Source organism: Pinus tabuliformis, chromosome 2_1 (assembly GCF_031772625.1).
Source record: "Pinus tabuliformis cultivar Carrire ecotype Pingquan chromosome 2_1, CPIR1, whole genome shotgun sequence".
Classification (NCBI taxonomy): domain Eukaryota; kingdom Viridiplantae; phylum Streptophyta; class Pinopsida; order Pinales; family Pinaceae; genus Pinus; species Pinus tabuliformis.
Genome location: NC_142299.1, coordinates 516,569,608 through 516,713,786, shown reverse-complemented (window position 1 = coordinate 516,713,786; position 144,179 = coordinate 516,569,608). Strand labels below are relative to the sequence as shown.

General features: G+C 37.5%; 1 protein-coding gene across 1 annotated transcript; it reads right to left on the bottom strand.

Moving 5' to 3' along the window:
* Positions 1-51,731: 51,731 nt before the first annotated feature.
* On the bottom strand, positions 51,732-142,734 carry LOC149201223 (DNA repair RAD52-like protein 2, chloroplastic). Its single transcript, XM_089402891.1, has 4 exons — positions 142,101-142,734; positions 124,243-124,280; positions 86,469-86,563; positions 51,732-52,207 (listed from the first exon to the last, which is right to left on the bottom strand). Exons 1-4 carry the CDS (start codon positions 142,451-142,453, stop codon positions 52,061-52,063), a joined length of 633 nt encoding a protein of 210 aa, XP_089259017.1. The 5' UTR covers positions 142,454-142,734; the 3' UTR covers positions 51,732-52,060.
* Between the last annotated feature and the right edge of the window lie 1,445 nt (positions 142,735-144,179).

Genomic DNA, 144,179 nt, shown 5'->3' with positions numbered 1-144,179 from the left:
CATCAAGCCTATCACATCACCATGTGGGTCACCAATCGTTTTGGTGAGAAAGAAAGATGGCTCGTGGAGAATGTGCATTGATTACCGATCACTGAATAAGATAACAATAAAAAATCGTTATCCCCTTCCTCGCATAGATGATCTTTTAGATCAATTGAAGGAAGTTGTTTATTTCACCAAGCTGGATTTGCACAGTGGATACCATCAGGTCAGAGTTGCAGAGCAAGATGCATGGAAGACTGCTTTCAAAACAAAGCAGGGATTGTATGAATGGCTGGTTATGCCTTTTGGCTTAACTAATTCTCTTGCTACTTTCATGAGATTAATGAATGATGTACTCAAACCTTTTCTTGATGATTTTGTTATTATATATGTGGATGACATTCTGATTTTTAGTAAAACGTGGGAAGAACATTTAAAGCATGTTAAGCAGACATTAGATGTTTTGAAAAGAGAAAAACTTTATGTTAAACTCTCAAAATGTGAATTTGGCAAAACATCTCTAAACTACTTGGGTCATATAGTAGGGGGAAGTGAATTAAAAATAGATCCCTCTAAAGTGGAAATCATTGTGAACTGGCCTAAACTCAGGTCTGCTACAGAAGTGAGAAGCTTCTTAAGAGCAGCACAATATTGGAGGAAGTTCATTTCTAACTTTTCCTCAATTGCAGCTCCCTTACATGCTTTAACAGGATTGAATAAGGTGTTTCAGTGGGGAGGCAAACATCAGAAAGCCTTCAACACCTTAAAAGAGAAGATTAGTACAACACATATACTGGCACTGCCAGATCTACAAAGATCATTTGAGATCCAAACTGATGCCAGTGACGATGCCATGGGAGCAGTGTTGACACAACATAGTAAACCCATATGTTATCATTCTGAGACTTTTAATCCTGCAGTAGTTAACTATCCCACATATGATAAAGAATTGTATGCATTAGTTCAGAGTGTGAAAAAGTGGAAACATTACTTAATGGGCAAAGAGACAATAATACATACTGATCATCAACCACTTCAATATCTACACTCCCAAACTAAGTTGCAACAATCAAGACATTACACATGGATGGGTTTTCTACAACAATTTCATTTAGTCTTCAGATATAAAAAGGGCATACATAACAAGGTTGCAGACAGGTTATCTAGACCCATTATAAATGCATCTACCATACTTAAGCATAATTCTGTGCTCCATGAAAGCTACATAGAACAATATGCTCAGGATATGGACCTTAAAGATGTATATGCAACTTTGAGTCAAGGCAAAAGAGTAGAAGAATTGGACTATCATGTGAAGGACCGACTCTTATATCATTGTGGGAAACTCTGCATTCCACAAATTGAGAGAGTAAAGATAATTAGCGAAGCACACACTTCTCTGATATCAAGTCAATTTGGGGTAAGTAAAATAGTTGCACAGCTGCAAAGGTTTTGCTATTGGCCGAAAATGAATGAGACAGTTTCTAGATATGTAAGAGGGTGTGATATGTGTGTTAAAAGCAAGCCTAGCAACAGAAAACAAGGCTTGTACACTCCATTACCAATTCCTTCTCACCCTTGGGAAAGTGTTTCCATGGATTTTGTTGGAGGACTGCCTAAATCTAGGAAAGGTCATGGTTATCTATATGTTGTTGTGGATAGGTTCAACAAAATGTGTATTTTGATACCTTGTAATAAACAGATTATAGCTGAACAGACTGCAAAATTATTCTTTGAACATGTATGGATTCATTTTGGATTACCCACTTCTATTGTATCTGTTCGAGACACCTGATTTGTGGGGAAGTTTTGGTCGAGTCTGTGGGAACTGATGGACACCAAATTGAAGAAAAGCACAACTTTTCATCCACAAACTGATAGCCAGACAAAAGTAGTTAACAGGATAGTGATCCAGTTACTGAGAGGATATTGCAGCAAACATCCTAAGCTTTGGGATGAACACTTATGTTATGTGCAACATGCTTACAACAGAGCAAAACACTCTTCTACACAAAGATCTCCTTTTGAGACCTGTTTTGGTTTCACACCAAGGTCTCCTTTGGATTTTGTCTTTGGTAAAGATACCATGGTTGATGGACACAATGATGTGGACAAGGCAACTAGGTTCATTGAACAGATCCAGGAGATCCACCAGGCAGTACAAGAACAGTTGGAAAAGAGCCAGGCCAAGTATAAGGCTAGGCATGAAAATCATCAGATGGAGCATAGTTTTCAAGTTGGAGACCAAGTTTGGCTGTATATCAGCAAGGACATGATGCAAGGTGAAGGTAAAAAGCTAAAGCCTATCAGGTATGGACCTTTTAGGATACTCGAAAAGATTGGTGAAAATGATTTTTGCCTTGATTTACCAGCTTACATGCACATCTACTTAGTCATAAATGCAGATTGCTTGAGATTATTTAAATCTTCAATGATTGAGGACCCTGAAGAGTAGAGTCAATTGCCTTCTATTGATGACCTGCTACCTGAATATCTTAATGAATTGCAAGAAGACACAATGCTGGACAAGAAGGTGAGGATGATGCGCAGGGGAGATGTTGAGTACCTCAGAATTGGGCTCAAAGGTTCAAAGCCGAGCAGTGCAAAGTGGATTGAGATTGGACAAGTGAGAAAGCAATACCCTCACTTAGTCGATGCTTTAAAACCAAATTTTGGTGGTCCAATTTTTTTTTTCAGTGGGAAGGCCGTGATCCGAATTGGATCCATAAAGAACTGTCAAATAACCTTGACTGTATCAGGTCAGACAAATTTCTAAGAATTCCACAACAGCGATCAAAAACACCCTGAACGAGTGGTAATGGCAGCCAGTGTGGAACGATGAGGACCTCGGCCAAATTGCGCTAACCGAGGCCCATGGAGACTGCGCAGGAGGCCGAATTAGCCCCTGGGAGCCCCAGATCGGGAAAAGGAGGTGATTTTTGATGCGCGATTAGCGCTGGTCGTGCATCGCTGGGCGAACAGGGCTAAAATGGAGAGCCCCGAGCACTCGAACGCATGGGGGAGCTGGAGAACCGCGGGCGAAAGGCAAAAAGTGCTAAAAGGACAAAGGCGGGACCCACGCTTTGGAAACTGGCAGTATTGATCGGGGTGCCCTCAAATGGTAAGCAGTTTTGGAGGAAAGTGGAGCGATTCCACTCAACGATCGACGCATGGCAAGCAAAGGTGAGAGAAAACCACCGTTGATCGCGCGCTAACAGTTGAGCAAGTCAATCGCGCGAAATGTCGTATGGTGTCGGCTCTGGAGGCCCCAGATCGGATGGCTGAGATTGCGCCTGATGGGAGAAGCGGAATCGACAAGGGATTAAGCCGCATTTTAGAAGGATTTGAGGTCTGTTTGACCACCACGGTGGAGGAAGAACTCATTCCACGATGTAACCAAAGAAACGAATCGACGAAGCAGGCTAGCGTCGTTTAGAGGAGGACATGTGGCCACTCCCTAAGCGCTGATGATGACGTCGAACAGGTAACTCCAAGCGCAACTGCAGATTGCGAATCGGTGGAGGAGGAAGAGGAACCGAACATGCATGGGAGCGAATGGCTAAAAGCCATGAACAGAGACATAATACACAATCGAGGTCAGTCAGAGAGAATCCTAAGAGGAGAACGAGAGACAGAGAAACCAGAACCCCGAGAGGAGGACGGTACACAGAGAAAGAAGACAGTGAAGAAAAAGTAGAAGAAGACAAAGGGCCGAGCTGACCAAAGGCAACATCGAGCACCAAAGAGCTTGAGAGATTCAAGCCATCCCAGAGAGGATCTGTCTGGATTGAGCACCACATTGGGCTCTTTCCACTGTAGACCAGAAGGTCACAGAGCTGGTAGGAAAAACAGAGTCTGTGCACTCCAGTGGCTTGGGAAATCCAAGAACCACCCTGCCAAGCAAACCTGCTTCAGGAGAACTCACATTGAGTCCCTGCATTGTAATTCTCTGCTTAAGACACAATAAAATAAGGCCACCACTAAAAGCTGGACCGGAGATGTAGCCCTGGAGAATAGGGTGAACTCCTTATTAATTTCTTGTGTCTTGTGTTTGCTTACTGTATTTCTCTGCTGTCTTTCCATTTAATTGTCTGTGTATTGGCAATCTGATTGATCCGTTGCTTAAATAACATGGACACACACACCAACACATGAGTCTGTAATACCTTTATTCAATAAATCTTTAACTGATGTCACTCATAGGGTGATTATCAGATCAAAGATCTAGGGGGCTTGTGATATGAGAAATTTTGTTTTCTTGAGATAGAAAATTGTCTTTATCACATGGGGTTTTCAACCCATAGACATTAGAAAGGAAAAATGCCTCCACGGATCTAACTAGTTGGAATTGAAATATTAGCTATTTATAGGTTCTGAACATATTGATGATAGAGACCTTCAGAGATTTTTATAAGATAGTGATACATCTTGATTGGCCTTGAGCTTTAATTGCAATTTCTTGATAACTTCTTCCCCATTTGGAGGCAAGCATTTTAATTGGATCTGAGGAAGATTTAGTTCCTTGAACCATAAAAGATAGAGGCTTATATGATATCCACTTGTCTTTGAGGATCTATTTTTTTCCTTTTTAGTTGAGGCCCTTGATATTCCAAGAAATGAATTTCATTGAGAATAGAGGTTGGTGGAGTGATAAATCTTGAAGATAACCTTGATTCTACTCAAGTTAACCAATATTTCTCTTAGTTCTTTGAGAATGTGTTGGTTGTTTTTGAAACCTTTCTTCTTTTCTTCTTTATGGGATTTCGAAGATTCTTTTAAGGGTTTCATTTGTACCCTGAATGAGAAATTGTTGGTTTCTCTTCAACATCTTTTTTGAGCTTGAAATCAAGATTAGAGGATTGTATTACATAGGATTTTAACTTGATGTTCTAAGATAGTGCGTGGGTCCTTATCCTTACAGGATTTGGCAAGACTTCAAAGGTCCAATGCATCGAGATCCATGTCTTTTTCTTTATTTTTGTTCTGTTCATCCCCTAGATTTGTAATATGAACTTAATGAAGCATCAATTGCTCTTTTTTTTAGGGGAAGTAAGATTAGACTCAATGACAATCCCCAAGGTTCCATGTATGAAAAGATTGTATATTTTATGATCAGAAGGAGGAGGGCTAGAGGGATCAAATCCCTACTAAAAGAGGGTTGAAGTTGTAGTTTTTATTAAGGGCTTTTCCAGAGTGTGGCGACGGAGGGGGAGGCCATATGTTCCTTCACCTAGTGGAGGGGTTGGAAAATCCATTAGATTCTTTTAGATGATGAATCAGGTGTTGGATAGGAGTGAGTAAAAGGTCGTTTTGGTATAGATGTTTGTATTCATGGGAACAACGACATCGAACAATGATGTGATTGTAGTCAAGAGGATGTTTCCAGAGATCGTCTTGGCACTAAATGCTAATTAATTCAGGAAGCAGTTTAGAAATATTCATGTAAACACAGATGTGGACATAAGAGATATATCTATCTTGTTTTCTGGCTTTAGAGGCATTGACAAAATGTCCCATGGAGTTGCTAATGCCTACTAAGATTTATTATTCCCAAAACTCTTGGGGGAATGAGTACATTCATATCCATACTGAGGTAGTTATGAAGTCCTCCTTATCGAGGATGAAGCGATTTGTCCATATGTGTAGAGAAATCTTGGCTTAGTTGAAAAACAATGGGAATTTCTCAAAAATCTACATTCTTTCCCTAAGCTGGCAAAAACAATAGTGAAGAAGCCTTTGACTCCTAGATCTACTTTGATTTTGCCTTTTGGTTTCCATTTTTATTGGATTAACAAAGTGAGGTATTTTCTGAGGGCGAAAGCCCTAGAAATTTGCATATGAGAGCATTATCTCTCATATATTGGAAATAATCGCTAATACGAGTTGAGCGGATCTCAAATTTAGGATCCATTGTTGTTAAGAAGACAACTTCTTGGTAGTCTTCACGTGACTTTGCCATTGGAGGGACAACCGGTGCTTTGAGTCACTTCATTGTGGTTCGTTGATATATAAGACTAGGGTGTCGTCAACCCTAAGATGGGAATTAATTTCTTATAACAACATTTACTTACAGCTATATTACTATTAAAGAGGGAACTACTCCCTCCCATAATGTTTACCATGAGCAAAGATTGTAAGTTCAAAACAAATGCCAATAAGACATTAGAGTTTCTTTAAAACCATAACACAATTCTTTACTATTAAAAAAACATACCTTAATCTTTAAATCACATTAATATTAATATGAAAGATTAAAATTATTTGTTTAATATGTTATTTTTATTATACTAAAGATTATAGTTATAAATAAAAATATTTTCATAAATATTATTTAGTTGATTTGATATTTTTCATTAAAAAAATTTTAAGTTGTTATATTAATTATAAATACAAAATCTTAACATATAATAATTTAATTGTTTTTAAATTAAAAATATTATTTTTATTATTTTTAATTACTTTTTCCGAAACTCACTAACCATGAAAACTATTAAACTACGCATTCTCTTAGTCTCTATAAAATCACAATGGAAGTTCTATTAAACTACGCATTCTCTTATGAAGTGAAAAATATACATATTGTAAAAAAGATTATTTTTCTTTAAAATAATAAGATTCACTTTTCAAGACCAAATCATATAAAACATAACATATTTCTAAATAAAGTTATACATATCATTCTATATTTATATTTATATTTATTTTAATTTTAAATTTATTAAATTTCAAGAGATCAAATTTTCTGAAATGCAAACATTTTCCTGGAATATATATATATATATATATATTAATTAAAAAAAAATATATAATTATAAATATAAATAATTATTAAAAAATAAATTTTTTTTTTTGACATTTTTTTAAGTAATTAGCTATATATTTTATATAGATAAATTATTATACATTAGGGTTTTTTTAATCCATAAATATATATAAAATAAATAAATATAAAATATAAACATAATTTCATAATTATGTAATTGAAGTGTATATATTTTAATTTAGTTGAAAATTGTTTTTATCTAAAATAAAATAAAATAAATCCTAAAAAAGTTAAGAATAAGGTAAATACTTTTTCAAAAAAACCTTTCATTGTTCAAGCAAGTGTGTTATGTCTCAAAAGGTTTTATATACCATTCAATTTTAAAATTTTGATCACAATTATAATTAAACATGAAATAATAAATATGAAAATTTTTAATTAAATATTTAAAATATCCAACTATGTTAATTGTTAGTGTGATCCTAGTATAATCTTTGATGATTCTAAAAACTTGAATACTAGTAAAATATAATTTATTAAACCATAAACTAGTCCCACAAATAATAAACATATAAAAAAATATACATTCTAAAACAAATTTCAATATTTTTCTCATATATCCTTAGATTAAGGGATTATCATGTATACACCCCTATGTGGGCCCACTCGAAGGGGCCTCAATAGCAAGAAACTTGGACCAATGAATTGGCAAAGAGACTTCAACTAACTAAGCTAAGGGACTATCTATAATTAACCTAACATAACCAACCTAAAACAACAATGTTTTCTGACAGACACTTCATAATGGTGTTCCAAGAATCTCAACCTAACCAAACTCCTCTTTGTTGCAATCCCATAATTAAATCATTAACCAACTCTGCCTCTCCTATCTCATCAAGGATAGATTCTCATAAGAGCCCTACTCAAAACTTTAGAGTTATTAGGTCCCTTGAAGAGGAAGCTTCTATTCAATACTATAACTCCCCAATTAAATTCATAGCCCTCTCTGGCCGCTCATTTTCTCCATTCATTGAAGGTTTTGACTTGGAAACTTTAGCTCAGGACTATCAGAGCGGATTGGAACCTCTATGAATCAAGCAATCCTTTTTTGTTGATCCAAGATATGCGAATTGGGGGGAAATTTTCACTACTAGAAAAAAAGGGGCCAAATATAAAAGAAATAAATTGCAAACTGCACTATGGCTCCTTCAAATCTCTTGGATCAATTTAAATATCCTTTGGTGGGGAAGACAATATCTTCCCTTGATCCATCATCCATCATGGTTGGGCATCTTGATGTCGCCCTTTCAGTGCCCTAGGTCCTTAGAGCGATGTCACCCATGCTGCCATATCTAGAATGAACATAATGCCCCTTAGCATTCAGGGCCTAGGTTCAGTCCAAAAAGGAGAGCCCTCAAAAGCATCATACTGATTCATAGTCTGGGCATTATAATTTTACAAGTATAATGCTTAGCAAGGAAAATACCTGGGAACTTCTTCTTCAATTACATCCCAATTGGCATGTTTGTGCTACTAGTGCCTCTTGGTTGTTTGGAGGTTTAGTTGCTCAATGGAATCCTGAAATTTTCCGTTTTAAGGATTATAAATCCGCAACAGGAATTCTCCTCTCAGGATTTTGGATAGGGATCCCTTATAGACTTCATATAATCAATGTTTATGCTCCATATCAAATTCGGAGGGAACATTGGATACAAGTTGAAAATATTGGTAAATTGGATTTGGACTCCATGATTCTAGCAGGAAATTTTAACCCCACTCTAGAGAATTCAGAGGTCTAGTAAGAAGAGTATCCCAGACTCTCTTGCAACACATTTCAAGGATCTATTCTTCCAGAATTGTTTCATAGACATTAGGCCTGGAACAGTTGGCTCAACATGGAGGAATGGCAGACGGGGATCTCAAGGCATTTCAAAAATACTTGACTGCTTCTTGGTGAAGAAATGTATAGCTAACCATCTCACTAAGTTGAGCTCATGGATTCTTCCTTCAGAAATATCTAATCATTTTCCCATCTTTTTGGTCTGGATAGACATAACAAAGGGAAGCTTGCTCCCTTCAATTTTAATCATTTTTGGTTGAAAGATCAGGAATTCACCTCATTGGTCAGTGATTTCTGGATAAAATACAACCTGAGTACAAGCAATTTGGATATAGACAATATTTGTCTCAAGCTAAAAAATCTTAAACAAGTGGTTCGAAGTTGGGCATGTCATTAGAAAATTTCCAAGATTAGAGAAATTATCCAAATAGATGCTCAAATCAAATCTTTGGAAGACCCTTTTTATACTGACGACTTCTCTTAGTCTTCCAAACATAAACTAGCAGAATTGAACAGGGAAAAAAGACAAATACTCTTGCGTCAAGTAGGGGAATGGCAACAAAAGAGTCACCAGATGTGGGTCGATGAAGGGGATAAAAATACCATATATTTTCATAGGCACACTTCTAGGAATCAACAAAAAAATTCTATCTCGCAAATCATGAATGATGCTGGGGAAATTCTTTACGGACAAAATGAGATTCATTAAAGAAGCATACAAATACTTTCAAACCTCCCTAAGAGTTAGAGATTCTCCTTCCTCCTAGAAATATATGGACTTTGTTTCCCTATACCCTCAAATGGTTGACCCAGATATCTGCTCCCTCTTGGAATGCTTAGTTAACAAAGACGAAATTCTACTAACTCTCAAAGATTTGGCTAGGGTTAAGAGCCCTGGTGTAGACGGCTGGACTGTTGAACTATTTCTCCATTTTTAGGAAATCATGATTGATGAAATCACAAAATTAGTGGAGGAGTCTAGGAGATTTGGCAGAATTTTTGGGGCAGCGAATGCAACTTTTATAGCCCTAATCCCAAATTCCATGGATCTGGTCTCCTTCTCAGGTTTTCGTCTGATTTCTCTCTGCAACATAATATATAGAATTATTTCCAAAATAATTGTCATCCGATCCAAACCAATGCTTTTCAAATTCATCTCTCCGGAATAGTTTGGCTTCCTTTGAGAAGCACCATATTCAAGATGCAGTGGGCATTGCTCAAGAGTGCACTCATTCCATCAAAACTTGATATATTGATACATGTCTGATAAAGATCGACCTCCATGGGGGCTTCACTTAATGAACCTTTGACATATCACGTGTGTTCATAGCATGATAAACAATGCCCCTAATTGACTACATATTGGAAAATATTTCTAAATATCACATTATTTAACCCCTTAACAATACGAACCCAATACATCTTCCCAATTTAAAAAACCCCTACTTTCACTATATATTGTAGGTATCCATTTTTTCATTAACAATTTTTATACCCCTTTATATTTTTCATTAACTTTTAGCTCTATTTTTTATACCTGTCATTATAAAACCCCTTTACCCCTATTATATATTTAATATATTATGTCATTTTTTCCTCAATATATATCCCCCAATATGAATGCACGTGGTATGGTATTGCTCCTCCAGTGAAGTCCCCTGTGTCGATCTCTCTAAATCATTTGACCGTGTCAACTGGGAAATCTTATGGATGATCCTGTCAAAGATTGGCATTGACCTGATCATGTCAGATTGGATAAAGGCATCTATCTCTTTGACGAATTTTTCCATCCTAATCAATGGAAGTACCACTGATTTATTTGTTGCATCGAGAGGCCTTCGACAAGGCTATGCCCTATCTCCCCTTATATTCCTATTAGTTATCGACGACCTGAGAAGAAGCATTCTTGCAGCAAGGATACAAGATAGATTCTCTAGTTGCCGTATAACAACAAACATTACACTTTCTCACCTAATGTTCGCTAATGATTTGTTGGCCATTAGAAAATCAAACATTAGTGAGTGATTTGTTGCACGACATTCTCCTCAATTTTGGATAGGTAATGGGACTTCTCATGAACAAAGATAAATATGTTTTGATATCATTAAATCACGAGGGGGAAAGAATGCAAAAAATTATTGCGATGTTTGGAGCTCAATCCATTCCTTTGGATGGGGGTTTCATTTATCTTGGTTTTACCCTGAAATCGTTAGGATATGGGAACAATGACTGGTGTTGGATGATTGATAAACTGGAGAAGTGACTATCTTCTTAGTCCCATAAATGGATTTCCTTAGGTGGAAGGCTCATCCTTATCAAATCATTTTTGCAAAGCACATCAATCTATTGGATGCATATTTAGAAAATCCCCAAGGATGTCATTCATAATATTAATAGAATTTATTCTCGATTCCTTTGGGATGGATCTCATGGAGATCATAATAAAACTCATCTTTCTTAGGTTGGATATGTTGTTTAGGCCTGTTGATGTCAGTGGCTAGGGTCTCAAAAACATGGAAAATTTCAACCTGACACTTCTTCTAAAGTATCTATGCAGGGTTGTCAATGGTAAAGGACTTTGGGGAAGGATTATTAAAGAAAAATATCTCAAAAACAAGGACTTGGCAGGGTGGATATGAGATAGTGCTCCAGTGTCGGTAAAGATATCTTAATCATGGAGAAGTTTTCTCCTATCAAAAAATTGGTTCCTAGCTAATTTGTCTTGGAACATTGGCAATGGATTGTCTGCAAAAATTGGTCTTGACATCTTTTCTGGTATGGAAGGTCCTCACTCCCTTTATTTTCCTCTGATTTATTTTCTCCATGGTGTGAATATTCAGGTGCTCAAAGATATAATAGTCTTTCCTGAATCATGTACCTATACAACGCATCAGTTGGATTCCTAATCGCTAAACATTCTGACACATCTAACTCCTGAATGGTCATAGTATATTCAGAGTCTAGAACTATCTGGGATCTCTCTATCACATGAGGAGGACAAACTAAATTGAAAGCGAGGATTTCACAAAGGATAAATAATTTTTAAAGAAGTATATCATATCATGATCAACAATCATATTTGGACCTGTCCTTTTTATGGCTAACCAAGTCATGGCGCTCGCAGGTGCCCCTGAAGCTCAAATTCTTCTTATGGTTGGTGGCTCATAATCGAATATTGACTTGGGATAACCTTCCTAAAAGGGGTTTCCTGGGCTCTAGACATTTCTTCCTTTCCAGGGATCATGGTGAGGAGGTCTCACACCTTTTCATTCTTTTCCCATTCTCCAAATTGATTTGGCTTGAAGTGCTTAGTCTTCTTGATTCCATCACTCTCCTAGTCTGGACTTACATCCCTGATTGCCTCCATCACTGGTTTTTTGTGCATAAAAACCTCAGGTCCCTTCCCTTTTTTCTCTCGTGGGGCATTTGGAGATCTTGTAATGCCCTTATATTTGATTCTATTCAACCATCAATTTTTAGAATCAACTCTTATAATGTGGCTTACTTTAAAGCTCTTCTAATCCCTCCTCACTTCGACAACCCTCCCGCTCTTCTATTGATCTTTGGACCTCCTTTCCAATTAGCTTCTTTGATGGAGCCAAATATTTTGGGGTATGTGGTTGTGGCATGGTCATTTATCTAGAACCTGTTCATTTCTTCAGATTCTTTTGGTTCAGTGGAAAGGGATAGAATACCAGGGTTGAGCTTCTGGAATTATGGGGCACTCTCTTATGTGCTTCTCGGATTGGATTGAAAAACATTATCATTTTTGGGGAATCTAAAGTTATTATTGATTGGGTCAGCAACCGTTGTAATCTTCAGCCTCCGACCCTTCTCACCTGGCAATAGAGAATCAGAGCTCTATCACCGTCCTTTCATTATATCTCCTTCTCCCACATTTATTGTGAGAAAAATAGGGAAGATGATGTTTTGTCTAAATGTGGATGCTCTATTGCTCTGGGATTGATTCACTTCTAGGAATTCAATCTGGATTCCCTTATACGCTTGGGTCTAATCACCTCCTAACTCTTATCTTTTTGCTCCATTTTCGATTTAGGTTTCCTGTCTTCGACTCTCAGTGTTCTTGATGGGGTTGTCTCTTTTGTTTCTCTTTGCCTCATGTTTCCATCTCCTTATGTTTTCTCTATTCCTTCTTGAACAGATTTCAGATGTGGAGTTGGTTTTGTTTTGACATAATTTAACTGTTGTTTAGGATCTATTATTTGTCTCTTTTTTCTTTTCTCCTATAACAGATGTTACTGGGATTTTTATGTTGGTTTTGTTTTGACATAATTTAACTGTTGTTTAGGATCTATTATTTGTCTCTTTTTTCTTTTCTCCTATAACAGATGTTACTGGGATTTTTATGTTAGTTACTTCTCAAAGTCTTTTTTCCTTAGGATATTTCTGATGTAATCCCTTGTCCATCTTTCTTCTCTTCTTCTTTTCTGATCTCTGTGATGTTCTCAAGAATTGGGGATTATAGATTCACGCATCTGTAACCATCCTTTGTTTTATTAATATAATATGGTGTGTTTTTTCCTCTTGATGAAAAAAACCATTTACCAAGAAGTAGCATGGAGAAAAGTTTCAGACCAACACTTCATTGCAATTTACTAAGGAGTAACATGTTTAGAGACTCAATTGAGAAAAGTAAGACTGTAGCCTTTCCATTCTCTCATCTTTGCGCTCAGCCGATGCAACATAAAGAGGCTTGCTGAAAACGATTTTCCTATTCGTTTCTACGAGAGCTCGAGCTGCTTCATAAGGAGATGAGAAGTCAACAAATCTGAAACCCTTACTGTATCCATGGTTGTCCCTCATTACCTTGCATGAAGTGATTGTACCGTACACATAGAACAACGCTCTCAACTTGTCATCATCAATGTTATCATCCAAATGTTTCAAATAATGATTTGAAAGCCTCATCTTCAATAGTTTTCCAATTCGCTTCCTCATTTTAGATGTTCCAATCTCACCCAAATAATACCTCAAATCCTCATATTCTGATTAATTATTAAAAAAAGAATTATTAAGCTCGATATTTCTATTTTCTTGGACTCGCTCCTGCTCTTTTATGAATGGACCAACAAAAATTCTATGTCATTAATAACCATAACATTCAAATTTTCTATTGCATTTTGAGTTTCTTTTTCATGTTCAAAAAGCACAAATCCATATCCTTTAGATTGCTCTGATGCATTTTTTGCAATCTTACAAGAGAGAATGGTTCTGAACACAGAGAAAGAATGATAAAGAGGTTTACAGTCTATTTCTCTGTCAAAATTCTTAAGGATAGATTTCTATATTGTCGCACATTGATTTTGACTCTTCTATTGTTCTACTTCTATTGTCAACATGTAGTCCTTACTGCCAAAAGAGATGTTGGCTTTCTTTGAGTCTTCATGATGAAATTTCTTATACATGAACATATTGAATGCAACTGAATTCTTCCTCTAGAATTATGTGTAGACAACTTCAACGACTCTTTTCCTTCAAGAATATATGCTCCCTCTTAACCTCGATCTTCATGAAAAGAATACAATTTATGAATCCCAATAATCTTCTATTCTGAAAATGCTAATCTAACTTCCATCTTATAAACAAGAAAAAAAAAACCTCGCACATGCCATATTTTTTATTCTTATTAATAATAGAGGCCCCCATATTATTTATTCTTATTAATAATAGAGGTCCTTGTTTTTTTTGTCCTTGAGTTTCTTTTTGGCTCCTTCATCTTCAGTTGTTAGTGGTTCATTTCTTTCCTTCCTTTTGTTGCTTTTATAGTTCTTAGTATTCTTAGAACAAACCCTCTTGATATGTCCATATTCATGATAACCATAACATTGAACTTTGGACATATCCTTATTTCCATGAGACTTGTTGTCATTATTTTTTTGATGAGATCTAAAATTTCCAAATTTCCCAAACTTCTTTTTCGAACTTCTTGCAAAATCTTGAGAGTTTTCATTATTGGATTTGTTATCATCTTTATCCTTCATCCTTGTTTCTTCTAGAATACATAGAGCCCAAAGTTCTTCAAAAGTCGAAGTATCCTTTCTTGCATAGATACCTCCTGCAAAACCATCCCAAGCTGGAGGTAGAGCATTGATTACATAAGTGATTAGTTCAGAGTCAGATATGGTTTCTCCAATCCCTTGAAGTTGACCTTTGATTTTTCATATTTTCATAAAGTATGAATCCACATCCTCTTCTTTTGACAATCTTGTTCGATAGAGTTGATTTCTTAGAGATATATTCTGGCCGGTATTGTTGACGGAATATTAATTTGACCAATTTTTGATAGACTTCTTTGGGTCAAGACAACTCTGAAACAAAAGAGATAAGATGGTCTTTAATAAACTCAAATAGAATCCTTTGAGCTCTAATTTCTCCCATATTGTATTTGGCCACTTCTTGAGCATTTTTCGTATCTAGTGGTGGAATTATCCCTTTAACAAATTGCATAATTTAATTTTCTTTGAAAAATATCCCTTCAACAAATTGCATGACTTCATTTGCATGATCTCATAAGAATGAGTCTTTTAGTCAAGTTGCTGAGCTCACTTGCAGGTGGTGTTAATCTGTAATGGCGGCTTAGTCTCACCCCTCATTCCAACACTTTTACTGCAACTTGATCTTTCAATTAACCAACGTGTGTGTGTGTGTGTATATATATATGAAGTGATAGAATTGTTATGGATATAACAATTCTAAAGTCACTTTATAATATTATGAATTTATGTAATAAGAAGATTGCATATGTGTCTATATATTAATATAAAAATAAATAAATTATTATGTGAATTATAAATATAAATTTTGATATGTAATCATTTTACAAAATTGAAATTATTAATTTTATTAATTAAAAAGAAAAATTATTAAATCCCATATTTTTTTATTCTTCATCAACTCAGAATGGTCACAATGGAAGTTGATAAAAATATATACGTTATAGAGTTCTTTACTTTTATTGAAGACTCTAAGATTCATTCCAGAAGACCATATTATGTAAAGATATATTATATTTTTATTTTTACTTACATTCCAGAAGACCATATTATGTAAAGATATATTATATTTTTATTTTTATTTTTATTGAGCTGAGAGGCTCATTCTACAAGCTAGTGATGTGTAACTATGTTTGTCCCTCTTAAAATAAAAATAAAATATTTTCTAAATACAAAACAATGTCGACTATAGTAAAAAAAATAATAAAAAAAAAAATATGCTATCATATTTAATTAGTTGTCCATATGATTAGTTGTCTATACGACCTCATGTAAAGTACTTAGAAAATAAAAATAAAAATGCACTCCAATTCTATAGATTAAACATCATAAACTCAAGTTTTTAAAAAATGTGTGCCAAATTTTGGTTAAAATTAACTAGAAAAAATGTGAGTAAGATATTTAAACCTCATACTTTTCAAAAATATTTTAACACGTGATATCAACAACATATATATCTATATATGGAAGAAAAAAAAGTTAAAAAAAATTATTTTTAATGTTATAGAGAGTAAAATATCTAAGGTGGGTTATGAATAAAATATTTTAATATTGACATATACTTAAAAATTTATTAATTATAAAAAACCAGTTTAATAAAATGGCTCAATGCACATGTTATGTAATATCTATAATGTTCAAAAATACAATGCAAACAATACAAATTACACATTGCTTTTTGCACTCTAAAATAGGTTTACACTTAAAAAAAATTGATCCCTTTTAGCTCCTTAGCTCATGTTATATCTGTGGTTAAGAGAGATCTATGTTGGTTGAGCCAAGAGGCTCATTCTAAAGCCCAGTGTGAAGGCCATATGTAAGTATGTTTGTCTCTCTTAAAATAAAATAAAATATTTTCTAAATAGAAAACAATGTCCGTTATAATAAGAAATAATAAAAAAATATGCTATGCATATTTAATTAGTTGTCCATATGATCTCATGTACTGTAATTAGAATAAAAAAGAAGAAGTCATAAATGCACTCCAATTAAACGACATAAACTCAAGCTTTTAAAAATGTGTGTTTAATTTTGGTTAAAATTAAGAAAATATGTCGTGAAAATACAATTTCTTCTATAAGTTATACTAAACCAAAAACAAATATGTGAGTAAGATGTTTAAACCTTATACTTTTAAAAAATATTTTAACACTTGATATCAACTTTATATATATCTATATGTAGAAAAAAATGTTAAAAACAAATATTTTAATGTTATATAGAATAAAATATCTAAAGTGGGTTATGAATAAAATATTTTAATATGAATTAATATTGATGTATACTTAAAATTTCTATTAATAACAAAAATCCACTTTAATAAAATGGCTCAATGCACATCTTATTCAATCTCTATGACGTTCAAAAATACAATTTAAACAATAAAAAATTACACATTGCTTTTTGCACTCTAAAATATGTTTAAACTTAAAGAAATTTGTATATCTGTGGTTAAGATAGATCTATGTTGGTTCTACAACCCAATATGAGGGGATGTGTGAGTTTCTCAGTTTGTTCGTGCCACTTTAAAATAAAAATAAAAAATAAAAAATATGTTATAAATAGAAAAATAATGTCGGCTATAATACAAAAAAATGAATATGAACTATTTGAAGATCTATGTCAAATAATTTATGTCTATATCAACTTCAAATATATCCATATATAGAAAAAATTGTCAAAATAAAATATTCTAATGTTGTATATAAAAAATATTCAATGTGGGTTATCAATTAAATATATATTTAAAAGTATATTAATATTAAAAACTATTTTAATTTGGGTAAAATGTCTCTATATACAAGTTATGTAAATTTTTTTAATGTTAATTATGTATATATTATATATCATTTAAAAAAAATGTATGTATGGTGAAAAAAATAAGTTTTATGATTAAAACGTTTATTTGATTCTAGATATATTTTATTTAGCATTCAAAAATACAATTTAAATAATGAAAAATAAATCTATATTAATATATGATAAACGAAACAAAATAATGTATTAATATATATAATAAGAAAAATATTTTATTAAAAAATTATTATTTTATTATATTATATATGAGTTAACAACATTTTCTAATGGAAAGATTTTTCTTTGAACGATATTTGTTGGAGAGTATTTAGAGATATATTCTATATTTCCTCAATCAGGATCTGCCCTCAATAAGGATTTGGGCTTTGGGTCCCCCACCTCTCCATTTTTTCTTGGGGGGGAGGTTCCTCCCTCCCATTAATGATCCGATGCTCTCTCTTTTGTGTTACTTTTTATCTCTGCTGATTTAAATTATTTTCCATATTGAAAAGTTTTGATTTTAATAATTATATTTAATATTTATAAATTTAAAATTAAATATATAGTTTAATTATAAAATATGAAAAAGTTTTATAAAATATATAAAAATAAAGATAATTTTGATGATGATGATGGTGGTTAATTTTTAGGAGATCAATCTTTGGTCTATCGGACGGAAAGAAACGAACTATTTAGTTTGATTTAAGATTTTATTCATATGCTCAAAAAGCTTGGAGAGAAGCCTTCTGAGCTCATTGTAATTTTGACATAGTAAAAGGATAGGAAGGTCAATATTGCAACAAAGATTTTAAAATTGAGATCTAATGTGGTTGTACGCGGGGCACTCTAAGAGGAAGTGATTTTCATCCTCGATGTTCGTATTCTCACAGAGATGGAAGAACCTTTCCATCCATGGTGTTTTAGGAACTGTCCAACATCCCATTTCACTATGGAGCTCATGAGAGTTCGTTATAATCTTGGCTATATTAATTTTCTTCTTTGAGCTAGTTAAAACAGAGAGATGCTTTTGATCTTCTAGGGTGGGGTTGATGACCTCCTTATAATATCTTAGTTTTCTTTTAGCCGCTAAATCTTTCTCACACCACATTTTTTCTTTGAACTTAGAAGTAAAAATATTTTTAATGTTATTAATGTTTTGCAATGCAACATTCTCGTCGATCTCCCAAAGGTTTAACCAGGCCCTAGTGCCTTTATACCAACCTCGCCTGAGCCTTAGGTGGTTTTGGCTGGAATTTAAAGCTAGTTTAGGAAGTCTATGGGCTCCTACATTATTGAGTTTGTGCTTGTACAATAGAAGCTTAATCATAGCTAGGCTCTCGATAGGGGAAAGACCCTCTTTTATAAGGAGAATAGGATAGGGCGTGTTGCTTTTAATTTTGAGGTTATACGTTATAAAACGCTTTTGGATTTGCTCAATCTTTCTCTAGGATTCTCTAGAGATGCTACAACCCCAAACCTCACATCCATATAAGATAACCGGAGTGACTAAAGTTTCAAAGAGGAACTTCTTTCTATCCCACATTACGAGGTTTGCCATTTTATGATTATTTTCAAGACCAAAATAAGCTTTCCACCCCCCATTAATCATTTTGTCAATGCTATAGTTCCAGTTGAGCTTGTGATGAATATCAATTCCTAGGTACTTGTAGGAAGACACTTCCTCCAAGTTACTATTGTCATACATAAAATTAGCGTAAGTGTTCTTCTTGGATTTGATAATCATAACTTTTTTTTTGTCAGTGTTAACAATCATACCCATGGTAGAGCAGAAATCCTTAAGAAGTCTAAGTTGCTTATCAAGATCAGATGGGCACCTTGCAAGAAGAACGATATCGTTAGCGTAGAGAAGGATGATGACTATCCCAGCTAAGATCGTGTTAGCACATCCTGTTTCATCTAAACAACCTTCTAGCTTGTTGATGTAAATGCCAAATAGGGTAGGGGAGAGGGGGCAACCTTGTTTAACTCCGATATTACACTTAATATCTTTCGACCACCCCTCCTTGCTCTTTAACTTGGCAGTTACATTCTCGTATAACCTTATAGCGGCAGCTCTCAACTCAAAAGGGACCTTTAGCTCTTCTAATCTATTCCATAGGTTGTTTCTAGGAACTGTATCGAAAGCCTTTCTAAAGTCCACAAAGCAACATAAAAGATTGGATTTATCATTGCGACATTCCTCAATAATGATCCTAAGCGTAACGAAGTGGTTCATTGTTGAGTACTGCGTTCTAAAACCCGCTTGGTCTTTAGCTCGCTTACCTTCACTTTCAAGCCATATGCTCAACTTTTTTTCCAAAATAATACCATATAACTTGGCTAGAAAATTTTAAGTAATTTTAAGTTTATTTTATAATAATTAAATAGAAAAACAATACTATTAATAAAAGTTAATTATAAATAAAATTTAAATATCTAAAAATGATTTCAAATTTTTCCTTTTATTTATATTTATAGAAAATTTAATCACAGAGTTAGCATTTTTCAAAGGTAACCTTTTAAAAAAACCTTTGATGGCTCCTCAGATAATTTCCCTCGTACAGAATTTTTTCCAAACATAATTGTAGGAAAATCTTTTTAATGAAAATCATTATTTTTTTTTTAAGATAATCTTAATATAACTTATATAATGAATTGGTAATGTTTTCACATATAAAGAGTTGTTAATGTTTTTTTTAATAAATTTGTATATAATTCATATAATGAGTTGTTAATGTTTTTTTAATAATTTTGTATGCAATTCATATAATGAGTTGTTAATGTTTTGGCCTGATTTAGTTGAAATTTCTGATTAATTATAATTTTAACATAGTTTCTTATAATTTAAGAGAGTTGGTTTTAAGGTTTAAAGACTGGCTTAAATGTATGTGATTTTTTTTAAATATTAATATAAATTATTTTTTTTTTCCACTGGAAAAATCCGTAATATTTCATTATAAATATGAAAGATTACATATGTAGATGCTTTGTCGCATATGCCAAACTGTTCAGTGCATTTTCAAGATATTTGCAGATCAGTGCTGTATATCTGTCTGTTACATTTACAAAAATTGTGCAAAAATGGTGCCATTTAAGGCAAACCTCGATCTATTTACATATATATCATATTGTGCAGTCAAATAACAAAAAAGACTGATTGTTAAGTCGCTTGTAGACCCGCAGTAGGATATGACGGGTCTATATATGGCCGATGGTGGTATTTCTGCTCCTGCTGTTCCAAAGATTCAGTGATTTCCCATAAGCCATTTTCCATCACCGCGGCCTCCTTGGAAAGCTTGTCAGCAGTCTGGTTATGTTCTCTGTATATATGAGATATGTGAAATGAGTTAAAAGCCGCCATTAGTATAAAGACTTCATCTAGCAGTGTATTTAGAGTGTGTGAGTGACATGTAGTAACTCTATTGACCCAATTAACGACAATCTGAGAATCTCCATAGATGTTGATGCTGGTGCAATGATGGCTGAGTGCAAAATGAAGTAAGTGGCGGAGAGATATGAGCTCAGAGTAATTGTTTGTGCCAGCCCCCAGTCCTACTTTGATGTGATAGAAGTGCCTCAATGATTTGTGTATAATGATGCCCCCTCCGCAGCCATGTTCGTTTGCAGCCCCATCGAAGAAAGCCCAAGGTGAGCTCATGTCGATATTGGGAGGAGGGGTCGGCCGTCGCTGTTTTGGGGGAGGGGGATTCGGTAGTTCGTTATATGCTGTAATGATACCAGCTTCAACGAGAGGCCATGTAGGCTCCCATCCATCGAATATCATTCTGTTCCTAGTCTTCCATATAGACCAGTTTACAATGATCGGAAGGTTTACAAATTTCGAACCACGGTGTCTGTTCCCCCAATCCATCCACGCGTTGATAAGTTCTGTACCAGACCAATCGCCCGAAAACTGTAAGTGATGTTTGATATGATGCCATAAATGATTTACAATGGGGCATCTTAAAAATAGGTGTTCGGTGGTCTCTGTGTCTGCTTTGCACAGCACACAACGCGAAGGACCGGATACCGCCCTGCGCTTGAGGTGTTCGTCAGTGGGAATGCGGTTGCGAAGGACACACCAAGTAAATAACTTGGACCTGGGCGATGCATTAAGCTTCCAAATCTGGTGCCACCATCTATCAAGCACCTCCGGCTTTCTGTGAGAAATAATGACTTTGTATCCCTCACGAGGAGAGTAAATCCCACTATCAGCAATCTGCCAGATGAGTTCATCCGGTCCATCCACTATTCTGATATGGGATTCTGAGAGGGCGTCACAGTATGCTTTCCATGGTTCGTGCCATCTGATCGGGATGTCTAACTGTGTGCCAGATTTCCAAGCCTGATGCAATATGTCCGAGCCCTCAGAGTCAGCGATCTGCGCAAGCACTCTAATGCCACGGGAGTTTAGGAGGGCAATCAGGTCTGAGTGAAGTCTGTGTCTTCCTCCGCATCCACTCCATGGATCCATTCCGATGCGTGCTCGGTTCCCACTTTTTATGCGCCATATGATGTTGCTCCTGAGGAGGGGGAGGGAGTGTAGGAGGGCTTTCCAAATGGAAGAGATGCCCGTTCTGTTCCAGCTTGGGAGTCTGGCCCAATCGATGATGTCGAGAGGCCAGATGTACTTATGGTATACAATCTCTGTCCATAAACTGTGGGAAGTCAGCAATGCCCAACCCATTTTAGCAGCGAGGGCTTTTGCAAAGGATGCCAGGTCCTTTAATCCCCAGCCCCCCCACTTCTTAGGGAGGGCAATCTTACTCCAGGAGATCCAAGCAAAGGTGCGCTTCTCTTCCTTTCCAGCCCACAAATATCTGTTGCAGAGTCTCTGAATCTTTGAGAGAATGTTTCGGGGAATCCATGCTAAAGCCATCCAAAAAACAGGAGTTGCTTCCAGCACAGATTTGATCAGAGTTAATCTGCCTACTCTGGATAGGTATCTGAAGTACCAACAAGTTATTTTCTTTTCAATCTTGGTGACAAGCCATACCCAGTCGGCAATTTTTTGGTTTGTAGGCTTTAGCCAATATCCAAGGTATTTTATACCTCGATCCAGAGGTTGTGTGATAAATGGAAAAGCCTGCATGGCCGATTGTGATTCAGCTACAGATGTACCAACCATAGTGATGGAAGACTTCTCATGGTTGACCACCATGCCTGTGGCATGTGAAAAAAGATTAAGGATTCTGTTGAATGATGAGGTATCCCGAATACTTCCATCGAGAAGTATAAGGACATCGTCCACGAATAGAAGGTGAGTTAGGAAGCAAGCTTCTGAGATCTTTAGGCCCCGGATAGTTCCATCCCTCTTTGCATCAATGATGAGACGACTGAGCGCTTCTGTAACCAATAGGAACAAGAGGGGGGAAAGGGGACATCCTTGACGAAGTCCCCTTTCAGAGTGGAAGAAATGGGATGCAGCACCATTTATCAGAATACTATAAGTAGGAGAGGTAATGCATGCCATAATCCAAGTGATAAGCTGATGTGGAAAGCCCAGGTGAATGAGAATCATTTTGATGTAAAGCCAGCTGACTCTATCGAAAGCCTTTGAGAGATCGATTTTGAGAAGAATACTCTTGAGGTGCTTGGTCCAGAATTAATATAAATTATTTTTGTTCGGGAAAAAAATATAATTTTATTATAAATTAATTGATGAAAACAATAAATATAATTAGATTATCAAATTAATTCTTAAACATCTAATACACAATTCAGTTTTAGAAAATTTTGGGATAATAATAATTAAATATTAAAATTTTTAATCAAATGTTAATTAATTTTGTTTTGTATAGCTATTAAGATTTTAAAATTGGAAAAATCATAAAAAAAAAAAACCAAACTATATCAATTATTAATGTGGCCCAACCTTAATACAATCTCTAAATAATTCTAAAAACTGAAATACCAGTCAATTATAATTTCTTAAACCACACACCAAAACGGATAATAAACATACCCAAAAAAATACACATTCTGAAACAAATTTCAATATATCTTTGCATTAAAGAATTATCTATAATTTAGAAGGGGCCTCAAGCGATGGACCAACCTAAGTGACAGTGTTTTCTGACAGAAGTGACATGGAAAAAGGTTTCAGAAGAAGTGACATGGAGAAAAGTTTCAGAGACACATGTTCAGAGACTCAATTGAGCAAAGTAAGCCTGGAGCCTTATATTTAATAATTATATTTAAGATTTATAAATTTTAATTAAATATATAATTTAATTATAAAATATGAAAAACTTTTATAAAATAATCAAATATATAGTTTAATTCTAAAATATGAAAAACTTTTATAAAAAATATATATATATTAGTTTCCATGTTGAAATTTTTTTATTTTAATTATTACATTTAATATTTAAAATTTTTAAATTAAATACGTAATTTAATTATAAAATACGAAAAAGTTTTATAAAATATATCAAAATAAAGATAATTTTGTATTAATATAATTGAAATTTATATATTTTAACTTTGATTGAAATAGTCCTAAGGAAAAATCTAAATTTTAGAGGATTTTAAGTTTATTTTATAATAGCTAAATAGAAAAAATAATTAAAAATAAAATTTAAATGTTTAAAAGTGATTTCAAAAAACTTTCTTTATTTATATTTATAGAAAATTTAATCACAAAGTTAGCATTTTTGGTAGTTAACCTTTTTCAAAGAAACCTTTGATGGCTCCTCAAAGATAATTTCCCTCGCATATAAGCACATAATTATTTTTCAAAAATAATTGTAGAAAAATCCTTTTTATGCAAATTATTATTGTATTTTTAAGATAATCTTGTATATAACCCATATAATGAATTGGTAATGTTTTCACATATAATGAGTTGTCAATGTTTTTTTTTAATAGTTTTGTATATAGTTCATATAATGAGTTGTTAATGTTTGCCAGTTTGTTAATGTTTAGTTGAAATTTAGTTGAAATTTCTGATTAGAAATAACTTTAACAATATTCTCTTATAATTTAATTTAAGATGGTTGGTTTTAAGGTTTAAAGACTAGCTTAGATGTATGCGATTTTTTTAAAATATTAATATAAATAATTTTTGTTGGAAAAAAATATAACTTTATTATAAATTAATTGATAGAAATAATAAATATAATTAGATTATCAAATTAATTCTCAAATATTTAATATACAATTTACTTTTAAAAAATTTAGCACAATAATAATTAAATATAAATTTTTTTAATTAAATATTAACTCATTTTGTTTTGTAAAATTGTCAGACTTCTAAAATTAAAATAATCATAAAAAAAAATTAAAGTATATCCCATACAATCTCTGAATAATTCTAAAAACTTAAATACAAGTAAATTATAATTTCTTAAACCACAAACTAATACACAAATAATAAACATACCCGAAAAAGAAATACTTAAATATACTTACATCAAAGAAATATCTATAATTTATTTTTCCCACCCAGTTCGGACTGATAGCGTCTATTTTTAAATTCAATTCTCTCTAAAATTAATAGCGTGTTTATTATTTAAGGGTGTTTAAAAATAAAAGTTTATCAGATAGATTTTGATAATGTGAATTGGTTTTTAGTATAGTGTGATTTGATAGTAAAAAATGAAAATAAGTAAGAGTGATTATTTAAAACTGATGTAGAACTAAATATAATTTATAATAGAATTAAATAAATAAAAATAATTAATTAATTGTGATTCATGTAAATGTTTTTCAGGGAATTCATGTAAATATTTAATGTCTATTTTGAATTCAAATCCTGTAAGAGTTAACTGCTAAATGATTTTTTTAATAAAAGTGTGTTTAAAAATAACAATTTATGGGTTAAATCATAATTATTGAATTGGTTTTTAGTGTAGTATGATTTAATAATAAAAAAATTAAAATAAGTAAGAGTGAATATTTAAAATTGATATGAAATTTTCCGCACTTTAATAATTAAATAAAAACAATAATATAATTAACAAATAAAAATGAATAATTAATTTGTAGTTTGAATTTGTAGTTTGTGTGAAAGTTTACTGTTTATTTTTGAATTCAAAACTTACGAGAGTTAACTGTGAAATGAATTTTTAATAAAAGTATCTAAAAATAATAGTTTATATGATAAATCATGACTATAGGAATTGGTTTTTAGTATCGTAAGATTTAATAGTAGGAAAAAAAGATAAGTAAGAGTGGATATTTAAAATTGATATGAAACTAGTCACAATTTAATAATTAAATAAAATGAATAATATAATTAATAATAAATAAAAATGACCCTGGATGCAGGTGATGACGTGTTTAGGAAGGACGTGCCACATGCCCAGCATGTGCCGCCCCGTGGTGGTCTTTATGAACCTGGTTCGACCGTCACTGTTTAACGGTTCAGCAGACATGCGATGGAATTCAATGCAGTTAATGCACTATTGCAGAATGCAGTTAATGCTCTGGGGAAGAGGAGGATCAGAACTCGATATCAGCAAAGAATGTGGGTGCATTGGCAAGTTAAAGGTAGACGGATGCGGGAGCAGAGGAATTGTGAGCCGGGGGATGCTAGGACTCCCGCTGCAGTACAAGCTTTGGTTTGCCGCTACAACTCTGGTTGTGGCAGGAAGCAGGGGAGGCAATTCGAAGGATTTCTGGTTCAATTGGAAGCAAGACGGGTCAATTCGCATGCAGGAGGAGGGTGTTCGGAAATTGAATTGGTCTGGGCATACGCGGGTGGCAACGAAGCAGACATGGCCAAATTATGGGAGCGACAGCCTAGCAGACGAGGACCAGGGAGAGGGTCCTCCTCTCGAACCCCTGCAGCAGACGAACACCATCATTGTTGCTGCTGCTACTGTCATAGGAGGGCCAGAGCCACACAGCTCCCATGTGGACAATTTCTGGAGGTCGGCAGCTCGAGCGAGGGAGGGCCATTGCTGCCAGCATTTGGCTCTGTGGTATTCACTCTGGGAGGCTCAATGGATACTACAGGAGTCAATGCCCACATTTCTGTTCTATTCACAAAAATTCCTGAAGAATTCGGTGCTGGAACACCTGAGGGCACGGTGGAGAAACCTCCAGAAGGTTCGGGCACGAAAGCGATGGAGAAGCCACCAGAAAGTTCGGGCAAGGAGGACGCTGGCAAGGGAAGCATGGAGGAGTTGCCACCGACTGAGCCAGACGATTTGGGGAAGGAGACGGTGCAAGTCACCTCACCAGACTTGGGGCCAGCACCTCCGGGCGTGGATGAGGACAAGTGGAAAGCGATGTGGGCAGGTGTCCCGGAGGGAAGGGGATGGTGCTATGTGGTGGAAGACCCAAGCCTCTGCGAGGATCAGGACAATGAGCCCCAAATCCACACAGTTCCTCCTCTCTCCACCAGAAACGAGGACTAAAGCTCCTGCGGGTATGTCGGTTCGGGATTCTATTGTGCGTCTGTCCGGTTGGAAACTTCTGTGTCTGTCTGTTTGGCCTATGTATGTCGTGTTTAGCTTTAATTTTCTTTACTGTTATGTTCAGTTAGTCAAGGTCGATAGCCCCTGCGTGGGCAGTCATGATTTTGTTCAGAGTAATGAGGCCCCTTAGCTTGCTGACTCTCACTTCTTCTGGGCCTCCAGAAGCAAATAGTTTTTGGAGAAACTCTGTTAGTTTGGATGGTAGCTTGAGGGATAATTTTGGAAGTTCAGTCGTTGCTGCCCCTGCGAGGGAGCTTCTTGTCTCAAAGTTAAACTTTCCAGGGTGCAACTGCTGGCCCTGGAATGCCTGTCTTACTGTCTGTAATATGTTTTTGTAAATATAATAGAAAAACTTAGATAGTCTTTTAACGACAAAAAAAAATAATAATAAATAAAAATGAATAATTAATATGTAGTTTGTGTGAAAGTTTAATAAATTTAAATGTGATGAAAGTTTATTGTGAAATGACTTTTTAATAAAATTATGTTCAAAACTAATAGTTTAGGGAATAAATTACGATCATGTCAATTAATTTTTAATATAGTATGATTCAATTATAAAAAACTAAAATAAGTAACTGTAAATATTTAAACTTGATATAGAACTAAACACAATTTAATTTTGACATCTTTAAGGAAAACGAGCTTGACTCTGATCATAGGCCTTTACTTATAACTCTCAATTTTGTCATGCATAGAGATCCCATAGAAGATAATCCTTATAGCCAAAAGAAGTTAATCTTTGATAGAAATAAAAAAGATCCCTTTCTAAATGAATTAAAAACTAATTTTCTTCCTTTATCTAGTATAGACAACATAGAAGATCTCTATCATAATTTTACTACAACCCTCTCATATTCTCTTAACAAGTTCTCAATTGCAGTTTCAAGTAATAAAAGGAATAGCAAAACCAACCCATGGTATGACAAGGATTGTAAAGGTGCGACGAGAGCAATTAAGGAAGTTGTTGATGGATCTCTTAAAATTGGCAAGATAAAAATATACAAAGCCCTAACTAAAAGGAAAAAAAGACGATATATTCATAAAAGACAAGATAATTTCTTACACCTCTCTAAGGTAGCTCCTAAGAAATTTTGGAGGCAGATTCTAACTAGGAAAACTAAAGATAATAATAAAATTGTTTTACACGACTAGAATTCCTATCTTAAAAAGCTTTATGAATCTCTAAATGTCATGGATAACTTTGAAACCCTGCTCACAACGAAAGAAGTTTTCTCATTAGAAGACATTGATTTTAGGGTTAATCGCTTGGTTAATGGGAAAGCTAAGGACATTGAAGGTTACCAGGCGGAAATATTAAAAATCTGAGGTCCTGTCCTCATCCCCCACATTCACAAGCTTTTCAATCAAGCGGTCAAGCAAGGGTTCCCTAAACCATGGACTCAAAGCCTCATTAGCCCTATTTTTATAAGTGGGGATACAAATAACCCCTCTAATTATCGGACAATTATGATCAGCCCTCTCCTAACCAAGTTATATGGTATTATTTTGGAAAGGAAGTTGAGCATATGGCTTGAAAGTGAAGGTAAGCGGGGCTAAAGGCCAAGCGGGTTTAGAAAGCAACACTCAACAACAGACCACCTCGTTACGCTTAGAATCATTGTGGAGGAATGTTGCAATGATAAATCCAATCTCTTTTGTTGCTTTGTGGACTTTAGAAAGGCTTTCAATACGGTTCCTAGAAACAACCTTTGGAACATATTAGAAGAGCTAAAGGTTCCTTTTGAGTTGAGGGTTGCCGTTATAAGGTTATACGAGAATGTATTTGCCAAGTTAAAGAGCAACGAGGGGTGGTCGAAAGATATTAATTGTAATATCGGAGTTAAACAAGGTTGCCCCCTCTCCCCTACCCTATTTGGCATTTACGTTGACAAGCTAGAAGGCTGTTTAGAGGAAGCAGGATCTGTTGGCACGATCTTAGCTGGAATAGTTATCATCCTTCTTCTCTACGTTGACGATATTGTTCTTCTCACAAGGTTCCCATCTGATCTTGATAAGCAACTTATACTTCTTAAGGATTTCTGCTCTACCATGGGTATGATTGTTAACACTGACAAAACAAAAGTTATGATTATCAAATCCAAGAAGGACATTTACGCTAATTTTATGTATGACAATAGTAACTTGGAGGAAGTGTCTTCCTACAAGTACCTAGGAATTGATATTCATCACAAGCTCAACTGGAACTATAGCATTGAGAAAAGGATTAATGGGGGATGGAAAGCTTATTTTGGTCTTGAAAATAATTGTAAAATGGAAAACCTCGTATTGTGGGATAGAAAGAAGTTCCTCTTTGAAACTTTAGTCACTTCGACTATCTTATATGGATGTGAGGTTTGGGGTTGTAGCATCTCTAGACAATCCTAGAGAAATATTGAGCAAACCCAGAAGTGTTTAACGTATAACCTCAAAATTAAAAGCAACACACCCTATCCTATTCTCCTTATAGAAGTGGGTCTTTCTCCTATCGAGAGCCTAGCTATGACTAGGCTTCTGTTGTACAAGCACAAACTCAATAACATAGGAGACCATAGACTTCCTAAGCTAGCTTTAAATTCCAACCAAAACCACCTAAGGCTCAAACGAGGTTGGTATAAAGACACCAGGGCCTGGTTAAACCATTGGGAGATCAACGAGAATGTTGTATTGCAAAACATTAATAACATTAAAAATATTGTTACTTCTAAATTCAAAGAAAAAATGTGGCGTGAGAAAGATTTAGCAGCTAAAAGAAAATTGAGATATTATAAGGAGGTCATCAACCCCACCCTAGAAGATCAAAAATATCTCTCTGTTTTAACTAGCTCAAAGAAGAAAATTAATATAGCCAAGATTAGAACGAACTCTCATGAGCTCCATAGTGAAACGGGTTATTGGGCAGTTCCTAAAACACCATGGATGGAAAGGTTCTGCCATCTCTATGAGAATACGAACATCGAGGATGAAAATCACTTCCTCTTAGAGTGCCCCGCATACAACCACATTAGATCTCAGTTTCAAAATCTTTGTTGCAATAGTGACCTTCCTAGCCTTTTACGATGTCAAAATTACAGTGAGCTCGGGAGGCTTCTCTCCAATATTTTTGTGCATAGGAATAAAATCTTAAATCAAACTAAATAATTCGTTTCTTTAGGTACGATAGACCAAAGCTTGGTCTCAGTGGACGTTAACCATCATCATCATCAATAAAATAAAATAAATAAAATTTAATAATATAACTAACAAATAAAAATTGAATAATTAAATTGTAGTTTGTGCGAAAGTTTGGTGTCATTTTTTTAATCCAAATCTTACGAGAGTTAATCCTGGAATGACTTTCTAATATTAGGGCGTCCAAAAGTAACATTTTAGAGGATAAATCATGACTATATAAATTAGTCTTGATTATGATTTAATAATAAAAAATTAAATAAAAGTGAATATTTAAATTTCATATGGAATTAAACACAATTTAATAATAATAATGAAAAGGAATAATATATTTTATATTAAAATTTAAAAAATATGGAATATTTAATTTATCAAATGATGATGAGTTATAAAGATTTTTAATTTTAAATTAATAGATAATATAATTATATATTATACATTATGTAATACATGAAAGTTTTTTAAATAATATAGTTATTTTGGTGGGCTTGCTAATATTGGTTGTGTGTTCACGCTTTGCAACTTCTAGCGTACCATATTTTCAAACCTCGTCAATCTCGCTAAGACCCGAATCTTCATCTTCCAAGCCTAATCATGTCAAAAAGAATCTCATCGAGACCAAGAGACGACCCTTTGGATTCAACATACAACGCTCTTGTTCGAGGATGGGGGAAAAAGACAAAACTACCACATAATACCTCAAAACTTGTAAAGAGATCTGAAAATTCTCCTATAGTGAAGCTTCCAATTCTCCTATAGTGAAGCTTCCTTCCAAAAATTTATGAGGAGAAACTCTTTCTCTTGCTAAAAGATACTTGATAGGCTAGTTCATAAGTATGTGGCCCTCTCCTAAAACTGTTGAAGAATACATTTAAAAATCTTGGGCTAGGCTTGTCTCTAGCCCCATAAAATTCTTTGCCAGTGGTAAAGGGTACTTCATTTTTCTATTTAGTTGTAAGGGAAAAAAGGAATTGATATTCAGAAATGGACCATACTTTATGCGCCCAAGAGACCTCTATTTAAACAAATGGACCCTTGAATTTGACCCAAAGGCAGACATCCCATTAGTTGTTCATGTTTAGGGTTTTCCTTCCTCGTCTTCCTCTTCCTTGTTGGGAGGCTGACAACGTCATCTCCATAAGAAACTACTTTCGAAAGTTCTTAGACAACTCTGAGCCTAAGGGCAAGCAATTTGTGTGTTTACAAATCTGTTTGGAAATCGATTTTGAAAAAGGAGACTGGATTCATGAGAAGTTTCTGGACAATGAGAAGATCCCTCACAAGTGTAAACGTTGCCATGAATACGACCAATTTTCTAAGGATTGCAAGATCAAACCCTCTCCTTTGGGAGAGAATCACCCCTCAAGTGAATGGCAGTCTCCAGAGAAATATGTTGCGAGATCTGCTAAATCTGGTTCTTCATCCAGGAACGTGGTTGTGGATGATGTTTTAATTAATCCATTCAAACCTTTGCCTTCCATCCCTAAACTAATAATCCCTTAAGTTGATTTTGTATGTCCTCGGCTTGAAGATCCAACAACTGACTTAGCCTACTCTGAGCTCTCTCTTGTCATTCCTTTCTCTCCTCTAAAAAAGGGAAAACCCCCTGTGGGTAAGGACATCCCTCCTCTCTGTGATCCTGCTATATCCATTGACATTGAATAGGACTCTTATTCTCTTACCCAAGTTGTTATCCCCCAACCCTCTCAGCCTCCACTCAAGGACTTCGACGAGACTCCCTTCTCGAAGTCGCTCCATATTGAAGACTCTCGTATTCTCCATCCTATTAGGAATGACAATCTTGCCTACAAGAAGAAAAAATAAGCTTCCTGGATAGATGGAGAAGATTTGGAGGAAACAGAAAAAGGCCATAGAAAATTTAGAAGAAAATCCAATAAGGAGAAACGAGATGAAGCTACAGTCATGGAGAAAATATTAGGTAAGTAGAAAACAATAGAAACAGTACAAGAACCAACAAAATGCAAGGAAATAATCAAAGAAATATAAAGACAACTAGGGGGAGGAGATGCCCTTACACAATTCTTAATGAAAATAGTTTCTTGGAACATAATTGGTTTGGGGAACCCCATCAAAGTCCTATTAGCTAAGGGGACAATTAGGAGTGAGAAAGTAGACATTTTTTTCCTACCCGAAACAAAAATGGATGCAAATGATTTTAAAAAACCCAAAATCAGTTTTGGGCCTATAGAAAATGTGTTATAGCTAGTGTCAAAGGGGCCTCGAGAGGGCTTTCCACCTTGTGAAACCCATATAAATTTCAATAGCTAGAAACAAGTATTAACCAGTTTTCGATCCAAATTGTTTTAAAAGAGTTATCCATTAGTAAGGTATATGCAATCTACAAGGTGTATTATCTAAACTTGTATGTAGAGGAAGGAAAATTGTTGGAATACATTAGACATATAAAGAGGTTCAAATACTTATCAAGAAGTTATAATAGGAGGAGATTTTAATACAACAATCTCCACCAAGGAGAAAAAAGGAGGCAACCTAGTCAGGGATCCTTATAGGGAGAACATGGAAGATTTAATGGCTGAGTGGAACTTGATGGATATAGTGCCAAAGAAAGGTTTATTCACTTGGTCCAACAAAAGAACATGGAAACACAACATAGCAGCCAGACTTGATAGATTCCTATTATTAGGAAACTTATTATTGGAAGATATAGACATAAGCTCTAAGATAATACAAAATGGGATTTCAGATCATAAGCCCATCTCTTTATCTCTCATAGAGAAAGAGCATATGGGCCCAATCCCCTTCATATTCAACCCATTATGGTTGGAAGATGAAAGAGCAGTAGAAATAATCCAAAGACAATGGGGCAATTATGTTGAAGGGTCACCATCTTTTGTGTTGGAAACAAAACTCAAAATGGTGACAATAAACTATGAAAGATTGGGCAAAATATTAATATGCTAAACTGAACCAAGAATTAAATCATATCTAAAATCTTAGCTAAAGGTTCTTTATTAGCAATGGAAATCAATCCTATTGAAGAACAAAATATAACTCTTCAAAAAGATCATACAATCAAAATTCAAAACATCCATAGGAGAGAAGAAGAAAAATGGATGTTAAAATCAAGAAGTATCTAGCTAAAATCTAGAGACATGAATACAAAATATTTCCATAAACAAGCTAAATCAAGAAAAATGAAAAATAGGATAAAGGCAATTCAAGATTCTGAAGGGAAAAAAATCAAGGCATGTGAAGAAATAAGTAGGCAACTCATCAATATTTCAAAAAGCAGTATCAGAAGGAGCATTGGCACAATAACCGAAGTGTAGACATGATGCTTAAGTAAATTCCAACCATCATAACTAAATAAGACAATGAAGTATTGTGCAACCCCATAGAGGAAAATGAGGTAATGGAAGCAATATGGATTCTAGGTGCAGATAAGGAACCTGGGTCAGATGGTTTCACTACACATTTCTTCAAAGCCTTTTCGCTTTTAATAAAATATGACTTATTTAAAATGTTGGAATGGACAAGAAAGAAGAAGAAAGATGGGGGCAGAACAAATTCTACCTTTTTGGCCTTAATTCCTAAAGATTTCAATCCCATCTCTTTTGCTAAGTTTAGACCAATAAGCATATGGAATTCCTCCTATAAAAGTCTCTCTAAAGTTATAGCCACTAGATTGAAAAAAAGTCATAAATAAACTGATGGCATAGAATCAAAGTGGTTTTATAGTCAAAATTTGTAACAAAGTTTTTTTCATCACTTCTGCTTGGCCATTTCCTTGTAGATTATAAGGAGAGGATAACCGAAAGAGAGATTATAAACAACATAATATTAGTACAAGAAGCAATTCATACTAGTAGCACATCTAATATCAAGGGTATGGCAATAAAGCTTCACATGGCTTTATCTTTTGACATAGTTTGATCCAGGTTGGATCATTGTATTGTTTATCATCCATCTCGATGCATTCAGAGTGGGAAAAGTGGAGGAATCATCTCACGGGACCGTTTTTAGTAATGGAGCCCAGTTTGGTGAAATAGGGTCTGAAACCTTACGGGAGTGTTTTCAGGCATCAAATGATGTTTTTTGGGGGTAAAACATTGTTGCTTTAGTGTTGCACCATTTCGTGTTATTCTACACACATATTTTTCCAACCACGCAAGAAGCGCATAAATCATAGTTTGTGTGCAAAAGTTATGCCACTCGAAAGTTGACCTTCTTGTTTCACACCTATGATTCGGGAAGATGTCATGTTAGCCCCCATTATTCATGGAAAAAGGGGCTAACCATGTGATTATGATGTAAAATACTCTATAAGAGTCTATATTGTAACTTTGGTTAAGAGTTGAAGTAGTCAAACTTAACAACTATTAGGCTATTGGGCTATGTTATAACTGGGCCACTAGGAGGAAGAGGCATTTCATTCTTTTGAGTGAATTTGTTCCATAGCAGAGAAAAAATAGCCAAGAGCGATAGGAGGTAGATCACACATAGAGGATTTGTGCATTGTAGTAGCCCAAGGTCCATAGGCCATTCTTCTTTGTACCTGCAACCATATTTCCAAACAAGGAAAGAGAGCATAACAGCCTCACCTTCCAGTTGGTTTTTCTCCCGAAAGGGTTTCCTAGGGCATATCTTGTGTTTATATGTATGTCATATTTTATTTTTTCATTCTCTATTTTCTTCATAATTCCCATTCGCATGCATGCACTAATTACAATAAAATCTATATATCTAGAAATTTAATAAAGCTATAATAGTGTAGAATTTCAAATTTTTAATATAATATTATCATATTTGTTGTGATGAACTGTCCAATGGAATATCCACATTATTTTATGAATCATAGTTGATCATCAATTCCTTCTCAGAGTCTTGGAAAAATTTAGCTTCAACTCTCTATTTGTTGAATGGATAAAGGCTTACATAAGTTCACCATGGATAGCTCCTCTGGTCAATGGAAGACCCACACAAATCTTTCAAGATTCAAGGGGACTAAGGAAATGTTTCCATTTGTCTCTCCTTCTCTACATCATAATGGATTTAAAGGGAAGAAACCTAAAGAAAGGGTAAGTATTATCTCCAAAATAAATAAATAAAAAAATCGATTCTTGGGGTGCAAATTGGCTCAATATAGAAGGTAGAGTTTTTTGGGGAAGATCCACCTTATCCACCCTTCAAATATTTCAAGCTTCAACTCTTGTAGCACCTAAAAGTATTCTTGAAAACATCAACAAAAGCATCAAGAAATTATATGGAAAGGAAGCAAAACCACAGGGAAAAAATGTCATCTAGTGAATCAGGAAACGAAGTTGGACATAGAAAAAGGAGGTCTTGATATTAGGGACTTTGTACATTTGAACCATATATTAGGAGCAAAAATAGTGTGGAGACTTCTAAAAGAGGACAACTCCTGGTGGGCTGAAACATTGAGAAGGAAACACTTGCAAAATACAAATGTAGAAAGGCCAAAGCTTCTAAATTATAAGGAGACTGAAACTTGCACTTGGAGATTATGCCAAGAAGGCATAAACTTAATAATGAACCATTTAAGCTGGACTCCTCACAATGGAAAGAAAACCAACTTATGGGAGGTCATAAAAAGTGTTAAAATACTCTCATAAACAACACATGTTTCAAATCTTTGGAAATGTGGATGAAAGATCATAATTTATTACATCTCTTGGATACATCTGAGTGGGATGAAAGCAGTGGTCTATGGTGAAATAAGACTAATCTCACAGTTCCAGAGGAGTTAAAGATTGTTTACTTTTCCTTCTTGGTTGCGCTGAAAGGCCATGCCAATGCCAATGTAGAAAAGTAGTTTGAAGACAAAAAAGGATGGACTGAAAAGCACAAAGTTTTATCTTTTGATCTAGTATTTATGGATCCATCACATTAAAATTTTTATTCAACGTTTCGAGCCAATCCTCACATAATATTTTTCTTTCATGATTCTTAACTTCCTTGTATCAAGGATATTATTACCATTCTATATATTTGGTTATTTTATAATATATTATTCATATTCTTATATTATTATTATATTTATTTCCTTACATTAATATATTTTAATATTTAAAAAAATTATATTAATATATTTGACTAATTAAATAATTTGTTTATTTTTAACTATTATCTCTTTGTGGTTTGTGTTAATTACCAATTTTTTACCATTTGAATCATTTCCTTATATTAAGGATATTATTATTAATTATATTTTCAATTATAATTTGTTATTTTATTTAGGCGTAGTCTAACTTACAAATGAAATGGTATTTTTCATGACATTTTTTCTATTAAAATTTAACCAAAATCTAGCAAGATTTTAAAACCTTGAGTTAAGTTATTTCATTTGTAGAATTTAAGTGCCCTGGGGTTTTTCAAGGTGTTGAATCCATTTATGCAATCAAAACTATATTTTAAACAACCAAAAATCACATTCTTGCTTGAAATTCAATCACGAGATTCCGGTCAAATGAGTTATTTCGTCTTTAATTTAAACTACACCTTTTTTTTGGGTATCTCAGAGGAACCCAATAGTGCGCCTGACACATAGCTACTAGTAAAACTATGGGGGTCTATGACATGTCCTCCTCTCCATAAGAGGGTCACAATCATGGGGATTTGAACCTTGGATCTCTCAGTTTTATTAGGACTCACATTACTTCGATCGCCAATTGAGTTGCTTCCCTGGGACATTAGACTATGCCTTTTATTTATATTCTTATACTATTATTATTTTTTAATTAATTAATATGAATCTTTAATTGATGGTATTAACTAATTAATCTTATCATTGTTATGATTATTATTAACCATCTAATGTTTAACTAACATCTCTTTTCCTTGTCTTGACCTTGCATCTCTCACTTATTTATCTTTTAAAGGGTGATCAGATTTCTTATCAATGCCTTAATGATGAGCCACACTTATTGACTCAAAATGTCAACTAAATTTTTTGATGTGAAGAATCCATAAATACTAGATCAAAATTGCTATACTCACAAAAGCATTAACTCTAAGAGTTTTCTCCGTCAAAAGTTGTTATGATCTAGCAAGGATGAAATCTAGAAATGCTCACGCGGGGACAATCTAGAAAATAATATGGCACACGGAAAGAATTCCCAAGGTAAATTTTTTTTGTTGGTTATTAGTGCAAGGGAAAATACTTACATCTAAAAATCTAAGAAAGATAAATATAAAGGGCCCCTTGAGATGTGCATTATGCCAGAACTCATAAGAGAACATTTCTCATTTATTCATGGAATGCAACTACACAAAAAAATCTTGGGAGTCAGTTTTGAAAGAGTTGCATACCTTCATTGACATTCCAAAATATTGGACCTCCGTGTTCCATACATGGTATCTACATTATCATATAAATCTAATAGGGAAAAAGACTCTTAAAAGAGTAGCCAAAATCCTTCCAAAATGCTTTTATTGGAGAATTTGGTTGGCAAGAAATAAATCCATTTTCAGCAAAAGTTTGCTTCCAACCCCTCTCTGCTACAAGATAAAAATCTCTCTTATTTGATTCCTTGTCTTTAGTAAAAATACTAGGTAATTGGGAGGAGAACCTCAGTACAAGGGATCTCTTTATTGAAAAATCAAGTATAGTGTAGAGTAGGCTTGATTTTTCTTTCTTGATAATTACTTATAAATGTTAGATTCCTTCTTAGTACTTATTATGTCTTCTTCATCAAGAAATTATACAAATATTCAATCTTTCAAGAAAATATCATGATCACAAAGAAACAAGAGACACCAAAAATTAGGCTGCTAGTTAGGGAAAAACCCCACAAGAGGGAAAACCCAACAATCCTTCTCTTAGAATCATATCAAAATGATATTTCCAAGATCAAGACCAATACCCAAAACTGCCACCAAAATGTCAAGTCCATCCCTCCTCCAAGTCACCTCAAAACCTAGTCAACTCTAGTCAAATTCAGCGATGGTCAAATTGTCCCAAATTTGGTCAATTCTTTGAACTTTTAGACTTGAAATTAGGGGGTTAAAATTCAGCCTATGGTAACCTCATAAATTCATCCTTTGTCATAGAAATTATAGTCACATGTGTGAGCTACTTCAAGGTCAAAAATTCAGTCAACTTGGAATATTTGTCTCGTCTTTTGACTTTGTCTTTCTCTCTCCTTTGACTCGATTTTATCCTCTTCTTCACTTTTTTTAGATGTTCTCTTGTTGTTTAATTGGATGATCTCCAAGAGGGTCGAACCGCCCTCTTATATATAGTTGTATAGGAGGTCGAATAGGTGTCTCTTAGAGGCCCAGGCTAACTTTATATTTTGTGGTCTTATGACTCAACATAGAAATAATTTTTCTTTTTCTTGTAGATGTCCATATGGGACATTTCTCAATTTTTGTTTATTTTTACTCATAATAAATTCCTCTTAACTTTTTTTAACTCTATAAGCACGAAGAACATGTTTGGACCAAAATAAGAATATAATAAATATATCAGTGATATATTTACATTAGATTATGAAGATCGACTCTAGTTACAACTTCAACACTTCATTTTAACTAGGGAGGTATTCATAATGACTCAACAAGACAATCTCAAGTTGAAATATTCATATAGCAAAGGATTTGGATTGATAAGCATCAATGATGATTACATCATCATAACCAGCATTATCGAAATACCAAGGACTTAACAAGTAAGCTCTATCTCTCCACTAGATCAAAGCAGAATGCTTGGAGGAATTAATTTGGAGACCGCTACCTCTCAAGGCACATACCCCACGTAGGTGTTCCCAAGGTATGTCTTCATAGGGCCATGTCCTAATCCCAAGGAAAGGTTCATCCTGCAAACCATTATTTACCAAGTCCATGTATTCATCTTAGGATGTTAATCCTAATTAACCATAATGCGTGACTCAACAATGTTCATCCCTAATGCTTCTCCTATACACCATTCTCCCTACCAGTGTTCATGCACTACGCTTATGGTTGTTAGTCCTAGCCATAGTATGAGACACATGGAGAATAATGTTTCCATCCTCAATCCCTCTCAAACTGGGAGGAGATAACCATAAGCCTAAGCTTGTCTCACAATACTCATCCTTTCCCCTAGTAAGGAACTCCATCAATACATCGACTACATGTTCGTCAGTGGAGATATATTGTAGCTTCATGACTCCAACTTGCATCATGTCTTGAATCATAATTGATCTGGATTTAAACAGGAACGCAACAAATTATAGATATATGCTTACAAACTGAAATATGCTTGCAAACAAAAATGGAAATAATCTAGCTAGGGCGATGGTAACTTATCTCTGAGAAGAGATGTGGTGGCTACAAGCCTCTAAATTGTGTTACAATGAGGCTCGAAAGCTTATTTATTGTTGAGAAACAATGGAAAACACTAAACATCCAAAAACCTAACCCTAGAAGATGAAACACCAAACTGTGGGCCTTGTTTGGGTAAATTGGTACATCAACTTCTCGGGGTCGTAAGTTTGGCATACGATCTCTGTTTGACGCACACAATATCTCGTTAGAAAGATCTATCCGAGAAATACATTTTTGGGAAGAGAAACATCGATCCATGGACCCATGCTGCTCTCAGTTTTCCCAAAAAACATCGTTTAGGGCCTCAAAACGGCTCCGGAAGTTCAGGACCCGAAAAAACTGCTAAAAATAGTAAACTGTGCTACAATTAAGGAGACTGAAAAGTTGAAAGAAACAATGGTGGAGGTCCAAGTGGACTTGGCAGGTGGCCACCAATATCCACCTGGATCATTCCTCCCCCCTTAGGAAGCAATGGTCCCCATTGCGTTGAGTTCCTCCATGAGATGAGGAAACTTCTGTTGAACTTGGTCCCTCGTGAGCCACTTGCCCTGGTGAAGGAGTTGGCTTGCTTTAACAACTTGATACAGTTGGAAATTCTGCTGGCAACTTGATCCATGTGTCCATAATCCGATCAATTGCAGCTTGTTCCATGTAATCTGGATTTAACTTCGTGGGTTTGAGTTGTTCTGCAATGTCGGATGTGTCTAGTAATAGTGGAAAGTATGGTCGAAGGCGGTCCACATTGAACAATGGGAGCAGGCCAAGGAATGGGGGAATGCTGAGCTCAAATGCAATGTCTTCCACAACCTTAGTAATGGTGTAAGGACCATATCGGAGTGGTCTGAGTTTCCGATAGGCTCCGGTAAGGCGTTTCTTTTTCAAATGCAACTAGACTTTGTCGCCCACCTAAAACTTGTGTGACACCCGATGTTGATCATGTCACTGCTTGTACTTGGCATTTGATTTCTCCAGAATGTCGTGGACCTGCTGGCGAATATGTTGGATGTGCTCAATGAAGTTGTTTGCCTTATCTGTTTCGGACTGGACATGAGCCGAATCTACGTGAGTAGCTGCAAATGGCATGGCCACATCAATGGGACATAGTGGCTGGAATCCCAAGCCCACCTGAAAAGGGTTGTGGCCAGTCGAGCTGTGGAGAGCCCAGTTGTAGCTGTGCTGAACATAGGGAAGGCTCTCATCCCATGTGCGTGGATGCTTTGAGTTGTACATGCGTAGAATGTGTATGATCATCTTGTTGACAACCTCTGTCTGGCCATCAGTTTGAGGATGGAAGGTTGTGGACTTAGTGAGTTTGGTGTCCAACATCGACTAGAGACTAGACCAAAATGTACTGAGGAACCTGTTGTCCCGATCTGAGATGATAGACTGTGGGATCCCAAAGTGTACCCACACTCGTTCAAAGAAGAGTTTAGTAGTGGCTTCTATTGTGATATTCTTCTTGCAGGCCGCCATAATGGCTATCTTTGAGAACCTGTCGACGACCACAAAAACACAGTTGTTTCCATGCTTAGTAGAAGGAAGGCCCGACATGTAATCCATGGAGATGGATTCCCAAGGTTGACTAGGGGTAGGTAGCGGGGTATAGAGGCCTTGCTTCTTGATGGTCGGTTTGGCAATGGCACAGGCAGTGCATGATATGATGTAATTCTCGACATCCTGTCGAAGATTCAGCCAATAGAAATACTTCTGCAGCACTGCCACCATTTTCTCAACCCCGAAATGCCGAGCAGCCTGATTGTAGTGTGCTTCCCAAATCATCTTAGCACACTTGCTTGAAGGAACACAAAGGTAACCCAGGTGGAATAACAGGGCATACTCGAGGTGAGAATATGGAACATGCTGACCCTCCAAAAGTGTCTGGTATGTGTGGCCGAATTCTGGGTTACTTTTGTAGAGAAGTGGGCCAATCAGAAGTCTCGTGCCCACCAGAGTTGAGCACGATGGTTAACGCCATGATCGGTGGTCGACTGAGGCAATCTGCAACATTATTGGTGCTTCCCTTCTTATACTTGATATTTAAATGGAACTGTTGCAGGTATGTGGACCACTTCTGATGACGATCATTGTGCAATTTCCCTTGGGTCTGTATGAACTGCAGGGGTCGGTGGTCTTTGTGGATGACCGTTTCCTTCCCCAAAATGTAATGCTTCCATTGTCGGCAGGTCTGCACAATGGAATACATCTCTTTGTCGTAAGTGGGATACTTCCGGACTGTGTCTGAAAGTGTCTACCTGTGATATGCCACTGGATGCCGGTGTTGAGTAAGGACTGCCCCAATAGCATAGTCAGAGGCATCTGTCTCGACCTCAAATGGTTGTTGCAAGTCTGGTAATGCGAGCATTGGTGCCAAGCAGAGGCAATCTTTCAACTCTGTGAATGCCTTCTATTGAGATTCAAACCAAAAGAGTTTTGCTTTCGCTCCTCCCTTGGTGACTTGACTCAAGGTCCAACTGATATGAGAAAATCCCAACACGAACCTGCGGTAGAAGTTGGCAAGACCTAGAAACCTGCAGAGCTCTATCAGAGTGGTTGAAGATGGCCAATCCCGAATGCCTTGGATCTTGGCTGGATCCACATGCACCCCCCACTCATCAATAATTTATCCTAGATACTGAACCTGGGTCATGCCAAAAGTGCATTTCTCCAAATTGGCACATAACTTGTGTTGCCGCAGTGTTTGGAGAACCTGTCAGATGTGGTGGAGGTGCTCTTTCCAACTCTGGCTGAAGATCAAGATGTCATCCAAGTATACCACTACAAATGAGTTGGTGAATGGTTGCAAGATGTCATCCATTAGCCTTATGAAGGTTGCAGGAGCATTCGTCAATCTAAAAGGCATAACCAACGATTCGAAAAGGCCCTCCTTGGCTTTGAAGGCAATCTTCCACACATTGGAGGGTTTGACTGGTACCTGATGATATCCTGATTTCAAATTGATCTTGCTGAAATATTTTGCCCCCTTCAGTCGGTCCAGGAGGTCATAAATCTGTGGGATCGGGTACCTATTACAGACAATGATCTTGTTTAGCGCCTGATAGTCAATACAAAGTCTCCAAGTCCCATCCTTCTTCTGTACCAACACGATCCGGCTCCCACAGGGCGATGAACTCAGACGAATGTGACCTTTCTGCAACAGCTCCTGAATTTGCCTCTTGATTTCATCCTTCTCCAAAACGAAGCGCTGATAGATTGGTCCATGGGCAGCGACACACCCGGGGTTAGATCTATGGAGTGCTTGACCTAACAGTGCAGAGGAACCCCTGCGGGGGAGGTGAAGATGTCCTCGTACTCCTCCAGGACCTTGTCCATCTGTAGTTGTTGTGCGAAGGGGCCCTGTCTGGAGGTCATGGCCACTGTCTTCTTCTTTCCTTGAGGGCATATCATCAAGAAAACAAATTTGCCGGTTTTGGAAATGAGATTACTACATTGTTTTGCAGTAACCAAAGAGATGGCGGTAGGTGGTGCTACCTCCGATATCCTGTACAACTTATTTCCCAAAGTAATAATAACAACACGGGGCCTTGATTCATACATAGCATGTCGCTCCCACAAGTATGGTTGTCTTAATAATACATCACAAACATGAAGGGGATCAACGTCACACAATACCTCATCCGTGAAGGGCTTGATGTTGTATGGAAGGCGACAATGCTGGCTCATGCAAAGATCTCGTCCTTGGTGAAGCCACCCGATGGTGTATGGTTGTCAATGTGCTATGGTCGATAAGCCCAGCCGCTTCACGACCTCTGCCAAAATGAGGTTCTTTTGGCTCCCGCCGTCGACAATGAACTGTAGCGGGGAGCCCTTTACCCACATTTGGGAGTGGAAGAGACGCTCCTCCTCCTCTGGATCTTCAGGTTCCTCCTTCTGGATCTTCATGGTGGCAACGGTGGTGTTGGGCTCTGCATCGATAATCTGCTTCCCTTTGTCATTCCCCTTGTCGGGTTCTGACTCAGAGTCGAAACATGCATCTAATTCTGAAACCTTTAGCTCGTCCACCAGTGACTGCTTGGCCCGACACTCACTTGTGTTGTGAGTGGAGCTCTTATGGAACTCACACCACTTTCTTATGTCATTTTTCGGCTTCGCGACGATGTTCTTTGCTTGCAGCTTTGGAAGGTTGTCTTGGGCCACCCTGCCTTGGATTTGTCCTTTGTTCTACGATTTGGGGGCACCTTTCCCTTACTTCAGATTTGCAAATCCAAAGTCTCGCTTCTTCTATTTAAACGTTTGCTCGATCTTGATGGCATATCGATATGTCGTGTTGAGCGAGGAGATGTTCAGGAATTCTATTTCTTCCTGGATATACTTATGCAGGCAGCCACGGTATTTGAGTACCAAATGATGCTCCAAATCCTTGATACCCAACTTTATGTGAAGGGTATGGAAAATATTGGTAAACTCCAGCACGTCTTGGTCCCTTCCCTGCCGCAGTGTGGTCCACTTTATGTATTGATCCTCATAGCTTCCGACAGGGTAGTACTGCTCCTTGATGGCAGTCCAGAATGAATTCCAAGTGGATTCGGCTGAAAACAATGAGGTCATACTTTCATCCTTCTGCTCGCAGTAGGTTTCCCACTAGTCCTTGATGTGGGGGCGGCTTTGAGAAGAGCGAAAGTAATCTTTTCCCGGCCAGAAAAATCATGAACAAAAAAATACCCTTCTAATAGATTTAACCATTTATCTACAGTGTCTGCATCTATCTGACCCTCAAATATGGGAATGTCAAAGTTAACTTGTACCTTAAAGGGTGTGGCGCTTCCAGAGTAGCTGTTGGAAGTAGAAGTGTCACCCCTGGGTCACTGCTGAAGGATCTGGGCAAAGTTGTCCATCATCGCGTTCCTTTGTCGCTCGAGGGCCTCTTCAAGCAAGATTCTGATAGGATCTCATGCCCCCTCGTATTTCTTTTCATCCACCATGGGAGGTTGTAGGGATTTGTGAGGCCAGTCTTGCAAAAGTTCGACCAGTTCAAGCCCTAACTCCTTATATCCCGACCTCGTTGGGAACATGCAAAGAAAGACAAAGAAAGAGTATATCGCTCTGATACCACTGATCTGGATTTAAACAGGAATACAACAAATTACAGATATAACCATACATATAGAGATGTAGCAGAAATAATACTTCATTTCATTACTGTAAAACACTGAAATATGCTTACAAACAGAAATGGAAATAACCTAGCTAGGGCGATGGTAGCTTATCTCTGAGAAGAGATGTGGTGGCTACATGCCTCTGAACTGTGTTACAATGAGGCTCGAAGGCCTATTTATTATTGAGAAACAATGGAAAACCCTAAACATACAAAAACGTAACCCTAGAAGATGAAACGCCAAACTGTGGACCTCGTTTGAGTAAATTGGTACATCAACTTCCCGGGGTCATAACTTTGGCATACGATCTCCGCTTGACGCGCACAATATCTCGTTAGAAAGATCTATCCGAGAACTACAACTTTGGGAAGAGCAACATAGATCCATGGACCCATGTTGCTCCCAGTTTTCCCAAAAAACGTCGTTTAGGGTCACAAAACGGCTTCGGAAGTTCAGGACCCGAAAAATTGCTAAAAATATTAAACTGTGCTACAATTAAGGAAACTAAAAAGCTGAAAGAAACAATGGTGGGGTCCAAGTGGACTTGGCGAGTGGACAACAATATCCGCCTAGATCATTATCACTGCATAACATTAATAATAATTGAAGATTAACTAATACTCTGAAAAGATTTAAAAGTGCTAATTGCTAAGGAATACTAATTCACCCCCCTCTTTGTGTTTCCAACACCAAATTCACGACTCCATGAGCATATGTTAAGATAATTCTAGATAGGAGTATAGTATTAAGGTTTATAAGATGTTCTCATACACAAGTTTTCATAGATCCTCCAAACACATCTAATAGATATTACATTAAGCTCTAATGCTTTTTTCCCAAATCCAACCATACATTAAATGGAGAGAGCAAACCCTTATATAGGTTTTACCTTTATCTCCTCAACAATAAAGTAATATATGTTTTTTTAGATCCATCAATTCTCAAATGAATAATGAAATGCCTATGGAAAACAACACAATAGTGCTCTCGTGTAACCAACTACGTGAGACAAGTCGACAATAAATAAATAATGGAGTTGGTTATGCAACAATCTCCAAAAATAAACCTCCCAAAATAATTATATAGCTTTGACAAGTGCTCCAAAAATCTCCATAATCTCCTTGAGGAAAAATGTGTTACCACCTAAAACCTAAAATAATTTATAGTTAACCTTTAAAGTGAACCTCCATCAACAATGCATAGACAAAAGTGTAATAAAATCCTATATAAATGTGCATGAATAACTCAAGCAATAAATTCACCCATAATAAAAATATCCACCTCTTAAAATTAATGCCAATGCAAAAGCAAATCCACATTCACCACCTTCAAATAATATAAATAGCTCCCATTATAAATGCAAATATGTGGGAACAGTTATACCACCAAATATTGCCTTAAGATGTGGAATCAACTTTAATTATGCATAAGCAACTTGCATCAAGAATATGATGGCTCCATTGATACCATGTGAATGCAAATATGTGTGAACGAGTATGCCACCAAATATTGCCTCGATAAATAAGATGTGGAATCAACTTTAATTATGCATAAGCAACTTGCATCAAGAGTATGATGGCTCCTATTGATACCACCATATGATGGATAGCCCACGTGACATATAACCTGCTCATACTTCATAATTTGTGGACTATGAATGCTTAAAAGGCTAGATATGTGAGACAATATCATATGAATAAAGGTGACTTACTCCATCCATGAGCCCAAATAAATGTGACATGCACATATAAACCATACACTAGTATATGCTTTCTCCCCAAAACATGTGATGTCACAAAAGTGTTCCCATCATAAAATTTGAATGTGAGAACATATGTGTGCACCATAGGCCTATCCAAAGGCAACTAGGTAGCTTCACATGATTATCAAAATAATACTATAATAACACCACATTCCTCGATATATGTGTTCTTTTGATCAAATGTATGTTCACCATAGTAAAAAAGGTTGTTCAATTAAAATAACAATACCACATTCCCAAACATGTGTTCTTTTGATAAAATGTATGTTCACCATAGTAAAAAGGTTGTTCAATTAAAATAACAATATATTATCTCTATATACATGCTTTTTTTTTCTTTTTTTTTGAATTCTTGCACATGATTTCTATAGTTTTTCCATACAAGCCTTTCTTGCCAAAACTAAATCATCTTATCATCCAATGCCTTGTGGGGCTGGAATCCTTATATATATGGAATCCTTATATATATGTGTTAGGAGCAACACATGATGAGCAACATATCAAGCACAACACCATGATGTGAATACAAGTCAAATGAAGCAAGCTTCACCGTGTATTCACTATCATGTTAATCCATCCATCAACAATATGCCACCATTAAGAGAGAACCAACAAAGAAACCATGACAATGCGCCACAAGCCCATCAAAATGAAGCTTCATCTCCAACCCAATAAAGGTATATATCCCCAAACCATCTAAAACTCCATGTGTACCACCATGTTACAAGCCCAATCCTAGTGATAAAAAATCCCAAGTGTTGTGATGAAAAGTCACAGATGCATGCCTGATCCAATATGAAGTGTAACAAGCATGATATATTTACTAGATGTGTTCGCTTTTTATGTATTCAAACCATTCGAAAACAAACAAAATCCTGATAAACTTCCATTGGCTATACTATTTTGCAGAAGTAACAAACTACTTTACTGAATGCAAGACATTTAACCGCCCAACCAACAGTGGTAATGATATTCTATAACAAACTTCCTTAGTGAATGCAAGATAGTTAACTCGCCAGCCAACAATGCTAATGATATTCCCCCAATTAACTTTTAAGAAGACAATAAAGATATTCAATATTAAAGAAAAAAAAGACATGTCATTCAACTTTGCTAAATCATTCCGTGTAATTATTTGACAATTTGAATAAGCATACTCTCATTGTAAGAGAAATTGTTGAGACTCATTGTGAATATGCACTATCAACCTCAGAAAGTAACAATTTCTAACTTAATATAGCGCTTCCAAATTCAGCTACCAATTAAGGCTTCGCATTTTAGTGCTACCAATAAATATAGTGATTTAAAAGCAGATGACCTACACCAGAACCAATTTGCAGCGGTGAGCAACTAAAGAAGCTTCTGCAATTTCTTATTTTTTGTTCTTTACTTGATATATTGATTAAATTTAAATGGAGAAATCTAAACCTTTTATTACGTGGACATTTTCTTACAAGCATCACTTAAACTTGATTATAGAAGAATTGTTGGAATTGCAATTTTTCAATAATGAAATTGCATTTTTGAATGCATAAATGAATTTAGGACCCTCAAAAACCCCTATTACACCCAAGTTGTGCAATTTTAACAACTAATATCTACAATTACAACCATTCTTATAAACTTTTAACTAGATTTTTATCAAATATTATCTGAAAAATATTCAAATTATAAACTTTTAACTAGATTTTTATCCAATATTATCTGAAAAATATTCAAATTATAACAAGTTTAGATTACTCAATTTTAAAATGATCATTCTACGTCAATGCTCTGTCAAATCAAATTTATGAGCCATCATACAAAAATAAAGAAATATAGCATCTATATTAAGGCAAAGAATCTACAGTACAGACAATTAATAAGGTGGTTGAAACTCAACCTGAGTCACATTTATATTCCAGTGTGTGCACAAATAATCAGTGCTTAGCAACTCAACCTGAGTCTCATTTATATTCCAGTGTGTGCATGAATACTCAGTACTCAGCATGAATGTGTAAGCATACAAAGACCCTGAGATATATCTGACGCTCCATTTAGTTTTATAATATAGTGTTTTAAGCAAATGTCCACATACTGAAAAAATTAATGAAAGTTTTTACATTTGACTAGACAAAAATATATATTTGATTCCATATAAAACAACCAATGTAAATCGATCTCAACCCATATTTATCAAGCACCAAGGGGATCAAATCCCTTTAGGTGTAAAGTTTGATCAAATCCATCTCAATCCCAGATTTATCAAACACCAAGGGGATCAAATCCCTTCAGATGTAAAGTTTGATCATTTAAGATGGATATAAGTTAATTGTAATGTCATTCAACTCCATAAAAAATTATAACCCACTTGCAAGAATAAGGATAAATGAAAATATAATTTTAATTATTATTAAGATATTTATGTTTACATTACAATAATAGTTCCATATAAATATCACTTATAATAATTTATTTATATGCTGATATCTATAATTTTTACCAATTTTATATCATGTATACCTATCAAAACTCTCTTTCATATATAAATACATTTTTATTTTTACTTATTTTTATATTATATAATACTATTATTATTTATTACCAGAATTATATTTTTTACTCTGATATAAGATGATGTAAGCACTACTCAAATAACAAAATCTTTTGTTTTTACTTATATTTATATTTAAGTAATACATAATATTATTATTTATTAGTATATTATCAATATTATATTTTTTATGTTGATATATAATGATGTAAGCATTACTTAAAGAAAGAAGAAATAAATTATTTTAACATCCACGAGGCTAAAGAGAGCTTATGGGACAGATCGCTTCTTCATCTACTTGATGTATTCGGCCATTTTTCTATAAAGCTTCAAAATAAATGCTCCCAACTTCTCGACAAACCCCTCGCTAAATAGATTATCCCAAGAGCTAGCTACCAACGTATATGCAGAACTTTCCCTGTTGTCTTTGAAGGCCTCACATTCTAAAATGAAATGTTTTTTTGTTTCCACTTTTCCGGAAAAACAAAAAATGCATACTCTTTCCTCCCACACTTCCTTTGGCCTTTTCCTGCGCCTTGTTTCACAACGGAGTTGATGAGAATTAGTCCTAACTAAGCAATAAGATTTTTGGCTCTCCAAGAGATATTGGCCTCTATGTATGCTTTTGGTTAATGACTATGAGTAGGATTAAACACTTCAATATAGTACTTTTTCTTTATTCCTAGCTCCTTATCCCAAGTACGCTTGTGGAACTTTTCCATAACAAAAGCTTTTATCTCTTTGTTGTTTATAGGACACACGTTCAAGCAAATAGCCCATTTACTAAACCATTTGTTATTTGTTACATCCAAGTTTTTTTGCTCTTGCACAATCTATCATTAAAGACAACCTTAGGTCATCTACCCTCTTCCATTTGCTCAATTTTTTTTAAATACCTTATGACTCACACCATAGCAATTGCCTCAATAGGAGCAGTTCCTGTTTCACTTAACAAGATATCATAAGGAACTGCACTTTTAATCTTAAATTTGTTTGTAATCAAACGCTAATGAATTTTCTCAATTTGTCTCAATTGCATGTCAGATGTACTACTGGCCCATAGTTCAAAACCATAGAGAATCATCGGAATCACTAGTAGCCCAAAAAGAGTTTGAGTGGTTTTCCAGTCCCATAACTCTACCTCTCTACACCTATTTTGAAAAGCATAAAATGCTTTCCAACCCCACAAAGTTCTTTTTTCCACAACCATTTCAGCTTAGATTTTTGTTGAAGTCAATTCTGAGGTATTTGTAATCCGCAACTTCTTCTAGAATGTTGCCTTCTAAGTAGAACTTATGTTGGTTATATTTTCTTTTCTTAGAGAAGACCACTACTTTTGTTTTGCTGATATTGACATGCATCCCCACACTTCTACAAAAATGCTCAAGGGATAGTAAGTGCTCTTGCAAACCAAGAGTCGATTTAGCAATCAAAATCATCTGCATACAAAAGAAGTCTTATAACAAACTTGCCCAAACAGATACCATCACCCCTTTGTGAATTTAACCATTCCTCAAGGTTGTTGATATATAAACCAAAAAGGGTAGGAGACAGTGGGCAACCTTGCTTGACCCCGATATCGCTTCTAAAACTTTTAGAAATGTCTGTTGAAGTTCTAATTTTGACTTTCACCTCTTCATACAGCGTATGCACAACGGCTCTCAAATGTTTAGGAAGCCCAAGTTCCTCCATTCTGTGCCAAAGTTTATCCCTAGGAACCGAGTCAAACGCTTTTTCTGAAATCAACAAAGCAACAAAAGACTTCTTCCTTTTTCTCCCAAACTTTTTCAATGATGTGCCTTAGAGTTATACAATGATCAACTGTGAAATGTTTAGGTCTAAAACCTGCTTGCCCTTTAGCACGCTTATTTCTTTCTTCTGCCCACTTGCTAATTTTGTTTTCTAGCATGCTTCCAAATAGCTTTGCAAACAAAGGGTTTATCATGATGGTCCTATAATTGGAGGGATTATTGACGTCATCGCTCTTGAAAAGAGGTATTGTCAGACTAGTTGTCCAATCTGTGGGGAGCCCTTGTTGTATGATGTTGAAGATTTTTGTAATGTGAGGTGCAAGATTGTTTGAGCCCCACTTTAGATATTCTGCTTGGATTCAGCTAAGTCTACAAAATAATAAATCTCTAACCTAATGGACTGTATAAACACCCTTTCAATGCAACAAATAAATATTTCAGTAAATTCACAGCACACCTATAACGCCTTCTGAATTGGTCGGTGACATCTCAGTTAATAATAGTACATCACCAAATTACAAATACTTGGTATCCAACGACCAACTATGATCATTCCATGCTGAACTGTGAAAACACCTTTCGACACAATCAACAAATATTTTAGTAAATTCGAAACACGCTTCTAACAACTTCTGAATCGGTAACATATAAGTTAACAATAATACATACCAAAATACAAGTATTGCTATGTTCCTTTCTTGTCTATTGTACAGCTCACTTCCAGTGGGTCACGAGTCAATGATAAGAGTGTAAAAAAAATCAATAAACAAGTGATAATATTAGAAGACCACTTGAATTCTCTCGTTATATCGCATGTTAATAGTCTCCCACTCTCCTATAATAGTTATCCAAGTCTAGTGATGACGAGCAAGACCATACATTCCAATTAATGCAGGAACCTGCATGGCATTGAATCCTTGACTTTCCCTCACTATATTGATTCGTTGGTGAAAATTTAAATTACTTTTCCATGAGACACGCCAGGAGCTTGGTTCTAAGGTGAGACTGGCAGCATAGAAACAACCTTGAAATGAAGGCCCTTATCTAGCTAAGGGGAGAAGCTTAGGTCTAAGATCCAAAAGAAAAAGGAAAATAAGATTATAAGAAACATGATATATACATTTCAAATCAGAGGAAGTAAAAATGTGCTATCTTAGAGAAAACAATGAAATTTGAAGTTACTTGTATTTCCTTCACATATAATATGACAGTCAACGGCCCTGCATATTGATATAAGCAACACAACTTGGCTTTTCAGGAACACAACTAAATGACAAAGCTATCACATTTCTTAAAATAAATACCATGATTTAGGAACATTTCATAATACAAACCAGCAAGATAATGCTAGTTAAAGGCATATAAGCATTCACTTTTTGTTCAAATGTAAGGAAATTACATCCAATCCGCTTGCACACATCTCTCTTATACTTGAAAATATATTGTTTTTCCTAATATTGCAGAAAGAGCTACCTAAATTATTAGCTGGAGCTCTTCAAAGATAGATTCTACAAGGCTAACACTAGTGAATCCTAATAGGTTAAGACCACAGTTCGCAAAGTGAAACGAAACATAGGGTTTTCTAAATTTGGTAACCTTTTTACTGTGACTCATCTTCATGGTATAGATACAAGCCAAGGCCAAATCTAGCACATGCTCTTCCGAATGCCATTGCCTCTGCCACTTGCACGGGATCTTCAAATTGATTATCATCCAGGGATACAGTTCCTGACGACTCCCGATATGCCTGTAAAGACAATCATCAGTGAGATTCGCGAGCAGAAAAGTGCAAGATACAATAAAAGATAACATTGAGGGGAACTAATTTCTCATGCAATTACACCAAGCATGTTCTTCATTTGAAGTAAAACAGTGTTGCTAATGATAATATTGCTCTGCAAAGAAGAAAAATAAGGCTTTTGAAAGTGCTTTGGTATTTAGTCCTTGCATATGTTGGTGTTCCAAAGTAGGACTGAGCCAAAACTGTTGAGTCGTCTCAGAAATTCTCAAGAAGACATTCAGAATCAGAATAGATATTTTTACTTATTCGTCGTATGCTACCAAGTGAGCCTCGTGACATTTCACAACTGTTCACCGACCAAAAGTTGTTTCACTAGATTCGCAATATATTAATTTTGGATATAATTTAGTATACTAACTTATATCCCATATATTTACATCTAGAAAGGGTCATTAGATAAAATACTTTCACTAGTTTCAGCTTGTCTTTGGTAATGAAGATACTGGCAAAATGTTAAATATTTCATGAAAAATGTTTGTCAAACTGAAATAAACCCTCTGAATCTTCCAACAACACTCATTGTTAGACTGTAAGTCCCTGGACAATCACAAAGTCCAAGATCACCTGCTTATGAGTCATCATCCTTATCTGCTAATGAGTTGCCAATGTGTTGACACACTTAGTTAACAAAGTGATTACATCCATGTACATTATATTGATATCATGGGATTAATATAAGCTGAGATGGCTAAAGCCTTTTCCGCCAATTATTATCTTTTGTTGTGCTTGCTCTATTCATTAGCATGGTATCAAGATTCAAAACAAAAATTTGTATCAAATGCAATTGAAACAAAATATTTGAAGCCTCATAATCAATAAGCCTGAATCTGTGAGTTTGCAAACATTGTTTTTCTCTCCTTACTTTCTTAGAGGTGAGAAAGATCTTTTGGCATATATTGGGATTGGTTTCTTAAATTTACAAGAGGTGAAATAATGCTTAGATGTATGCGAAGCTTGTAACATGATCAATGTTGGAACATGGAGAACAATGAAGACTTCTAATTGTATTTAGATAAACATTGTTGACATTGCAAGAAATGAAACTTGCAAACATTACAAGTAAAACATTTGAAGGGTGTTGAAAGATCTTGCAATAAAATTATCAATTTTTTTGTGGTGGATGTGTCCCTGACCTGTCCTGAGATCAGAATAAGGGGGGCCATAGGTACACTAAAGTACTCATGTGCAACCGTTGATGATTCCTTTTAGATGCTTGACAGCCTTTTGTGTCTAGTTCTTGACACATATTTAATTTGGTAAACAATACGTGCATGGAGGAACAAGGTGTACAAAATCTAGATCAAAGAATGATACCATTTCCACCTTACATGCATCACTTCATTTCATATTGTAAATTCTCAAATCTTTTTGGGTCAATGGTTTGTAAATTGAAGAAAAAGGTTGAGTCATTGAAACTAAAGCATAAGGTTGAAAATGAAGCATATGATCAAATTAAGTCATTGAATTGCAAGAAGGGTGGAGTTACAAACCCTTTCAAAGTCGAGCGTGAAAATTTTCATGAAGCCCGAATGAAAATTTTGAATAAGGTACTCATTTTTTATCAAAATCAAATCATTGTAAAATCATGCTTTGGGGTGCATTTTCGATTGTGCCCAACACCTTAAGATTGTTAGCAGCAAGAAAGCAAATATGACACATAAGAAAACAAATAAGCAAGTGGGCGAGTACAAATGAGTGTGACACAAACACAAAAGCAAGCGAGAAAACAAATTTAAAATGGGTACAAGAGAAAAGTGTTTGAAAATGTCAATCAAGAAGTTGAAGAAATATAGGACTCCTTACATGATTTGGATAATTCAATTCTTAATCTCCACAAGCAAATCAATTGGAAGGATAAATTGATTGAAGCACCTCAACTAAAATTAATTGATAAGGAGCAATAAATTGAGAACATGGTTGATGCAACTTGTGATACAAATAACCTCATACAAATAGTTGTTGTTGGAGAATGTAGTAGGGCAGTTGTTAATTCAAATTCTCCTTATCGTTAATAATTTTTTGTGAATTTTAGTTATCTTCTTATGTTTCTTTATTAGATCTTTTCATCAAAAAATTATCAAGAACAAAAAACAATAAAGAAAATGGACACAAGTATTAGGCTCCAAGCCAAGGCAAAACCCCTCGAAGGGGAAAAGCCAAAAAATCTCCTCTTCTTATAGAATCTGCTTCAAATGAGAAAACCAAAACCCAAACCTCAAGACCAAGACCTCCTCCAAGCACCAAGTCAGCCCTCCAGGAAACCCTTCCAATTAGGTCATAATCAAACCAAGTCAATATGAGTCAAACCCTCCTAGAACTGCCCCAAACTCAGAATTTCGACCCCCAACAACAATATTTCTTTGCACATGTGAGCGAAAACTAGGGAAAAACTTGACCAAAAACTCGATTTTCCTTCCTCATTGCTTCATCTACTTTTCTCCTAGCCTTTCTTGACTTCCTTTTTGAATTTCGCACTTCAGATCGAACTTCTTGATTGCAGATCGAAATGGTTACCAAATGAGGTTGAGCAGATTCTATTTATACTCTTTTGTGGAGGTCAAATAGCCCTCTCTGGGCCAACTTGTGCTAGGAGGCTTACTTTGATGGTCTTGACTCAAAATAAATTCTTTTACATGGTACATCTTGCCCAGATGGGTCTTATATACATGATATTGACTCTCTTGACTCATGACAATAAATCTTAAGACATGACAAACCCTAGATGCAATGAAGAATATGCTTTACCTAGGAGACCAATCAAAAGAAGCATGAAACCCATGCTTTAAAAACAATATTTTTTTTCTTCTTTTTCTTATTAGATAAGATATATATATTGACATGAGTATAATGACAATTATAAGAACCGAAAATAGTTACTTTTTCCAACAGTTGTTGCTTGTGACACAAATGACTTAATTCAAATAATGGATGTGTTGGAAAATATGGTTAGCCATGGTCGGTAATTTCATCTTCAAAAAGAAATGGAAATTTGAATTTTTAAATTTGCCTCCAAATTTATTAGGTCGGTTGGGTCCCTAAAAGGCACCCATTTGATCCTCACTTGAAAGCTATATAAAGGAGATCATTTCTCCTCATTTGGACAAATAAAATTTGGTCTCATGTATCTCTGATCCAGCAAAATTACAGGAGCGCCGAAATTTTAGAAGGCCAAAATTTCAGGAGCAGGCCAGAATTCTAAGGAGGGCCAAAATTTCAGGGACTTGGATTTTGACAAGGCACTTCATCATGATAATGGTTACTGGTTTGGTTATTATGCTGCTATTTGTTATTTATGATGTATTCATGAATCTGGAAACTCTCTCTCTCATAAGGAAATACTTTTCTGGGTTTTCCCCTTGTGGATTTTGCCCTGGTTGTGTGCCTAATTTTTTGTGTCTCTGGTCTCTTTGTTTCATGGTTATTTTACTGCTCTTTCATGTCTATTAGTTGATGTTTTTCTTCTATATAACTGCCTAAATGATATTGAATTTAATGCTAAATGAACCTAATCTTTAATTGGTCATTGAAGTAGTTATCAGGTGAAGAAAAACTTAATTCTAGTTGGTGTCCTAGAATATAAACATGGTTTCAGAGCCGGGTTCAGAGCAGTTGAAGACTAATCTCTAGAAAAAGAACAAAATTTCTCTCTTATCTTATGATCTGATCGAATTCAAGTAGACTTGTGCGGGTTGTTCTGGGCATAAGTTCTGGTTTTATTGATTATTTTTGTGGAAGAAGAGGTTCAGAGGCAGCCATAGGCTTGAAATAGCCTCAAATCTGAACTACAGGAAGGCCAAATTTCTTTTGGCCTATTTTTTCTGACAAAAGAAGTCCATCTCAGAAATTCAAAGATTCATCTTCTGATTTGTTTTGTTGATTCGAGCTTTCAAAAGGGACCGAGCAATCTTTGTGATGTAAGGACTTCTTCATAAATCTGAGTTTGATATGACAGTTTTGATGGATCAAATGAGTGATCCGAGCAAAATCAGCATTATTGTTTAGTCCTAGCTATTATTGCAAATCTAAACTATTCTTGGAGATCAGATCCGAAGTTTGAAGTCTGTAAAAGGGGATTGAAGCATGCCCCAGCAATGAAAGATCGTTGAAATCTGAATCTAGTCAAAATCTGAGATAATGATAAGGGACCTAGATCAGCAATCCTTGTGACCCTAGGAATGGTCTAGTACTATTGTTAATTCAAATTTCAACAAAGTTCGCTAATGTAATCGACCCAAGTTCAAGATAATTCAGGTTGCACTGTTATCATCCGGAAAAGAATCTTTGTTGTAAATCTACAAGTCTCCGGGAAAGAATGTGTTCCTATGGCTAAGTTTTTATATAACTAAATCAAAGACCTGGCAGAATGTTGAAGCACAATCCGAAGACTGTAAGCCTTCGTCCAGACCATTCAAAGCATCTGAATCTTTCTTTGTAATAAGGCATCCAAAATATCTGAGCTTTATAGTTAATCTGATCTATGAAATTTCGAAGTCTGTGTGAAAAAACGAGCTATCTCTGAAATATGATTAAGACTGAGGTCTTGTTATGCATTGAAAGTTATAAACTAGTCCAAACTAGACCGAAGTTATTGTTGAAAAGAAGATGATTTAAGCCTGTGGATGCATCTGTATAATAATGGCATCCAAAGGATGATAAGAACATTGATTGGAGCTATAAAAGGGACAAGTTGTCTTTGTGGGTGATCCGAAAATTCTAATACAAGTTTGTTTATGAGACATTAAGCTAGCTATGATCTTGTTCAAAGCTCTGAAGGATGACAAGATTAACATATGAAGTCAAGTCCGGGCCTTTGATGGCATTCAAATTATACCTATTTGACATTCAAATGCTTGAGGGAATTGAAAACTACATGTTGGAGAAATAAAGTCCGAGAGTATCTAATCTGAGGTACACCATCGCCTTATATCTAAGACTAGAAGTTCAATCCAAATCAAGTTTGCAAATAACTTTCTTTTTGTGTTATCTGAAGTCAACAGAGGACAAGATCCGCATTTTGGGTTGTTGGTCTTGGAAGATCATAATTAATGGTTGTTCTAAAAGGAGGACATCATTCTCTGCATTAAAGTCGACCTCTTTATTATTGTGCTTCATTTATGAAATGGTGTCTAATGCTAAAAAAGGTAGGAGGACCTGAATGCGTAAGAAGTATGAATCTTGCACTCCTAAGGTTCGGAAAAAAAAAGGGAATGTCTGAGTCAACTCTTATTGATCTAAGTAATGAATGGGAAGGCTGAAAATTCTAAGGGATTAAAAGCTTACATATTTGCTTAAAATCTAGATGATATTGCGTAAGAAAATTCTATTGTTGCTGCAACAAAAGAATCTTTCATGATCATTATATGCAAAGACACTAGAACATTTCAAGCCATTGAAATTCCTCTTCAAAGCTTTAAGGTTGAAAGGTTAAAACTTGATGAATCCAAAGTGTGAAAGTCTGTATATCTTACCAAATTCTTAAATCAACCCTTGTAAGGAAAAACCTAGGGTTTGTGATGTCAAGAATGATCAAGTTGGAAAAGGATTGCCAGAATTCAAATCATTAGGGTTGGAAAAGAAAGCCTTGATTAATTGTTTGCTTCTGCTTGAATAAAGAAACCCTAGCTTCTAGAAGATTTGACATCTTGATGATGAGGTTGATATACAGGGAGACTAAAAAGAGGGAGTTGCCATGATCTCAAAAGATAAGTGATCTCGTATTTATTTTATTGTTTTTGTCATCACTGACATTGGATTGTTTATGGTTTGTAAATCCTAGAGAGGGGTTGAAGAAGAAAATCTAAGGCTTATGGTTCAAAGTATGATCGCTTGAAAGAAGAAACTCCAATTTCTAGTAGATCAGACATCTTGACAATGAGATGCAAAAAGGCTAAAAACTAAGAGGGAGTTGTCATGATAAGTATCTCGTACTTCGTTTCATTATTTTTTAATCTAGTACTAATAATGTGGATTTCTTGATGTAGACTCATTTATGAGACTCCTTGATGTTCGTGATGATGTGGACTCCTTGTTGATGATATGGACTCGATAATAATGATGTGGACTTGTTGATGATGTGGACTCATGATGATATAGACTTTTTGATGATGTGGATGTGAACTCTTTATTTATGTTGATGTAAACTCCTTGAAAATGTGGATGATGGACTCCTTGATGATGTGAACTCTTTGATGTTGATATGGACTTCTTGATGATGTTGACGATGTGCACTCCTTGTTGATGATGATAAGTACTCCTTGCTGACAATGATGTATGACTCATTGATGATGTGGATGATGTGATAAGACTTCTTGATGGTGATCTGAACTTCTTGATGCTTACTCTTTGATGATAATGATGATGTGGACTCGTTGAGGATGATGATGATGATAATGTGGACTCGTTGATGATAATGGTTTTCACTTGATGATGGTATGGGCTCCTTGATAATATAGATGACATGCACTACTTATGTGGACTCTTTGGTGATATGGACAAGACCACTTGATGATGAAGAAGATATGAACTTGATGATAATGTAGACTCCTTGATGATGATGATGATTTGTTGATGATGAGAACTCCTTAATGATGATGTGGATTCCTTGATGACATGGACTCTATTAGAATATTCCTATTTAGTATTTAATGCTCATTCTTTTAGCTGTTGCTATTTTTATTCTTTTAGCAGTTTCTTAGATAAAACTGATTGTTTCCATATTCTACATAGAAACTTGATGTTTCTATTATTGTAAATATCTCTGTATTATTATTGAGCTTCAGCTTGCTCATGATTAATTAATTCATTTGGAAATCCATATGCGTTGTTCGCACTGTTTTATGGTATCAGAGCACAGGGATTTTTTTTCGAAATAATTTTTCATAGTTTGAAAAATTCAGTAGTTCATTTCGAAACTGCTCTCAGGGTCTGTTTTTTTTGTTTTCAAGCTGGTTGCTCACGAGCGAGGTTAAGAGATTTCTTGAACAGTTATTCTCTCTGCATCCTAATCTCTTGAGTTCTTTCTTTCATTCATTTCTAAGGTCGAGCCCTCTGTAAGCCAGGTAGCCTTCACTGAGTCTTAGCCTCGGCTTTGCTCACTGTGATAAAAGCTTACAGTCGTCTATCTCGATACAGAAATGGATTCTTCTCCTGCATTATCATTTTTCTGAGGAATTAAAAGTTGAAGAAACTCTTGGATCTGGTTTAGAACAAAATTCCCTTGCTGGTATACCGATTCTGTTTGGATAATCGCTACAGCACTTTGTGGCGGTGACCGTCTCGTGGGCGCGGGATTCGTTCTCTGGCTGGCTGACTCCGCCATATTTGTTTTTACTGTTGAACTGCATCTTCCTCACATTTCCAACGCAGCATCACCAGTTTGCATCACAACCCGGAACCCCAGGAGCTGGATCGTAGTGTTATGAGCAGCAGTCTATTTGTCGTTTGAAGCCTTGTGTCGCTGGGTTGGGGGGGCTGTTTGCCTCTCAGTGACGTGCTCCAGACACTGGTCTCATTGTGGCCCTCGTATTTTCTATTGGTCAATCGTAGCAGAGACGTGAAAATTTGAGACGACGGCATTCTCCGACAGTAGAACCACAAAACGACGGCAGCGTGGGTTTATCAAAACGACGGCTCACGTGACGGCATTCTCCGACCGAAAGACTCGAAAAGATCGACGCAGACAGTGTGAAACTGTTAATTGCCGTCTAAATTCTCGTTTACCGTCGTCTGGTCTTTACGCTTATCTGGTTTTAGGAGAACGAAGGCAGGCGAGGAGATTCGAAGCGTAAGCGGAAGCTCCGCATCGTGAGCACGCGTTTTGCTGTTCTGTTCCAGAGACCCCGCGGAAAGGGCCACCAGTCTGTCTGTCTCTAAACCTGATATTCAGGTGCTTGTTCCGCTAGTTTGAAGAGATCTTCTTTTTCTATTGTGAAGTAAGGGTTTCTTCTGTCATATCCAAGTTTCGATTCCTCGAAGCGTTGTTTTCAGAAGAATTGAAGAATGAGACAGCCCCTCGCACTCCCATGTTCTGAGATTTAAACATCTTCGCTGATTGACGGCTTCCTTGGCAAATTATTCCGGTAAGCTGCCGCTTCTACGTAAATCGAAATCTCAAATTCTGATTTAATTATTCCGCCTAGCACATATCTTTCTGTATCATCTCACCGGAAATGAACTGTAATTCTGGTTCTTCTCACGACATATTTCTATGAGCACATAGATGCGTCTGTTTGTTCAGCAGAGAGAGAAAATCAAGGATTTCAGTAACAGCTCATTTGCGTTTCTTAGACGGCAAAACGCATTCACAAAGGGTATTTTTTTCCTGTAGAAGAGTGATAAAATTGTAAAGCGGCATTATTTTTCTTGTCTTAGTCATGAATCCTTTACGCTTTCTGGCAAAATTTCATTAAATAAGCCGATATTTTCTGAGTCAAAATCTGTCGTTCAAAGCACTATCTTAAGCAGCAGAGTTTGGGAAGAAGTTCATTCAAGTAAATCAGCATTGTTATTACAGTAAAACAGAGGTTGTAACTTTCCAGAAATTTCGTGCCTCTTCATATCCGTCTTGAGTTTCCTGCCTATGCCTGTGGGCCCAATTTGTTGATTCTTCCTATCTAGTGTTTGTTTAAGAAAATTGTGCTTCTTACAGTAAATCAGTTTCCTTTGGGAATCATTTCATATTTATATCAGCATCTGTCAAATTTTGTCTGGATCAGCCAGCATCCGCATTGAAATCCGTGCAGGATTTTTTGTATTTTTCCATATCTTGGGAAACGTGCAGATGGCTTCGTTAACCAATCTCATGTTGGAAGGCAGTCAGGAACATTCCGAGCAGACAGAATCTGCCTTTTACGTCTTTATGGCTAAAAGGTCGTCAGATCATGTACCGTCTTCTGCTTGGTACATTGACTCTGGTGCATCACGCCATTTCTCTCACAGGCGTGACTGGTTTATTGACTTCTCACCTTTCAGTGATTCTGTGGTATTTGGTGGAGGTGAAAAGTACACAGTGGTTGGCAGAGGTACCGTTCAGATCCAGTCTGGTGGGCGCACACTCATCTTCTTGAATGTATACTATGTTCCTGGTATGGAAATTAATCTGCTGTCTGTCAGCCAGATTATGAGGAATTCTCCTCAGCTTGATGTAGTGTTCAGTGCACACAAGTGCTCCATTATTGACAGGGAGACTAGTCTAACAATTGCTGTTGGCCTAGAGGACCATGGTCTATACAGGCTACTTGACACCGGTGACTCTCCAGAAGTGGCTCTAGCAGCACGTGTCTCTCCCATCAGTACTCTGTGGCATCAGCGATATGGGCATCTAAATATGCAGTATCTCTCTCAGCTCTCCCGGGAGGGACTTGTGTCAGGATTACTTGATATTCAGACTCAGCAGTTGGGGGTATGCGGCGCCTGTCAAGCGGGAAAGCAACATCGGTCTTCATTCAAGGATGGAGAATCTTGGCGCGCATCTAAGGTACTCCAGTTACTTCATGCTGATATTTGTGGTCCTATGAATACAACTTCTATCACTGCTTGCAAATATTTTTTACTTATTGTAGATGATTTCAGTAGAAAGATGTGGGTGTATTTTCTAAAAAATAAATCTGATGCACTTAGTACCTTTCAGAAGTTTAAAACCTTAGTTGAAAAAGAGTCTGGCTGTAACATCATGACTCTTAGGACCGACAATGGGGGGGAATTTTGTTCTTCAGCTTTTGCCAACTTCTGTGATATTCATGGCATCAAACGTCAGTTAACCACACCCTACACTCCTCAGCAGAACAGTGTTGTCGAGCGTCGCAACCGCACAGTTGTTGAAATGGCTCGTTCCATGTTACAACATAGGAGTGTTCCAAACAGATTCTGGGCTGAAGCAGTATTTACTGTTGTTTACCTTCTTAACCGATCACCCACTCAGGCTGTTACAGGGAAGACTCCTCAAGAGTTTTGGTCTGGCCGTAAGCCTAAGATTAGTCATCTCAAAGTATTTGGCTCAGTTGCATATGTTTGGATTCCAGCTGCTAAGCGCTCTAAGTTGGATTCCAAAAGCCAGAAACTCATGATGACAGGGTACAGTAATCATCACAAAGCCTATAGGCTGATAGATATAGCCACTGGTCGTCTTAGCTTCAGTCGGGATGTAGTATTTGATGAAGACAGAGGATTCTTTCAGTCTTCTTCTGAGCAGTGTTCTGAGGATCAGCCTCACAGTGTTCTTCTTCCGGTCGGTCCACCTGATGGGAGGGATGATGTAGCATCAGTATTTGATAATACTCTATCTGAGCTTCCTCCAGAAAATAACCCTCCTCTTGCGGCCCCTATTGCTCTTGAGTCTTCTCCACCTCCTCCTGATATTGGTTCCTCTACTCCTGATATTGGTTCCTCTACTCCTGATATTGGTTCTTCTACTCTTCGGCCTAAATGGTGGGCTAAAACCATTGGTGATCTCCGGGATGATGAGCTCCTTGAAGGTAGAACTTCTAGACATAAGAACAGACAACAGTCTACAGTCAATTTTGCTCTTATGGCTAACCTACACAGTATTTTTGAGCCTCAAACCTATTCAGAGGCTAAGGGTACATCTGAGTGGGAACAGGCTATGGAAGCCGAATTCCAGAGCCTTCAGAAGAATCACACATGGACACTTTCTGATCTTCCTGCAGAGAAAAAACCCATAGGTTGCAAATGGGTGTATAAAGTGAAATACAAAGCTGATGGAACCATAGACAAGTATAAAGCTCGTCTTATGGCTCGAGGGTTCTCACAGAAGAAAGGCATTGACTATGAGGAGACTTTTGCTCCTACAGCCAAGATGAGTACCATAAAGCTTGTGCTTGCCCTAGCAGCTCAGTTCAATTGGAAAGTTCATCAGATGGATGTAAAGAGTGCTTTCCTAAATGGTGATCTCCAAGAAGAAGTCTACATGACGCAGCCTCCAGGATTCAAGGTTGTTGGTCAAGAACAGAAAGTGTGTCGGTTAGCTAAAGCAATCTATGGATTGAAACAAGCTCCTCGGGCTTGGTACATGAAAATTGATCAGTACCTGACAGATCAGGGTTTTCAGCGGAGCCCATCTGATGCAAACCTGTATATCAAGCATACTGGTGATGATATCTTGTTTGTGGTTGTCTATGTGGATGACCTTATCATTACTGGCAGCTCTGCACATTTGATCTATGGGATCAAACAAGATTTATGCAGAACTTTTGAGATGACAGACTTGGGACTTCTTCATTACTATCTGGGGGTTGAAGTTTGGCAGACTGAAAATCAGATCTTTCTCTCTCAGTCCAAGTATGCCAAAAATCTTGTGGACAGGTTCAGAATGCAGGATTGCAAACCGGCCACGACTCCTATGGAACCAGGGCTCAAACTTTCAGCACAGTCATCCTCTCCCCTTGTGGATGAAACTTTACTCAGGCAATTAGTGGGCAGTCTCATCTATCTTACTGCTACCAGACCTAACATTAGTTTTGCAGTAAGCTACATTTCCCGCTTCATGTCAGCTCCTAAAGCTGATCATTGGCAAGCAGCAAAGCGTGTGCTACAATATGTGCGTGGCACTTCTGATTATGGTCTCCTATACACTCGAAGTTCCAAACCTATACTCTGTGGTTACACTGATTCTGACTGGGCCGGTTCGGTTGATGACCGTAAATCTACAACTGGGTATAGGTTTAGTCTAGGATCCGGTGTTGTTACTTAGACTAGTAAGAAGCAACAGGCAGTGGCTCTCTCCTCAACAGAAGCAGAGTATCGGGGAGCAGTTAAGGCATCCTGTGAGGCAGTTTGGCTTCGACGTATGCTTGCAGATATGCATGTTTCCCAGACAGGGCCTACTTCTTTGTTTTGTGATAATCAGGGAGTGCTCAAACTTGCCAAGAATCCAGTCTTTCATGAACGAACAAAGCATGTGGAAACTCATTGCCACTACATTCGCCAGCTTGTTGAAGACGGCTCAGTTCAGTTGCAATATGTTCCCACAACAGAGTAGCCCGCCGACATTTTCACCAAGCCTCTTGGTCCTGATAAATTTGTAAAATTCAGAGGGTCTATTGGTGTTGTAAATAGATTGAGCATTAAGGGAGGGTATTAGAATATTCCTATTTAGTATTTAATGCTCATTCTTTTAGCTGTTGCTATTTTTATTCTTTTAGCAGTTTCTTAGATAAAACTGATTGTTTCCATATTCTACATAGAAACTTGATGTTTCTATTATTGTAAATATCTCTGTATTATTATTGAGCTTTAGCTTGCTCATGATTAATTAATTCATTTGGAATCCATATGCGTTGTCCGCACTGTTTTAGACTCCTTGATGATGTAGACTCCTTAATGATGTCAACTTTTGATCATGGTATGGACTCCTTGATGTGATCAGATTCACTCGATCAGAGAAGGCTATGATCAAGATGGAGTTGACACACTCTCAAGAGATAAGTATTATCTTGATTGTTTCTATCGATTATTTCATTATGAGTCTCTTGGCTTGCTTGGTTGTTCTTTTTCTTCCATATCCTCCTCGTGAAGATTGCAAGGACATAATGAAGACTACCAAGGTGTGGAAAATTGTTGGAAATGATGGAAGAACAATGTGACAAGAAGACTCTTGATTGGATGAACTCTGTACTCAGAAGGGGCAGACAAGATCAACCTAATTGAAGCACGTTCTTGATCTATGAAGGTGGTTAGAAGTTTTGAAGACCAATGTTGATCTAGATATGCTAAAGATGAACTTGTGATTTTTCTGCTATGTAGAGGACTTCTATGTAAGAGGGAGTTGCTTTTGAGGCATGAGCCTAGTGATATCTTTGTCACAATGGACTGTAGGTCCATCAACGTCTCCCTAATGAATGATTTGAAGAAGCTGCAAGACTCTGATGTTGACTTGGTTGATTCACTAATTGGTTTGTTGATCTATCTATTGAAGTCTATTGTTATCTGTTGGATTCGACTATGGTCTGTTGGAGTCTACTATGGCTGTTGATGCCTTCTGTGAGAAGCCACTTATTATCTGTTGGATTCTACTATGGTTGTTAATGCCTTCTATGAGAAGCCACTTATTATCTGTTGGATTCGACTATGGATACTAACATTCGCCTCTGTGAGAAGCCACTTATTGTCTACTGGACTATACTATGGTTGTCGATGATTGCTTTTGTGAGAAGCCATTGCTACGGTCTACTATTCTCTGCTGATGTTTGCTTCCGAGAGAAGCCCTAGCTGAATCTAAATAAACAACTGAATGTTGTTGTTTTTTATAAAGAACTGAGATCCACCATGGCTACATTTCTTATGTTAAGCTAGTTGTTGGAATGACTGAGGATCCCCTTGAAGAGGGAGCATTGATTACATAGCATCATATTATGGACCATCTCCTGTAGGTTGTGTGCCATGAGACCTTGTGGTTTGGGAGATGTATTGTTGATTCCTCCTGTAGGTTGTGTGTCGTGAGACCTTGTGGTCTGGGAGATGTATTGTTGATTCCTCCTGTAGGTTGTGTGTCGTGAGACCTTATGGTTCGAGAGATGTATTGTTGGTTCCTCCTATAGGTTATGTGCCATGAGACCTTGTGGTCTGGCAGATGTATTGTTGATTCATCATGTAGGTTGTGTCGTAAAACCTTGTGGTCCAGGAGATGTATTGTTAGATCCTCTCTTAGGCTGTGTTGTGAGACCTATGATTGGTCAGGAAAATTGATCTTGAGAGAAAGGATGGCAAGTACTTTCCTGGCTAAGAGGGAGTGTTGGAAAATATGGTAGCCATGGTCGGTATTTTCATCTTGAAAAAGAAATGGCATTTGACTTTTCAAATTTGCCTCAAGTTTTTTAGGTTGGTTGGGTCCCTAAGAGGCACCCATTTGACCCCCATTTGAAGGCTATATAAAGGAGATCATTTCTCCTCATTTGGACACACAAAATTTGGTCTCATGTATCTCTGATCCGGCGAAATTACAGGAGGAAGCCAAAATTCTAGGGAGGACCAAAATTTCAGGAACTTGGATTTTGACATGGCACTTCATCATGATATTGGTTACTGGTTTGGGTATTATTCTGCTATTTGTTATTTATGATGTATTGATGAATCTGGAAACCCTCTCTCTCTCATAAGAAAGAACTTTTCTGGGTTTTCCCCTTGTGGGTTTTGCCCAGGCTATGTGCCTAATTTTCTGCGTCTCTTGTCTCTTTGTTTCATGGTTATTTTATTGCACTTTCAAGTCTATTAGTTGATATTTTTCTTTTGTATAACTGCCTAAATGATATTGAATTTAATGCTATATGAAACTAATGTTTCATTGATCATTGAAGTAGTTATTAGGTGAAGAAAACTTAATTCTAGTTGGTGTCCTAGAATATCAACAAGATGTTACTTGAGATACTGATGATCTTAATGCAAATGTTTGATGCTACTTGTGACACAAATGATCTACAGGAAATGGTTGATAAAAATGCAATAAAAGAAATGGTAGATGATTCTTTACTAGGATATGAGATGGAATAATTCATCAACAGTGAATTGATGGGGGAGTGTTTTGTTGAAGATGAGTCACAAGCACAAACACAAAGTGATAGCAATAGCAATAGATGTGAATTTGATGTTTTGTAAGGAAAACATTTAAGAAAAACATCAAGAAGTACAAAATGATTTTTATAAGACGATTGTTATACCTCGGGAAGAATTGCAATTCAACAAGAATTTTTTCATATTCCAGATCACTCCAAAGTGATTCAATTTGTGAGTGCGGGATTTCTTGAAAAAAAAATTGAAGGCTCCAAAAGTTGATGAAGAAGTTAAGAATGTTGATGATACAGTTGTTAATAAAAACATTGAACAAATACCAAATAAATGCCAACATTGTCATAAAATTAGCTATATGCATCCTTAACTTCATTTTGGAAGGACAAATAATCATTCAAAAAAATTCAAAAGAAAAAGAAGGAAACAAAGCAAAAAGTTCATTGTGGTTGGATAACTCCTTCGTAGTGAAAATTAAAAGCCAAGATGTTGAATTTGTTTTACCAGACACAGATAAATATAAACTTTCATGGAGAAATCACAAAAGCAAAAGGATTTCAAACAATTGTTCCATGTGAAAATTTTGTGCATGCTTGGGGCCTTGTTACCACAAAATCAAGCAAGCCTGGTGCAAAGCCTCACTATGCAACCTAGGTCTTATGGGAACAAGAGATTAGCCACCATTGTCACCCCATTGACCTCTCTCCTATTGTTTTGTGGTTGGATGTTATCCCCACAAGGGAGGCTTCCCTCGCAACATTTAGAAGATAGATGGTTAGGGTTTCAAGCCAAATGGCTCTCTAAGGAGCTTGCAGATAAATCACCAAGATATATCTTCAAAAAAAGAATGTTCAAGGGTGATAAGGAGCTTAATGATTATGGAAGAAGGTATCGGCAAAGCATTGGAGGCCAGCATGAGATTTACAAATGTTTCAAGTACACTTTCAATCAGCCCTAATAAACTAAGAGAGGGTTGTTATAAGTTAGGGTTTCAATGACGCACATATTTACAACACACAAAACCATATAACACACAAGAAATAGCCTATAAATGGTAAGAGAGACAAAGTATTAAAGGCTATCAAAAAGGTAAGCAAGGCATAGGTCAGCTCTAAGTTTTTAATGGCTGAAAATGAACAAAACAACAACATAAACTCTAGATGTCATCCCTAAGTTTGGTGCTAAAGCATGCAATAAATGATAGATTTTGCTTTTTAAACATTAATAAATGCAATTCCCACCTAAAGAACAATAACATATAGGTAAAAAATTGCTATTAAATGCAAATTTAGGCCAAACCCTAGCCTTAGACACCATGAAAAGGAGAAAATATAGAAATTCAAAATGATCAACACAACTAGACTAGCGCCTCTATTCAATTGGGAAATGTAGTCAATAAAGGTGAGGTCAAGATAAGAGAACCTTCGATGAAAGGGTGGAAGACAATTGCTTCACTTAGAAACCCCAGCAACTCCTTTCATAGGATATTTAAGGTCAAAAATTGCATGAAAACAAGTTTCTTTGATAAATTCTTGAACAACAAATTTTGCATAACCATTTAGAAATAAAAGTTCATGAAAGATATTACAATTATTAATATGGCACAATGTTAACCCTAATTTCAAAAATTACACACAAAATGGAAGAAAATAGCATTAAACCTACACCATTCGTGTAAGAATCACTTCATCAATCCACAAAATAGTCTCTCCATGCAATAAATATCCCCCCAAAGACAAGTCACACTCTATTTGGCCATTATGTCCAAGAGAAGAAGAAAAACCCTAGTGTGCACTCTCTCAAGAGAAGAGAAGTGAGTGGTTGTGATGATGATTTAATGGAAATGACTTCCCTCTACTTATATGATGGCAACAAAATCATTTTTCATAATTTACAGCGAAAAAGGCCCAAAAGTTTGCTTGACGCATTCAACTAGGCTAATAGGTCACAAACCGACATAGAGATAGCTTTACAAATAGATAAAACATAATAAAATTTCATAAAACCCCAACATGTGCGGGCGGGAAACCTCTCCAACATGACATCATCCTCCATAAATGGGCGTCTCCATCAAGCAAGTGACAAAAGTGGGCCCAAGAGTGCTCCTCACTCCAAGGGGAATCATCAAAATGCATGGGTGCATCTCCAAGTAACACCTCCTCAACCAAGATGACATCATTAAGAAGGCGTGTGTCATCCTAGGGCATGCATGGCTAACAACTTAACGTGACAGCCCTAGGGCATAGCATTAGCCTCAAAGGGGAGTGGTGCTACCCTCCCAAATCATGTCAAGTGACCTCGATCTTCGTCTAGGCTCTAGAAAGGGGTGACAACCATCAAGTAGGTATAAGACCAGCCAGGGGACATCATGGTTTCTCTAGGCAAATTGTCAATCAAGCTAACATCCTAGCTTCTTGGCTCAATGTCTCAGCATTTAGAAGTGAAGAAGGGAGCCACACATCCATGTAGGGCTCCTCAAGGCCCAACGTTGATCTTTGGAAGGGCAACATTGGCTCTGCAAGGTCTCAAATGCTCTCACATCTAGCCTAGACGTCCTCCTAAGTATGTTGGAAAGGTGACAAGCCATCCCTTAAGAGACATCCAATGTAACCACCTAAAACATACTCTCAAGATCAAGTGAGATCAACATCATTAGGGACAGAAACCATTAAAGTATCATAGTGGACCATATTCAATGCTAAGGGCACAAAATACTTCACACAAACCTTGCCTTCAAATGTCTTTCTAGTTGATGATTTGTAAGCAAGTTACCACACTTATGTTAGGGATGATTTTGCAATTAGCCCTATTTGATGCTTCCATCCCCTAAGGGTAGGGACATTTCGTAGGTAAGTTCATCAATCCATAGATGCATATAATAAATGTGGTCATGACATGGGAAATATTTCAAGGAAGATAGTCATAGCCATGGTACCAAGTTACCAACTAAATGAGGTATAACATCTTGATTATAATGATGATAAGAGGGAGCAATCATGAAGGCATGTGTTACCCCTTTCCTCAACCTGCTTTTTCCACCCCTCTAGTGCATCTTCTACTTTAATGATTTGTCTTTCTTTCTTGCATAGCTTAGGTGACCAAGCTTGCCTTGTGCTTTTCCAATAACCCTTAAAGTTGTGGCAGTTTATCGTTCATCATGATCGTGACATTCATAAGTTCCTTTATTTAGATAGAGCATGAAATGCTTAGGAACTAGGTGATGGCTAATGAGGGGGGTAGAGCTCATGCTAGGCTTTTTCCCATGTGCTTGTTACATGTCCCAGCCATATTTTGCATTTTTCATTTTCTTTGATTTTGTGGCTTCATATGCTTTTATCATCATTTTAGCTACATCAACCTCTTAGGGAAAATTTTCCAAGCCATGGCCCAGAGATTAAAAAAATATAAGGTGCCAATCCCAATCACTAACAGCAATCAACCGAAAGAATGAAAATGGATACAAGGGAGGGATGAAAGGTGTGATGTATGGATTACCTTGGGCACGCGATATCAATCAGTGCCTCCTATCAGTGTCCCTCCTAACAGTGGAAGAAAAGGACCTCAGGGAAGGTCATAGTAGACTATGGGCAAAGGATGATCTTCCAGGGAAAGTATGTGAACAAGAGTACAATCAAGAGTGGTCAATCATCCATCTTGGCTTCTGATCCATATTAGTATGCCCCAAACATTAAATGAAAGCACATAATTATAAAAAAGGTTAGTATACCTTCCGATGAATGACCCGCTTTCCTTCAAGAAGTATGTTAGATGGGATAGAGCATTGGTTGGAGCATAGATGTAGAGCTCTGAAGTAAAACTATCTCTAGATCATCATAGGGTTGCCAGCTAGTTGGATGACCAAAGGGGTTACCCACCACCCAATTATACATGTCTTTTGAATTGAAGCATAAGTGAAAGATGGTACTTTCTACAACTCAAGGGGGGGCAAGGGGAGGTACTTTTCGTGGAGTATAGTGACTTCATAATCAATAGTTAATGGTAAACCAAAACCACCATAATGATGAAAGAGTTATTCAAAAAGAGAAGAATCCAACAATCAAGCTTGGATTCCTTCAACACATTTCTCACTTTGCACCTAACAGTGGGGAATGTTAATAACAATAGTCAAGCTTCAAGTTTCAAAATCCTATTAATCAAAATTTGGAAATTCTAGAATGGCAACTAATCTATACGACAAGCTATCTACAATTCAATCAACTTAAATCAATCTCAACATATTTGGGAAGTTCTGGTATGGAATCTAGAATCCTCTCAATGCTCTTCAACTATTCGTCGGGATGTTGTTGTATAATTTCCAAAGCCTAGATAACTAATGTCCTTACGATATTAATTTAACAAATAAATTGTTGAATTTAATTAATATAAAAATTAAATTCAAACCATAGCATCAATCACATAAAAGTTGGAAATTAAATAGTGGTAGCACAATTCTAGTTTCGCACATACACAAGTAATTACGCCTTCAAAAATCAGCTTTTCATTCCTTTGAAAAAATTACAAGGAAACCTCCACTAAAAACAACAACTACATGGTCACAAATCATCCTAAACTAAGTTGTATGGCTATTGAGAAAGTGCAACCTATTGTACGACTATACACAAGCTATATTGAGTCTTGACTATACATCTTTTGTCCATATGACTATATGCATCTATATTGAACAACCCTCCTGTTGAAGGAAAGTGTAACTAGGTTCGGTCTTCATAAATGTACTTTTGATATTTGTACTTATTCAAGAAAAGAAATATTATTTTATAATATATGTCAATGAGTTTCTTGCTCATTGAAGTAGGTCTAGCACATGTCAAAGTGCTATAGGTGAGTCAAATAGTCAAAAGGAAATGTTGAAGGCCTTAAGGGCATGTTACACCATGTATAAATATATATTAAAGTTAAAGGGAAAACCTCCAAGCAAATTCAAGTCCACTCCTATGTTATGGCACCATCAAGAAGCTCCTTCAAGCATGCTACACCACCATGGAAACTATCTGAAGTCTGCTCAACAAATCAGCCACCAAACTGCCCTCAAAGTCGACCTACAATTAAGAGGACTAGTCAGCCTAAATGGAGGGACAGTCCTCTATTTATACAGGTTGTCCACTCCAAATAGAACGCACTAATTCACTTTGAAATTAGCGCAGAAAAGAGGTCAATAAAAGGACGAAAATAAGTCTTCTAGGGCAGCGAAGGAAGGGAGAAAGAAGCCAATGTGAAAGGCATTGTTTTCTAGGGTTATCACAGCTACACATGCGAGAAAGGAAGGGTATACCTGCGGTCACTACAGCAGAAAAATACAGTGACATATCTCTATATTTTTGGGCTAGTAAACAAGGCCTATAAGGCCTCCCAATCAAGCGAAGAGGAAGGGCACTCAAGCGAAGAAGGAAAGAGGCTACAACAGCAAGTAAACAGTCACACATGCGAGAATTTAGGGCTGCTGGACAGTCACATCCAGTCTGCACCTACACTTTGGAGAAGAAGCTCATTTGGTTAAGAAGGTGAAGGAATCATCATATGGAAAGGTTCTCATCAAAGGCTTGTCCTCTAGAGCAAGTGCAACAAGGTTACTAACAAGTTGAAAGAAGAACGAAGTGTCGGAAGTAGGAGGACGAAGTGTCAAGAAACAAAGTGTGGGAAGAAGTGTCGGGGTATATGGTGCAAAAAGGAGAGAGGACTTGACTTGTGCTTGGGGAATCTCTTTGTCGGGGGTCTACAGTTTGGCATTAACCAATAGAAGCTTCAATAAGAGAAATTCAATAAAGGGTTTTCCTCTCAGGAGAAGAGAGGTTTTGGCCTGGGCAGACAGCCAACATCTTTTGTTCTTGTTTTTTATATTTTGGTAGCAGTTTGATGAAGTACACACATATGCACTAATAATAAGAAGAAAAAGAATAAGCTAACAAGAAAAGTAAAAAGACTCCACAAATTGTTATCAAGTAACGAAGAATCACACTACACTACTTTGCCCTAAATTCTTCAACATGGTATCAGAGCTAAGGTGACACAACAAGGAAAGGGAAACTCAAAAACACTCATCAAGCAAAAGCATCTACAAAGCTGAAGCATCAAGCCTAGAAGTCTCAATCACTTCGAGGTCAAGAAGGGTATACAATCCATCATTCATCAAGAAGGTCTACAAATCTAGAAGAAGAGCCTTATATAGAGGCACCTACAAAGAAGAGCAAATTGAAGCAGGACCTACATCAAGCTACAAATCTTCAAGCAAATCTCATCATCAAGCAAGTCCACTTGGAGAAGGCAACTTGCAGTACATCAAGATCCTAGGAAGGTAAGCCATCAAGTCTTCAAGGAGGAAGCAAATCCATTACATCTCAAAATCTATCAAGTACATGTCCCCTTTTGAATATACATCAATGTCTTTTTGCAAGGAAAGCAATAAATTGGTAGGTACCAATAACTTTCTTACATGGAAGAAGAGGACTGATCTACTTCTCAAGGAGAATGAACTCCTTGAACATGTCAAAGGGAATATCACTGTCCCTGCTAAGGAACAAACTCAAGCCTTAGCCAAGTACAATAAGGATGAGACAAGAGCTCAAAGGATTCTGATAGAATCAATCAAAGACTCTCTCATTCCTTATGTCTCCAAGTTTGAGACATCAAAAGAAATTTATGATAAGCTAGTAGAGCTATTCTCAGTATCCACAACCGAAGAAGTAATATCTCCGAGGAATGAATTGTACAAGATGAAGATAACAAAAGAAAGAATAGCTCCCTACTTCATGAAAATCTCTGAAATGAGAGATCAACTTCAAGAGCTTGGGGAAGTCATGTCTGACAGAGAGATGACAACAGTAGTACTCAATGCGCTACCTGAGGAGAGGGGAACTTCACATCAAGCATATATGCCAAGAAGGAAGCAACCACTCTCAGTGAAATGTGGTCTCTATGCTATGCAGGACATATGAAACCAGACTTAAGGCAAAAGAAGATGTGGGATCAAAGGAGAAAACATTTGCTACCATGGCCAAAAGAAAGAGTAAACTTGGCATGTTTAGTCCACGAAGAACAAACAACAAAGACATGTCCACAATCCAATGTTTTGGATGTCAAGAATATGGACACTACAAAAAGAATTGACCTCAGCTTAAGAAGGACAACAACAACAAAAGGAAGAGGGAAGAACCTCACATAACTCAAGAGATGAAAGAAGAAGGAAAGAAGCAAAAGAAGGAAGATCCTCTGGATCTCTACTGTGACTAGGTCAAACTCTTTACTTCTAGACTTCTTTCAAAGTTTTAAGTATAGGAGCATGTAGGAATAGAATAAAATTGCATGGCTAGAAACATCTTCTAGAATCTAGAAGCATGTACTACATAGAGTTCTAGATACTCATAAAGATGTAGCATTTATAATAAGAATAAAAATGCATGGGTAGAAATATCTTCTAGAATATAGGAACATGGTAGATATAGCTCAAGGTATTCATGTAGAAGGAGCATACCTAGTATAGGACCTCATCCACAATGAAAGAAAGATTGGTCATGATTAAGAATCTTAGAAGACCTCCATCATCAAAAGAAAAGAAACATTTGCAAGGTAAGGGTCTTTAAGATCCTATAATGGAATCTTCAAAAAAAGATTCATGGACCAAAGCAGATGTCTCATTGGGAATCCCATTCATGAGATTCAAGAAAAGGATGATATGCATGCAAGCTAAGATGAAGCAAGAAGGGCCACACCAAAGGATGATCAAAGGAGTATAAAGATGAGGTATGTATGCATCAAAGTTTAGTCATGTTATCATTTGTATATTATTAAGTCATGGGATAGTCTATAACATGATCAAGCACAAAAGAATCTCTTTCACCAATAACATTCTCGAAGGCATGTACCACAATGCAATGAAGGTCAACAAAAGAATATGCTCACATAAGGAGAATAAGATTGCTGACTAAGAAGCAAGAAGAAATGCTGACAAGTCCAGAAGGCAAGCAATGAAGGAATGCTCTTGCAAGAAGCATTAGATGGTTGACCTATCCATCTGAGCATAAGCAAATGAAGAAAGAGATCAAGCATGAGAAGAACACCATGATCACCGAGAATCACTATCTGACAAGATATTTTGAAGATATCTCCCAAAAGAAGACAAGACAACTCTGATAAAGGAAGAAAGGACCCTTGACACCTATGAAGACCTTGGAGATATAAAAGATGCAGATAATTGATTCTACTCTACGAAGATGTCGCGATGGAGAAACCATCCAACAAAAAGCAATGTTGAAGCAATATCAGGATGAAGTCATGATGGGTTACTAGATCGAAGCGTGTAAACAAGCAAGTACAACAAAGCATCCATCAGAAGAATATTTTGAAGCATGGACAAAATGACAAAGGAGTAGCCAAGATGACAAGAAAACCTAATGTATGACATGAAAGCCACTTTCCTCGAAGGAAGCAATGACATGACAAACCAGGGAGGAAAGTGATCGATGGATGGTGCCCTACCTAGAAGAAGTTCGAACAAAGACTTCATGACATCAAGAAAGGAAGGAGATCAAGCAGCTGAAGGACCCACGAAGAAGAAGTTGTTGATGAAGGAAAGAGTCCCCAGTTAAGAGGGAGCTCTGACAGGTCCTTGATCAAGAGGGAGTTTTGGATCACCCCTGATTATAAAGGAGTGACAATTGTGTTTTCCATTTCATGGGTCATGCACTGGACCGGGACTAACAGTAGTAAGTCTAAATGAAGACCATGAATGGAAATGTAGACACAAGATAGACACAACATTCTTGTCTTCACTTGGGAAGAAAGAATGGGAGGATTGGGTAATCATCTGGCATCCGATACTCTTTGAGGATGTCTAGGGCATCCAAGACAAGAGTAAGCAAGAGGAATGATATTCTTTGAGGGTTGGGAACCCAAGATAAGAATAGTCCTAGAAGGTCATACTCAGAGAACACCCGGGTGGGTATGTACCTTGAGAGACAATGATGAAGGTGTCTATAAATCATTGGTCTTGCCAGCATTGTAACTCATGGTCTCGTAAAGAGATGGAGTTGTTAGTCAAGGCCTTGCACTATGACAATGTTGATGGATATGATGCTATAACAGATGGATTTCTAATCCGGTTTCTCTTATGTGAATTCTTCAAGATTGATAATAGCCAAACACCTTGTAATGTTGCACGAATTCCTCCCTAGTTAAGAGGAAGTGTTGAAGGAAAGTGTAACTAGGTCCGATCTTCATAAATGTACTTTTGATATTTGTACTTATTCAAGAAAAGAAATATTATTTTATAATATATGTCAATGAGTTTCTTTCTCATTGAAGTAGGTCTAGCACATGTCAAAGTGCTATAAGTAAGTTAAAAAGTCAAAAGGAAATGTTGAAGGCCTTAAGGGCATGTTACACCATGTATAAATATATATTAAAGTTAAAAGGAAAACCTCCAAGCAAAGTCAAGTCCACTCCTATGTTATGGCACCATCAAGAAGCTCCTTCAAGCATGCTACACCACCATGGAAACTATCTGAAGTCTACTCAACAAATCAACCACCAAACTGCCCTCAAAGTCGACCTACAATTAAGAGGACTAGTCGGCCTAAATGGAGGGACAGTCCTCTATTTATAGAGGTTGTCCACTCCAAATAGAATGCACTACTTCACTCTGAAATTAGCGCGGAAAAGAGGTCAATAAAAGGACGAAAATAAGTCTTCTAGGGCAGCGAAGGAAGGGAGAAAGAAACCAAGGTAAAAGGGACTATTTTCTAGGGTTATCACAGCTACACGTGCGAGAAAGGAAGGGTATGCCTGCGGTCACTACAGCAGAAAACTACAATGACATATCTCTCTGTTTTTGGGCTAGTAAACAAGGCTTATAAGGCCTCCCAATCAAGCGAAGAGGAAGGGCACTCAAGCGAAGAAGGAAAGAGGCTACAACAGCAAGTAAACAGTCACACATGCAAGAATTTAGGGTTGTTGGACAGTCACATCCAGTCTACACCTACACTTTGGAGAAGAAGCTCATTTGGTTAAGAAGGTGAAGGAATCATCATATGGGAAGGTTATCATCAAAGGCTTCCTCTAGAGCAAGTGCAACAAGGTTACTAACAAGTTGAAAGAAGAACGAAGTGTCGGAAGTAGGAGGACGAAGTGTCGGGAAACAAAGTGCCGGAAGAAGTGCCAGGGTATATGGTGCAGAAAGGAGAGAGGACTTGAGTTGTGCTTGGAGAATCTCATTATCAGGGGTCTAGGGTTTAGCATTGATCAATAAAAGCTTCAATAAGAGAAATTCATGGAAGGGTTTTCCTCTCAAGAGAAGAGAGGTTTTGGCCCTGGCAGAGAGCCAACATCTTGTGTTCTTGTTTTTTATGTTTTGGTAGCAGTTTGATGGAGTACACACATATGCACTAATAAGAAGAAGAAGAAGAAGAATCTAACAAGAAAAGTAAAAAGACTCCACAAATTGTTATTAAGTAACGAAGAATCACAATACACTACTTTGCCCTAGATCCTTCAACACCTTCATGTTGTCCAAACACACCTCTATCTGAATCATTCCTCTCTATCTCTCTCTTAACTTGCTAAAATTAGCCATTGTTTCTAAACCCTCTATCTTGAAATATCTTTATACTTTTCGCTGAGACCAAAACCCTAATTTGATTTTTTGTTTTCTCCTAGTCTAAGTCATGCATAGACACTTCCTCTTATTGAGGAAGGAATATTACACCAATCCAAGTATGTCTTTGAATGCCTTGAACTTCCCTTTTTCGTAAATCTTGGTTAAGATATCAACTACCTCAGAATCTGTGGGAATAAAGTAGAGCTTCTTTACTCCCTTTTGAACCCTATCTCATATGAAGTGATATATGATCTCTATAATGCTTGGACTTGTCATGAAACACTAGATTCACAAAGAGTTCGATACAACTTTAATTATCACAGTAAATGACTATGGGAACCAACTAATCAAACCAACTTGTAACCAACTTATGAAGCCAAATGGCCTCACAACTAACAATAGTAGTTGCGATGTATTTCACCTCTACTAAGCTAACTGCCATGGAAGTCTGCGTCATGTTGAACCAGAAACCCTGAGGTGTTCTTTCAGTCTGCTACACTAACCTAATCAATTTGAGTTTGCATACCCTTGTAACTTCACTTCACCATCTCCAAGATAACTCAAACCATACTCCAATATGCTCCTTGTTAAATCTCCTAATACCAACCCAAATATATTTTCTCACAACAAATTTTATTACCAACAACTTATTTATTTTACCAAAAAAATTCTAAATTGTTGAAAAATAAAATCACTGGTATTTTAACTCTAGAAAATTAAATATGCAACAGAAATGAAACAGAGAGATCAATCACACATTACAATAGATAAATACCCACAACAATTCTCCTTCATCTATTAATCTAGAAAATCAAGGTTTCAACCCACAAAATTTACAAAGAAAAATACAGTGGTTGGACCTTGCAACTCTGCCACACTGGAATAATCCAGCCCAAGGAAATTTGGCCAACTGGAAACTAGCCACTAAAGAAATTCAACCTGGAGAAAATCGGCCCACCTCTCACCAGAAAATCATTCCCTATGCCTTGCCCTCACCCAGCCTCTATGCACTCACAAATCAGCCCTTGCAAATCGACCTCCCCAGCAACTACGCCTCCTTCTCGCTTCAGCAATTCGGCCTCTCCAATCTTCAACAAATTGGCCTCCTAGAACACTCCTAAAATTATCCATGTATTCTCCTTCCTTCTCCTCAGTGAAATTGAGCCTCTCGCTCCAGAGAATTCGCTCTCTCCTTCTTGAGAAAATCGATTTCCCAAAAATGTTGTAGTTGCCTCTCTTCTTTGCATGTGTCTTCACCTATCCCTTAGGATTTCATTTATAATATTCATTAAGCCCAAATCCTTAACCCTAATCTTCCTTCTAAAAGATCTAGGATATCAATGGTTGAAATTATTTATGGGTCACTTAAATAATTTTACTATTCATCCTTAGAAAATGACTTAATAGTCCACAAAAATTAATTGACTTTAATTATTGTATTTTTCCTAAGTTAGACTTAGGAAAGAAGACATAAATACCTAAAGAGGCAATAAAACATCTCCTACATGCCAAGACACCAAACTTATGCAGAAGACCTTCTGAAGCTACCACTAGTTTCAACAATGTAATGTTCCAAACTTAAATAAATAGTGATATGCAAAGCAAAAACGATTTACGACACAAAAATTTTAAACAATCAGCAAAACGCTCATGAAAACTTTGGAATTAAGAACCAGCTGAGCCATTTTATTAGTCAACGAAGCGAGTACAATAGTATGGAGGAATGCACCTGGGCTTGCCTCAATGGCGAGCGTGACAAAACCCAAGTGATAATACAATGATCTCAAATGCTGGAAATGACTGCTCCTCTAATGCTCTGCGCTGCCCAGAAAACTTCACTGCTGCCTAGAAAGGGACTACAAGAAACTCCTCCTCCGGTGCTCAGAAAATGATGAAACATTAGCCACAAACTCCTTAACCAAAACCCACAAAAACTTAAAAATGGTTTGGCCCGATTTGGACTTCCTAAAATCGACCCCCAAAGGCACTATTCAATCCCCAGTAATTCTACACTATCTGCTGCAAAGATACAGCTTAAAACCCCACCTCCATTACTTAGAAAATTATGAAACTTTATATTTGGGATCCTTGTCAAAAACCCAGAAAAACCCAGAAAGGATTTTGGTTGGTTTAGACTTCTGAAATTCGACCCCTTTGGAGCCCAACCTCAGCTGCAACTGCAAAACTCGGCCTACTAGAAACTGCTTGTAAATCCTCCTGGAAATGCCCCCAAAGTGCTGGGTTGACCCTTGCTATCCAATCCCTGACTTCTCGGGTGAGCTCTTGGCCTAAGACACCTGCTCCTAAGCTCCACGAAAAACTGTTGAGTGGCCTCTGCGTTGTCCCCTAGCCCAACAATTCAAACTGCTGGAATGTTGGCTCTGCTGGCTGTAAAACTCAACAAGAATGTTGGTCTATTGTTGCTATCTCAGCTCTCTAACTCTCCAGCAAACAATCTAATCTTTGTTGGCCTCTATCTCCCTCTACGTATTCTCTGGCTACCTAGAAATACGCACTCCCTGTTCTGCATTGGTTGGTGGTGCTATGTCACTACCCCAAAACTCTTGAAATCCTTGTCGAACTACCTCTCTAGGGCGGGCATGGATGGTCCCCTAAAGTAGAGGTTGAATTTCCCGCTTGAGAGATTCATGGCTAGACAGTCGGTTGACTCAGCTAAACAACAGAGTGAACAGTGAAGTGATTTTGTTTGCAAAATGTATGAATGAATCCCAAAATGAGAGTTGTTCCCTCCTTATAACTCCTTGGGCCTCCCTTGCCTCATGTGGGCCCCTCCATCCACCTATTCGACTTTCCCTCCAAGCTATTCGAATGGGCCAATTCGAATTCCCATGTGGGTGGCCCCCACATTTCACTAGCAACCAAATTAAGTCGAATTGCCTCCTAAGTCCCTAAGTTGAAAATGATAGGTTCTTTTCCTTAGCCAAAATTGTGCAAAATTGTGTAGCAACACCCTAATCAAATGTGTTTGAGAAGGGACATGACAAACACTCCTTAAATATCTAAGCACATGTTTGCTACTACCCAATGTTCCTGCTTTGGCTCCATAATAAACTGACTCAAGGTGTTCACTGTAGAACATATATCTAACCTGGCGTTGATCAAATATATCAAGGAACCTATCAACTGCATATACATCATGGAATCTACCGACTCTATATTTGAAGTTGTAACCTTCTCCAAATTAGTGATCATGGGTGTCGCCATAGGTTTGCAGTCCTCCTTGCCAAAGGAAAATCTAGCTTAGTCTCTACCAAACCTCCAAACCCAAGAATTAATGCATCATGCAATGTCCTTCCTCTCAAATTGTTAAAATTGGAAACTATGGCCAAACTCCATGTGGGTCATCTTATTTATGGCAGCTGATATTTTTCTTGGATCCCTCTCATCGAGAGGTGTAGGATTGATCTAAAGATCATCCGATTCCGATAAGTATTCATGGAGTTATGAATTTATTTGTGTTATAAGACAATTCGTTAAGGTCAGCGAGCAACCAAATTACCCCCAATGTGCTCAACATTTTAGTATAAAAAGAGATGACTTGAGAGTCATTTTACACACACTTCACTCTTGATTTCTCTCCACTTGTTCTGAGTTTTAGTGGAAGAGAAATCTAAGAGAGAAAGCCCTAAACGCAGAAGGTAAGGAGCCCTAGTATGAGACCTAGACGCAGTCAAGAAGGAAGCCTACACGCTACCCTATACGCTGGTCTCTATAAGCCCTAGACGTAGTCAAGAAGAAAGCCAACACGCTGCCCTATATGCTGGTCTCTACAAGCCCTAGACGCAGTCAAGAAGGAAAAGCCTACATGCTACCCTATACGCTGGTCTCTACAAGCCCTAGTTGCAGTCAAGGAGGGTTACTATGATGCCCTAACCGCAGGTCCATGATGCCCTAGCCGCAAGCCACTTCAAGTGACCGAATTGATGGATGGAGGGCCAAGGATCTAGGGCCGAGAAGGCAGGCTGCTAGGCCGAGTAGAGGGAAGCTAAACGCAAGAATTTGAGTGGTTATTTGGGCACGTTGAGGACGCTGAAAGCTACAATAAGCTAGGTCGCAAGCCATAGCAAGTTGTTGGAGTTATTTCATGGTTGCGTTGAGAGGATAACATGGCATGGGAGGAGCCTCTTCAAGGTTGACCGCAGCACTAGAGGGCTAGTCTTGTTGTGTGTTGGGTTAAGGGCAGTGGCACATACCCTAACCAGAAGTGCAATCACAGCAATGCCAACAATTGGGACAGTAGTAATGATGAGACAACAACAATGGTATGCTAACAATTGGGACAGCAGCAATGGCATGCTAACAAATGGGACAACAGCATGACATGGTGCAGCAATAGCCAATTGGGACAGCAGTACGGTAAGCAAGGTACAGCAAGCACATGGTGGCAAGCATGGTGCTGCAAGCACATTGGGCAAGGTGCAGCAAGCACATGGTGGCAAGCATGGTGCTGCAAGCACATTGGGCAAGGTGCAGAAAGCACATGGTGGCAAGCATGATGCTGCAAGCACATGGGACAACAGTGTGGCAACATGGTGCAGCAATGGCACATAGGACAACAATGGTACATGATGCAGTACAGTGAGGTACAGTATGAGGCAACACTGATGAGTGCAGCAAGATGATAAGGTACAACAAGATGTTGCAGTATAGGAAGGTGCAGCAGTATGATGTGTGTAGCATGGTAATGAGGTCCAGCATAGTGATGATGGGTGCAGCATGGTGCAGCGCAGTGAGGTGGAGCGTGATGACAAGGTGCAGCACAATGATAGGTGATGGAGTCACCTTGGAGAATCAGTTGAAGCAGCATGTCTTCAACTGAGTTCAGCTACCTCATGTATCATCTACTTAGAGATGATTTATGCTCTTATTTAGATAAGTCAACGTGTTGACTTCTATTCTATATGTACTATCTTTCTCTCTCTCTGCTAGACTATTGAAGAACATATAAAAAGAATTGATCAAGGGTTTCCCCACATTGGGGTTTGTCCCTGGCTAGCACCACATCTTGTGTCGTCTTGTCTTGGCTTGTCTTCTGCAATCTATGTTTATGTTCTATCTGCAATTTACTTTAATGTTGATGTGATTGCTAATCTGGAAAAGATATTGAGCTAACTGTGAAAATTGAAATAAATTTCTCTAAGCATAGAACATACCTAAAATTAACATAAATTCAACGTTTTAGACTCTCGACCCTTCTTCCCTGCAATTGGTTTAATACTGCAATACCCTAAGAATCTCAATCAGAAAATCACTCTAATACCATGTAAAAAATCCAAGCCTAGATAACTAATGTCCTTATGATCTCAATTAAACAAATAAACTGTTGAATTTAATTAATGCAAAAATTAAATTCAAACCATAGCATCAATCACGCAATAAATGGAAATTAAATAGTGGAAGCATAAAACCAATTCACACATACACAAGTAATTACTCCTTCAAAAACTAGTTTTAAAAAACTTACAAGGAAACCTAAACAAAGTATTAAAAATAACAATTGCATGATCACAACTCACCCTAAACTAAGTTGCACAACCTGTTGCATGATTATACAAACCAATGTTGCAAACATTGGCATCAGGATAAAATCAGCAAGGGTCCAGAAAACTAAAATATTGGTAAAAATCAGCAAACATCGGCTAGGCCAAAAAATCACGATTTCACGATTTTTTTGCGATAAAATTGGGATGTTTGCAACACTAATACAAACTATACGGCCTCTGTCAATAAGATTGTATGGACCTGTCCATATAGCTGTACAGATTTGTATTGTATGGTCCTACTGTTGTCCAGATTCACCTTTACTTGAATCCCTACTCTCTCTCTCTCTCTCTCTCTCTCTCTCTCTCTCACACTCTCAATCTGCTCAAGTTCTCAACTATGTCTAAACCCTTTATCTTAACTAAGTATCAAAGACCAAAACCCTAATTTATTTTTGAGCTTACTCCTAATCTAAGTCATACACGCATAACATACCCTTTTTTGGACTTAATAGCTACACATAAGACTTTTCACTTTTTTCCTAAATTGAATTACATAATAGAATGACTTTCCAAGAATAGAATTACTTCTCAAAAATATCTCGAATTACTTCTCACACATTCACACTGAACCTGTCCAGAAGTTCCTATTTGACCTATAATTGTCAACGGCTGTTTGACACCTAATTATGTCTAAGTTCCAAAAACGCTTCAATGATCATATCTGTTTACTGATAGCAGAATAGTGATCTTATTTCTTCACCAATTAGCAAGGGAATGTTCAGATATGGCACTTGTTCACCTCTAGAAAGTTTGTGCTCTTTCAAGGATCATTTCAGATGAACCATTCAATATCCATAATGGTAGTTTTTCAGGCATATCCTCATTGAATCTCAGTTCAAAAGTCTCAAATTGAATATTGAAGATGATACCAGTTTACACGCTAGTTCATGTTGCCTTACTAGTATAATTATTTTGTTATGAATAAAATATATATATATATATATATATAATGATGATAATTGTAATAATGATTAGTTTATTAGTAATTAGTACTGAAGAGACATGTCTAAATGGGACATGACCTTCCATGAAGAGGTACCTGCCTAGGGTATATAAGCAGAGGCCCTCACTCATTTGTAACAGCATTCTTATTCATACATTTTAATATATATCCTTGTATCTTCAATGGAGATCAACATATTCCAAGTCTTTTGGAGTGTTAATCTGCTATAACAAACCTTGATCGTTACATTGGTATCAAATCATTCCTTTGAGTATACTAACTTTGTGCATTACATTGGTACCGAAGCATTCCTCTGAGTATACAAATTTTGTTCGTTACATTGGTATCAGAGCATTCCTTTGAGTATACAAACTTTGTTCATTACATTAGTATCAGAGTTGTTCGATCCTCTGGTCGCTCAAACACTACACATAGACAGTCTAATCCGGTCTTTAGCCGTAAAATTTCTTAACCTTGATGTCGTTTAAAGTGTTTTGCTACAAGAGTTTGGAGCTTCTCCATTTCGCTAGTTTCGTAATCCATTCAAGCCTTTGGCCAAAACAAAAACAATTAAAAAAAAAGAGGAAAATAGATTATAAATTAGAACAAAAAAAATTAATAATAATAATAATATACATATGAAAAAAGGGTAAAAAAAAAGAGTAAAAAAAAGTATATAAAAATTAAAAAGAAAAAATATACATAAAAAAAGATATATATAAAAATTAAAAAAAATATATATATATATATATCGATGAAAATTTTATTATATAGAAAAAGGGGTTTATACATATAAATAAAGCCGACAGCTCACCGCCACACCGTCATAGCCATCAGACAAAGCCGCATCAGCGAAACGTTGTCCATGACAGCTGCCAAAAGCCTCGCCACCAGAACGTTTTCCATGATCATCAAACGAGTCGTGGCCACCTAACTGTTACGCGCAACCCCGCAGGCACGACAAATCACAGTCGAGTATCAGTTGCAGACCACACTCACTTGTTCCAACCACCACCACGCCGCTCTCTAAGTGCCACAAACGTAGAAATCAAGTTCGTCGACTCAAACACCCTCTTGGAAACTCTATTGCATAAGTTACTTTGGCCGATTTTTTTTGGTTATCTATCCACTACTACAGATTTCTCCAGAGCCGGCCGCAGTCCACCGTCATCTTCGTGACAAGTCAGCCTCCATTACAATCAAGTCGTTATTGTATTAGAAATCACATTGCCACACAAGAATAATTGCTCAGCCGTATATCCATCCGTTGTACCCCTCATTGTACGGTCACATCCCTCCTAAACCATGGTTTAGTTTTGAAGCAGGGGATTATATTAAAAAGAATATTTTAATAGTCATTAAAAAAATAGTTTTATAAGTTACAAAAAACAGCAAAACAAAGTATCATACTTTACAAGGTTATACTTTAAAGAACGAAGGTTATACTTAAGTATCATACTAAAAAGTCAAACGTTATACTTGAGGAAAATATAAATATATATAAAGAATCCATAGATAAAAAAGGAATTGAGTAATGAGATATTAGGTAAAAATTAAAGTGATAGATATATATATTTGCAAAATTTTGAGTAGTTTAAAAAAGAAAAGCCATATAAAGTTGGGAAAAGAAGTTCCTTTAAAAGAAAAAAGATTATTAACCATTCCATATTGAAGTTAAAGGAGTAATAAAATATTAGATTCAGGGGGGAAATGTTAGATTATGAGTTCTTAGATAATCACAAAGTCCAAGATCGCCTTCTTTCTTGTGATTCGTCATCCTTATCACCTGATGAGTTGTCCGTGCGTTGGCACTTTTCAGTTTGCAAGTTGATTACATCCATCTATTATACATTGATATCATGAGATGAATATGTTGCTAGCATGGCTAAAGCTTTTTCCACCAATTCTTGTCTTGTGTTATGCATGCTCTATATCTTAACTCTCATTCATGCTGATCCTGAAGATGTAAGACAGCACTCTGCAGAAGACGCCTTTGCTTCACACCATGGAAAAAAGCTATTTCTAAATCCGTGACCTTGGTGGTATGAGAACCTCGGGCATTGTCATGTTTCACACATGTGCAAAATAGTTCTCCTTTCCTATTTGGTTTAGAATAAAAAGGATTGCAGAGATTCTTTCCCAATAAATTTTTAACTTTGTAATAATGATGATGAGTTTATTTATCATGCAGAAAATAATTATGAAGAAGATATACCGACATTTTATAAGCACAGATAGAGAGAAGCAACAAAACAAATTGACCAGACAGATGAGGTTGCATTTGTTTTAAATATTTCTAGGTCACCTCCTTGGGAATTGAAAATGGATATAATACTATTAAACTGATCATGGTGCCATGATCGTATCTGTGTAAACTCATAGTCAGGAGCATGAAGGAATTGATAGCCATGACAATCACAATCAGTTCAACTGAGGTGGTCAGCAACCAAAAAAGTGGAAAGCCAGCAGAAGAAAGCAACCAGTAAATACTAAAACAAATGTCCAGAGATTTGCATAGTACAGGTTTTATGAAGCAGGCACTGCAAAGAACAATAATAAAAAAAGTAAAATATATACCTCTCCATCGGATCCTCGAATTGTGACACGGTATACCACTGACACACTTCTTCCATCAGCAGAAAATATGACATTACGGAGCTCTCCACACCAACCTGCATCAGTCCCACCTTTTTATTTTGTTGTCAACTGTTGTCAATATGCATGAATGATCTATTATAGTGAAAATCATGCATCTAAGCTGATGTCAGCAAAACACATAAGAAGGCAATTTGCAATGACATGAATTGTTCATATTTCATAATCAATCTGAATTGCATCACTTGCAATATGTGAGACTTGAAGCTTATGTTGACCTTCCACTATGTTCCTTACTGAATAAACTATATTGTGGGTCCTTGCAAGATTGGGTTTGTTTTAAGTATGTTCTACAAAAGCTAAAAATACCTCCACTTTCTCCAGTCATGTTACCTTCGTTTAATTTGAAAGTAGTTTTGGCTTCAATCATCAAAATAATAATTTATAAATGCCATACAGATGGCAAGCACAGATGCAAAAAAGCAGAATGGTATACGTCACCCCACAAACAAGAAGATAAAGTCCACACCCCAAATCATAGAACATAAAAAAAAGGTTTAGCAAAATAGGGCTCAAATATTTCTTTTAATGGATGATTTGCTAAGCCCTAGATTGATATGTATTTTAATGCATTAGCTAGTTTTTACATGTTTATGATATACTCATCTATGCACTAAAGTCTAATTCAGAGATGTCCCATTTAATTAGGACATAGTCTTTACATCATATTTTGATTAGTTTATTGTCAGCATGTTTACTTAATTGGGCATTGTTACCCACCAAAATGGGTAGTTTTCCAAGGAGAAATGTTTTCTCCTTTATGATCAGCCAGCCAGCCAGCAGCCCTATGATGACCACATATAGCTTTACTTCAAAGCTCTCCACCCATACTCCAGTCTGTTCTCTCTCCCATCTAGCATGCTTCTTTAAGGAAGGTGGGTCATCTATCAAAAGGAATACTAACCATTTCAGTAATCATGTGCTTTCATTTAATGTTGAAGGCAGTTTTATGTGGATCACTGGTTGAGCTGGATGATTGACTGCTCTTGATTGTACCCTTGTCCGCACACTTCACTTGGGAAGCCAAGCCAAGAAGTTAACCCTACAAAGGCTAGTGGAGCTCAATCAGCCCAATATTATTTTGATCTAGGAATCTATGGTGAACGGGGATCTTTCGATAGTTGAGCTGAGTAAGGTTTTGGGTAATTGGGACTTTTTTGTTGTTGATTCAGAAGGTTTTTTTGGGGAAGAATTATAGGATGGAACTGTTATCCACCCATGTGGGTAACCCGTAGCAAAAAACAAAATTCTCCGATTGTTTAGCTTGCTAGCATCCCTATCATGATCCACAGATAGCTAGCCTCAAATGCCTCTCATCCACACTCCGGTCAATGCTTTCTTTACATCTAGCATGCTTATCTAATAAAGGTGGGTCATCAACCTGTAACCATTAATTATTTTTGTATTCAAGTGCTTTCATTTAATGTTTAAGGGCATTCTAGTATGGATCACAGGTTGAATTGGATGATAGACCGCTTTTGGTTGTATTCTTGTTCCCATGCTTCACCTTGGTGGTTATCATTTGCCCCTAGTCCAGTGTGACCTTCCTTGAGGCCTTTCTTTCACTGTCTACGAGGGGGCACAAACAGGAGGCCCTTATTGATGTTGTGTGTCCATGATAATCCATATTTAACACCTTCCATCTCTCCCTTGTATCCACATCTTGTCTTTGGGTTGATTGTTATCTATCACCAATATTGGTTCCCTATTTTCCTCATCCTTGAGTAGGGGCTTGGAAACTTTGCCCTAAGAGGTTAATGCAGCCAAAAGCAAGGAAAAAGCATGAGCCATAATGTTAAAATGTAAAAGATTGGCAGGGATAAATGAAAGTGCGTTGACAAAAGCATAGCTTAATCTCTACCCCCCTCATTAGCCCTCACCCAGTTCCTAGCTAATGCATGAGCTATCTAAAAATAAAGGGAATTTTGGATATCCCAACCTCGATAAGCAATGAAACACTTCATCTTTAAGGGGTCAATGATCAATCAGTGAAAGCTTGTAACTCAAGCTATACCTATAGAAGAAAAAGAAAATCAATAAAGAAAAATGCACACAAGAGAGATAGTAATAATAAGTCGAGGAAAGGGGTAATTCATGTCTCGCGATTTGCTCCATGTCACATCATAACGTTCAAGGATGTTGGAATTTCATAGTTGATACAAGATAGGGGCATCCTCCATGAAGTAATCCACATGTCATGCTATTGATTACTTACACCTACTTAATGATGGGTCAACCCCAGAACTTTTCCTCCCTTTAGGGTTGGAAGCACCTAATAGGGCCTTATGATAACTCTCCCATATCTAATCATGGTAACTTGGTTGTAAATCAAAAGCAAGGAAGACATTGAAGATGATGCGTGTATGGAGTACTTTGATGCCTTTTACATTAGACATGGCCCACTCTAACATTATTATGGTTTGTGCAACTATGATGTTGATCTCACTTGATTTTGTGAGTTGTGTTTGACGCTCCCAGATACAGTTGCCATCCCTTGAGGGAGTGTCTAATGCTTCTCTAACACTTCAGAGAGGACATCCAACCCCACCTGATGACTCCAATGGACACTTTGACCCAGGACATTGACCACTTTTTGAGGACCATTGACCTTGGGATACCTTCAACATAGTTGATGACACCCTTCTATGTTGATTTGGGGTAGCATCGGATGTGCTCTAGCCACGAAATTTAGTGGAGAGGTTGGGGCACATGAGATCTCCAATACCCAGGAAGGGTTTGGGCAGATTCTAAACAGTTACGGAGATATTAAAATTATTAATATTTTTAATGGAGTCCCTAAGTCTAAACTTAGGGAAATTAAAATATTAATGTGGATTAATATAAAATTGTGGATCAAGCCAGATCTAATCTTGGCCGTTGATTAGGGACTTAATCTCGGTCGTTGATATGTCAACGACAAAGTATAAGAGGAGGCTTGAGGGTCACTTGGAGAGCACACCAAATGATCAGTCATTCTATTCTCTAGAGCGGGGTTTGCTAAGAGAGATAGATCATTGATCGGAGCTGCAACTGAGGGGCATTGAGTACAAAGAGACAGAGAGGCAGACATAGTGTTGGGAGATCAGCGCAGGAGCCAGAGAGAGTGACAAAACAGCAGCCAGGGCTCACGCAGGGCTTTAGAGAGGCCAACGTTGCTGACACAGAGGTCCAGAAGGTTGACGCAGGGCCTCCTAAGGCTCATGCAAGCCCATTCAGGGTGACGTAGGGCCAGCACTAGGCAAAGAGAAGCTGACACAGTCCAGAGACGCAGAAGATGGGGTTTTTGTGGCAGATTGGAGCTGAGGAGTTGCTGAAGGGTTTATCCGAGGTTTCAGCCGGGACATTTGTCTCAAATTGAGAGGTACTACTGCCAAGGAAATTCTCTGTTGGGTAAGCCGGATTTGGCACCCAGATTGTACTCTGAAATTGCTTAATAAGAAAACCCTCAGATAGCTGCACTGGTTTTCCCGCATTGGGTTTTTTTCGGGGGACATTGGTCCAAAAATAATGGTGTCATTGTGTGTGCTTGTTTCTATTTCCTTCGGTTGATGATCTGTAATATGTTGAGCATGCACTAGTATTTATTTTCAGTATTTACATTGTAAATAACTTGTTAAGTAACAGAACAAGTAGGTAGGAATAAATCAGTAAAGTGCATGGAGGGTTTCTAACTGGTAGACTTAGAAACTTCAACATGGTATCAGAGGGTAGTTGCAAATCACAGGAAAACTGAGGACATCAGCGGAGCGAAGCAATAGCAGCAGAAAACAGATGTCCCGAGTGACAAAAGTTTTTTCTAGCAGAGGAGCAACAAGGGAAGGGTGACGCAGTGTCTGCGTCATCAAGGGTGAGCCAGGAAGAGGCAGTGCAGAGGCTAAGGGAGGCAAAGGGAGACTCACGCAGAGCCACGCAGAAGCTAGGAGGGCTAACGCAGATGGCTGAGGAGGTCGGGTTGTTGGTGTCGGGATTGCGCAAAGCCTATGAGCTCTCACCTTCAGGTTGCTAGGGTTTAGGAGGTTGTGGGAAAGTTGCAGAGTGGAGTTGGTGAGGTACTGTAGTCAGAACAGTACCTGACATGGGCAAGGCCAAGAGGAGGGAGTTGCTACTGAGCATTTCTAGCCAAGAAATCTGGGTCAGTGGTGCGATTGCACAGACGATCAGAGTAGGGGGCATCTCGATATCGACAGAAGGATTTCCAGGAGGGAAATCGAGACTCAGAGGGAGTCACATCGAGAACTTCCAGGAGGGAAGTAGAAGAGCATCATGGCACTACACGGAGTAAGAGACCAAGACAGGCTGGACGGAGCGTCAAACTTCGCAGTCTGGAAGGCCAAAATCTTATCCGTACTTGATAGAAATCGTGTCAAGCACTTCGCCTTGAAGACGATAGCTATCCCAGTCAACCCAGCTGAGAACGACAAGTACGAGGAGGCAATGGCGAGGGCCAAGAGCATCATCCTTGATGGGGTCAAGGACCATGTAGTACCACACATTGCCAAGAAGGAAATGGCAATTGAGATGTGGGAGGCCCTAAAGAAATTGTACCAGCATACTTATGTGCAGAGAAGAATGTTACTAGAAAATAAGTTGAGGTCATATCAAATAAAGAAGGGAGAACCAATTGACACCTTCCTTGGAGGACTAAATGAGATCCAAGATCAATTCAATGCCATAGAAGCCAAGCCGGATCAGGAATTGATAGTGAGGACAGCCCTGAATGCAGTCTCAGAAGACTGGGAGGTATTTGTCTAGAGTATACTGGGCAGAGGGACACTTCCACCTTGGGATGAGATGTGGGCAGCTCTTCGCCAAGAAGAGATCAGACGGCAGTCAAAGGCGGGAAGCAGCAGTAAGGGGATCAGAGTCAAAGAGGAGGAAGATGTTGCCCTAGCATCTGAGGGAAAGCAAGAAAAGCAGAAGAAGGATCTCTCCAAGATCAAGTGCTTCCATTGTGGGGAGTTGGGTCATTATGCGACCCAGTGTCCAAGGAAGAAGAGTAAGGGAGAGTCTTCCGAGACTAAGGCAGCGCCAACAAGGGCAGAGAAGGAAGTGGAGACAGACGATGACTGTGCCATGAGTGCACACGCACCACTTTGGTGGAAGTGGCGAGACATCGAGCTCTAGTCAAGCGGACTACATGCGATGAGGGGCAGGATCCTCGACGTACCCAGCCTCTTAGATTAGACCTTGCTACGGGAGCCCCAAAGAGGAGTAGCAAGACTGGTTGATGTGGGTAGAGACGGACGCAGATGAAGCAGCAAAGAGAGCTATCAGTGCAAGAGTCTCGAGATAGCGCGAGGCTAGCAGGCTGCAGCAGTGCGGGAGGCACGGGGGTGTTGCACCAGTGCAGGTTGGCACAAAGAGGTGTGCAATGGTGTGAGATGCAGGGAGTTGTTGCAGCAGCGCAGAGGTCAAAGAGGGAGCACTTGTCAACAGCAAAGGGAGCTTCAGCATCAGCAGGTGTCTCTAGCCCAACAGAGAGGTCAGAGTTGGGAGATCAGTTACTTACTTCTCAGTAACTAAGTTGCAGTGCAGCAATGGGAAGCACAATGCAACATGATGAGAGGAGTTGCAGTGCAAATGCAGTGTTGGGAGAAAGGACCAACAGCAGCACGGATTAGAGCGAGCTGTCGTATAGATGCAACAATGGCAGGGGTAGTGGCAGAACCATGGACCGCAGTACAAGATACAGCAGTGCAGAGGATGGTGGGCAGCAGGCCTAGCATCAGCACAGGGACCGATGCCGGATGATCAGAGTAATACTCAGTAAGGAGTATTGCTAGAGCACAGTCCTCGCTAAGAGGGAGTGTTGATTTGGGGTAGCATCGGATGTGCTCTAGCCACGAAATTTAGTGGAGAGGTTGGGGCACATGAGATCTTCAATACCAAGAAAGGGTTTGGGCATATTCTAAACAGTTAGGGAGATGTTAAAATAATTAATATTTTTAATGGAGTCCCTAAGTCAAAACTTAGGGAAATTAGAATATTAATGTGGATTAATATAAAACTGTGTTAGAATGGTCCAAAAGACATGGATCAAGCCAGATCTAATCTTAGCCGTTGAATAGGGACTTAATCTCGGTTGTTGATATGTCAATGAGAAAAGTATAAGAGGAGGCTTGAGGGTCACTTGGAGAGCACACCAGATGATCAGTCATTCTATTCTCTAGAGCGGGGTTTGCTAAGAGAGATAGAATTAGTGATCGGAGTTGTAGCTGAGGGGCATTGAGTACAAAGAGACAGAGAGGCAGAGATAGTGCTGGGAGATCAGTGCAGGAGCCATAAAGAGTGACGCAGTAGCAGCCAGGGCTCACGCAGAGGCAACCAGGAGCTACGCAGTGCTTCAGAGAGGCCAGCGTTGCTAACGCAGAGAGCCAGAAGGCTGACGCAGGGCCTCCTAAGGCTGATGCAGGCCCATTCTGGGCGATGCAGGGCCAGCACTCGGCAAAGAGAGGCTGACGCAGTCCAGAGAGGCAGACGTTGGGGTTTCTGTGGCAAAATTGGAGCTGAGGAGCTGCCGGAGGGTTTATCCGGGGTTTCAGCGGGGACATTTGTCTCAGACTAAGAGGTGCTACTACCAAGGAAATTCTCTGTTGGGTAAGCCGGATTTGGCACCCAGATTGTACTCTGAAATTGCTTAATAAGAAAACCCTCAGATAGCTACACCAGTTTTCCTGCATTGGATTTTTTCCGGGGACACTGGTCCAAAAATAACGGTGTCATTGTGTGTGCTTGTTTTTGTTTCCCTTAGTTGATGATCTGTAATATGTTGAGCATGCACTAGTGTTTATTTTCAGTATTTACATTGTAAATAACTTCTCAAGTAACGGAACAAGTAGGTAGGAATAAATCAGTAAAGTGCATGGAGCGTTTCTAACTGGTAGACTTAGAAACTTCAACATTCTATGTCTCCAAAACCTAAAATGTTGCACACTTGAGCCAGGACATTGCTTAGAGAGGTAATGTGCCCCAAAGATGACAGGATGCCCCCTGGTTGGTATTGTACCTTCTTGATGGGTGTTTCCATGTTTTTGAGGTGATTTGAAGATGATGATGACTTCAAACCCCTCTGGAGGGGATGGTAATTGGCCTGCATGGTGACATCATGCCCTATCTTCATGATGTCCTTTTCACGTGGCTCGGATTGATGATGTGGGCTTATTTTGAAGATGATGTCTTGGTGAAGGAGCCTTGATTGATGATTAGATGCCATTTGATGACAAGATATGACTTTTGGGATGAGACACACCCCTTGAGTGATCCATGGCATAATTTGATGAAAGAGACACATTTTGGAGGATGACATCACCTTTGGAAGCATTTTAGTTAACATGCGTGGGTTAAAAGGGCTTGTTTTTATGTTTATTCATTAAATTAGCTATCTTTCGAGGTCACTTTGTGACCTATCCGAATCGTAATCACATTTAATATCATTTTCAAGGATTTTAGACTATAATGATAAGTTCAATTTGGTTTCTCTCATGTAAATAATGGGAGATTGAATTATCCTTCGATAATTGTCACACAAACTTGGAGATCAATGTGCATTAGCTAGGTTTTCTCTCTTGGTCGTTTTGGAGCATTAAATGAGCAAATTTGTCTTGGGAGGGATATTTTGATTGGACAGTTCTCTCTCTTGGATGACGAATGGTGATTCTATGATATTTTGTGCTAATTTATTTTAAGTATCTTCTTCCATCTTGTACTTGTTGAAGAAATAGGTTTTTGATAAATTTTCACCTAAGTGTTGTTGGATGTTTTGTGGCCCTAACATCTCCTTAACAATATTTTTCAACAAGTTTCGTTTGGGAAACTAGGTGTAGTTTCCCCCCATTTATCTCCAAAGGAGTGTTGAGAAACCAAGTGTAGGATAGATAAGACTTAATTTCTCTTACTTGATAATTACATGTGAATGTTTAATGTCTTCTTATTACTTCTTAAGTGTTCTTCATCAAGCAATTACACAAACGTTCAATCTTTCAAAAAAACAAAGAGATAAGAAACACCAAAATTAGGCTCCAAGCCAGGGAAAAAACCCACAAAGAGGAAAGCCCAACAATCCTTCACTCATAGAATCAGATCAAAATGAGCTATGCAAGACCAAGACCCAAACAGCCACCAAAATGTCAAGTCCAATCCTCCTCCAAGTCACCTCCAAATCTGGTCAACTCTTGTCCAAGTCGACGATGGTCAAACTATCCAAATCTAGCCAACACTCTGAAATTTCAGACCTACAGTGGGAGGCCGAGTATCGGCCCTATGGCAACCTCGGAACATTTGACCTTCTCCACATAAATTACAGTCCACACGTGCGAGTTGTCACTAGGTCAAAAATTCGCTCAAACTTGGAATATTTTTCTTGCTTTTGACTTTGTCCTTCATTCTCTTTTGACTTGCTTTAACTCTTCTTTGTTGGTTTTAGATGTATTCTTGTTGGTCAAATGGATGAGCTCCATAGGATCGAACTTCCTTCTTATATATAGATGTCCAAGAGGTTGAATAGGTGTCTCTTGGAGGTCCATGCCAACTTGTTCCAAGGAGGGTCGACCTTGACCATTTTGGTGGACTTTGACTCGAACAAAAACCCAATTTTCTTTTTCTTACAAATGTCCAAAAGGGAAATGACTCAAGTACATTTTCTTTAACTCAAAAATAATTTATTTTTACTCTTTTTGACTCTATGAGCATGAGAGAATATCTTTTGACCAAAAATAAAATATAATAATGAATAATATAATAAGTACATCAATGATATATTTTTCATTACATTATGAAGACCGACACTTGTTACAATTCAACAACAAGATAGAAGGACGTTGGGGTTTGAGGAATTGAGAAACCAAAGTGTAGCTTTCTCTCTCTCATTGAAAGCACTTCCATCAATCTTCTTCCATAGATTTTTAACCTTATACTCCATTAGCCTTTGATTGAGAAAGGCATTAGGCCATTCTTGTGTCAATCCCATAAAATAACAAAAATAACACATTAAATTTTCCTTTTTATGCTTGCTAGGGTAGATCAGGGTTAAGTTATAGCAAAATCTATGTTTTTCAGCACTAATTACATTGGACCTTATTTTCCTAGGGTTAGAATTTGCATGCATCCATTCGAAAGTCGAAAATCTTATTTTACATGCATTTTTCAACCATTAATTAGGGTAGATGTCTAAGGTCTTTTTTGTTATTTTATGTGTTTTCAGCCATTCAAAATTGTTATAATTTATTCATTGAATAGTCATATTTTTCACTTATTTATCATAGATTTTGTGTTGTTTTCTTATTGCTATAAAAATTTGCATGTTGTAAGTTTGCTAGTTGAAACCTTAGTTTATAACATAAAACTATAATTTTTAGGTTGCACATGTTTGTGCCTCTTTGGGACTTACAAGCCTTTTGGGTTTAGCCATAGGGTCCTTTGAACTTGTCATCTTGGAGTTACACCTTAACTACCTTAAAACCCTAATCCTTATATCTATCCTTGGGTGATTTTTTAGTAGAACCCTCTGGGGGTATTTGGCCTAAATTACTTGGAAACCTTGCTTGTGAGGATATCTGACCACTAGAAAAGAAGGGGAGTAGTTTACTAAGGTGACACTAGTGACTAACCTCGTTGTTGCTCTCAATCTAAATTAATTAGTGAGGCTTTGCACTAAGGTGCTAGATTTTGCAGTAACAAGAACCACAACATTTCCCTAATAACTTCCTTTCATATCTCCTCGGGTTTGTGTATAGTCGTCTTTAGCAAAAGATTGGGCTTATCCTTTATTTAATGCTTATGGTCCCAATGAAGAGAGACAACAGTACAATCGTTAATGTTTGAAGTCCAATAATCATATCATGGGGAGGTGATATGTGTTGGAAAATTCAATGTGGCAGCTTATAATTCTAATTTCCTTTAACCTTAATATTTGCTTGTGAACTTAGTTAGTCTTCTTGTGTTCTTTATTTAAGATATTTTCATCAAACAAATATCAACAACAGAAATAGCAACAGAGAATGCAGAAATTAGGCTCTCAACAGGGCAAAACCCCTCCAAGGGGAAAACCCGGAAAACTCTTCTCTTATAGAATCTGCTTCAATTAAGACTACAAAGGCCTAAACCCTAGACCAAGTCCTCCTCTAAGTACCAAGTCAGCACTTCCAACAAATCCTTCCTTGATACAGCATGAACCAACTTCAAACTGCAACTTTGACCTACCAGCTTCAATACTGCTTCCTTCGACTTGCAACTTCGGCCCTGTAGCAGTTGCAAAAATCCTAATCCAACTTCCTCTCAAGGCCTTCCTTTAGCAAGACAACTCCACCTAAGGTCAATGAGATCAAGATAGAGTATTCTTCTTCCCAGCAACAAGGGACTGCACCTCATCCTACTGCAACTCGGATCTGCAATTTCGGTCTCCTTTGAAGCTGCGGAAACCCTAGACTTTCGCATGTGTGAGAGATAAATAACCCAAAAACAAGTCTTATTATTCTTTTAGATCTTCGCTCTTCTTGTCTTCTTGCTTCCCAGCTATACATCGAACTTCTTCCTTGAGATCAAACTTCTTGGCAATTGAGTGACAAATGAGGTCGAACTACTCCTTTATATAGCCTTTCCCAGGGGTTGAATTCCCTCCTTTAGGTCAACTTGTACTTTTGGAGTTTCCAAGACTTTCTAGACTCAAAAATAATTCTTTTTCAATTACATTTTACTTGGAAGAGTCTTATAACATGATGTTGACTCCTTTGACTCATGACAATAAATCCTAAGACCTAACAAACCCTAGAAGCACGAACATGCTTTTACCTAGAAGACCACCAATAAGAAGCATGAAACCCATGCTTTAATAATAATAAATTTTCATTTTCTTCTTTTATTTGTTACATAGGATACATATTGAAATGAGTACAACAACAATTATGAAGACCGAAACAAGTTACATTTTCAAAAATATGAACTTTACCTTGAATAGAAGAGAGCCTTGGGGGGATAGTGCAAGGATGGATTGTCTTAGAAAGTTTCTTATTAAAAGATTTGAAGTTGGTGGACTAGAATATGTGGAACCTCTTAAACTTAGACCTACATGGAGCAATAACAGGTTTGGAAGGGATGGGGTTTACAAAAGATTGGATATATTTGTGAGTCATAATATGGTGTTGCAGAAGGTGCCCAAATATAGGTCTTGGATATGCTCGAGCAGGTGCTCAGACCATTTCCCTATCTTACATGAGCTTAAACATGAAGACTTCAAACCAAGTACCCCTTTTAAGTTTAATCAAGGGTGGATAGAGGAGGAGGAGTTCATATGGATGGCTAAAGAGAATTGGAAACACTTTGATCCTTCCAAGATTCTTCTGCTTGTGAATAGTTCATTATGGATTTAACAATTATTAAAGAAAAATCAACAGCCTGAACAAGCAGAGATAAAATTCTAGAGATCAACAACTTGTAAAAGTGGAAAAGGAGATGGAGGAGCCATTAGTTGCACTAGACTTCGGTTATTCTAGAGAAGCCCTGCTATTTAGGCTAAAATAGCTCAAGGCAAAGAGGTCAAAACTACTTTTCAACAGAGAGATGAATTAAAAAATAAAAATCAAGGCCACCTAGTTAGCATTAGCAGACAACAATACCAAGTTCTTTCATTCCTTTACCAACCACATAAGGATCACTAATACAATATGGGAATTACAGTATCATGGTGGCACAAAAGTTAGAGGAGATGCACTATACAACAACACTAGCCTCAGAAGTGCTGAGAAATCTAGGGCATGGTAATTATGTGATTTCTCTTCTATTAGTAATTGCTTGTGAGTGCTTTTACTTCTTTTGATTAGGATCTTCTTTTACTTACGTTATTGGTGTTCTTCTTCATCAAACAGCTACCAATGCATAAACCATAAAGAGACAAGAGACACAAATATAGGCTATCAGCCAAGGCCAAAATCTCTCACTCTTTGAGAGGAAAACCTGAACAAATTCTTCTTCTTATAGAGATTCCAATTGATGAATACCAAGACCAAAACCCTTGACCTATTTGCCACTCCAAGACCAAGCCACAAAGCTTCTTCTTCCTTCAACGAAAGTCAAACTTCGTCCTCCTTTACTGCTACCTTCCAGACCTCGGCTTCCTCTTCTCTGTTTCAGATCTGCAACTTCTTGGCTTCCTTCAGAAATCCTAACATGTGTGAAGTGTCACCTTTGAGTTCTTGATACCCTTCGCTTTAGGTGGAGATTGCTTGTTTGTCAACTCGGCTTGTTGTCACCCTCGTTCTTCACCCACGGTACTTTCCTTATAGTGACTGATATTTTGACCTTCTTCCCGCAATGGACAACAGAGATCTCTCGCATGCGTGGAGGTAAGTTGGCCCACAGAATAGTCCCAAATCAACACTTAGATACCTCATTGTTCCTTCCTTCTTTCTCGCTGGTAATTAGGCTCCCTTGATGACCCTCGCACTTCAGATCTTGATAGAATTTGTGTTTCTGAAATTATATCGCCTGAACATGGCCAAGCTGAATATTTATAGTGGTTTGCCTCTGTAATTAGCGGACATGAAAGAGCTTGAACCGACATGTCTCTTAGATTAAGTTATTTACTCCATTTTGTAGCCGACATGAAGGAGTTGTTTGTGCTTGGTCTTGGAGGGCTTACATACTGATTTAATGACTCGTACACAATGTAACATACCCAGGAAGGGAAGGGCCCTTCATACATGACATACACGCAATTTGACTTTTATGTCTAGATGGAAAATTCTAAAGGCTCACGATGGGAGCCATCACTAAAATAAAATTCCTTGCTCATGAAACCCATGAGACAAGCATTACAATAATAATTTTATTTTTCTTCTTTTCATCAATTACATAAAATCACAATTACACATGTCATTATGAAGACCGAACCTAGTTACTTTTCAACAAGGAGGAATGTGATACTCTAATGTGCCAAGGTGTAAGGAGCAGCTAGGGAGACAGATCCAAATCAGCCAAGAAAGATCAAAAGACAGATCTTGGCATGAGCGGAGAATGCATTGGGGTTGCTTCTATTAGAAGGCATTTCTTGCTCCACCATTCTTGTTTCTTCTTGAATGCATCTCGACATCAATTCTTCAAACCCTGGAATTCGATCATTGTTGAGTATAGTGGTTCTAAATACATACCACTCAAGTGGGAGTCCTCCAAGGGTGGTGAGAGTAAGTTCCCTGTCAAGAATGACTTCTCCAATCGAGAGTAGATCATTCTTGATCTCAGTAATCCTCAAGAAATAGGATTGAATGTCCTCATCCTTGCCCTTCTTAATATCCTTCAACTTATTCTTGAGAAAGAGAATTTGATTATCATTACTAACCTTGAACATGCCAACCAACCTGTCGTATATCTCCTTGGAGGTCTTCAATTCGGAGATATAGGCCACCATATGCTTGTCAATGGAATCCCTGGTACTTTTCTTCACTTTGACTTCAGCCTTATTGTATTTGGTCTTTGCAGCAATCGGTGAATTTGAAGGAGGCTCAAGGATTATACCCTGCATATAATCCATCACTTCCTTCTCTTCCAAGGTCAAATCACGAGACATCTTCCATCTATGATAGTCAAATTTATCATGGAGCTTGTCTTCAACCAAGAAGTAGGATGAGGAACCCATTGAATCTTTTGTCCTTGTCCAACTGTCTTTAGTGATTGCTCTTTCACTCTTGCTTGGCCTTTGTCTTCACCTTAGCTCTGATACCATGTTAATTTTAGGCAACAATGGTATGTTCTATGCTTTAGAGCAATTTTACTTCAATTTCTTTAAGAGCCCAATATCAATTTCAGTTTAGCAATCACATAAACATGTAAGTAAAATGTTGATAGAACATAAACATAAACAATAGAAGACAAGCCAAGACAAGAGGGCACAAGATGTGGCACCAGCCAGGGACAAACCCCAATGTGGGGAACCCTTGATCAAATCTTCTTTTAGTCTTCAATAGTTCAGCAAAGAGAGATAGTACAATTTACAAATTCTGATAATTTATAACAACAGCAAAAGAGCCCTAACTAGAAAAGTCAATGTTGGTCAATAGGGCATATTTCTTCCTCAATTTAGCTCGGTCAAATCCAGTCAACTTCGGCCTCTAACAGCAAGTACAATCAACCCAAAACAGTCCGAAAAAGTCCAAACAAAATTGGTCAAAGAAAGCCAACCTTGCCGCCAGCCCTAGTACAGTGAACGTTGGTCAAACATGAGGTCAGATTGCCTCGGTTTTTGTGCCCAAATCTGCGGCCTACTAAGACAGAATTCCTCCACCAAAAATCGCACCACAACAAGTCAATGCTTGGTCCACGCAACCCCAAAACAACCTCTGAATTTTTTGGTCAAACCTGGTCAACGTTGAAACAGAAAATGACTGTCCTTTCCTTCACACGTGTGGAGAGAGAAGCTGCCTAGAAATCCGTACCCAATCAGATGAGGAGAGAGATGTGTGAGAAGTGAAGTGTGTCCAAATGAGGATGAGGCATCATGTATTTATAGGCAAACGTTGAGGATGAATAGATGTGACTGTTGGGCTTCTGAGCCTACATGAGTTAGCTCGTCGACCTTAACAATTTGTTAATAATCAAAATAAATTCATAACTTCATTTGTACATGTCAGAATTGGATGATCTTTAGATCAATCCTACACCTCTCGGAGAGAGGAATCCAAGAAAAATATCAGTTTTCATAAATAAGATGACCCATGTGGAGTTTGGCCCTAGTTACCAATTTAACAAAAAGGGAGCCAACAATGTAGATTAGGAACACCCAACTACTACAAAGATTGTCGACGGAGAACAGAGCAAAGGATCCCTAAAATGCAGTTGTTGAGCTGCACACATAAGCAAGGTTCGAGTCGGTCAATCCACAACAAACAAAACCAAGGCAATGACACAGTCTACCAGGAAACAAAGACTCAACAGAGGGGTCGCAGACTGGGCTGACAGCACACAAGTCGAACTCATGGAGTATGTGTTGAGGAGCGTCGCAGAGGAGCCATTAGTGTGTGAAGGCAGTTCGTGAGCATAGCAGCAAAGAAGGGATCAACGTGTCGTAGCCAACAGAGGCTCAATGCAGTCGGCGCAAGTTGATTGAGGCAACTAGCAAATGAACCACATCACTGGGAGAGACAGTTGCTAGCAGGGATGGCCGCAGCAAGTCAACAATGGGTACGTAGTAGAGTACCATAGCAGGACAGTGATCACGTGAGGATTGTCACGTGTAAGTCGGTCTCGAGTTGTAATACATAGGCTCCAAGTAAGCCGACAGTCGTTGGCAGATAGTTAAGAAGCAGTTTGGTGTGCTAGGCTGCAAGTAGGCCAACAGTTGGTAGAAGCAAAGCCATGTTGGTTGCCACCGCCAAAGCCACACAGTCACTATTGCAGAAGAACCCAGAGTGCAGACAAGTTTCGGCAAGTAGTCGAGGACTAGTTTCAGTGAGGATCGAGGTAGTCTTTGCTATAGTCAGCAGTCGAGGAAGCGACTATGGGTGTTTAAGCACAGGTGAGGTGGTTGAACGCAAACAGAAGCATCAAGTAACTATGGGCTGCAAAGCACAAGCAGGATGACAGCAAGGTATGATCTGGTTGGTGCTAGTAAAAGCCAGCTAGGCCAGACCAAGGACATTGGTGAACTAGAGACACCGAAGGAGCTCAAACAATAGCCCAAGTTGAGGGTGCAAAGGAGGATCGTGACGCGGGCAAGGTGCCACGTTAGGCATGATCAAGTAACTGTGGGATACAGTAGACAGTAAGGAATCGTTGGGTAGGTTTCAGTGTCAGCAGGGTTCATCCAATTATAATAGGTACGAAGGAAAATATCAGCAGCCAACAGGATTGGCAGAGGTTAGCCCTCAGACGGAGAGAGGGAGATTGTACTAGTCCAAAGAAACGGCATCAGAGCTCTACACATGCCTTGTGTCTAAGCATGGAAAAGTCACCCACATTCTCCTTAGAACACTTGCTCTAAGTTGAGCAAGATGCTAATGTAACTTAGCCTAAGTTTAACCTAGAAAAAAATCACATATTAATATGTTGGCTTATTCATCTAATAGAAATTTAGGAAAAGTAAAGCAATTTATTTTAGTGAGTAAGTTTAATCTTAGCCATAGATCTCAAGTAAGGCAAGACCTAATCTCAGTCATCAATCACACTGAGATTAGGGTTAGGGTTACGGTTTTAGCTCAATGTAAAGTTATAAAAGCAAGGTTAGGGAGAGGGAGAAGACACACTATACAGTGGCACTAGCCTTAGGAGGAGGAGTGCGATGCTCTAGTGTGCCAGGTCTGAGGAAGGTGCAAAGCGTAGCTAGAGAGAGATTCAAATCAACTGAGAATGATCAAAGGACAGATCTATGGATTGATCAAATGGATAACTTCAGGGTTTTTGATGTATATGTAGTTCCCCAGTTGAGCCATTATCCTAGGATGGGAGCCCAAGTAAGTTCGAATTCATTATAATGATGAACTGATTTGATTGGGCAGAAATCTGTTTGTGTCATTGTTTCATGTGTTCAGTTATTTAAATTTGCTTCTGCTGAATATTTTGTTAGAAACCTACTGTGTGTTAATTCTGTAAGCTTTTTTGCTAGGAATTAAATGTCAAGTGTTGGGTTCTGAAAACTAACAAATGGCTATTGAGGAGATCAATGAGGAAATTTTCTGTCCTATGACTAAGGACAAGTTGATTTCAATCTTATAGTCTTTTAAGAAGGATAAGAGTCAGTGAAGCTTTATATTAAGTTCTTTGAATTGTTGAGTATGGACTTGTTGAGAATGGTGGAGGAGATAAAAACATCTAGTTGGATGGTGGGCAACCTAAATGCAACTTTTATAACTTTGTTTCCTAAGTGGGACTATCCTGATTATTTTGATGGATTTAGACCTATCTCACTTTATAAGTGTCTATATAAGATTATAGCAAAAGTGATTGCATCACGATTGAAGTCTATACTTCCCAAGTTCATTTCAGTTGAACAGCTTAGCTTTCTGAAAAGAGGACAAATTCATGAGGGCATAGGGGTTTAAACATTTTTAAGCTCTCTCACTCACCTGCAGCAGTAATCAAACTTGATTTATCAAAGGCATATGTCAGTTTCTTCGTTGTATCTTTGGTTACTGCTTATTCATCTTGGCTTCTCTTTGAATTGGGTGGATTATTTTTTGTATCACTACTACTTCTATTGCAATTTTGATAAATGGAGCTTACTCCAATTTCTTCAAGCCTATTAGGTGGATTAGACAGGGTTGCCCCATGTATCTAAAACTTTTTCTCCTCGTGGAAAAAGGTCTGAGTAGATCTATGCTTGAGGGTAGTAAGGTACAGCCAATTCAAGCAGTAGGATTGGGGGGAAGCTCTAACTCATTTGTTGTTCGTGAACAAGTTCTTTTGTTCAGCTTTGGGTCTCGTAGAGAAGGTTCCCAGTTGCAAGAGTTACTACTATTACATAACAAGGCTATAGGAATAGAAGTGAATGATGCCATGCCTGCTTTATTCACTTCAGGTATGAATGAGAATCATCGTATTGAGTTTGAAAGATATTTTCCTTATCAATACTTGGACTTGAATAATGGCATCATGTATTCGGGACTTACACTAAAGCCAAAATGTTATGGGAAGGCAAAATGGTGGTGGTTGGTCTCCAAAATTGAAAAGAAAAATTTATATATGGTGCAATCAGTGGCTATCAAGAGAGGGGAGATTGGAATTAGTTAAGAGAGTCCTAGAAGCCATTCTTATCTACTGGCATACTCTTGAACTCATTCCTAAAGGCATATTAGAGAAACTTCGAAAGTTTTGTGATAATTTTCTCTAGCAAGGAGCAGTGGATTTAAACGGGCACACCATTTTAGTTGAAAGAAGTTGGCAACTCCAAATGCATTTAGGGGGGAGGGAGGGATGGGGGGCTGGCATTCAAAAAACACTCATCTTTTTGGCCAACCTTTGGCAGCAAAGTGTTTGTGAATGTGGATTGTTCTCACAAAGGATCATCTTTGGAGTAGGATCTTGGTTCAGAAGTATATTTCCTGTGGGTCCAAGATTGACTGGATAAGGAAAAAGCATAAAATGATCCATAATGTGTTCAATGATTTCAATCAATGGAAGGCCTTGCCACTGGCCTTCCAAGTAATAGGCTCTTACTTGGCTTGGTGTGTTGGGAATGGGTCACAAGTGACGATCGAGGTAGACAATATAATGGGTTGTAATAGAGATATTTTTCTTCCTAGGGCTCTCATTCAACATTTACGTGTGAATGGAAAAACAAGTATTTAATAACTAAACCTATGGAAATGACCTTGTGGAAACAAATTTGGTTGAGCTCAGCTGATTTGAGACTGGATGGTGATTTTGCGAGGTACTGGGAGTTATTTTTCGTGGAATTCAAAGGGCGGACATCAAACTTTGTGAGAATTCATATGAACTGATTTGGGGGTTCAATAAGCAAGGAGGTTCATTTACTGCAAAAGTGGGTTATCAGACACATTTTACACATGGATATGAGGCAATTCATTGGTGGTGAAAAATTTTGTGGAAGGTGAAGGCACCTCCTGTTGAAGAATGTAACTAGGTTCGGTCTTCATAATTGTACTTGAAGTCAAAATGTAATATATTTGTCAAAAGAAAGCAAAAATAATTTTACTGTTATTTTAATTGACTTGTTAAAGCATGGGTTTCATGCTTAGGTCAAATGTATAGGTCAAGCTTCCATTGTAGGCTTTAGGTTATTGTCAAAGTCAATTTGTGAAGACTCCTCCATCCATCAAGGTCATCCTTGTTGTCAGCCTCAAACAAATCTTCATCTAGTCGGCCTACCAGTCAGCTTACATGTCGGCCTAACCTTAAATGGAGACACAACTATTCATGGATTCATGTCGGCCTATTTCATGGACAAACAACTATATATAGGAGTGTGGCCTTCACTCAAAATCATAGAAAAAAAATCAGTAATCTTAGAGAATTGCGGATTTCGGATAAGATATTTTCGGTGCTATTACAGATAAGTACAAGCTCGGATTATCTCTAAATTAAAGTTTGGTTATCACAGGAGTATTCTTGGTGCAATCAAAGGAAGATAGTCTCGGTATCACTACAGTGAAGGAGCTCGGATTGGTTGCTGAAATTATGAATGGATGAACTTCAGAACTATCACAGTTTCAGGGGCATTACAATGAATACATTTTAGTGCTAATACAGTTCGGTGATATCTCGGTGCTACCACAGTGAATCTTGATGCTAACACAGTGAATCTCGGTGCTACCACAGTGGTTATATATCTCGGTGCTACCACAGTGGTTATATCTCGGTGCTACCACAGTGAGGAAGTCTTTGTTCTTCAATATCTCGGTGCTATCACAGTCATGAAGTCACAATGCTAGTGCTATCACAGCAATAAAGTTTTTGATGCTAATGGATGAACTTCGATGTGATCACAATGGACAACCTTCAATGCTATTTCAGTGAAATAAACTCGGTGCTATCACACAAGGATGGTTCATAATCAAAGTGTGAAGAAGAATGACTGCTATAGGAGTAATAGAACTGAAAGCATGACAAGGTTCACTTGATGGATGGAGGTAGTCTCAAGTCTAGGTTGTAAGGGTCTTGGTTGTCTCATCTTGAATCTACTGAAGGAAGAATTTTGGCCGGGTTTTCCCCTAGAGTGGGGTTTTGCCCTGGCAGCGTGCCTACATCTTGTGTTCTCTTTTATTTGTTGCTTGGCATTAGTCTTCATGATAAGAAAGGATAATTAAAAAGATCTAATAAACATAATAAAAACATCACAAGTTAATATCATAATAAGAGAAATCGTTTAACTGCCACCTCTTTGGATTTCTCAACACCTCCTAAATCAAAGTTACTCATGTGGTTGGTTTTGTCTAACAGGCTCATGACATGGGATAATTTATAGAGAAAAGGCAAGTTGGAGCCTAGCAAGTGCACCTTAAGAAAAGTCCATGAGGAAACAAACCATCTCTTTCTACATTGTTCTTATTCTACGCAAGTTTGGCAAGAGGTTGAAGGGTTAACTAGTTATGTCTCTCTATGGCAAGGGAAAACTATTGAAGCATGTTTCCAATCTTAATTTATAAGGAAGGAACTGGAAACCATTCGAGCTATTTCATATCTAGTTATATGGAGAAAATGGCTTGCAGGAACTCCTCTTTGTTTGAGGATAAACAACTGCCTACTTTTCAAGTCTTGACACAAGTGATAAGCTTCCTTTTTAAAAGGAGATTCCTAAACAAAAAGCTCCTAGGTTTTTAGGAGACTGTAAAAATTTCTGTTTTCCCACCCCGGTTTTCAGTTTCTCCTTATTTCTCCCATGTAGTTAAATGCCCATTCCCATAACCATACATTTAACAGACTGAAAAAAATAAATATTGCTGAAAACACAAATTCTGGAAATTTTTCAGAATGCTGGAAATTGCAGAATTAAAAATCAGCAATTAAAAACAGCCATTAAAACACATTAAAACACTGATATTTTTGGTCAACTTGACCCTGGAAAAACCCCCTACAACTCTTGGGGAAAACCAGTTTGAGAGCTCTTCTTTATTTCTGAAAATTGTCTTTTTACAGTGAGAATTATTCAGCAAAAAATCAGCAAGCAAATTTACAACTTATCTCCTTTTCCGTGCCTCACAGCAATCTGGAAATTACAGCAAACAGGACAGCAATAAATGTTGTACGACCTCCGTTTTGTGTGCAGAAAAATCAGCAAACTGCTCCTCGATTTTTGTGCAAAAATTTGCCTTTCACTATGTGCTGAATCAGCTGTACAAATCTGCTCAACTGCTGCCTTGGAATGTGTGCCAAGCTGCTGTCTCCTTCTCCTTCCTGCTCAGAAATCTCTCTTGCTCTCTTGCTCTCCTTCTCCCAATCTGCTCATGAAAGAATGAATGACCTTTTCCTCCTTTTCCTCCTTTAATATAACTCCAAGTGACTTTTGGGTGATCCAAGTGACTTTTGGGTGATCTCTAAATCCAATGGCTGAAATAGATTTAGATCAATGGTTGAGATTAAATGCTCATTTAAATCTCACTTTCTATTTTTTAATTCACCCCACTTTAATAAAGACCCACTTAGTCATTTATTTCCAAAGTCACTTTTCCTTTCTAATTTTTCATTGACTTTATAAAAGTCACTTTAAAATTAGACTTAATAACTTTATCACTTAAAGTCACTTTTAAATTAGATTTAACTTTATAAAATTATAAAGTCACTTTAGGAGAAAAATTAAATTCTTTTGGACACTTTTCCCTAGGCCAAAGATCAAAGCCTAAGGGAACCACCTGTCCTCCGGTACCAATTTTCAACACTCCCTCTTACCGAGGAAGGTGTTCCTCACCACACCCATCTTGTCTCTGAAGTAGACATGCTTGCCCCGTGGTAAGGCTTTGGTAAGGATATCTGCAACCTGCTCATCAGTGGAAATATACTCAAGCTTCACAGCTCCCTTCTGAACATAGTCTCTGATGAAATGATATCTGATCCCGATATGCTTTGACCTGTCATGAAATACTGGATTCTCCGTGAGTTTAATGCAACTCTGATTATCACAGTAAATCACTGAAGGTCTCAACGGCTGACCAAATAAGCCAAACAACATCTTGCGAAGCCAGATGGCCTCACAACTAGCTAGACTGGCTGCCATATACTCTGCTTCCGCTGAACTCAGTGCTACTGACTGCTGCTTCCGGCTGAACCATGACACTACTGCTGAACCCAACCCAAAACAACACCCTGAAGTGCTCTTCCTATCAGAAGCACAACCTGCCCAATCAGAATCAGTGTATCCTGCCAATCTCACTCCATCTCCCTGCCTGTAGTCCAGACCATAATCCACTGTCCCCTGCAAGTACCGCAAAATGTGTTTTGCAGCCACCCAGTGAACCTTCCTAGGCTCACACATAAACTGACTCATCGTGTTGACTGCAAAACAGATATCTGGTCTAGTGTTGACCAAATACATCAAGGAACCAATCAGCTGCCTGTACAATGTGGGATCCACCAACTCGGAATCCGAAGCATGAAGCTTCTTCCAGTTGGTGACCATCGGTGTCGACATGGGTCTACAATCCTCCATGTGGAATCTGCTAAGGATGTCCACAATATACTTCCCCTGCCCCAGGAAGAAATGCCCCTCCTCCTGCCACACCTCCAAACCCAAAAAGTAATGCATCAAGCCGATGTCCTTCATCTCAAACTCCGCCGCAAGATCTCTCTTGCAGTGCTCTACGAGTCTCTCTGCACCTGTAATGATCAAGTCATCCACATACAGCACCAGAATGAGAGGCTCCTCACCAATCACAATAAAGTAAAGGTTCGGATCTGCCTCACTCTTTGTGAAACCCATCCCCTGCAAGTATGCATCTATCCTGGAGTACCAAGCTCTGGGAGCTTGCTTCAGGCCATAAAGGGCCTTCTTCAATCTGCACACATGGGACTCCTTCCCATGCACCTCAAAGCCCTGTGGCTGCTCAATGTACACCTCCTCCTGTATGAAGCCATTGAGAAATGCGGTCTTCACATCCATCTGGTGGATCTTCCAACCCATCTCTGCTGCTATCGATATAATGGAGCGAATCGAAGTATATCGAGCCACGGGAGCGAAGGTCTCCTCATAATCAACTCCCTCTACCTGGGAGAACCCTCTAGCCACAAACCTCGCTTTGAATTTCTCAATGCTGCCATCTGCAGCATGCTTTACCTTGTAAAGCCATCTGGAAGTAACCACGGATTTGCCCTCAGGCCTCGGCACCACCTCCCAAACATCATTCTTCATGATAGAAGAATACTCCTCCTGCATGGCCTCTCTCCAGACCTGCTGGCTAGCTGCCTCCTCATAGCTAGAAGGCTCAGAGTCAAGGATGCTGGTAACCATCGCCATATAGCTACAGAACCTCTCAGGTGGTCTACTCTCTCTGACCGGCCTCTTCGGCTCAGCAACAGATGTGGCATCTCTCAAGGTGTCCTGAAGCCACTTGGGCTTCCTCTTCCCTGAGCATGCTTCTCCCATAGGAGAATGAAACTCCTCCTCCTCATCACCATCAGTAGCCTGAACTCCTGACTGTCTGTCTGTTGTCCTCCTGCCTGCACCTGAACCTGTAGAAGCTGAGGTACCGTGTGAACTGTCCATCAGTGGACTCCCTAGTGAACTGCTCTGTGAACTGCTCTGCATGCTGCCCGGAGCACCACCCCTCTGGCTCGGCGAGCCACTGCTCACTGATGGACCTAACATCCTCATAGATGTACCTCCGGATCCTCCTGATCCCTGCCCACTGGATCCTTGCGACTGACTCAACTGCTGCTGAGGGTCTGGCTGATCCAGATACTCTAACTCCCGTGACCTCCTAAAGGCCCTGTCCTCCTCGAACTTCACATCCCGTCTGACAACAACTCTCCTCTGTGCAGGAATGTAAATCCGAAAGGCCTTTGAGGTCTCACTGTAGCCCACAAAGATACCCTTCTCTGCGGTGGGCTCTAGTTTGGTCCTCTTCTCCTTGGGTATATAGGAGTATGTAATGCATCCAAAGATATGAAGATGACCAAGATCAGGCTTCTTCCCAGAGAAAGCCTCCTCCGGAGTCATGTGCCCCAAGGCACGATGCGGACTCCTGTTCTGCAAGTAAACAGCTGTGTTGCAGGCCTCTGCCCACAAGAACAATGGCAACCCCTGATCATGTAACATAGCTTTGGCAGCCTCTATGATGGATCTGTTCTTCCTCTCCGCAACCCCGTTCTGCTGGGGGTTGTAAGGAACAGTGAACTCCCTCCTAATGCCTGCCTCCGCACAATAGTCAACAAACTCTCCAAGGGTGTACTCTCCTCCATTGTCCGACCTCAAGGACTTGATCTTTCGACCTGTCTGTGTCTCCACAAGAGCTCTGAACTCCTGAAACCGCTTGAAGACCTCACTCTTGGTCTTCAAGAAATAAATCCAGGTCCTCCTGGAGTGATCATCAATGAATAAAACATAGTACTCATACCCACTCAAGGAAACATGAGACATCCGACCGCTCACATCGGAATGAATCAAATCAAGTATCCCCATCGCTCTGCTGTCACTGCTGGGAAAAGGGGATTTGGCAAATTTGCCCATCGCACAACCTCTGCAAGTATCAAAGTGATCAGTACTGAAATCTGGCACACCTGTAGTGATCTCCCGCAATGTCCTCAAGGCTCCATGATACATGTGTCCCATCCTGCGGTGCCAAATCTCACACAGCTCAGAACTGCTAGCTCTGCTGTCGGTACTACTGCTCAATGCCAAAAGGGGCTGAAATGCAAACTTGTACACCTTTGCATGGCGTACACCTATCACTCTAGCTGAATCAGCTGGAGCGCCCCTGGGATACATCAACACCTGTCCTCCCCTGAACAGTACCTCATATCCTCTGTCCTCCAAAGCTGAGACGGATATGAGGTTCTTCCTCATCCCTGGCACATAAAGAACCTCTGACACCTTCAAGGGAGGTTTGGACTCCCTCTGAAATGTCACTGTCCCCACCCCGACTGCTCTAACAACTCTGTCATCACCAAGTACTACCTCAATATCAGTGCCACTCTCTGAAAGCTCTGAGAAGTACTCACGGACTCCTGTCATATGACGTGAAGCTCCACTGTCCACATACCAGATACCTGAAGATGCTCTGCTAATCGAGGGAAAAGCATGCTCCCTCTGAACCTGTGTGGCAGGTGATCCTGCACTAGAGGACTCACACGTAGTGAATGCAAACTCTCGGTCAAAACGACCAGCAAAGTCCTCAATCTCTGCTGAAGCTGCCACGTCCTGGTTCTTCCCCTTCTTCTTCTTCTTCTCCGGACACACAACTGCATAGTGTCCCATCTTTTGACAATTCCAACACTTCACCTTGGAATAGTCCTTCTGTGTGTTACCCGGTTTACCTTTACCTTTGCCTTTGCCCCCACCACTGCTTGTGGAAGCCTGCTTCTTCCCTTTGCCTTTCTTGCCTCCTGCCACCAGTGCTACATCCTCATCCTGCTCAACTGGCTTGGCTGCCCCAAGCTGTCCTTTCCTGATCTCTGTCTGAATGCAATCATCCCAAAACCTCTCCCATGTGGGAAGGGTCTCACGTGCACAAACCCCATCAGCAAAGTTCAACCATGAACGGGGGAGGCCATTCACTGCAATACGCACCAACTCAGTGGATGGAATGGCCTCTCCAATCGCTGCCAACTCATCTCTCACATTGGTAATCTTTGTGAGATATCCAGCTGCACTATCATTACCCATCTTAATGTTCTTCAGCTTCTCCTTCAGGACCATCTTCCGGTTCTCATTGGTACTCTGGTAGAGATTGGACAATGCTGTCCACATCTCATGGGCATTGCTCTTTCCTCTCACATGAGGAATGCAATGGTCTTTGATTCCGTCTAGAATCAGCCTCTTACCCTTATTGTTCTTCTTTTTATACTCAGCCAACTGAGTAACATCAGTGGGCACAACAACAGGGTTCTGTGCGGTATGCACCATGATATCCCAGACTTCTGCCTCCTCAAAGATACTCTGCATTCTCTCCTTCCAAACGCTGTAATTTATATGCCCATCCAGCCTATCCTCCACCCTCAATCCCAATGACATCCTGCTGTCCTAAAACTGAAAAATAGCACTGCTGTAGTAAAGATAAAACTGCTGTTTATGAAAAAATCAGTTTGCTGGAATTTTCTGAGTGAAAAATCAGCAACTGTAATTTTTCCTTTTGTTGTCCCAAACTGCCCTTCAGCACTCAAGCTCCGATACCATGTAAAAATTTCTGTTTTCCCACCCCGGTTTTCAGTTTCTCCTTATTTCTCCCATGTAGTTAAATGCCCATTCCCATAACCATACATTTAACAGACTGAAAAAAATAAATATTGCTGAAAACACAAATTCTGGAAATTTTTCAGAATGCTGGAAATTGCAGAATTAAAAATCAGCAATTAAAAACAGCCATTAAAACACATTAAAACACTGATATTTTTGGTCAACTTGACCCTGGAAAAACCCCCTACAACTCTTGGGGAAAACCAGTTTGAGAGCTCTTCTTTATTTCTGAAAATTGTCTTTTTACAGTGAGAATTATTCAGCAAAAAATCAGCAAGCAAATTTACAACTTATCTCCTTTTCCGTGCCTCACAGCAATCTGGAAATTACAGCAAACAGGACAGCAATAAATGCTGTACGACCTCCGTTTTGTGTGCAGAAAAATCAGCAAACTGCTCCTCGATTTTTGTGCAAAAATCTGCCTTTCACTATGTGCTGAATCAGCTGTACAAATCTGCTCAACTGCTGCCTTGGAATGTGTGCCAAGCTGCTGTCTCCTTCTCCTTCCTGCTCAGAAATCTCTCTTGCTCTCTTGCTCTCCTTCTCCCAATCTGCTCATGAAAGAATGAATGACCTTTTCCTCTTTTTCCTCCTTTAATATAACTCCAAGTGACTTTTGGGTGATCCAAGTGACTTTTGGGTGATCTCTAAATCCAATGGCTGAAATAGATTTAGATCAATGGTTGAGATTAAATGCTCATTTAAATCTCACTTTCTATTTTTTAATTCACCCCACTTTAATAAAGACCCACTTAGTCATTTATTTCCAAAGTCACTTTTCCTTTCTAATTTTTCATTGACTTTATAAAAGTCACTTTAAAATTAGACTTAATAACTTTATCACTTAAAGTCACTTTTAAATTAGATTTAACTTTATAAAATTATAAAGTCACTTTAGGAGAAAAATTAAATTCTTTTGGACACTTTTCCCTAGGCCAAAGATCAAAGCCTAAGGGAACCACCTGTCCTCCGGTACCAATTTTCAACAGAGACTTCCAGGTGGAGAAATCATTTAACTAGGACCTTTTTTATGGGGGTTGTCAAGGGAAAACTATGATTGTTGACCTTGGGTTTACCTTGTATCTTTCTGAATCATATTACTTTCATTTCAAAGCAAATATGGGCAGGGGGACCTGTTGACCACTAAAAGTTGTAACTAAAATTTTTGAAGACTCCATGCTCAAGGATATGTCAAAGGCTTCACGTACCATCAGAGTTCATCTATCATCGGAGTTTTTTAACTCTGACTTCTTCTTCTCGTCTTCTTCTATGTTGTACTCAGATTTCGTAAGCCCTACGGGGATGATGTAAAGTGATGCTAGTGTGATGAATCGAGTCATATAACAGGCCTAAGTAACTTGGGACATTGTCATCAAATGAGTTTACTCTGGGAGGGTTTTTTCACTTGGTTAATTATTAGGTACTAGGGGGCTTAATAATTAGATGAGTTTTTTCCTCCAAGCATAACCCCAAAGCTGGAGTGTGGCTTGATGGCAGGGCCTTGGATGAGTCCTAATGTCTAGAGTCATTGTATATTACCATACTAGATCACTCGTAAAATTTCGCAGAATTTGGTTAGGTTTAGGGGTTAGTTTTTTTTTTTTTAATTTCCTGTTGGACGGAAATTTTAATAAATTCTGATCATAAAATGTAATAAGTGATATCTAGAGAAGTTGTATGGGATATGTGTGCTCAAAATTACACCTCTCACCCTCAACTTTCTACTATGGCACACTATGAGGGGAAAAAACATCAAAACCCGCCTTTCCTAAGTTTAGTGGAAAATGTAGGAATAAATTAGCCCAAAAATTAAATAAATGGAGAAAAATAATTAACTCCATGTGACAAAATGACATGGAAATGACTTAGAAATTATCTTAAGTCAAAACACAAGTTGATGATAATTTGGCACATGACATCATAAAAGCATTAAGCACATGGGGAAATCAATTTCTTTGCTACAAAAGAGGAATTCGATCTGATGACTTGGCAAATCAAATTTTTTTGGAGATAATTGCATATTGGAGAATATCTCAAGGAATATTTGAAGGCAAAGGTTAGTGGAGTCTTGTCTCCACTTTCACTACACTTGACTCCCACACATGGCATCAACATTTGAGTTTGAGGATCTATGCATTCCCCAAGGAGGCCCACACATTTCTTGTTGAAGACTCAACGCATGGCACGAGGAGATGCAGCAAAAATTTAACTTGATGGTTGGGTTCATGTGAGAGATAACTCTCTCTTGTCCTACACTTGGCATTCCTTGTATTCACATATGGAGAGTTTGATTTTCTTGAGGAGATACACTGGGCCAGCTAGAAGAGTTCGATTTGGTTGAAGAGCACGTGTCAAAGCTATTCTCCACTTGGGATTCAACTTCTCTTCTTGAGATCTTCTCCAACTCCACTTGTCACATGGTTCTCTCATTGGGATTTGCTCTCATTTTTCAATTTAAGTGAGTTTTGGGCTCTCACTATGTATTCATGATATGAACTATTGGGCTTGAAGAGACTCTTCCAATTTGTATACTTGCTTTGATAATAAAACAAAGACTTTGGGGTATCATTGGTGGTGTTGTCTTTCTATCTTGAGGTGATCTCTTTCTAGTTATTTTTGTGTTTTGATTTCTTATGCATTTGGATTGTATTAGCTTCTATCATCATTCGTTGTGGATTTATATGTGTAAGCTATCTTGCATGTATCATTGATTTAGAGTAGTGCTCTAGGAGTGAAAAGCACTAATTGAATTTTGGAGGAATCTTTAGCTTCTTTCACCCATTGTATTTCTCTATCTCATTTATGTATGCTAATATTTGTTTCCAAGTGCGTAGAAAATCTTTTGGAATTGTGTGAAGGATTCATTTGGGCATGGGAGAAGTCTCAAATAGATCAACTCACTCCCGGATTCAAGATACGGAAGACCCATTGATCTTAACTTCAAGGTCTTCATCCAAAGAGAAGCAAAGAAGGGAATTTTATTTTCTATATTCTACTTGAATCGCTTATAATTCAAATTTCATAATTCATTTGATTTAAATCTAGAGCTCCCTAATGATTATATGAGCTAATTAAAGCATTTTTCTAGACTAGACAAGTGTGGAGTTTTATTCCCATGACTTGGTTTAGTTCTTGTATACTAGTTGTGCATTATTATTTGTTTTTCTTGCATGCTCTCATCACTTATTTCCAAATTGGTTTTGCAGCCTCTTGAGCAGCAACTCAAGTTCACTTTGGCATCAAGTTGGAGGAGGGATTCTTCCAAAAACTACTAATTCATCCTTTGCAGGACCCCTTGCATTTGTTGGGCAACTTTGTAGCAAGGTTGTGAGCCCTTTTGAAGCCCATCCTTGGCTAGGACAAGTTCTTTAGAGGGCTGCATCTTTTTCTCCCTAGGCTGTGAGCCTTAGGAGAAGCTTAGTTTCTCTTTTTTCATGCTATTTCCTCCTCATTTCAAGTCTGAAATTTTAAGTAATTTTCAGATTTCAAAAGGCTTTCTTAGGCCTCATTTGTGTTGAGTTCTCATCAAGGAAAGTCTATAGTTAAAGTATCTTATTGTAAAGACTTCCTTGAGATTCTTTAAGGCCTAGAGAGAGGCTCTCATTTCTGTTGTTACACACCTATTAAAAAGTTCACTTTTCTTGTGGAAGCTTGGGAATTTTCCCATGACATCCCACCTCCTTATTTAGAAGGAGGACCTCTCCAGTGGGTGGATTAATTCGCATGTTCTTATTCTTGACTTTTTCACAATCTAGTTCACTTGCATGCATGTTTAACTTGTTAAATTCACATGTGGTAAATCTTGGGAATTAACACAACATCACATTTCATTTCATTTGTTAATTTAGACTAATCAAGTTTGTTATGTCATCACTTGAGCTCTTGCATATTGTTGCTTAAGTTACAATATTTGCAATTTACTTTTGAGCAACTTATTTTATGTGCAAACACTTTACATTTTTGGCAAGCTTTGATTTGTTCACTAATCCATTTTATTTACTCAACTTGGTGAATTGTTTCATAATTATTTGGGTACATGCTTCATCATTTTGTCAACTTATGCTACATGATACTTTGATTATTTATTGACATTTCCTTTGAAACATTATATGGTCATCATCTACTTGAAGCAAATTTACCTTAAGCAACTTACTTGTATCATTTCACTTAGCTCATTTACTTGCAAACAATTGGTGAAGCACATGCAACACTTGTGAAGTAGTATTGAGCTAGTTCCACTCTATTTTTCCATTTGAAGTTATTAGTGCAATTTATTTTAGGCATTTTCTCATTTTACTTATTTTTTAAGCAATGTTTACCAACAATTCTATTTGGAAAGCAATAACATTCAAGCATCTCATATTAGGCATTTTAATTTAGACCTTGAACATTTAAAATTTACCTCCAAGCATAAGCTTGGTTGTATAGACATAATAGGACAAAAAATTTCCATTTGGTACGGAATAAGGTGAAATGTGTGACCCTGCAGTTATGAAGGTGGTTTTGTCCCCTTGTAGGAATGACGGCACACATGATTTGTAAGGATTAGGTGAAGGGTATCGTTAATGACGGACTTAGTGCCTCCTCAGCCCCTCTTCCTTGCAAATCACCCCAATCTTTACCCTTTGGTAAGAGGTTGAAGGGAGAATCTCTCACTTAGAATAGGCATATAGATTAAAATTAACCAAGATAATTGCATCTCACCTTAGCTAGTTTGTGTATCCTTTTAATTACTTACTTTAGAAGACTTTCCAATTTACTTGCAAGTTTATTTATCTCAAGTACTTGTCATGGTGAATAACCTCACTATCTATTGAATTTACTATCTTTTGTTGTTGAGTATTTCATTTAGCAAGTACAACATTTACATTGTGAAAGTAATACTTTTGTTTAATCTTTCTTGAATTTCATTTGCAAGTTATCATTCTTCCAAAGTAGTATTTTGCAAGTAGGTGAGTCTCTATATTGGCAATCTTTATTTTGCTTGTAAATCACTATCTCATGTACTTGTATAGATCACGGAATATTGAATGATACATATTGTTATGTGACCATTTCTTACAAGTATTATATTTCTTGCAAGTGATATTTACTATCTCCATCTAACATTGTCTATTGTGCAAGACTACTTGTCATCTATCTGAGCAAGTATTTTATTATTTCATTTGAGCAATTACTAAGGCATTGGTTTACATTCTTATCTCTTAAATGTTGTATTGATTATCATTGAAATATACATCTTTATATTGCTCATATATTCACAAGTTTGCTCATATCTTGAAGTAGTCTTGTTGCACTTATTTTGTCACAAGTCCAAGGAAGCAGTTGTGCAAATTTTTTCAAAGTTCAGAATCATCAATCAGCCACATGATGTATCATTGTAAACCCAATTTTTGCAAGTTGTAATGTAAATGATGCTAATACGATCGTTTCATTTCGTAACAATACCTAGGTAACCCTTTGATTTTGGCGACAAATTTCATCCTAGGAGCCTTTTTAACCTCACCGCATTATGTATATTTCTAAACACGGATAATCGGCAGAGTTTTTCCTCCAGCTTAAACCCCAAAGCTAGGGTGGAATTCATTGACAAGGTCTTAGGTGAATAATAGTGTTATATCAAGTCTTTGTAAAACTGGTTTGGGCATAAATTTAAACTATTTAGCTAAATTATTTTATTACAAATCACTTGGTCTACTAGATCATATTGTGTCGCAGAATTGGGTAATTATTTTGAGGGTCTATATGTAAAGGTGTATTCCCCCTTTGAGGGTTGAATTTGTAATATCTGATGTAAAAAATATTTTAGTGCATGGTCCCTCATACTTAAACACCATGGCTAAAATATTTGAGGGTGGAAAAAATAATTAATCCCCTTTAGTGTCAATTAATTAATTTTTCTAGCAAAAAAAAATTAAATCCTAAGCTAGAAAATTAATTAATATAGAGTCAAAAAATGATTATAGAGAAATTAATTTCTCCAAGTGGAAAAATTTGTGGGTTAGAAAAAAGTTAATTTTTGGAGGTCCCCCACCAAGGCAAAAATGGATATTTTAAGAAAAATTGAGCCCTCAGACCTTGATGGTTAAGTCAAAGTCAAAATTTTGGGGAAATTAATCCAAAATATTTATTTTCGGATTTAATAAAAAATGGTTTTCAAAGGAAATTCGAAAATTCCCCAAAAATAAATATTTTCAACGGTGGAGATTAAAAGATTATCAAATTTTTATCGACGGTCAAAATTATTTTGACAGGGATCAAGCCAACTAGTCGTTATTTTCCACTTGGAGGATTTCTCTATAAATTAGAAGTCATTTTGCTTCTCAAGTCATGATGTTGACTCTGTTTTTAGACTATGAAAATTTGTAACGTTGGTATCGATCCATTGATATGCTGGGAACATTTAAGATCATAATAAAAAGACTTTGGGGTTCAGTTCATGGCGTTTTTTGTCCATTGATTTGTGGTACGTGTTGGTTATGTGTTTTCCTATATTGTGCTAAATTTTTATATAAGCTTGTTATTTCATTCGTCGGTGATAAGAACATTCAATTGGTAGATTTTGATTCTATTCTAGGTGATCTGATTCACCATATGTCTAACAAGTTTGCTTGAAGAAATATATAGAGATTTGTAGGTACACCAGCCCCTGGGCTCCAAGTTCTCAAGCCAGATCTGAAATTTTGAAAGGGTTTCAAGGGTTTTCTGCCTTGGAAAAAACAAGTTGGGGTTTTAAAGGCAGATCTAAGCCTTGGAAGGCAAAATATTTGGCCTCTGACTACCCTCCAAGCTCAATGCTCAAGCAAGGAAGGAAGCTGCTAGCCCTTTTGTGGCATTTTCTAGGTGATTTTTGGTGATTTCGAAGATTTGAAGCACATTTGCATTTTTTCAGGGGTTTGATAAAAATTTTAAGGCCTTCTGGGCCCAGCATTGGCCTTCCTAGCCCTAGTCGTGGCCCTTTTCTCCTTTCTTGGCCAGTCATTATCCCATTTGGGCCTCCAAATCCTAGACGCAGGCCCTAGGGTCTCTTCCTCCCCTTCGCTTTTCCCTCCTCGACTTCCCTTGTCCTTGGCTGCAAGCCTATTTTGGCCTTTCTGACCTCCTCTAGTGTTGCCCTTTTCCCAGCTTCTCTTGCCTCATTCAGTCATCGTATTAGGTTATTGTTTTATTTTTGCCTCTAACTTTTGGTGTTTGCAGAGATTTTTGGGCTAACATTTGTAATTGCAGGTGGTTACTCCATTCGATGAATTTTGAGAAAGTTTCTAGCCATCTTCTAGGCCTAGAGGCCTATTGGTTTGCTCCTTCTAACCCTCACTTCCTCACTGTTTTGTTTACAGCCATCTGAACATTACATTAACAGTAGTATATAATTCACTTAAGTGGCATAAAACACCTAATAAATCACTTAATATATTCCTAAATCAATTGCATCAATTGGGTGGATCCCTGTTGGGCTCTTTTCATCAAATTTTAATGATTGTCATATTGTTTTGAAATACATACTAAGGTCTGATATAAAACAGTGACATAAGTGTCTTCTCATTGTTTGCAATTTCATCTAAGGTGCTCTCATTTAATCAAAAGAAAGAGATAAATTTTGGGACTGTTTTGGCATTGTTTACCTCACTGCTATCATAACTTGTTTACTGCTGTCCTAAAAGTTTGATTATTGCTCATAAGGATTCTAGCATTAGTGCATGTTCTATTGATAAGCATAGCTCATTTGGAAAGTAATTATTTACATTGAATTGTTGAACTGATTTGGCAACTGGTGAAGTTATCTCATTATTAATGAGAGCACTAACACATTTGGTTTCTTGTGAGTTTCATAATCCTAAGTGTGCACTATGTAGCTCACTCACATAAGCATATAGTCCTAAGATCAAATCTCTTGTTGATGAATATTGCTTAATTGGTCTTTGGACTTGGGTATATTTGCATCTCTTGTTCTTACACATTAGCATTAAGGATCTAATTGCTCATTATCTAATTGGCATTATGATAACTTGTTGACATAATTTGAGAGGTGCTAATTGTGTTTAAAGAACATTAATCATCTAATTGTTAATCTCTCGAGCAATTGTTATCGTTATCCTTCTTCTGCTTGTATCGTGTAAGTGTTAACAAGAACCTTGGCTAATTGTTGAGTTCCTTTTACTTGACATCATTGCCATTATTGTTTCACGGTTAAAATCTAGTGTGGAAAATAATTTTTCGCATATTGGTGATTTGTTGTTATGAGCATCTTTCTTATTTCTTGAGCAATTATCTCTTGGTTAGATTTGATACATCTGGTGGGCACTAGTAAAATTGAGCACTTTGTCTTGTGTTTAAGATTGTCTTTCATTTGTTGTTAAGTACTCTGTGTCATAAGATTAATTGTAACTAAGTACTTAAAATCATAAACAATCTTAACTCAAGAGCACTCAAGCCATCTTGCATTGCATTCTAGGCCTAGATTTGCATTAATCAACTTACCTCCAAGCATAAGCTTGGTTGATAGAAAGATAGGAACACCCTTCATCCCTTAGCTTGCGAATGTTAAACCCTCTCTAGTGGTTAAAACTTAAAACAATGACCTTATAGTCATCAGAGCCACAAACTCTTGCTTCACCTTGACTTCTCTCTACCACCTACTTTAGAGACTAGCCTCAAAATAGATTAAGATTAAGGAATTTAGTAATTTACTTAGCTAGCCATTTAATTAAAATAAACCAAGATTGTGCATCTCACTTAGATCATAAGGTTTGCAATTCATAGAGGATAGCAAAGCATCAAAGCAGCGATTGTTCATCCAGTCACCTGGTATTTAATTTATCTAAAGCAAGTAGTTGACTCCATAAGTAACTGCTCTCATAGATAATTCAATCTAATCCTTTAACTTGCTAAAATCAACCAAGTGGCTAGGCCATTCAATTGTGTCTCCCAGACTTGTTGGTTGCCAACGAGTTTTGCATTTTCACATTTATTAGGGGCTACCCCCCATAGCCTATTGTTGGGAGACGGCTAGAATGGAGAGGTCGGAGATCAAAGTGACAGCCCTCGACCTGAGTCGTTGTTGCACTGTGCCTGTACAATCTGAGTGACAACAAGTCCCGTTAGCCTTAGTCTCCTAGAAAACTTACATCTCATCTAATCTTCATTTAGGGACCACCCCCCTTAGTTTTAACTAGGAAAGAGCTTTAACGGAGAGAGTTGGGAATAGGTGACAACCCCTTCTCTTAGTTTGCCACCAAGAATCACACCTTGTGGGGTTGAGGATTTTCCGCACACTAACCTAGGTGTGCAAGCAAGGCAGCTAACAGGACCAATAACATTGGAGAACTTATGCTCTCTTTTACATGTTAAAATTTGCTTTCGGCAGGGACTTGAGATCCTTGCAGGTTTTTGATGACTCCCTTCTGGTCATTAACTGGATGACTGAGAAGGTTCAGATTCAAAACATTGGATTTCTTGCTGTGGCTAAACAACTGAAGGAGATTACCAGAGTTTTGATATTAGGTTTTCCCATATCTTCCAAAACCACAATCAGGTCACTGATAAACTTTCGAACTAAGGTCTGGAACTTTTGAAGAGTCAATTTGTTCTCTCAAATTTTATGATGGTGAATGTGCTGTTAGTAAACATCTTACTTCAATGTTTTTTGAGTTGATAGTTATTGATCAAGAATAAAATATGCTAGTCTTTGACCTTTTGATGACAGCTGCAAAGGTCTTTTTTTTGGCTGAGCACTCGTTAGCTCTGCTTTTGGTAGTTCCTAGTTCCCATTCGAAGGGCTTTTTGGACAGTGCTTGGAGCACCTAATGATAGTATTTTCTATTCTGCTTGAATATGAAATACGTTTTTTTTCCTTAGAAAAAAAATGCAAAATGCCTTTATAGGTTTGGGTTTATCAAATTACCCAGACGCATCATCTAGATTTAGACAAATCCAATAAAGAGGTATAGGAATCACTAAAAGAAATTGTTTGGCAGTAAAGCACAGAATGAAAATTTTCCACTGAAACGAGAACTTTTTAGTCTGAGAAATGTCAAATAATGGAAGTACGAAAGGTAACATAAACAATTTGAAGTAACTGTAGTTACAATTCATAGAAGTTGGAGTCAATGTAGAAGATGAAGATGCAAAAGCTATATTTTCGAAGAGTTTGCCATCCTCCAAATACATTAGTTTAATATTTACACTCAGTTAAATATCTACAAATACTTTAGAATATCTTATTGACATAGAAAAAAAGATTATAAAATTGTAGATTGTGTTTTTCTTTCAAAAGTCAGAACAAACAATAAAAGTAACAAAGGAAGGACCAGCAATGAAAGAATATATATTAACAATTTGGGAAGCCAGGTCATGTTGTGTGGAATTGTAGGATTCATGTTGCTAATTTGCTTAATGGGAAGACAAAAAAGGGTGAAATAATTAATTTCACCATCCATGGTACCCATGGTGCTAAGGAGGTAAAAAAGGTGGGTGATGGTGATCAAACTAATCATGATTATTGTTGTAGTTGGTTGTTTAAAAGGTAGTCCCTCGAACACAACCTTCAGGGAGAATTTTAAAAGGGGTTACTCAAGATGGATGGTTGTCTAGCTGACTTCTACCTTCAACATCAACATGAAGGTGATGGAAGCCAAATGGAGCACCAATGATTGGTCCTAGCCCTTGAAGGAGAAGAGCTGCAGATTGTTTTTGAAAATAAATACTGTAGACATAACATGTATTCAGTTCATCTATCTAGAGAAGCATCATGCCTAGTCAACCAGATGCCTCAATCACTGGATGAGGACCCATATGTCGTCTTCAAATATGATATTACAATAGTCCAAAGCATTTTGTTATTGCCGTTCAAAGGCCTCCTTTGCAAAAGTTGTTTCATCCTTTGTATCAAGGAAAGGAACAGAATAATAACATGAAAATAATGTTAATGTAATACAGGTCGCCAGGTGACCCAACTTAGTAGTACTAGTGCTATTGCATTATGTTAGCAGCTAATAAAGGTCATTATGACCTAACACGTTAATACTAGGAGTGGGTTAATGGTTTAATAGATGAACTACCAAAGCATATGAATAAAAGGAAGTCTAACATAATGTATGAATGAGCCCAAATTATAATAAAGTTATTTCATGGGATTTCAAGTCCATGTCTTTCAAGCTTTTTAAACAATCTCTATCTCACATGAGATGAATCCAATTATAATAAAGTTATTTTCATAGGATTTCAAGTACATGTCTTTCAAGATTTTCGAACAATCTCTATTAACATACACTAGGAAACTATCTCATAAAGACCTGATTAAATATAAATATAAATCTATCCATTATGTGAACAAAGCCAACCATGTATATTCTTCAAACAAAGCTAGGACTGCCCATGAGTGCTTTCTTTCACCGAGGAGATAACTCAGTCACACTAAAAGATCCATGTAAAACATCTTGGAGAAGAATTTATCTAATAAATCTCCCTGTCAGGAAATATTTTCTCCTCATGCTTTCACCCTTTAAAAAGCACATGCATGTAAAATAATTGAAAGCATCAACGCTTAGCAAAGCAATTATCAATTTTAAATGGTTAACTCTTGACATTTTACATAAAAAACTAAATCATAAAATCACAAAGAAATTTGGTGCCTTTAAATTGTTTTAATAGAATATCATCCATTTCATCTCCATCTAACATCTAACTGAATGCTTTGCTATATATTTTCAAAAAGAAAGAGAAGATTTATTTGCGACCAACTAGTGGATTCAAGAATTAGGATGTACTTATCAGCATACGAATTTCAAGAATTGATACAAGTAGTTTGAGAGTAGAAACATCCCAGTGCCCTCATAAGGCTAGAAGAAAATGAACAAGAACAGATAAAAATTAAACCTGGTGCAAAAAAGCTGAGCATTCGATTTGCATGGTACCTGCAGACAGAAGCCACTATCGGTTACTCCTACAGATATTAATAGATTGTTCACATACACATTCAACAAACAGGAAAAAATCCTATGGAGAAAACAAAATTCATGCCATTCCAAAACAAGAACTGTAGAAATAGGATTGTAAAAATGGGTCTACCTCCATCTCTGTCATGGTCCTAATCGACACAAAATGACAATCTATTAAAGTTGAACATTTCTCTGGAAGTCCATGTTTTAGTTTGTCAAGCATGTCAATATGGGTAAAAAAACAGATAAGAATAGAGAAATATCTATATAGGTGGAGCTCTATGTAAAAGAGAAGGAGCAGATAGCAGAAAATATGAATTAGGTTTCATCTCATCAGATATCGAGTCGAACCAATAATATGAAAACTGTAGGAATAATATTGTTTGAGCAGAACGGATTGAATTCATCATCCAAATTTTCCATAAAACTAATCAGAATAAATTATAAAAGGTATCACTGAACATAATACTTAGGTTAACATTTTGCAAGCATTACAGGCATTCTATCCCAACAAAATTATTGTGTGTTTCTTGGTAAAATATACCACCTACTGGTACAATCCAAGACATTCTTGTTTGTTGCGCATACTGATCACTGAAAATCCAACCAGAAAATGTCTCTGACCAGATATGACAACCAACTATAAGCATATGAGAAGTTTTAAAGCAAGGGAAAGGCATTGCAAGATGATTTAGTGAAGTGTCATTGAACACAAAATGGTGGAAAATGCCCTGCTAGAAGTGACAAGAACTCTATACTTTTAGTAAGCGATATATATCTGATAAAATAATACATATTTGTAGGAATTCAGGTTATGTTTCAGCATATCCAAGTGTGATCACTATGTTGGATGCATCCTAATTTTTGTCAAAGTACAAACTGAAGAATTTTAGAAATCTCATAAACAACAAATGTATTTTAGGGCCTTGATCTAGAACAATGAAGATATTGAGGAACAAGCAGGATGAAGATCTCCCACCAGCCAAAACTTCACAGTATCTTCCCTAGCAGCCTTTGGAAAAGAGCCTAGGTGGCATCCATGTTTGCTGCACAACCATCATTCTGTGTTGAATGCATAAGTAAATCCAAGCATGCAAGATTTGCTATTATTGAGGTTTAACAGGCTCCTATGACCCTCCATGGATTGTCTTTCATTTCTGTTTGAATTTTGATGGTGAAGTTTCATGCTGGTGCTAAGTTGCTAACATCAAATTGTGAAGTTCTATGTTTCTATTTGCAACCCCACCTATGTTGTAACCTAATTATGATTTCCCCACATTAATGATGTTTAACTCAAACAGGGAAAAGATGGGTGAAAACTTGAGATGAATCCTATTATTTTCTTTGCTAATTGTTTTTGTACCTAAACTAAAATCAAAGTTAACCAGGAGCTTGGGACATCAGGGAACATACCCCGACAATTTCATGGATACCTTCACCGACGATATCAACAAATGTAGTATGGGTGGAGTATGTCCCCTGTTACTAGGGATACCTTGGCATCCAGACATCATCCACTTTCATGCCCTCACCAAGGCTATCAACAAATGCACTATGGGTGGACTATGTCCCCCACTTAATACAGATACCTTGGCATCCCAAAATCATCCACTTTTTTGAAAATTTTCAATTAAAATAAAAGAACAACTAACTGAAGCACCTAACCCTGTTATAACCATCCTAGCCCACTAACTGCACTTGAAATCAATTTTAATCTTTTCAATTAAAAACACCTATTGTCGAGTCCTAGTAGCACAACCGGTTGAGAAAGGGGTTCATTAGTAAGGCAGCCTGTGTTCAAACCTCACTGGGCTGCTAAGCACATGCGCTGGGAGGAGACATCTAACTTACAAAAAAAATATTAGTATTCTGTTAAAACACTCCTTGATGTGAAGTCACCGGTTCAATTCCCTGCCTGCCCTGATTGGGGTGATATATTGGACATGATGAAATTGTAGTCCTGCCAAGCTTACAAAAAAAACACCTATCACCTGCAAACTGTCAAATAGTGAATCTGCATCAGAAGACTCTTTTTCCAGCAAAGAGAACTGTATTTGAGCAAGGAGACCTGATTTCCAGCTTTGAAGAGCTTGGAAGAGGAGTTTTCATCATTTTCAAATCTAAGCTTGGGACAGCTCTTACATGCCGTGTCCCTATCACAACATTACATGTATACAGCATATCAGGTGATCTTTCCATTGGGTCCTATAAATCCATGGGCTTTTTTTTTCTTTTTCTTTGAAAATACATCCTATATTAACATAGAGATATTTAAAAAAGAGAAGGTGAAAGTGGAAAGGTATATATAATGATAAATATATCCTCTTCCTTAGAGGCTACTAGAGCGGAAATAAAATCAAAATACAATAGAGAATCCAGTTCCCTGGCATCTTTACTGGACAGTTTTGCCCCCTCGTATGGTATAAGGAGATTGTGATCACATATGTGCAACTAGTACCAGCGCCACTCTTCTAATGATGTTCAAGTTCACATTTGATGTGAGCACTCCTGCTTAGTCACTCAAAGCACAGATTGATGACATAATTCACAGACTTCTATTATGTGATGGTTTAATTTCACAGTGGACTTGCCTAGTGGACTTCATGATGGTATATCAGCCTGTCACTAGAGATCCTGGACACATTTCAGCGCATACTTGCATATGTATATGGTAAAATATGATTTCATACACATGATTATGGTACTTCACCTCATTACTTCAATTTCTTTACCACAATTGCATCTAGGGGTTCTTGCTTAGATGTGGTGATATTGCTTCTTATATGGGCCATGAACAGTGTTACACAAAACACCCCTCCTGCCCCCGGATCTAAACCGGGATCCGTGTCTCGTATAGATTCGTGAGGGATCCGCCATCGGATCCGTGCTTTGGAAATCTGGAACTGCGGATCGGGTTGGAAAACACGGTTCTTGGAATTTCGGAACCGTGCCGGCCCAATCCATAGTTCTAGATTTCCGAACCACGGATCCGCGGTGGATCGAGCACGGATCTCGATCGTATCTGATGCCTGACGGGCGGTTCCACGCAGCCGACCCAAATAACTCTTTTTTTTTATTTTTTGTCTAACTTGAGTTTGGGGTGGGTTTTGGTTGAGTTAGGGAAATGATAGATGGGGATAAAGTGCATTTCCCCCTCTCATTTCCTCACTCTTGTATTTTTGGAGAGCTTGGGGAAGAGGGGAGAAGAGATCTTTGAGAAGAGAGGCTTGAGGAGAGCTTGGAGGAGTGGAGGAGGAGCTAATAGTAGTGAAGGAGGAGTAAAGAAGGGCTTCCATCTACAAGAGCTAAAAAGGTAAGTGCAAACCCCAAACTTCCTCATTTTTTTGTCATTGTTGTTTGTATTTTTTCTCCTCCCTCTCCTACTCTTTCCCATTCTTTCTTCTTGCTCATTTCATTGCAAGTTGTCCATCTATATCCATAGTCCAAAATGGTGTTCTTTTGGCTTCTATGTATCATTCCACTTTTGGTTTTCATGATGTCAGGGGGGAGTAGGAATAGAAGTGAAGAAGAACAAGAAGATAGTGGTCCCCATATGAGTGACCCAATGCATGATGAGGAGGAAGGGGATGAAGAGAAAACTGAAATGCTAGAGGAGAAAGTTGCATTGACACCCTTGTGGAATTATGTGACCAAACTTGAAGGAGGAAAAGGTGGTGGAAGCTACAAGTTTTTGTGCCCTCATGGTTGTCATGGAGGAAAACCATATAGTGGTTCATATACCTGTGTGAGGAGGCATCTTTATGGGGTGTTGGATAGTGATGACAAAAAGGGTGTCGTGGGGATAGCAATTTGCCCAAAGGTTTCAGCTGAACAAAGAAGAAAATACATCCAAATAGAGGAGGTTGCACAACAGAAAAACAAGAAACAAAAAACTCATTCTGAATCAAGTGCAACCTCTAGATTTGGTAGCTCATCTCCTCATGGTACTTCTGCAACCTCTGGAAGTAGAACAATAGGGGATTTCCTTAATGTTGTTGGGAGGGATGATGTGGATGGAAAGATAGTCCAATTTCTTTGTGCTTGCAGTGTACCATTCAATGTGCTTCGCTCTCCCTATTGGCATGATATGGTTAAGGCCATCAATGAAGCCCCAAAAGGATACAAGAGCCCCAACTATGAGAAAGATAGAACAGTGTTATTAGAAAGAGAAAAAGCAAAGGTTCAAAGAGCTTTGACATGTTTTACAAATGAGTGGGTGGATTATGGTGTATCCATTGTATCGGATGGGTGGACAAATGTTAGAAACCAACATTTGATAAATGTTCTTGGTGTTTCTGTTAGTGGTGCAGTGTTTATTACATGTCATGACTCCTCCATCAATGCAACTTCCCAAAACATTGCAGATCTCCTATTGCAATCAATCAAATATGTTGGTCCTAATAATGTGGCTCAAGTGATCACTAGTAATGCAGCAAATTGTAAGGTCGCAGGAAAAATTATTGGGTGTATTCATCCACACATCTTTTGGTTCAAGTGCTTGGTGCACACATTGAACCTTTTGATGCATGATTGCGAAGCATAAAAAATGTGGATGGATTAATGAGCTTTACAAGAGAGGGAAGCAACTCATTAAATTTATCACAGGGTATACAAGGGTAAACTACTTTTATGGCACTTACTCCAAGTTGTTGTTGCTTAAACTTGCAAAAACAAGATTTGCAAGTTATTACCTCACCTTTAGGCGTCTAGTGAAGGTGAGACAAGCTTTAACTAATATGGTGACCTCTAAATCATGGGAGGAAATTAACACTGATAGAGATGGTGCTAATGTAGCCACGGACACTATTCTTAACAGTTACTTTTGGTCACAGGTTAAATATGTTTTGCAATTCACCAAACCAATTTATTACATGATCAAGTTTGCAGATTCAGATCGGCCAATAACTGGAGAGGTGTATGAGCAAATGGATAGCATGTTGGGGCAGATTAAAGACATTGTTGAGCCTAAAGATATCACCTTGTACAATTATATTCATGTAGAGGTCGAAAAACGATGGGATATGCTAAACGTTCCATTGCATGCCTTAGCATATGTTCTGACACCTAAATACTATCATCCATCATGGCTTTTAACACTAGCACCTGGGGGAGGAAGCAGGAAAAAACCACACCTAGATCCAAAGGTTCTATCTAGTTATATGAAAGCATTGGATAGATTAGTCCCTGATGAGGAGGAGGTCGCCATGCTAAAGAAACATTTGAGGAACTATACGCTTAGCACTAGTCCATTCGGGAGCATGCATGCAATTAGAGATCGAGAGAATTTTTCTTCTCTTGAGTGGTGGAACATGCATGGAGGTGCTACTCCACTTCTACAAACTTTGGCATTGCGGGTGCTATCACAGGTGGTAAACACTTCTTCTGCAGAGAGGTGTTGGAGCTCTTATTCTTTCATCCACAGTGTTAAAAGGAACAAGTTAAATTTAGACCAGGCAGAGAGCTTGGTTTATGTTCACTACAACTTGTGATTGTTGTCCCATTACTGTGATGATGCAAAGACTAATAAAGACCTTACGGTTTAGGACAGAAATCCAGAGAAGCCCAATTTGGAGGATGGAGTGTTGCGATTAGAGCAATTGGAAGATGCTCTTATCTAGGATGATGATGATCGAGTTGAGATGCCACCCCCATCCAGTCCCTTGGTTCCCAGGTTCCATGCTTCAACACCAACAGCAAGGGCTTCATCTTCATCAGTTCCACTACTAGTGCCACAAATTCCAGAGCCACCATCTTCTTCATTGCCACCACGTGGAGGCTCACGTCCTAGTTGTGGTGGAAAGAGAGATTAGTAGGTATATCCAAAGTTTACTACTTTTGTCATAGATTAGACTTGTAGCCTTGTTGTGAATTTGAACTTTTTTGTCTTACACTTCCTAGTTCAATGTGTACTTGAGTCTTGGTGGTGGCTAAGTGGCCTATTTTGTAAAGATTAGTATTTGAATTTTGGACATGACTGATCACTTGCTAGATAAGTTACTTGAATGTTTGATGATTTTATCTTCTAAATGTTTTATGTTTTATGATATGCTTAAAAATTTGATGTATGTTTGTAATTGCTAGAATCTAGATGGTTGATGCTCAAATAATTAATCATTGATGTACAATGGAATTTCGGATGCCATATCTATGTTGATTTATGTAAAAATATGCATTTTTTCATGTCTTCTACAACTAATTTGGTATTTGGGATGTTTTTTAATGTAAATGCAATAAAATAAAACAAAAAATATATATATATATATATATATATATATACATATAGTAGACGCTTCCAAGATGCTTTGCCTCCTAGATTTTTGGGAAATGACGCTTCCGTGTCCCTGCTTCGTGCAACGTTGGCCATGATCATGGTAAACATTAGGTGTAAGCTAATAATGTATTGTAACACTCTAAATTCTTGTTCTTTGCTTCATTGTACCATGGTAGGACATAATTTTTCTTTAGATAAGTGTTGTCATCTCCTAAGTCAAGTTGCACTACTAGTTGCCTCAGTGGGTTTAGCAGGTTCATATCCCATAACCATCTTATCCACCTTTTCATCTTCCACATTCACTTCCATACACATTCATCATAATCATACTCATGATTGACTTATCATATGTCATAGTACCAGTGTTGCACATATCGCAATAATATCGGAACTATCGCAATATTATCACCAAACTACCCCTAGCCAATATTATTGCCATAACTTATCACGATAATTTCCCTGTTTTGAATTTATCGCTATAATTTCGAAATTATCGCCCTATCTCTACCAATTTCAACTTATTACCATCTTTTTCTTTTAATCCTAATTTTTTAAAAATGAGTAAGGGGATTGCACTGTGACGATACTTTGCCTATTTCCATCAAGCAAACAAGGGGAAATCTATTGTTTTCATTTCCCAAGATTCATCTCATGAGATACATACCCTAGTAGTTAATGGTAATATTAAATTCTTAAAGTAAAGGTGACAGTTTTCTTTATCTTTCATTTTCATCCTTTTACTTAAATTTTTAATATTACCATTCATTGACTCTTGATGTTTGAGAGTGGTTCCAACTTCATTGGATTTCATATAGAGAAAGTAGAATTTTAGATCCCACCCAAAATCCAGCAGACTTAACAGTTTTTACGATTTCAAGATTGGCGGGATTGCAACATTTCTACTGGATTTTGTGATGTACGAGGGTATGAAACTAACATTTAATCAAGATCACCAAGTCCTCTATGTACCTTGATGTTGGTGGCATTGATTGTTGAGCTCTTCCTTCATGACCTTAGTAAAAATGTACACTTCACTCAAGAAAAATCATTGATTAGGATGTTAAGCTTTTTCTATCTTATTTTAATGCTTAGTGGGTGATCTTGATGAGTAGGATCCCAATATATGCAATGATTTTGATGTTATGTAGTTATTTGTTGTAGCATGATTTTCTTTGGATTTCAGAGGCCATTTAGAGCCTCTCAGTCTCTCTTGATCTATTTTTATTTAGAGATGGATTGCACCCGGTGATATTTTCATTTTATGCAACCTTGCTATACACATGAGAAATTTTGCATATTTATGTATAATAATTTGGATTCATATGGATGCACATGAATTATATGTTCTTTTCAAAATTTGAATATTTTATGTATTTTTGGTTGACCAATCTTTTGGTCCAGTTTTGATAACATTGTTGAGGATGATGTGACCATTTTCCATCAAGCAAACAAGGGGAAATTCATTGTTTTCATTGCCATGATTCATCTCATGAGATACATTTATTTTTGTTTTGATATGATTTTGTATCATTCTATTAGATCTTATGACTTAGGACAAATATCATATTTCAATATCAATATTTGATGTATCACTTGACATCTTATACATCTTATATATTGATTTTATTTTCATATTTATGTAGCAATGTGTTTGTTTGATGTTGATATTGTTTTATAAGTTAAAAATTTGAAAAAAAAAATTATTATTTTTGTATTTTTTTAAGTTTCCCAATAATTTCTAATATTTTCCTCGATATTGCTGATAATTTAAATTTTGGACCCCCAGCGATAATATAAATTATGTCATACAACAAGGTCCAAAGCAAAGCAAAGAAGATTCAATGTATGAAAGCCTAAGGTCAAAATAGATAAGAAAAAAAAATGCTAAAGGATTATGCAGCCAAAGAAAAAAGTCAAAACTATAAAGCTCAAGCTATGGCATCTCACCTAAAAGCCCATCTCCTCCTGGTCCCATTATTAAAATGCATATCTAAAGAAAGAAACCCAACAAATAAAGAAAAAGACAAAGAAAGAGGAGTCGAAAACAAACGAAGCACAATGAATGATAACTCAAAGCTAAGCACTCCCTCCAAAAATGCACTCGTGGAATAAAATGAAGACTCCCAACTCTTGAAAGCTAGTACAAGAAGACCAATACATCAATAATGTGGCTTTGAAGGTCAACTCATGAAGTTCCCCTTTCCACTAACACCATATTCCATCACATCACATACTCCTAACTTACTGTCCTAAGAAATGCTTCTTGGTCTTGTTAGTTGTCATATGTAATAGAGGCTAATGTTGTCCCCACCATGGTTAAACTTAGAAAATTACAAAAATTAAATGAGTTATTGAGAAGTTAGAAGATGTCATTCAATGTGCATGTAGGCATCTTGCATTGACCCATAGTGTGCATGTAAAGCAAGATAAATTTATGACTTGTACTTGAGTTTAAAGTAAAGAAAGCTAAAGATAGGATAGTTAACTAAAGTAAAGTCACTTATCTTCAGTTAAATTGACGAGCTAATTTTGGTCGTCAATCTTAACTTAGGAAAGTTATAAATTGAGCCTATGTGTTGAGGCTAAGACACAACAACAACACAATCTTGAGAGCAGCATCTCGGTGAACGTGTGCTAGGTCCAAGAGAGTGCAGAGAGGCTAGTGATCAGTTTTGTAATCTATATTTTCTCTATTGGGCCATTATCCCAAGACGGGAGCCCAAGTAATTTTTGTGATGAATTTATTAATGAAGAACTGATTTGTTGGGCAGAAATTTGTTTATGTCTATGTGATTCAGATCGAGTAATTTTGCTTCTGGTAAATATTTTTGGTTAGGAACTTTATTGTGTATTTGTTCAGTTAATAATTGATGGGAATCGAATATCGGGTGTTGGGTTCGGGAAATTCTAACATGGAATTAGAGCTCCAACTCTGAATTGGTCTCGGAATTACAGGTGTCGAGTTTGTATCAGATCACTAGAGCCAGGTTGGCTAGGATCATATGAACGAGAACCTTTTCTTTTGGGCTGAGAGAAATTTTTTTTCAGGCGAATTTTTTTGAGATTAGAGATGGCTTGGCAACAATGGGGGAAACTATTGATAGTGAAGAGTTGGTCAGATCAACCTTGGGTGGCTTTACTCCAGAAAGGAATGTCATTGTTGATGGGATCGTCGCACTAGAAAATCTGCCTAGTTGGGATAGATTGTGGGATGATTTTGTACAAGAAGAAACAAGGAGATGTTCCAAAACTGCAGGCCAACATGATGGGGGGGATGATAAAGAGAATTTTGCTCTTACTGCAAAGGGCAAGAGTAAAGTAAAGGGAAGTGAGGGATCTGCTTCCGCGAAGGAAATTATCAAAGTGAAGTGTTTTGCGTGCCACAAAACAAGTCACTATGCGAGCTAGTGCCCATACAAGAAGGAGGAGGAGGAGGAGGATAAGGTGGCTACATCAGCATCAACTGAGATTGATGACTTTACGGAAAAATTTGAAAAAGAATTTTCTCTAATGGCATGTGTTTCTAACAGTAGTACTATTGTGTATGAGGACAATGGGTTATGGCTAGTGGACAGTACATCAAATCATGTGACAGGAATACGCTCAGTGTTCCGTAGTATTTTAGAGACACGCTCAGACAGTGGTGTGTTTAATAGGACTAGTACCATGCATGCAGTGAAGGGGGTTGGATGTGTCAGATTCCATCTAGAATCAGGAGGATTCTAGAGGTGACAGGGATGTTATTTATTCCAGGATTGATGGTACACGTACTCTCAATATCATCTTTGAGGGATGTTGGACATAGAGTTTTATTTTGGGATGGATAGGTGCTTCTATATTCAGAGGAAGCAAGCTTGGATGTTCAAAGGGAGCAGCTACAACAACGGATAAAATGGTGTTGTTGGAGACAGATCCAGGTGGAGGAGGTTCTTCCAGAAGTACCTCCCTTGCTAAGAGGGAGTGTTGAGTTTTGTAGCTCGGAAGTTACTTCTAGTCTTGTGTCTTGACTAGAAGGACCTTGATTTGCCTCTTTAGGAACTTGCATACGACATGCAAAGTGTGCAAGTGAGTTGCACGCGTGTGAATGTGTTGCATGTGACATGAACAAGATGTGGATGTAAAGCAAGCTAAATTTATGACTTGTGCTTGAGTTAAAGTAAAGAAAGCTAAAGATAGGATAGTTAACTAGAGTAAAGTCACTTATCTTTAGTTAACTTGACAAGCTAATTTTGGTCATTAACCTTAACTTAGGAAAGTTTTATGATTAATTTATTAATGAAGAATTGATTTGTTGGGCAAAAATATGTTTATGTATATGTGATTTAGATCGAGTAATTTTGCTTCCGCTAAATATTTTTGTTAGGAACTTTGACATGTATTCGTTCTATTAATAATTACTAGGAATTGAATATCGAGTGTTGGGTTTGGGAAATTCTAACATGGTATTAGAGCCCCAACTCTGAATCAATCTCGGAATTATAAGTGTCGGGTTTGTATCGAATCGCCAAAGCTAGGTTGGTTGGGATCAATTGTGAGGTACATTAACCATTTTTGCATGTAGGTGCTTTCATTTAATGTTTAAGGCATTCTAGGATGTATCACGGGTTAATTTTGGATTATATATTGGTTTGGTTATATACTTGTTCCCTTATTTCACCTTGGGGTTCTCATTTGCCCCTAATCCAATGTGACATTCCTTAGAGACTTTCTTTCATTGTCTAAGAGGGGCACAAATAGGAGGCACTGATTATGGTAACATTCCACGATATCCATTGTTAACACTTGCCATCATTCCCCTTATTCCATTATTCCATCTTTTCATTGGTTGTTGTTAGTCGCTCGCACTAGTTCCTTGTATACCTCATCCTATGAGAAAAAGGGGTTGGAAATACTTGAGATTGATGCAGCGTAGGCCAAATATCAAAATGCAAAAGAGTGACAACAGATGTAAAGCAATCAAAAGTTGAGTATAGCTTAAACTATACCTCCTCTTATATAGCCACTAGTTGTTGAGTTTTGTAGCTCGAAAGGTACTTCTAGTCTTGTGTCTTGACTAGAAGGACCTTGATTTGCCTCTTTAGGAACTTGCATGTGACATGCAAAGTGTGCAAGTGAGTTGCATGCATGTGACATGCATGAGATGTGCATGTAAAGAAAGATAAATTTATGACTTGTATTTGAGTTAAAGTAAAGAAAGCTAAAGATAGAATAGTTAAATAAAGCAAAGTCAATTATCTTCAGTGAACTTGACAAGCTAATTTTGGCCATCAATCTTAGCTTAGCAAAGTTAAAAACTGAGCCTAGGTGTTGAGGCTAAGACACAACAGCAGCACAAGCTTAAGAGCGGCATCTCAGTGAACGTGTGTTGGGTCCGGGGGAGTGCAGAGAGGTTGGTGATCAGTGTTGTAACCTGTATTTTCTCAGTTGGGCCATTATCCCAAGACGGGAGCCCAAGTAAGTTCTATTGATTAATTTATTAATAAAGAACTGATTTGTTGAGCAGAATATGTTTATGTGTATGTGATTCAGATCGAGTAATTTTTCTTTCGCTAAATATTGTTGGTTAGAAACTCAACCGTGTATTCATTTAGTTAATTATTGTTGGGAACCGAATACTATGTGTTGGGTTCAAGAAATTCTAACACCATGAGAGATCCATGCATATCACAGCTACCAAAGTCAAAGGAACTCTAAAAGAATATCCTGACCCCAATGAAGCGATACACTACCCATCATTAAAGGGGGATTATATCATTATTATTACATGATAATACAATGAAGCTTGTTAAACAACCCAAGTCAAAGAAAGAAAAAGGCAAATATAGGGGCCTGGAAAAACAATTTCAAGGGAAGGTAATTCAAGCAGCTAAGTGCTCCCTCTATAAAGACACCTGTATTATATCTTACATGACCTAGTAAGTAAACCCTAGACCATAACACACATCACTTGTACAATTCATTTAAAAGGATCAACCTAAGAATTGTTCCTCCACTTAGGGTTGGAGGCACCGAATAGGGTCACTTAATAACCCTCCCATACCTATGGTAACATGTATACAATCATAAGCTAGTAAAACATTTGAAGATGATAATTGTGTGAAGTACTTTAATGAATTTGATATTAAATATGGTGCACATTGATGCTCTTATGGTTCTTCTACCATGAAGTTGATCTCACTTGATTCCTTGAGTATGTACTAGATGGTTCTTCTAGGTGTAGCCAAGATCCCTTGGGGGGTGATATGATGCTTCTCCAGCACGTCAAAGATGATGTCCAACCACATCTAATGATGGCACAAAGCAATGTGACAGAGGACATTGGGTACCTTTTCAAGGTTGTTAACCTTGAGGTTGACTTGGCATAGATGATGAGACTCTCCTTTAGCCTCGAGACCTTGGACATTGATGATCTAGGCTCGTACGTTGCTTGGAGACCAAGTGTACCCAGGAGATGACATGAGGTCCCCAAGATGGCATTGTACTTTCTTGATGGATGTTGCTCTTCTCTTGATGATGATCACTTGGGACCCTTTTGGGTGAGATTGTGCTTTGGACAGGATTTTGCTCTGGACAGGATTGTGCACCTTCTACTATGATGATGTCATACCCTAGCTTGATGGCATCATCCATGTGCTACATATGATGATGATATGGGCTTTTGGAGGGTGATGTTAGGCTTGAGAGGGCTATTTTGGTGATGAAACATGACTTATGGAATGCCATACATCCCTTGGGCTATTCATTGCACCTTTTCATGGAGAGACATGGCTTTTCGATAAAGGATGTCACCTTTGGGATCTTTTCTACTCAAATGTGGGCTAAATGAGGCTTATTTTCATGTTATTTCATTATTTGGGCTATCTTTGGGGGTCAGCTTGATGACCTATCCACCTTGTATCATGGATAACTTGTTTTTAGGGGATCTTAGAGAAAATTAGAGGTAAATCGACTTGCCTACTCTCATATATATAGGGAGTGGATTTGGCTCTTGGATTCATTGTCACGCTTTTGCAAAGTGTGTCACTTGGATTTAGTGTTTATCATAAATACAACCCCATTTTTGCAAAGTTGCATTTTAATGGTTCAAAAGCAATACAAGAATGTATTTTGGACTCTCTACACTACGCATGCATTGAAGGACATTGGAAATTTCTATTAAATAGCAAAGTTGATTGAAGATGCGAGAAAGATCCAAATGCTCATATGCAACCATCACCACTTGGAGGCACTTCATCAATAATTTATAAAGGACTTTCTCAAACCTAAAATACACATTTCAGATCATTTTTCGTCCACTTTTGTCATCTTTATGAATTTATGGGAACATCATGTCCCATTGTAGTTAGTGACAGCTAGATTTCATGGAGTCTATCTGAATTACATGCTATGGGGGAGATAATACAAATAATCTTTGATAATCATTTTTGGGTTGATGTCAAATTCATTGTGTCGAAATTTCACTCAATTTGGAGTTCACGAATTTCACCTCTTAACTAGAGGTTTCCCACATCTTAACCTTGTGAATTTTCAGTCTTAGTGTTGTTATGAACTATAAAAAAATAGCAACAAGACTGGACTATATTTCAACTCTTAACAACACAAATCATCTAGGCAATTCAAGACAAAAGATACCAAAGTGTTTCAATGAGTTTCATCCCTCTAGGGCGATCTTATCCTCCATAAACCGGATCTGGAAACACTTATGACTGTTGTAAGTCTGCCCTTATATTCTTCAATTACAATCTTAAATCATTTAACAATTCACCCTTAATTTATGTCAAACCAACAAGACTTATGGAGCTGAAAATTACAAACCATGAATAATATAGATGGCTGAAAATTAAATCTACAATTACACAAGTAATGGACAGCTAAGATGTTCATTAATATGCATCAAGATGAAGTTTGTGTACACCCCATAGCCCTATCACAAGGCTAGTACAATCCACTAGCTCTCAAAAACCCTAGCTAGAGAAAACCAAGAAAACCCTAGCTTACACCAAGGAGATCCAACAAGCATGCACTCCAAGGCAAGACATCTCCTCTTCTTCTTCTCTTCACCAAGTACAACCTAGGGTTGCATCTCAAAAGCCTAATCTCCAAGGGATCAAACCCTAAGCCTACTCTTTAAGATACTCCAAGAAGCTCAGGAAACCCTAGAGACTCCATGAGAAAGCAAGAGAGATCAAGTACAAATAAGATACAAGAGAAAGACAATAAGCATTGAATCTTATTGATCACATCTTCTTCACTTGAATGAGCAAGAATGAATGAGTAATGCATAAATGATCATCTCCAAAATATAGCTCACAAGAAAAAACGCAACTATCTCGAAAAAACGAGCTCCAATAAAAATGTCCTTAACTTGTATAACTTCTAGGGTTTCCTCATGGGACCTGACGAATCACTCCAAGAGGATAAATAGAAGAGTGTGGTGAAGATGAATGAAAGGAATCTCTCTTTCCTCTACATATATGAGAGGTAAGGGAGGCCAACAAAACATATGTGGGCCTTAGCCCTTGCAAAAACCCACACTAACACACATGGAAAACTAGACTCCAGCTGTACACTTGTCAAGCTCCAAGGTGATGTTGTCGATGTTGTCCACAAGCAAGGCTCCAAATATTAGGATGCTCCATGAGGTGTGTCCAATGCTCCACTTACAGCTTCCAAAGACTCCAACAATCCTCCCAAGCCTTATACTCCACAAGGTTCACTCCCCTTGCATGAACCCTGTCACGACCCAAGCATCCTCGAGCTAATTCAAGACTCCACACAAGCATCCAAGCTACCTTGTGCTATCTATGGCTCAATGCCCTCCTCTAGGATGCAAAACATTCCTCCTCCTAAGTAGGGCATTCTCCAAGAAAACAACAATTTCCATGTGGCCATCATGTAGAATGTCAATGAAGCTATTGGGGGATCTCCAATGCCCTGGGGAAGAATATCATGCAAGTAACCACATAATAAACCATCTCCCATGTGCAATCCATCACAAACAATCCAAGGGCTAATCATACACCATGTACCCTGAATCTCATAAAGCAACCCCCAAACATTGTACCGGCACTTTCAAAGTAACCCCAAAAGCTTACACATGTTGATTTCAATGAAACCATTTGTGATATAATCCAATGAACAAGTTAAAATAGCCCATGTTTGGGCAAAATTCACTTAAAAAATGATTCATTGTGTGAAAGAATCAAAGGCACAACAAAGAGGAGGGATCCTTCTTTATATGAAGAAATAGCATGGTAGATAGAACTAATTAAGCATGACTCTCCATTTGCCTTGTTAAGCCTTAAATCCTAAATCGCATGACATCGAAAGGACTAGGACGAGGCATCCTTCTACTAATAAAGAGGTGATGAAATGATTCTTCATTGTGGTGAATAATATCTATGGCATAGGAGACGGACCAGCCACTTTCAAGGTCTAATTTGCACAATTTTCACGTGAATGAGGTCTGTTTGAAACACTAGAAGCTGTATAGGATAGGCCCTAAACAAAGGACCTAATAGATTGGTGATCTTTGTATGGAAATGATGCGCGTAAATTATGTTCACTTTCCCAATTGCACTCATGGTAGCTAGTTCCTCTTCTTGTGAGAGGAATTGGATCACTTTTGTGTTGTCCTTAAAGAGGAACCAAAATTGGTCAAAGAAAACAAAGAATCTAATATACATAGTACATACATACCATCCTTCGACCACTATGTTGCAGAGATCTCGGCACAAGGAACATCCTTCTAAGAAATGGGACCAATTCAATGACGATATCATTTACGTTGAAGAGATAGAGCTAAATGACCTTACCGATCTCATCCCATTACGAATGAGCGTCAGCCATAGCTGGAGAGCGATGAGTTCTTGGAGAATATGTTAACAAAGGACTTAAATGATGCAAAGAGTTAACCCAGACCAGATGAAGTAGATATTGAGATGGAGACCTGATTTTGGCTTTAAGAGTTGGAATGTTTAATCTTCAAAGTTCTGTAACTCAGAGAATATATTTGTGATAAATTATAGTCCAGATTGCTATTGGACATACTTATCTTCAATTATTGCGGGATACTACAATATAGGTAATTGTTCACTGTTCATCGTTTTATGATTTTAAAATCTAAAAATTTAAAATTTCAATTTGTGTTTGTATTTTTTTTAACAGTTAATTCATCGTCCGTGTAACATACCTAAATCCCCACGTCTCCCCGTATCTAGGTACATATCTAGACTTTAAAAATGGCTTATCCATACCCACGTCTCCTGGGAACTATGCTTTGGGTCTTGATCAAACTTAACTCGGTTTCATTAAGGGGCAGAATCAAACAAAGTGCACTTGGACTGGGATGGTTGCTAATACTTAAAGGAAATATGTGATGCATTTGAGCAGGGTAATACACCAGTTTAGATTTATTTAATTTTAGATTTATTATGTTCCAATAAGCCTCAATGCTAATACTTAAAGGAAATATGTGATGCATTTGAGGCGGGTAATACACCAGTTTAGATTCATTTAATTTTAGATCTATTATGTTCCAATAAGCATCAATAATTTCAAAGATGTAAAAAAAATTCAAATTATTAATCTAAAATTATTAAATCCGATAATATTAATATTATAAAATATGAATATTAAGATTAAATTTAATAATATTAATATTAATATTAATATCAGATTTAATGATGTTTTTATATAGTATGATAATAAAATTATATCAAATAGATATTTTCAAATATTACAATTTTGATTTGGAAATATTTATGTATTTAAAGATTTTAATATAACTATATGATATGGTTTTTCCTTTTAAAGATTTATTTTGCAAATATTTAATTGAAATAAATATTAAAAAATTTATTTTGCAAATATTTAATTAAAATAAATATTAAAAGATTTTGGAGTATGATTTATTATTTTTTGTATTGAATTGTATTATAATTTTTTTTATCTATATAATTTTTTCCATTTTTGTTTTGAGCAGACATTAATTTTTTTCTTATTATTATTTTATTTTATTAGAGACGCAACATACTTACACATCCTCATACAACAAACAGAATACACTTCTTTCAACAACAACAAAAAAAAATTGTAGTTTTATCTATCTTTTTATCAGTACATATAATTCTATTTATCTGTATATATAATTCTATATAGATAGAAATATATAATTTTCTCAGTCTATATATATAATTCTTTATCTATTAAATATATATGTAAATCCCCTTATCTTGATGAAGTCAGTGTCAATGATTATTCTGAAATATCATTAAAAAAACAAACAAACAAAAACTAGCCTCATTTTAACTAAATGCATCCTATTATAGTCTACCCTGCCTGCCATAACACAGTGGCCATTGATAAAGGGATTAATGAAGCTGTGACCCTGACAGTAAAACAATATGAATCTGTAACCCTAACCATTAAGGAATCTAAATTAACCGGTTTGTAAGTATAATTGATTTCAATGAAATGAAAGTCGCAAAAGAAATAAGATTTCAAAAGAATAACTTATAAATTACCAGGGAATGTAATTAGCTTCGATGGCGCCATCGTTCTTGACGACCTTGTCCGGGACCCTCTTGTTCAAATCCCTCAAGATCTCAGCCAATGGGCGCGTGATGCACGACGAGGCAGGCGGGATGTCCAACGGAACCACGTAATTTGAATTGGGCACCGCCTTCTTTGATGAGCTGCTGCTCTCCACCGAAGCAGAGATCGTCAGCGCTCCCATCCTTCTTGAAGATGACGGGATCGGGTTTCGAACCCGCCATCTCAAGGACTGGGCAGCTGGGAGATTGGCCGTTCTGGGTGGAGAAATCAACGACTGGGGAGCAGTGGACATGCGAATTGTAATGGCGGATGCTGCCTCCATCGAAATATCTAACGCAACGCAAAGTAGCGAGAGGGAGACGAGAAATGGCTGAGGCAGATGAAGTCTGAAATTTGTTGTTGGGGTGCTTGCTTTTTATTTGTTTCAGTCAAATCTGTTGAAGTCTACTCCCACCTAACACTCGTGTTTGTGAGTCCTGCGTATGTGGCAAGTCACCTTGTCCTACTTGCCTCTGGTGTTAGGACAATGCCCTTCGCATTATGGATCAGCGCGACTAAATCGGAGGGGAGGATTTTTCTATCGTGGTTATGGTCTGTCTTTCGGGTTTGTGTCGTAAAGTCCCGAAACTCGATTTTTCTATCGTGGTTATGTCTTACATCTAATTTGAGCATTTTTCCCATGTGATTTTGAAGATAATAGTGACATACAGTGATTTTTAAATTAAGTGTTGAATAATGTATGTTAATAGTGGTTTATTGAGTTGGTGGAAGTTAGGTTTATGAAAGTCTTTCGGCCTTTCTAAGGCTGCATTTTTGTATGGGTTTAGTTTTACATTATTCTTTTCATGGTAGTTGGGGGCCGTATTTTTTAGTAGAATAGATACTCATTATTTATGGCTTTTATTATGGGGAACTAGTAATTTCCCTTATTACGAGGAACTAGTAACTTCCCTCATATATCTAAGCTATTTATAAATAAATTAAAATTAGTAGAATAGATATTTATTAATTATGGCTTTATTATAATTGTTATTTTTTTACATGGGGAACTAGTAACTTCTCTCATATATATGCAAGTCATTTATATCAAAAAATCATGGTTTAGGCGAGGACCAAAATGTGAGACCGTGGCTTTATTAGAATTGTTTCTTCTTTTTAGATGAGAACTAGTAACCTCCCCCATACTAGTAACCTCCCCCATATATATGCAAGCCACCTATATCAAAACTGGAGGCTTGAACCCGAGTGGATGGGATGGCAAACCACCATCTCAACCAATTAAGCTAAGAACCATTGACATATTAGAATTGTTATTATACTCACCCATACAAGCAATTAAGTGTAGTAACTACAAAATATACATCACCATTTACACAACCAAATAAGTATATTTCTCTATCATTTTTCTCTGAATTTATCCTTACTATAATCTAACGAACTTTCAAATTATTTGTTTTTATTTAAGTCGTTCACTTATGGTTTTTAATATTAAATTTGTTTTATTTTAATGATTAAATATAAATTTCAACTATGCATTTACGTATTTCAAAACCACTTTATTTGTTCATCATTGAGGAATTCTCCCGAACTTGAGTTTTATACACATGCATAATACAATGTAAATGTAGAACTGGTCTTGCTTCATGGGCCACCTCACATGTTATAGTGTAGACATTTCACGTGGAGCAAATCCATAGCCACATATGGATGTTATATTGTTGATACATAATTATTGTATACTCATCAACAACAAGAGCCCAATATTATTAACTAGCATTTGCACCAAGAGGTGTAAAGACACGTCGATAGTGTTTTAGGGTTTTTTACCCTTCGAATATATATACAATAACATTTTAAATAGAAGGGTTTCTAATGTCTCACTAGAGGTTGGGGATCAATTGGTCGAATGGGCTTGGACATCAGCTGGTCAAACGAGCTCAAAGGTTGGGTATCTCTTCAAAAGTCCATTGTGCTAAGGGAGCAACTATGTTAGTGTCAATATTGAGATACAATGGAAAACAACCATAATATATCAATTAAGAAAATCA

Excerpts from the sequence above, each read along its gene's own strand:
- LOC149201223 (XM_089402891.1), bottom strand. The coding sequence starts at position 142,453 with ATGGAGGCAGCATCCGCCATTACAATTCGCATGTCCACTGCTCCCCAG. Across the intron at positions 124,281-142,100 it reads GAAGCTAATTACATTCCCTG|GTACCATGCAAATCGAATGC; the intron begins GTAATTTATAAG and ends TTCTGTCTGCAG. Across the intron at positions 52,208-86,468 it reads TTCGAGGATCCGATGGAGAG|GCATATCGGGAGTCGTCAGG; the intron begins GTATATATTTTA and ends TTGTCTTTACAG.